At 40.9% G+C, this 144,179-nt stretch overlaps 1 protein-coding gene across 1 annotated transcript; it reads left to right on the top strand.

Moving 5' to 3' along the window:
• The first annotated feature begins 42,798 nt into the window (after window positions 1-42,798).
• Window positions 42,799-142,052, top strand: LOC148010447 (chaperone protein dnaJ 10-like). Its single transcript, XM_087672095.1, has 11 exons — window positions 42,799-43,046; window positions 82,009-82,068; window positions 82,311-82,393; window positions 82,859-83,006; window positions 103,680-103,806; window positions 113,485-113,643; window positions 113,730-113,908; window positions 114,045-114,125; window positions 141,337-141,456; window positions 141,561-141,606; window positions 141,797-142,052. The coding sequence occupies exons 1-11, from the start codon at window positions 42,960-42,962 to the stop codon at window positions 141,829-141,831; spliced, it is 1,125 nt and encodes a 374-aa protein (XP_087528221.1). The 5' UTR covers window positions 42,799-42,959; the 3' UTR covers window positions 141,832-142,052.
• Window positions 142,053-144,179: the final 2,127 nt, after the last annotated feature.

Genomic DNA, 144,179 nt, shown 5'->3' with positions numbered 1-144,179 from the left:
AGTTTGATGACTATTTCCATGAGGAAACCTATCCAGAAAAAGATAAAATCAAGTGTGTTACTAATCATTTGGTAGACAGAGCATCACTTTGGTGGACTGTAGTACGCAAGAGCATAGAATGTCCTGCTACTTGGGAAGATTTCAAGAAGAAGTTTATGCAGAATTTCCTTCCACCGCAATTTCATGAGAAGGCTATCAAGCAATGGGATCTACTTCAACAACAGGATCGTGAGCCTATACCTCAGTATACAGAGCGTTTTTGGAATGCACTCCTACAGCTACGCATGCTTGAAGACGTACCAGAGACGAGGCATAAGTAGAAGTATATGTCTGGACTTCTTGGACATTACTACGCTGAAGTGAACATGTTCAAGCCTGCTACCCTTGAAGACGCCATCTCACTAGCTCATGACACTGAAGATAAGTTACGCGGTAGAGACAGACAACCACAGCAATTCCAAACCAATGGTAATTATGGATCTAAACGATTCAATTCCAATTTTAGAAGGTTTAATCCAGGTCGTTTCTCTTCACCATCTTTCCGCAAGAATTGGGCTAAACCACCTGCATTACGATCCAATGTCAATCCAAATTCTAAGCCTATTCCACAAGCAAATATGATGCCAAGAGGCATATTCCACGATGGATTCCGTGAGGTTTTACGGTGGATTCCGTAAACTTAGAGGACCGGGGCTCATACACAAAGAGGATTCTTTGTGCGAGAAGTTGATGGGGACGCCTGTCCTTTTCGGGTGTTTCATTAATTTAGTGTGTACATGGGTGATTCCATAGCGGGTGATTCCGCAAAATGCATATTAAATTAATAAACGTTTATGAGTTTAGAGTGCGCACTCGTAATAAATTAAGGTTAGGATTTATTTCTAACCAATTGATTTATTTATGTAGCTGAAGACTGCTAGGTATTCACTTTTGTCGGTTTAATTGTATTATTTTACTAACGATTGTGAATGCTTCAGTTGATGTGTAGAGATAGTCGCAGTGGCGGAGGAAAGCATTGGAGTCTAGCGAGTATTCGACCTTTGGATTATATTTTGATAGGCGCCACACCTATATTTTGTCATGTCTATTGAGGCATCAATTATTTATTATTATTTTATATGCGCCTATGCACACAAATATGTTATTTCTATTTGGACATTGAGATTGGGCATACCAGACTCCATGGGCACCGTCCATTAGCTTTATTTCCTATTTTTGTAGAAAGCAAACTCAAAAGCTAAAAGCTTGTCATATTTTTGTAAATTGGGCTATTATTGAGCATGAAGATGGAAATATACATAAAATACATGCTTTGTGAAGCGCTCACACAAGGCATGGGGGGAGATTGAACCCAATTGGTCTCTTGCTTCTTGTCGTTCATGCTTTTACATTGTTTTTTGTGCAAAAAGGTAGAATTCATTGTTCTTGGGAACCTTCCGGGATTCACTACGTGAGCATACTGCGACCGATCTGCGCACCAGTGAGAGGTAGAGTAGTCCCTGATGCCTATCACACTTGATGCGCATACCAAGAATGTGAGAGGCCTATCCCAAATTCTTCATCTCAAAGCTCTTCTTTAGCTGAGATTTAAGAGCATCTAGATCATCATGAGCTTTCCCTACTATCAACATATCATCCACATAAAGTACCAAAATAAGCAATGAACCATCACGGGCTTTCTTCGTGTAAAGACACGGATCCATAGCACTCTTGTTGTAGCCCTGTGACTGCATAAAGGCATCAAACTTATGATACCACTCCCTAGGTGCGTGCTTCAATCCATAAAGACTTTTCTTCAACTTGCACACTAGGTGCTACCCTACCAGGTTCTGCAAAGCCCTTAGGCTACTCCATGTAAATCTCATCATGCAAATCCCTATGCGAGAATGCAGTCCTGACATCCATATGATACATGTCCAAGTTAAGCTACGCAACTAAGGCCAAAACCAAGCATGTGGTCATCTTGACCACATGAGAAAAAACTTCATCAAAGTCAACTCCATGCTCCTCTTTAAAACCCTTAGCAACAAGTCTTGCCTTATAAGCCGGCTTGGGATGCCCAGGGGTACTTTTCAACTTGTACACCCATTTGCATGGCAAAGCCTTCTTTCCCTTAGGCAATGCAACCAAATCCCAAGTCATACTCTTATATAGAGAGTCCCATCTTAGACTGCATAGCCCTCTCCTAGGAGTGACTGTCACCCTTGTGCATAGCTTCATCATATGTGAGAGGATCTCATGTATCTGTAACCAAGACATAATGCATCGAGGGCTCAAATATATCAGGGGGATATCTATCTCTAGTAGACCATCTCACTGTAGGATCTACTGCATTTCTAACATCCTTTCCAACACCTTGGCCATGTGTACCAATTGCTATTGTAGGCTATCCAACTGGCTGTGCAGGAGCACGTGGCTCCTCCTCGAATATAACCCTTCATATCTCTACCATCTTCTCAAGCTGCCTATGCATCTTGTATTCATGGAAGACTACATCATGGTTGCGGATGATTTTTTGCACTTGTGGATCCTAGAGGCGGTAACCCATCTCGCCTACATCTTCATAGCTAAGGAAAATGCATTTGACACTCTTAGGATCCAGCTTACTACGATTGTCCTTGGGCACATTGCAGTATGCCTCACGTCCAAAGACATGTAGATACTCATAAGACGAAGGTATCCTAGTCTATACCTCCTCTGCAACGTGGAAATCCAAACCATGGAAGGTGATCTATTTATGATATGCACAGTTGTACTTACTGACTACCTCAGCCCAAAAGCTCTGTGGTAGGCCTACATGGCTAAGCATGTTGCGTACACACTCATGGATGGTTCTATTCATCCAATCAGCCAAACCATTCTAGGGTGGGGTATAGGGAGTATTCAACTAATGCTTAATACCTCTCTTGTCACATAGCTACTCAAAGACACATGACACATATTCTCCCCCATTGTCAGTCCTAAGGCATTTCAGCCTATCCCCAATCTGGTTCTCAACCAATGCAAACCATCTCTGAAACACAGCCAAGACATCAAATTTAAGCTTAATGGGATAAGCCCAAACTTTACGTGAAAAATCATTAATAAACGTTACAAAATACTTTGCACCACCCATCAACTGATAGGACATGGGCCCATAGACATCTGAATGTACCAATGCCAGGGGCTCACTCATGCGTGTCTTACTAGACGTCTTATGTGTATTCCTAGTCTGCCTACCATAAAGACAATGCTCATATGAATCAAAACATGCATAGTCAAGGGGTGGTACTACAAACCAAAAAACATTTTCATTCCCTTCAAGGACATATGGCCCAAATAGGCATTCCAAAGAGATACATGGGGGATGGAACCCACTGATAGAACATGATCAACAGAGGACCCATCAACTACAAGAGGATAGAGGCTACCAACCTTGGCAGCTCTAGCAAGCACAAGTCTGCCACATGTGATCTTTGAGGTAGAATCCCCAAAAGAGACATGAAACCCAATATCATCAAGCTACCCTGCAAACATGAGACTGCCTGTAAGTACAGGTACATGACATACATCCCATAACAAAAAAGTACTGCTAGTAGAGAACTACAGTCGTACATCCCCAATTCCAACAATAGTAAGTGACCTATCATCACCCATGTGAACTAAACCAGAGACAGTGTAATGGAGTGGAACCACTCACGGCTTGGTGTAACATGAAATGCAGCACCAGAATCCAAAACAAGCACTGCACATACATAGAGTAAGCCTCGGTCAATGGCATAGCATCACAAGAATGAGCTACAAGTATGTACTCCCCATTGGAGTCATCAGTCTGCATTACATTTATTTTCTCAATTTTCACACTGGATTTCGCAAGTACCATGCTGCGATACTTTTCCTGTACTTTTTCTTTCCCCTTCTCTTTGTGCTTCTCATTGCGCAACTCATAACACGGTGAATGTATATGACCCTTCTTGCCGCAATGATGACATGTCACATTAGCATTTCTCCCACGAGGCTTGCTGCGCAACTTACCATGCGGCTTAGACCTAGACTTCTACGAGTCTCTACCATGGCCATTCCCACAATCATTCTTTCCATTACCATCTCTGCCTCTAACACTCAAAGCATGTGACACACGAGAGGCATCCAAGTTCTTACAGTTGATCTCTTCCTATAGAAGAGCACTCTCTACAACATTAGGCAAGTTCAAAATAGTAGTAGGAGCACATAAAGCAGTGCGGAATACATCCCATGACTCACTTAAAGTCCCAAGCAAAAACAATGGAGTAACCTCATCATTAAAGGTAATGTCCTGCAAAGTCAAATTCTTGAGAATAGCATGGAACTAGCTCAAATGAGTAGACATCATCATATTCTCCTTCATGCACAAGTCTATAAGTTGCTTCAGCCAATACATCTAACTTCTTGGACTTTTCTTGTCATAGAGTTTCTTGATCTTATTCCAAAGCTACCAAGCACTCTGTGCTTCCTCAACCACATTGTAATCCACCTGTTCAGTGAGAGAAAAGATGAGGGTGGACTTGTATAACTCATCAAGCTCCATCCATTTGTCATCAATCATATTTTCAAGCTACTCTCCATGTAACCTTAGTGGTTTTACCTTCGATTTCTTCACCAATACCTGTCAAACTTGGCTCTTTCAATAGGCATAATTCGTACCATCAAGCTTAATGATGTTGAAGATAGCACTATTAGTGGAAAAAGATGTCATACTGCAGTCCAAAAGGGTGTATATAGTTCAAAATTGCTTTATGTTTTTGCTCTAAACAGCCAAAATACCACCAAAACGAAGGCAAAATAACCACGAACTTATAGCTAATGATATTGCCCACCAAATACCATCAAAACTACATAAAATCAAGATGATTCAGTATGAAAAATACATCACATTCCATGAATAATTGCTTGTTGTAATAAATTATAGCCAGATACAATGAGAGCAAACTGTAGGCAAAATGAATACACCAAGTCAACCACTGACTGTCAAAGCACATACAGCATCAAGCGGGCATAAATCAGCATGTGACAGCCATACAAACATTGAGCAAACACCCAAGCATGTCAAATGAATTTGTCAATAAGCTGACACACCCCCTGTGTAATAGGGCAAAGTATACACAACACTGGCAAGACCTGACACAAATAGGTCTATACTCAAGGAGTGCAAAGCCCAAATTATCCCAGCTACATCTGTGGACCAAGACATATCAACCATGCAACATCCAAGTAAAGATCCTAGTCTCAAGTATCCGAATGCTCAAATAGCATAAACCCATCTGCTCTATGTCTATCAAGTGTATCAAGATGCTCCCACTGGCACAAAAGCTGTAAATATCAAGAAAAGAAGCTCAACAAGGGCATATGATAGCACCAGTGCCAAAAGATCCAAGATCAAGCATCATAAGACCTCATGAGCATATAGCCGTGTAGCATCTGTACATAGCATCCATAGACATCAAGTACATCCAAATTGTAACTCTGTCAAGCCAAGAAATAGTCATATTAATCTCCAAATAGATCAAATGTGAAGCCCAAGTAAGCCATAGTAGCAATCAACTCCAAGACAATGTAACTAGTATGTATAAGTGGCATAAGCCAAGCATGTCAAGACTGGTCAAACATAAGCAAAGTACATGCCATGAGCACATCAAAGATGGAGATCCATATGCTATGCAAAGCGAGCTCAAGCTCAACCAATGATCTAAGAGCAAATCCAATCTCTATGTCGATGCTCGAGAGTCACTACATCAATGTATACATCCAAGACATAGCATGAATCCAATAGGCATATCTAAACATAAGCAAATGAACTTAAGCCTTGAATATTCAGTACCAAATAAATGTCCAAAACTAAGCAAAAAATGGCTCGTTCCAAGCTCAAAACCATAGGCAAACCATTGGCATACTTTCCCATATGTATAGGCACCAACCGAGCATAATCGGGTATCAAATGACCATGTAGCGTAAGCATAAAATGTAATGACATGGGGCTACCAACTTTTAGGCTACCTGTGGACTATGTAAAATAGTCAATGACTGAGCAAATTCAGCCCCAAAATCATCTCACATCATAGGCATACGTTCCCCTAGCATTTGGGGAGTAATTGGGACCAAACCGGGAAACCAATGTTAATGCCAAAGTGGTCCAGACATAAAATGCTAATGTAGCCCTATTGTGGGCTTCTTATAGACTATGTATAATAGTCCCAAACCTGAAGTAAAACACATCAATGCTCAATACCAAGGCTTGGGATCAAATACCAAGCATAAACCAAGTGTATAGTGCCCAAATGAGGCTGCCAATGGCTAGGATGAGCTATCCAGGGGCTACCATAAACTTGCACAAATTCACACTAACTATACAAGGTTATTGCTCACATTTTTGTGTTGGTCAGGCTGGTAGAAAGCTTGAGGAGGTGCCAAAGAAGGCAGACAACAAGCCCAAGGTACCCCACAAAGGCCTATGTCAAGATATGGAGCCAGCAATATACAATGGTGCTACCCCCTTCTTCTTCTCAAACCTGTAGACCTATAACTAGCATGAAACCCTGAAGAAGATGAATGAATACCTTTGTTGGAATGCCCTGAGAGTGCCCAAAGGGGCCAGGAAGTCGGGGAGTGATGGGAGCTCGAGAGAGTCGGCTATGGCTGCCGGGAAGGAGACCCAATGAGTATAGGTAATCAATAGGAAGCTGAAGGAGTCACAAAACCAAGCTTGAGTAGTCATAAATCCACGCTCTGATACTAGTTGAAAGGTGAGAAGGATTGAAGCTTGCTTTAAGAGCTATGGCAGGAGAGCAAGAGTAAGAAAGAGAGAGAGAGAGACCAAGTGGGAACTCCAACAATCACAATGTGTGACCGGGCCTTCCTTTATTCAAATTTTCACTAAAAGAATAAATAATAAACTGATGGTGATGGGCGCCTACCACCTACAATGTGTAGTGGCGGGTACTTCAGTGTAGTAATACACGTGTAGCTAGGCAAAGGCGCCTTTACCCCCAACAAATGCTGATAAAAATGAGTGTTTATTTGTCATGCAATATATGATGAATGCTATTACATGATAAGGGGTATATGATGATGTATGGTATATTGATTCGATTGCATCTAATCATATGACCAACCATGCTCGATGGTTTGGAGAGATACAAGATTAACAAAGTCTATGTTATCTAGAGACATGTGATGACTCATTTATTCGATTTCACATACTGAAAAACTTACTTTTTCCTTACATGATGGTAAGACAAAGTGTTTATCAAATGCTTTCATGTGCCATCCATCACAAAGATTTTGGTATTTTTTGGTCAAATGGTAGAGTAATTGCTATATATAAGATTTAATGTGACTTATTGTTTTGTTGGAGACTTTAATAAAAAGTATAGGTTGATTGTAAAAGCAAGTACAATTGGCCCCATGTTTACTTTAGATATTGGAATTCCTACTATAAATGTTGTTATGTATGCTAAAGGAAAATGTGTGATTGCAAACATTGAAATATGGCACAAACACGTTGCACATGCAAATCTACAAAATCTAAAATTAGTGTAATACAAAGGGTTGGTTATTACAAGTCTACCTACATTCAGAGTTACATAATTACGTAAAGTTTATGAAGCATGTCACTTTAGAAAGTAAACAAGGCATCCATTTTTGCATGACAATGATGTAAGTAAGAATATACTTTGTGTTATACATATAGATGTTTGAGGGCCTACCCAAAATGTATCTCTTGGTGGCAATAAGTTTTTTATTACATTCATTGATGATTTCTCTAGGAAACTTTGTGCACATTTTATGAAGGAAAAGAGTGAAGTGTTTGAGTATTTCAAAACTTTCAAGGCTATTTTTGAAACAAAAACAAGCTTAAAAGTTAAGTACTTGAGATTAGATCGAGGGGGAGAATACCTCTCTAATAAGTTTAGTGATTTTTTAAGGTCTCATGGGATAAAGCGACAATTTACATGCAAGTATACTCCACAAGAAAATGGGACTGAAGAAATGAAAAATAGACATATTGCAAAAGTTCAATGGGCATTGATGGGCTGAAAAGAATATGATGGTTTGAGGTTGTTCATACTCTTATCTACATTATGAATAGATCTCCCATAGCTACAATTCATGGTATGACTCCTAAACAATGTATTACATGCAAGACACCTAATGTTTCACACTTAAAGTATTTGGTCATATTATATATGTTCATGTCCTAATGAGTTAAGGAAGAAATTTGACCCAAAGACTGAAATATGTATTTTCATTGGATATTTTATCGAGAATAAAAAGGGTATCATTGCTGTAACCATGTTATTAGTGGTGAGTTTTAGGTGAGGAGGGATGTTATTCTTTATGAGATGAGTAGTTGGTATACATCTATTGATGATCATGATAGTCATATGTAGATAGAAGAGCAAGAATCACGGACTGTTATACTGAACCAAAGACATCATCTAGTAGTAGATCTATAGTCAATAGTTGGTCTAGGAGACTAAAGAGTAGCACCACATCTTCATGTGCATTTATTGCACATAATGACAAAAGGAAGAATAAAGTATTAGATAGAAATAACATATATACTAGTCATGTAGCTATTAATGGAGACTCTAGTGGCTCAAAGAGATTAGATGATAAGCTTAGTATTCCTTTAGTTAAGACACCAAGTGTATAAAGAGCACATGGTAATGTAAATACTCCATTGAGTGATCAAGCAGTACAGTAGTCTAGCAAGATGAGATATCCTATTAAAATTTTTGGTTTAAGGGTTATGTGACTCACCATCATGCTTGTATGGTAAAGATAGTTGAGAATGTTAAGCCCACTTGTTTTGAGAGGCTGTTGGTCATGCTCATTGGGATGCAACAATGGATGAGGAGATGACTACATTAGAGGCCAACATGACTTAGAATCTAGTACCATTGTCCAAGGGCAAGAAAAATATTGGTTGAAAGTGGATCTATAAATTAAAGCATAATGTAGATGGTTCAATTAGTAGGTAGAAGAGCAAGCTATTTGCAAAAGCCTATACATAAACATATGGCATAGATTATGAAGAGACATTCAGTCTAATTTCTAGGATGGCAACTATCAAATGTGCAATTGCTTTGGCAATAGACAAAGGATGGATTTTATAGCAAATGGATGTGAAGAGTGCCTTCTTATATAGTGATTTGCAAGAAGAGGTGTATATGGAGCAATTAGCAAGTTATGAGGATTTAGAGGATCCCACATATGTGTATAGGTTAAAGAACACACTTATGGGCTCAAACAAGCACCATGGTTCAACAAGATAGGAGGGTATCTTGTCAAATCTAACTTTCATGTTTCATATGCAAATCACTCATTTTATGTGAGGAAGGGTAATGCAAATTTGGTTGTCATAGTCATCTATGTGGATGACTAGATTATATAGGTGATATTAACTCTAGGATTACTCATATAAAGGGCCTTTTGAAGCAAAAGCTTGAGATAGAGTATATAGGTGAGTTGAGATACTTTCTTGGTATTGAGATGATCAAATGTGCGATTGTCCCAAAGGCAGTATGGCTTAGGTATGTTATCCAAGTATGGTATAATGGCATGTAAACCTCTTTCAATGCCATTGGAGAAAAATTTACAATTGAGTGCAGATGTTGGGGATGAGATAGAAGGCCCTAGTATGTTCAAGAAAATAGTAGGGAGTTTGAATTATATGACAATCACAAGGCTAAACTTGAGCTATCTATTGGAATTATGAGTCAATTTATTCAAGTACCTAGAAAGCCTCGCTTGGATGTAGTCACATACATATATTGAGGTATGTGAAGTCCACCTTGCAATATGGACTTTTATGAGGCAAGTGAAGATATATAAGTGTTTGGGTATATAGATACAAATTGGGTTGATAGCAAGTTTAATAGAAGATTTGCCAATAGATTCGTGTTTTTTCTTAGTAGTACAACAATTACTTAAAGCAACAAAAAGAAACTTATGGTTGCTTTATCGAGTATAGAGGTATTGCTATGGCAACATGTGAGGTGATATGGCCACAAAAGTTATTGGGTGATTTGGATGTGCAAAGAGATGGTCCCATTGTCATTTACTATGACAATATGAGCAATATATATTTAGCTAGAAACCAAGTGTTCCATGCTGGGACAAAACACATTGAGGTGTATTACCATTTTGTGAGAAAGAAAATACTTGCAAGAGAGACTTACTTGGTAAAAGTCAACACATAAGATTAGATAGTTGATATTTTCACAAAGGTATTGGATGCAAAGAAGCTTCAAAATTTTCAAAGCTTTCTTGGAGTTACAAAGATGCAATTGAGCTTAAGGGGGAGTGTTGAGTTGGCAAGCTCAACATGTGCAAATATTAATGATGGATCGCCTATTTAAATGGGCCCGCACATCTACACTTAGCATATTGATTGTCATTTTATGATCTTCACATGGCCACTAACTTATCACGTATTATTATACTTGGTTAGTTATCCCCTACCTATAGCTAGCATAGATATAGCACTAGTCATTTAGTGTAATTAGTAATTAGTATAATTAGTAATGCACTATTTGATATTGTAGGTCACTTTTGTTATGTTGTAACTTATCTACACTTTGTGTACATTTTGCATTGTGTATGAAAGAAGAAAGAAAAACTAGCATGGAAATATTTTGGCCTCCATCTCGCTTCTTCTGTTCTTGAGTGAGCTTCCTCTTGTGTGCAATGTGTGCATTCGACATAGTAGCTCAAGTCCCCCAACCATGCGATTCATGATAGATTGGGCTTAAGTTCTTATTTTGCCATTGCAGGTAATGCAAAAACTAAACCCTAGCTAACCGTGTGTGATAATTTTTATTTTGTTTCTTTATATCGATACAACTTATTACACATTGAAAAAAAGAAAAGCCCACTACCATTGCCATGCATAACTATATATGCATTTGTTGCCTCAAACACTTCATGTTATCTTTGATGCATGTATTAGATTCCCTTTTCTATTTGACCTTTGAGAGCATTGAAAAAACTCAGGATTCCCTTTTCTATTTGACCTTGAGATCTCCGAAACCCTAGTTGTCCCTTTGTATTAGTCAATATGGACTGGGATAAAGCTTATGACCATCTAAGCTACTCTCTCATCATGGTTGTATTAACTACACTGCACTTCGTTCGAGCATTTAGTGGCATGGTTTCCACCTTGTTCCAAAATACTATATTTTCCATTAGCATCAATGGGACCCCTACTCTTCACCCTCTAATGCCCTTCTACACAAGATAGCATATTTCAAGTATTTAATAGTAGCATGGTTGCCACCTTGTTCCAAAATGCTATATCCTCCATTAACATCAATGGCGATTATATCAATAGTACTCGATTGATAATGGAGTCATGGTAGGACTTGGTGATGTGGTATAGATGGTGGGTCTTGCTAACATGGTGGTGGTTTCCAAGGTGTTAAGACTTGGTCAATGCATATTTATTTCAAGATACATATGATTTTAAGTTGTATTTTTATGGCTTATACATCTATAAGATGTGGATCATAGGGATCATGTTCATATCATGACAGCTCTTCACAATCTTTATATTATTTTTATTGAGCTTGACATATGCAAATGTCTTTGTATGGTTATTTCTAGAGGTTGTTTGTAATGGCAGAAATGGTTATTTATCTACATAAGCATTTAAGGTGTATAGGACTCTTTACAAGTTTTAAATGTATTGGAGGGTTTCTTTAGATTTATACAAGAAAATCCTTTCATATCAAAGATTCCCATAGATGTTAGGATTGAAAAGTGTATCCAATATGTCAATTTCAATAACTTTGTATATTCTCTAAATACATTATTTGCATTTTCATGGCAAACTCTTCAAGTTTGGTGCCATGAAGAACAAGCACCTGGTGCCATGGAATTAGATATGTTAAGTCTCAAGATTTTATTATGAGGTGTAAACTTCAAGGCTTGAGTATTTTGCTATTGATGTCTTAACCATGATGGATGAAGCTTTCATTATTTGCATGAATGCACACACGCACACGCATGCGTGCACACACACATGTATGTATGGATAGGGGGGAGGGGGGATTTCTATTGAGTCTTTAGCTCACATTATTGGTGGAGAGTGTGAGGTACATGTCCAAAAGTTAGGGTATTAGCATGATGTGGAGGAGTGATACAATGTTGATACTCATGGTAAGGATGGACATGTGGAGGAGTGAGGAAAGGTAAAGTAGTTGTTTCCATTATATAGGGAAAGAGTCTCTCTCTCTCTCTCTCTCTCTCTCTCTCTCTCTCTCTCTCTCTCTCTCTCTCTCTCTCTCTCTCTCTCTCTCTCTCTCTCTCTCTCTCTCTCTCTCTCTCTCTCTCTCTCTCTCTCTCTCTCTCTCTCTCTCTCTCTCTCTCTCTCTCTCTCTCTCTCTCTTTTTGTTACATCAGACCATTAGGTCATTAGAGAAACTGACAAAAGACTATCAATACTTTAACACAAAGAAATCACACAGAAAGGATAGCTGGAGTAGAGCGAGCAATAGCTAGTGAGAGAGTAGCAATGTCAAGAAGAACCAAGTCAATTGATATCATAGAAGAAATTAGCCATAGCACTAAACCTCGAACACGGGCCACATGACCATGGATGCCTGAAATTGAATCAAAAATAAAGGCATTCCAAGTACACCAAATATGCCCCAAGGGAGTCCATCTAAGAAAATGGAAAAGACATGAATAATCAGAATGCAAAAGAAGACACAGAGGGTAGCTTTCCCATAATCCATAAACGGGCTATTATCCAGTGTGTTGAATCGCTGAGAACCACACGTGGGAAATAAAACTCTAGATCTGTCGAGCAACTAGGCAAGAGACAAAAAGATGAAGCAATGTTTCATCACATGTAGTGTAGAATACACAATGACTGACAGAGATCTTTCGAGCATATAGCACCTCTCCAGTTTTGGAAGACCACCAATCAGCAGTCTCCACTTGAAGACTTTACCCTGATATGGAACCTTAGACTTCCAAAGGTAAATGAATCTTTCCTACCACTTCTTTTTGCCATCCCGAATGTGCCATAATTTATTAACCTTTGTAGTGACCTATCTCTTGGCCTCCACCATCTAATGATATATTTGGTTAGAAGACCTCTTCTCGAAATCATCTAGAAGCACAAACATCCAGTCACACCATGGATACAATGGCTATAGCACAGGCAAAGGAGAAAACCTATGAAGTCTAACCTATATGGAAGACCATATGTCATAATATCCACGAGGCACCCGAAAGTGTTGACAAATACGCTGAAAGGAATAAAGACGGGACTACCCAAGAATAACACCATTAAGAACTATTTCCAACCCCAAATGAGCCATCCAATTAAACTTGACTCTTTGCAAATCTTTGTCCGGCCAATCCAACAACCTGGAGGATATCAGTAATTCTCCTTGTAGCAAATTCACCTCCTTATGAATATTAGGGGGGTGCCAAACTGAAAAATGTTAAATCTCTTGCCGGGATGCAATCAAATGAGAAAGGAGAAAAGATTGGGACACCTTAATAGGCCTCAAGGAATTAAGAACATGCCACCAAGAAGCATGAATAATCATGCTACCATGAGAGATGCCAGTCTTTTCAATGAAAAATTTAGCAATATCTGACCAAGGATGACTCTGTACACATAGAGCCTACAAAGCGGCCAACCTCAAGGCTGTCATATGCAAATTAACATCCAACAAAGCTGCACCCCCCATCTATTTAGGCACAGTCACATGCTATCACGAAATCCACACATGTCCCAAACAATTGCCTTTCTTTTTCCACAACATGAATCTAATAGGCTGAACCAATTCCAAAAGGGACTAAGCACTGACAGAAAGAACGATATCATAGTGACCATAATATATTGAGCAACTTTTAAGTCTGGCATGTAAAGGCCAACCTTGAGATTTCCAGTACATGAACCTGTCATGAATCCAGGAGGCCATCCAATCTAGTAAGGCATGAGAAGCTACCTCCACACCAATAGGATATCCCAAGTGTGTGGTTATATTTCCCTTTGAGATCACAATTCCATGCCTTCCCAAGGCTTGTAGAGATCATTCTCCGTATAAGAGAGTAGTGTAGATTTTTGAGTATTAATATGGAGACATGATGGCAAAGCAAAAAGATTCCATGCTACCATTGCCCGATTGACATTAGTGCAATCAACCTTAAGGAACATAAAATAATTATCTGCCAAAGATTGACCCACAAGTTGAGTACTACTGAGAAGAGACAAGCCAACTATCTCGCCTTGATCAGCCAACTTATCCAACAATGAGAGCATCGGGTGAGTGACCAAAGCAAATAGTAAAGGGCTGAGAGGGTAGCCTTGCCTAAGAGACCGAGATAAGGCAATTTCCTCTATGATCCCTCCATTAAGAGAAGTACAAGCCATAGTACCCTGACTAATGGTATCAACAAGAGAAACCATGCGAGGGCCGAATTCCATTGTAGATAGTAATTGCTACAAAAAAGACCAGCTAACATGATCAAATGCCTTGTCAATATCTACCTATTGGCATGAAGCTTTGGCATAGTCAATTCCCAATTGAACATTCAATATGTTATGCATTATATTCTAACCTTTTTTTAAAACATATTGATGTGGATGAACCAAGTGTGAAAAAACTTTGTGCAATCTGTTGGCAATGATTTTGGAGAAGATTTTATATAACGAACCCATAATAGAAATGGATCTCCATTGTTTCAAAGAGGGAACCTTTGGCAAAGAGGGGATCTCCATTGTTTCAAAGAGGTTCCCTCTCCAACCTCTTTGAAATAATGGATCTCCATTGTTTCAAAGAGGTTGGAGAGGGAACCTTGGGCAACAACCGAATGACAGCAATCTTCTAGTCTAATGGCATCAAACATCTCCATTGTTTCAAAGAGGTTGGAGAGGGAACCTTGGGCAACAACCGAATGACGGCAATCTTCCAGTCTAATGGCATCAAACCAGAATTCCACATTTGCTTACATAGGAGAGTTAATGGTGAAAACAACTCATTAGAAAGCCCATCCTAGCCAGGACTTTTCATTTGGGGCAAGTGGGATAGCACTTCTTCCACTTCATCTTCTGAAATATCAACCTCCATTAAATCCACCCATTTTGGTTTAACCTGATTACTAACCAACTCACAAATATATCGGTGAGCAGAATGAACAGCATCAGAAAAAATCTATTCCAGACCCAGCAAGGACTTATGAAAGTCAACACTCATCCAAATGATGGGGACAGGATCAATCACCATAACACCTTGCTCATCCATTAAACACACAATATTTTCCTGAGAATATTTCTGGTGCAGACGAGCAAAGAATTGATATGATTGACAGTTATTATCATATAAAGCTTCAACTTTGGCCAACAATTTGTATTTGCATATTTCTCTTCCTAAAGAGAATGAATCCTGCCTTTCAACCATTCAATGCATGTGAGAAAGTCATCATTAGAACCCTGATTGACTCAGAGACAAGGAATGGGCCAATAAAGATTGGGCATGCTACAATTCAACTTGTAAAGAGGAAGCATGATGAATACCATATTGACGAGATAACTCTCATGCATTATCCCTAAAAACAGCCCATGCGTCCCTCCCTCTAGATAGGACCTTCAAGCTAAAAGAAGTGATCAGTTGTTGTTGAACACATTCCAAAAACTAATTCTATTACTACATAAAAGATTGATTAAAATGAAGAGGCAACCAAGCAAGGAGAGCCTTGAATACATGAACAGGTCTGTGGGTCATTTCCAAGACCAAAGGGTAGTGATCTGATAAGACACGTTGTCATTCCACCCACATGTCAATGACTATAGGAAGAAAGAAATCACTTTAGCGAATGTAGATCCTATCCAATCTAGCCCAAATGTTTGGATGTTGAAAAGAAAAATGGGTATATCCTGATTGTGACAGATCCATCTAGGACCACATGTCCTATTTCAAAGACACAACTACAAGGGCATCCCAAGCCTATCACTGAGGACCATCCATGACTGAGTGTAGAGAAGTCGCATGATCCCTAGATACACATGCATTAACGTCACCCATGACAAAACCTTGACGAGCCATGGCAAGGCAGTGCAGGTCATCCCAAAGTTGACGATGTTCCCTTGTAGTAGAAGGAGCACACATGCCCACCAACCACAAAACCTCTCCCTCATAAAGTATTTCCAGAATCACAAACTGGCCACGAGGGTCCTGAGAAACCAACGATGGTTACAGGAATGATTTGATTTATGTGGAGCTTGACTACTGAAAAAAAAAACATAATCCTTATAAACATAAGAAGATCCAACTAAAACATGTTGTTTATGCTCCACAACACAAAATACATCTCAATTTCCAACAAACACAACTTTCCACAACAGATACTGCTTACTGCCCAAAGAGATACCTTTCATATTCCACAAAGCAATTCTCATGATAAATTAGAAATGAGCAAAACTATTGAGCCACTGCTTTCCCTTTACATCTATAGCTTTAGCTGCATGGAATCTCTCCATCTCACTTCGGATTACATCTACAACGTCCGCCCTCTACAAACCAACAATCAAAGCATGAGAAGGAAACTGTTGTTGCTGTGAAGGAAAAACATCCCTAGGAGGCACAAGCCTCCCCTGCGCATTAAAGTGCAAAGAAAAATTGAAAGTCCTTTTATCACCCACTACTAGTGCACGTGAAGATTAAGGATTCGTGTAAAACCGCTTAGCTCAATGTTGAAAGGTTTGAGTGATTGCATGTAGTGGTGGGTGGAGCAAGAAGCCTGTCTAGCATTACGTCTAACCACTGAGACAAAGAATCCTCTCAAGAATCCTCTCAAGGAGACACATTCTACTCAACTGCAAGCAAAACGCGCTCAAGACCAACTTGAGAAACCTCCTTCTTTCCTTCATGACGACCATGTTGGGGAAGCATCTCAAGATTAAAGTATGGCTGCTAAATTATGTGTTGAGGATGGCAATCTTGCATATCCATGTCTAGATCCATAGTTCGTTGCGAAGCCTCAAGATTTTTGTCACATTCCAAAATGAAATGGCCCAATTGACCACATCTAAGATAGTGTCCAACAAAATTACCCCATTTCAACTCACAAACCAAAGTTTGCAGTCCTAGAACCTCAAAACAAATTTTAGTCGGGTGAGGTTTCCCTATATCCCAAAGCATACATGCCTTGTTCCTATTGCGAGAAGCCAACCAAGGCTCCACCAACACCTCACCAAGGGTTCTCAAAACTAGAGGGAGGAGTCTCCAAAGATGCACATGAAAATCAACCACCTCCACCCAAATTGGGTATGCCTGCCTCAACATCTCCTGAAACTCGGCCATGAGCCTCCAAGGGACCATATGAACAAGCTACCCATCCAAAAATAAAGGAATGCACTACATAATGAAAGCTCTCACTTTTGAGGAACGAAAAAGAACCTCAAAAAACCCCTTCGGACCATCATAAATCTCTTCAACAAGAGGGGTCTGCAAATGCCTAGAAGCATCATCTTGGCACTATTCAACACTTACAAGCATGGACTATAGCCAACTACAGTCAAGCATGAATCTTGGCGATCAAGGGAGTCCTTCTTGTAAAGTAAAAGATGGCTGCCCTCTCATGAAAAGCAACAATCTGCTATAGGACCAGTTCTGTTCCCATGACTACAACTACATGATCCCCATCCGGTAAAGAGTTAACTTTGCCCTCATTAACATGGACATAATCTAACCTAAGATGATTGGCAATGGCCAGCATGAACTAAAGAGACCCATTAGGCTAAGAACAAGAAGCATGAACCTTTGACTGAGGCAAATTTGGGGGACATAATACTAGTTCTTCAATCGAGATCTTTTGATGTTTATCTATCTCATCCCCATCAGTCAACGGCCGAGAATCCTCAACCAATGAATTACCATCCGAATCCACCAAATCTTGGTCATTCCCATTCCCCATATGCTAGTCGAGAAAGGCCATATCGATACCATTTGACACTTGTAGATTATCCATCATAGAACTAGATGCTAAGCACAAACTTCTTATTGACCCCTGTTGCAGGCTAGCTGACCACAAGTCTTCTCTCTCTCTCTCTCTCTCTCTCTCTCTCTCTCTCTCTCTCTCTCTCTCTCTCTCTCTCTCTCTCTCTCTCTCTCTCTCTCTCTCTCTCTCTCTCTCTCTCTCTCTCTCTCTCTCTCTCTCTCTCTCTCTCTCTCTCTCTCTCTCTCTCTCTCAGATAGTCGGGCCTCCACAAGAGAGGAAGGGAAGGGCACTCGACAGATCAATCTGTGTGTGCAGCGTGGCCAAATGATCAGGGGCAAGGGGTCAACATTGGAAGTTCTGGCTCAATTCGATGGCGTGTGTAGGTCCACCTAGAAGCGGCAAGGAAAACAAGACGCAAGCCAGATGGCGCTAGGGCCCAAATGCATAGTTGACAAGGGGCAGAATGTCATTGCTACCAGACCCTACTCGATCTAATAGTTAGTGCAGATCCTCTCGACAAGAAGAAAGGTTACACGCAGGTCTGACAGGTGGCATTAGGGCCCAACACACAGGCAACAGCATCCTCTCTCTCGATGTTCCATTGCTCTCTCTCTCTCTCCCTCTCTCCCTCTCTCTCTCTCTCTCTCATTCATATATCATAGACATGTATATGTCACAATGTAAAAGGTAATTAACCTTTGGCATACAATTCCATCAAGCAAAAATAAGTTTCACAATGCAAAAATCAATCAAATTTTTGCAAATAATTTGAGAGGGGATAAGGAAGATTGTAGAGAATGTTTTGATATCCTAGATCTCTTTATTAAAGGGTGACATTTTATAGGGATAACATCCATGTATATTTAGTAATGGTTGTAGATGTTTTGCAAGACCAAAGTGTTTACTTGGTAGAGTGGATTGTATCGGTTATGGGTTGATTCCCCTTAAGCTTGATACATAAATGTATAGTCTTGTATATGCTTTATTAGCTCAAATGTATGGGGAGATTGATGTGCCCCTTAATATAAAAGGGAAGAGGAGAAAATGGAATGTTATCATCCATTAGTTGGAGAGCAGCCCTCAACCCATGAGCCACCAATAAGACATAACATAGTATGAACTACATATCTTTGATTTATTTCGTACACTATGAGTGGATAATGCCCTAATAAGTAAGAAAGTACTTTAGAGATTTCTTTTATCTAACAAACTTCACATCAAACTTTAAGCATTTTGTATCTTAAGTAATTTCAACATTCAAAGAGCCAATAGAAACTACTTGGACTTTGAGACTACCCTCTATTGTGGCAAGATTGGATACTATAATGCTCTATCATCACTTGGCATGTATACATAAGAACACTTGCACATGCTAAATGAGGGAGACACTTTAATGCTTCAAGTCTATAGCATTTCTTTAATGATAGGTAATTTTTCAAAATGTTATTTGGGGTATGATTTACTTTCAAATATGTCAATTCTAATATCTATAATGTATTACTAGGCACCCCACCTAAATTCTCCTCCCAATGCTCTGCACCAGGGTTTGAAAGCATGTTTTCAAGTGCTTTTGCATAAACTAAAAACCCTTGGAGAAACATTAGATTGGTAGAATTTTTTAGATTAGTCATTTGTTTAACTATTTGTTTTGTAGTTGGATTTTTTGTGTTTGTCTAAAGCAGGAATTATTTGAGTTATTATTTTGAATTTTTAAAGCTTGAAAACTTGATAGCCTTGGTTGAGATTGGTATTTTTATGGACAAATTAGAGCAGGACTTTGAATGTAGTTTCCAGACATCCTAAATTAAGTATATTTTTTGCCACTTTGGAGAACTATACCAAGATAATTTCAGAACTTGTACAATATCTATGTTTCACTTTTGACCGAGGCTGAGGAACTAGGGTTAAATACAAGATTGCATCATTCAAAGTATTTGCCATGGCAATTGATGGGAGATTCACTCAGCTTGAGGCTAGATGGTTGTTCATAAGCTTCTAGCCATGTTTAATTTTGGGAGAGAGAGAGAGAGAGAGAGAGAGAGAGAGAGAGAGAGAGAGAGAGAGAGAGAGAGAGAGAGAGAGAGAGAGGAGAGGAGAGGAGAGAAGAAGAGTGATTTTTATGTAGTAGGAACAATCCCAAGTTGCTTTTAAGGCATATCCCACAATTCCAAGTTTTGGATCCTTGCAAGCTTGAGAATTGGGAACTCCTGCATTAACCATTCCACCTCCATAAAGGTAAGCAAAATGATAGTGCAAGGTTTCCTTTTTATTTAGACCACCTCCTACCTTTTCATTTCTTTTTGTCTTTGTGGAGGTGATTACATATACACCCATTGTAGAATAACAATTTTTACATGGTAGAGAGAGAGAGAGAGAGAGAGAGAGAGAGAGAGAGAGAGGAACCACTCTAGTAGTTGGAATTTACCATCCATTATGGCATTGTTAAATTCTATAATGACTCATTTGTCACAACATTGCTGAATGTAGACATGTAAAGTCGAAATAATAAGTATGGAACATAGAGCACAAGGAAGAGAAGTTAAAGAGAACCAAAAAAAAGGCAACTAGCCCCACCATCAATAAGCATGCACATGCATGAACATCTACACATGATAAAAATTGGGTGATATGCTTTAATGCCTACACATGATAAAAATCGGGTGATATGCTTTGATGCTTCATGTTTGATTGCTACTCATATAATAATTGCAACATTTCTTTGATTTTAGGTTTGCCTTATAAACATTATTTGTAAGTACTATTTACTTGAAGATACAAAATTTCCATTAGAAATTTGTAATACATTGTAATTCATATCAAATTTGAGTATGCATTTGCTAGAATGATAGCATTGATTTGGGTCATAGGTTGCATCATGCTCTTCTAGTGCGTATGCATGATGCGCACATGTATACATTAAAAATATCCACAACCATACCTACGCATGAACATGCATTCACATCTCCAAACACATCCACCCACATGTGTAGGGGGAACCTAGTCAATGGGTAGGTCCCCCCTATGTGGCACCTACCCACTCCTAGGCTCCTTCAGCTTGCAAGTCAAGGTGGGTACTTTCATGCATGTCTCTCCTCTCCTCTCTTTTAGTATTTACATATTGATTTCATGACAAAATCATGCTTACGCAAATAAACTAAGAAAGTGTAATGTCCCCGCCCACTCCTGCATGCGAACCCCCCTTCAATAAAATTAGTTTATTTTTTTTTAAATCTCCCCTCGCTGCCAACACCGACAGGTGGCGAGGGGGGAAAGAAGAATTGACCTGGCGAGGAGAGATGATGACAGGTGTCGTGGATGAGGAGGAAGGAGACGTCAATGGTTACAAACAAGAAAGGTAGACGGCAACAATGACGAAGAAGATGAGGAAAATGTGGAGGAAGATGAAGTGGAGGGGGAGGCCACGGGCATACCACCCCTCCCTAGGCCCTCGACTAGTCTGCCTGACTGCCATGCAGTGCGACAAGTGGTGGGTGGTGAACACCACCACTCCACCTCCTCGTTGCGTCTCCCCCCCCCCCCCCAAAATATTACCCTCCTCTCCCCTATATAAACCCCCCTTCCTCAAGCGAAGGGAGAATAGACCTCCTCTTGCACCCCTCTTTGCTGCCAAGGGAGAGAGAGAGGGAGAGAGAGAGAAAGAGAGAGAGAGAGAGAGAGAGGGGCGGAGAGGGGGGGAGAAGAAGAAGAAGAAGAGGGGGAGAGAGAGAGAGGGGGGGGGAGGGGGGAGAAGAAGAAGAAGAAGAGGGAGAGAGAGATGGGGGGAGAAGAAGAAGAAGAAGAGGGAGAGGGAGAGGGAGAGGGAGAGGAGAAGAAGAAGAAAAAGAGGGAGAGAGAAAGAGGAGGAGAAGAAGAAGAGAAGAGGAAGAAGAAGAGGGAGAGAGAGAGAGAGAAGAATAATAATAATAATAAGAGGGAGAGAGAGGGAGCGAGAGAGAGAGACTGAGAGACTCTCTGAAGGAACTCGTTCCTCTTCCCCTCCTTAGAGGGTGACCACACGTGTTGCTCTTCTCTCCATCTTCCCGCGAGTTTAACACTCCATTTTCCCATGAGTTTAAACCATCTCCCCGCCAGTTTGAACCCATCGCAATCAAAAGCAGTCACCCCGGCACACTATTTCTCCAAGAAGAGAAAGAGAGAGTGATTCATAAGCTAAAGGTATGGCCCCAAAACGGAGGGAGACACGCATCAATAGTAATCCCATATCTAACAATGGAGCCACTGGGCAGGGTGTTCCTGCAAATACGAATACAATGTCAGGTACGGAACATTCATATCCCAATATCAAGGTACTAATTACCATCTCCACTATTCATTACGGCATAGGCAAGCGAATGAATTCATTTCAAAAAGTAGCTTGAATTTATTTTTCGATAGTTAACGAACTCATAGGGGATCATAGGTTAATTCCTTTTGCAACCATAGATGATCTGCATAGATTTATGCATATGGCACATTGAGGTTTGCACAAACCCATATACTCAAATACTTTGCATCCCAATGCTACGCAACAAAGTCATACGTGGTATAAAGAACATAAAGGGTACTTAAGGGTTATGCACATAATTGGTGCATGCATGGGAAAGATTATATGAAACATGCATCGATGGTACACAAATTGACCTTGCATTAAAGTCTTACATCCATCCTATGAAGATTTTGCATTAAGTAATGGTTAAAGAGTTGTCTTGTGCTGCCAGAGCACAACTCGCACGATAATTCAGGGATTACTTTGCATTAGAAGATAGCCTTGCATCATTACAAATTTGTATCGCATCCTTTAGGGGAAAGGAAGATAAAGTCAATTAAAATTCTACATAGTATCGCTCTCAAGTACGCGATGGGAAGGTTATTGCGACTACTCCTGCAATGTTTGGAAAAGGATACCATTGTTTTTGTTGATTGATCAAATAACATCCTAAATGCTTTTGCATTAAACTGATTGTTGGGATGAGATTTGGAAGATTATTCCAAGTGCTTGTGTTTGATGGTAAATGTATGGCAGGGGTCTGTAATGACAAGTTGCCATGGGAATAAAGGAATGTTTTCCTGGAAGATGATATTAGGACTGATTGCCTTGACTGTGCTTGATTCTTAATGGGATTAATTAAGGAAGGATATTTTGCGCAGGTGGATTATCTCCAAGGTCATGCCGTGTTTCAACTTGAGAGGGCACTTCTCAATTCACAAGCCAAAGGTCAAATGGTGAAAAGGCCAACCACGGAAAGTTATGTCTCACTCCTAGGTCGCTTGGGGTCAGTGGAGCTTTGGACACCCCTTGTCGAGTCCTATGAAGGTTTGGCATTGAGTAATAGTTAAAGAGTTGTCTTGTGCTGCCAAACCATGAGTTGAGCACAACTTGCATGATAATTCAGGGATTACTTTGCATTAGAAGATAGCCTTGCATCGTTACAAATTTTTCTCGCATTCTTTAGGGGAAAGGAAGATAAAGTCAATTAAAATTCTACATAGTATCGCTCTTTGATCCCAAGGGGGAGAGTGGGTACACAATGGGAAGGTTATCACGACTACTCCTGCAATGTTTGGAAAAGGATACCATTGTTTTTGCTGATTGATCAAATAATATCCGAAATGCTTTTGCATTAAACTAATTGTTGGGATGAGATTTGGGAGATTATTCCAAGTGCTTGTGTTTAATGGTAAATGCATGGCAAGGGTTTGTAATGACAAGTTGCCATGGGAATAAAGGAATGTTTTCCTGGAAGATGATATTAGGGCTGATTACCTTGATTGTGTTTGATTCTTAATGGGATTAATTAAGAAAGGATATTTTGCATGGGTGGATCATCTCCAAGGTCACACCGCGTTTCAACCCGAGAAGGCATTGCTCGATTCACAGGCCGAAGGTTCAGTGGTGAAAAGGCCAACCACAAAAAGTTGTATCTCACTCCTAGGTCACTTGGGGTCACTAGAGCTCTGGACACCCCTTGTCGAGTTCGAAATGGAGTTGTAGACTACCGTGAGCCCAACGTCTAGAGGGTTGGAAGATCCCATTTAAGATAATGGATGGAAATTATAATGTAATGTGATTTGGACCAGGTACTTCTGTTGGTGGACAAAAGGGATACATAATTCTCCTGTATGGGCAGGAGATAAATATTGACTTGAAGATAAGTTAAGGGACTTGTTTGTAAAAAGAACTGCTTATTTTGTTTTCGTATCGGTGCTATAAATTACGCAAACGAACCCTGTTTCCAAAAAGGCCTAATTAAGGAAGCTAATTTTGAATGTCATACATAAATGTGATAAGATCTAATTAGAAAACTAAAGCTATCAAGGGAAGCGGGTGGGCAAAACCTCAACGGGTTAAGGGTGGTCCCAAAGAGCTGTGAGGCTTCTCGCAAAGTTTTACCGTCGTTTGACCTGTAGGTAATGTTAAGTTAGAATCTGATTCATGCCATTTTAGGGGACCGGAATGGGATCATGCCCTACGGGTAGAGAGGTTGAGCAGCATATCCCTCTCATTTCCCATTCTCTTTGAACCAAGTGCGGTATGGATTTGCTTCGGCTTGGGTATCTCTGCATAAAGTAGGATATCCAAGACCCGACACTAGAATGCTGTGAGGAGACCCTGATTACTAGGAGCCCGGATTTCATGTTGATCCTAGTGGGTTCGGCCGCAAACATTCCGTTGCAAGGTGGACTCGGGAAACCCTAGGTGACAAACCTCGGAACATTCCATGGGAGTGCCAGGCAACAACACTTAGATCCGTTTCTCGATGGACTGCTAAAACATGCTTGGACAGGTATGTTACAGAAAGACACTTCCATAAGATCTAATGTCATAACTCATAAAATACACTCTAAACATACTATGAGAACAAACATTACCATCTAACTACTAAATTGTTTTGGCTATAGGTTCCAAAATCCCCGAACCTATCCCCTTTTCCAAACCTCCCTTTTTCAATCAAAACCCCCTGGGCCCTCCCCTCCCCTCTTTCTCAAGTGTAATCTCTCATTTTCTCTTCCCCCTCCCTTTTTTCATTAAAGCATCTCGCCCCCCCCCCCCTCCCCCCCCCCCTCCCCCGCCCCCCCACCTCCCTTTTTTAAATTAAAACCCCCTCCCCCTCTCTCACTTATAATCTCTCTCTTTATTTTTCCCCTCCCCTTTTTAATTAAATTCCTCCCCCCTCTCTCTCTCTCTCTCTCATATATAGGGCGTAGGTTCTCTCTCTCTCTCTCTCTCTCTCTCTCTCTCTCTCTCTCTCTCTCTCCTTGTGTTAGATTAAACTTTTTAATTCAAACTTTTCTTTTAATTAAACCTTTTTTAAAGTTTTTTTAATTTATAATTTTTTGAACATAGTTTTTCACACACTTTGAGAGGGAAATAGAGAGAGAGAGAGAGAGAGAGAGAGAGAGAGAGAGAGAGGAATAAGAAGAAGAAGGATAAAAAGAAGACATAGAGAGGAGGGAGGAAAAGAGGAAAGAGAATAGTATTTTTTAAATTAAACATTTTTCTTCTTCCCCTCTCCCCCTCTCTCTCATGTGTAGGGCCTAGGTTCTCTCTCTCTCTCTCTCTCTCTCTCTCTCTCTCTCTCTCTCTCTCTCCTTATTTTAATTAAAAAGAAAGTTTAAATTAAAAATTTTAATCTAAGAGAGAGAGAGAGGGAGAGAGAAATAAGGACACACACACACACAAAGAGCAAAAATAAAAGAAGAGGATAGGGAGGGAAGGAGAGGGGGAACAGAGAGAAATAGAATTACATAGAGAGGAAATATAAAATTTGAGAGAGAGAGAGAGAGAGAGAGAGGAAAGAAAAAAGGAAAAGAGAGGGGGAGGGGGAGAGAGACAGAGAGAAGAAAAGGAGAGAGAAAATTAGAAGAAGAAGAGAGTATTTGAACATAGAGAGAGATTTATAGGGAGAGAAAAGATAAAATTTAAAAGAAAGATTAAAAAATTTTAAGAGAAGAATTAAAAAAAGAAAAAAGAGGAGAGAGATGGAAAAGACAGGAGAGAGGAGAGAGAGAGAGAGAAGAGAAAAGAGACAAGTTTTTTTAATTTAAATATTTTTTAAGAGAGAGAGGAAGGGAGAGAGAAGAGGGAGAGAGGGAAGGAGACACAGAGAGAGAGAGAGAGAGAGAGAAAAGATAAAATTTAAAAGAGAGAGGGAGAGAATTAAAAAATGAAAATTAGGAGAAAGGGAAGGAGAAGAAGAGGGGTTGGAGAAAGAGAGAGAGAGAGAATAAAAGGGGAGAGAGAGAGAGAGAAGAAGAAGAAGAAGAGAGAGAATATAAACATAAAGAGAGAATTATATATAGGGAAAAGATACTATATTATTTTTGCTATAGGTTCAGAAAGCCCTGGAACCTCCACAAGGATTTTTGAACCTACCCCCTTTTCCAAACCTCCCTTTTTCAATCAAAACCCCTTGGGCCCTCCTCTCTTTCTCACTTGTAATCTCTCATTTTCTCTTCCCTCTCCCTTTTTTCATTAAAGCCTCCCCCCCTCCCCACCTCCATTTTTAAATTAAAATCCCCTCCCCTCTCTCTCACTTATAATCTCTCTCTTTCTTTTCCCCCTCCCCCTCTCTCATGTGTAGTAGGACCTAGGTTCTGTGTGTGTGTGTGTGTGTGTTAGATTAAACTTTTTAAATTTAAAAATTTCTTTTAATTAAATATATTTAATGTTCCTTTTAATTTAAAGTTTTTCAAACATAGTTTTTCACACACTTTGAGAGAGAGAGAGAGAGAGAGAGAGAGAGAGAGAAGAATAAGAAGGATAAAAAGAAGAAGACGGAGAGAGCAGGGCGGAAAGAGGAAAGAGGAAAGAGAATTGTCTTTTTTAAATTAAACATTTTTCTTCTCCCCCTCCCCCCTTTCTCTCATGTATAGGGCATAGATTCTCTCTCTCTCTCTCTCTCTCTCTCTCTCTCTCTCTTTCTCTCTCTCTCTCATTCAACTTTTTTATTTAAACTTTCTTTTTAATTAAAATAAGGATACACACACACACACACACACACACACACATACACAAAGAGCAAAAAAGAAAGAAGAGAGGGAGAGAGAGGGGGAACAGAGAGAGAGAATTATAGAGAGAGATAATATAAAATGAGAGAGAGAGAGAGGAAAAGAAAAAAGGAAAAGAGAGGAGAGAGGGGGAGGAGCAGAAGAAATGGAGAGAGAGAAAATAAAAAGAAGAAGAGAGATTATAGAGAGAGAAAAGATAAAATTTAAAAGAAAGAGAAAAAAAAATTAAAGAGAGAAGAAAAAAAGAAAAAGAGGAGAGAGAGAGAGAGAGAATAATAATAATAAGAAAAAAATGGGAAAAGAGGAAGAGAGATGGGGAAAAAGAGAAAAGAGAAAAGTATTTTTAAAATTTAAATATATTTTAAGAGAGAGAGGAAGAGAGAGAGAAGGAGAGAGGTGGAAAGAGAGAGAGAGAGAGAGAGAATATAAAATTTAAAGAGAGAGAGGTAGAGAAGAAAAAAATGAAAATTAAGAGAAAGGGGAGGAGAAGAAAAGGGAGCGGAGAGAGAGAGGAGAAGAGAGAGAATATAAACATAAAGAGAGAATTATATGTAAGGAAAAGATAAAATTTACATACTTTAAGAGAGACTAAGGAGGGGGAAGAAAGTGAAAGAAGAAGAAGAAGAGAGAGAGAGAGAGAGAGAGAGAGAATAATAATAAAAGGAAAAAAGAGGAGAGGGAGAGAGAAGAAAAAGAGAGGAGAGAGGGGAAGAATAAAAGGAGAGAGAGAGAGAAGAAAAGCGAGGAGAGAAAAAAAGGAGAGAGAGAATTAGACATAGGGAATTTGGGGGGAGGGGGGAGAGAGAGAGAGAGAGAGTAAATTAAAAAGTTAAAAATAGAGAGGAGAAAGAGGAGAGGGAAAGATCAGAAATGGATTGTTGAGCGATAGCACGGCAACTTCGCTTGCTTCGAGGTAGCGAAGCTACCTCAAAGTGGCCTAGCGTTCCGTGCATGCAAAGTGTGCATGGAACGCTAGTCCAATTAATTTACCATTAGACTTTTTTGTAAGACAATAAATAGCTAATGAATATATATGAGAAGTTTGTATGGGAATGTGACCTACTATGTATATAAGCACTATAGATGACTATCCTATATAATTAATACTCCTAAACTTTGGGCATGCCCTAATAAAAGTACATAATTTCTAAATACCATAGAGTGTAGAATACAACTTATGGTTTGACATTATCCCTAAAAACTTTGACTCATTTATACCTATAGCCTATTTGCTATGAACAAAAAGGTATGGAGGTCAATGCTTTACCATAAAGTGGTGCTCATTATTGATACATACCATAATATTAAAATTACCATGCACGATAAGTTTTTACTATACAACAAACTCTTAAGACTATCCATTAAAAGTGCAATAAAACAACTAAAACCAAAACTTTGAACAAGTTTGAGGAGTACCTCTCATATAAGGTTACTTGTTAAGACATGTTTTTATGAGGAAAACTTTTAAGACTCATGCATCTGCATTTTTACTACTCTTTATTACTTAGAAAATAGGAAATGGACTCTTTAAGGTTTTAGTTACACCAAAAGGTGGGGCACTACATGAATTAAATGTGACTCTAATGGTGGTTACACACCATATCCTCTCCTTTTGGGCTCCTCGAGAGTCTTTTTATTAATCTTTTACTACTACATTGTGATTTTAGTTAAGAATATACACTCAATTACAAATAATTGAAAGTCTTTTATGAGAGTGGCCTTCTTCAAATATATGTAGGACATAAGATAGTTCCAACATATAGATGCTACCAATCTGCATCACTAATATATATTGGTTTAACACAAAGCATGGAGGTTTGTGATGTCTAAGCAATAGGCATAGTACTCCAAAATACATAGCATCTAGATTGGGATAGAACATTAATAGTAAATTATCTAGATTAATCATATAAAGGAAAAAAAACTAGGTTTAGATTAATCCATTCTACACCAAAACCTCATGTACTTTTGTCTCCAACTCAATGTAAAAAATGGGAAATTAAAATATCTTGATTTTTATCTCAACAGTGGTATGAAAAATGTAGTACTCAAGTTCTAAGTAACTGCATATTTAATCTAAGTTGACAACAATATTTTATGTGGGAAGAACGGGCTGAATGTCCTTGTTGACAAGAGCTAGTCTAGGAATTTCGTAGCTCTGCACAACAATGCTCTCTTTTAGTTAACGTCGATATTCTGATTTTGGAGCAGCTCTTGGTTTGTAAAAGGGGTTGTAAAAGGGCTATGATGCTATAATCCTGGGAGTTGATGAGTGAGTTCTTAGATGATGCTAAGGAATTTCCCTAACTCTTACTACCTTAGCCTCATTTACGAAATTCCCAAACCCTCTCTAAGTGGTAGTTGGGATCTAACACAACCTAAGCACGTAAAACTTTCAAAACTCAAAATCTTTATCTTAAGCTTGAGAATGTGGCTCTAGGTTAATAACTTTCCATGCCTCCTCACAAGAGGGGAATGTTCCTTACTTATGAAACCTAGTAAGTAGTTACCTTCCAAGAGAAGCAATATCTCTTCATAAAGCCAATATCAGCATACTAAAATAGATGCTTCTATATGACCACAACTAGTGTGGTAACACAGGGTCATACAACTGCATAGCAATTGTGAAAAGGTTGGTGACCATACAAAAACACCTAGTAGTTCTTTGATATATACCTCCTTCAAAAACATCTAATGAATAATAATTATGGTTAATTAATAGTTAGATTTAGATACTTATACTTGTATACCTAGATATATATAGAAATATACACAAACCATCTATACCCATACACAACATCAATATCAAATCTTGGAATACCATTTGAGTGAGCTGTAATATGAAGGACGTATTCTAGTTGGCACATCCATAAACATGCACTTGTTGTTCCTCCATCTTCCTTCTACACACACGAGTATAATATCCAAACTTGCATGTGACAACACACTATACTTGCACTTGAATTAGTTGCAAACATACTCAGGGGAACATTCCTTAGAATAAAATTGTACCAACGGACGCGTTAGAATAGATAGGTCCAAAGGCACATAAAGCTTATCTAGCCCACATCATTCAACATCAATGCTTGCCACAATCGATTACTATTTGCTATTGAATCACCCATCATGCTTTATTCTACAAATAGAGTCACCCTTTCTTAAATCACCTCACTAATATTTCACAATTTGGATTGACAACTATAGCATTATATATAGCTAGCATCTATACAAGCTATTTCCCTTCCCTTTAAGTTTAAACCCTCCTTTCCCATTCTATTCTAGGCTAATGGTCATCTTCTTTGTAGAGATCAATGCTTGTAAAACACTCTTTTTTTATATCAATCCCAAAATTATGGGTTAACAAGTATCAATTTGTTGCCACTCATATTCATCCATGCAATTGTAGCACACCAAGCCATTCCAATTGTAAAACACCCTTTTTTTATATAAATCAAAAAATTATGCGTTTACAAGTATCAATTTGTTGCCACTCATATTCATCCATGCAATTGTAGCACTCCAAGCCCATCCAATGTTCAAATAAAGTAGCAATTTGTTTTGATGGAATCATCACACAGTAATTTGCCTTGTAGAGCCAAAGGAGTACCTACGTACAATCATAAGAGTGTGCTCTTAGTTTGCCAATCAACATCATACAAGGGTTTGTTGCAAAATCACAAAAACCAAGGCAGGACAAGAGATGATAAAAGTTTCTCAAATCTAGTCATCCAAAATGAGTTATACCTTCAATCCATTGAGACCCTTTAACACCATCTAAAGCACACCCTACAACAACTTCATCAATCAAAGCTACCCATAGCTTTATCAATCGAAAGTTTCATCAATCAACAATCTCATTAATGAAATATCAATATGTGACATGCCCTACCAAATTTTGAGGCATTACAATCAGAGATGGTTGGATTCCTCCATGTAGAGAAGGAGGAAAAACTTACAGATAGATTTTGAAGCTACCCTTGCTAGCATGACAATGAATCTAAAAACAACTAGCTGCTTAGTGTTCACCATCCCCCATAAGCCCTTAGAATGCTCCTATTCCAAGAGCCTAGTGCTCATGTAGCCAATTATCATAGCACTATTAACTATACAAGTAGCAACGTAACTCATTGAACTTATCATTATATGATACCTACTTATTTAGTCATCGTGTACAATCACCTGATCAAGGGTTGAGTAAGTTGTTCCACAGTTGCAGATGATCGAGGATGAACTATATCAAATCTCATACATGTAGAGAAGGGAATTCCTCTATGCTTTACTAATGAATTGACTGTTGCAAATTCGAGCAAAATAAGTATGAGACTCCAAGGCAAGCTCTACATTGACATAAGACAACTAACTTATGGTAGTACGTTTATCCCACTTGTATCATTATCTTGCTGCATCAACTCAACATCAAGTGTGCTTGCATCTAAAAATTGTCATGCCCTTAAGAGAGGAACAACATACTAGCACACTACATTTCTCAAGCCAAAGGCAATGAGGTCCAACACAAAGACCACAATAATGAAGGCTTGCCCTCCTCAAAGACCCTTAAGAGCCCAATCCAATTGGTCAAGAACAACAATATATCTCCCTTTGGTTCAATCATATGGATTTGCATGATTGTGATTAAGGTAACATCCAAATAGTCACTCTCATGCTACTTTGCATGTAATATATCCACAAAAAATTTCATACCTAGAATGAATATGTTGCAATGAAAAAATAACTTGAAAATTTTTCAACATCTAGTGTTGCTAATGTAACAATTAGACACAAGTCAACTAACCAACCCTTTTAATAGCTTAAACACATTAGTATATATCATCCTTGCATGTGCCTCATCAAGAATGATCACATAATAAGCTGAAATTTTTTCATCAACAAGTACCTCCCTTAAGAGCATACCATCTATCATGCAATTTATTATCGTCTTAGGTCATGTATAATCCTCAAACTTGATGGCACATCCTACCTCCTCCCCTATCTACAACCAAACTTTTCAGCTACTCTCTTGGCGATAGATATTGTTGCAACAATTGAATTAATAACCTAAAAACTTTTTAGCATCCAATGTTGTTGATGCAACAATTAGATGCAAGCCAGTCATCACCGACTAACCAACCCTTTTAATATCCCAAACAACACATTAGTATGTATTGTCCTTTCATGTGCCTCATCAAGCATGATCACAAAATAAGTTGAAATATTTTCATCGACAAGTACCTCTCTCAAGAGCATACCATTTGTCATGTACTTTATTACTATCTCAAGACCTATACAATCCTCATTTACTTATCTTGTCATGTATTTTTTGACCTCCTTCTAAGGATCTTCCAAGGCTAAAAGATTTAAAGGATAGAACAACTGTGACTGCATCAAGAAGGAGACTTATAGCTGCATATGTTTGAAACACTCAAATGCCTCTTCATCGTACCCATGGTCAACATATCGAACAATGAGTGCATTCCAAGAGAATGTGTTTGCAATTGATAGATTATCAAATACTTGTGCTTCTACAAGAGAGTTGCATTTGCCATATGTATCAACCATTGCATTGATCACAATTGAAACACACAAATGCCTTTTCACCATACCTATGGTCAACATATCCAGTGATGAGTGTGTTCCAAGAGAATGTGTTTGCAAATGATAACTTATAAAATACTTGTGCTGCTACAAGAGACCTACATTTGCCATATGTATCAACCATTGCACTGCTCACAAATAGCTCCTTATCAAACCCTCTCGGAAAAACTTTAGTATGCACATATCATCCTTTATCTAAGGCCTGTAAAACACCACAAGACTTCAAGAAAATGACAAAAGCTTAGGGCTTCCACAAACATATATTGCTCCTCCATCTCCTCAAAACATTGTAAAGCCTTGTCATCCTCATGATTCTCACAATACGCACTTATGAGAGCCGTAATTGATGCGAGGAGACATATTCCACAGTGGATTCCGTGAGGTTTTGCGGTAGATTCCGTAAAACATATTTATTTGTCGGGGCTCGTACACAAGGTGGATTCCTTGTGCGAAAAGTTGATAGGGACGCATGTCCCTTTCGGGCGTCACGCTAATTTAATGTGCAAGTGGGTGATTCCATAGCGGGTGATTCTGCAAAATACATATTTAAATTAATGGATGTTTATGAGTTTAGAGTGCGCACTTATATTAAATTAAGGTTAAGACAAAGTTCCAATCTATTTATTTATTTTGTAGCTGAAGACTACTAGGTATTCACTTTTGTCGATTTAATTTTATTATTTACTAACAATTGTAAGTGCTTCAGTTAATGTGTAGAGCAGGTAGTGGTGGTGCTAGGAAAAGCACTGGGCGATAGCATGTATTCAAGTTATTTAGAAGAAATTATCATTTTTTATGGACGCGCATCTTAGGCGTGGCGCCAATATTTATTTTGACGCACTTATTTATTGAAGCGCTTGGCATATATTTATTATTTTGTATGCTCATGGGCGCACGGTTTAAATATTCATTATTGGTCATTGTATTTGGGCACAACCTGACTCTTGGGGCGCCCAACCACTTTATTCTTTATTTGGACAAAAGCAAACACAAAAGCTAAAGCATGCTAATTGTAAATTAAGTTAGGTTATTTTTTAGCTTGGAGATGAAAAAAATATTAAATACATGCTTTGTGGAGTGCTCACACAAGGCATTGTGGGGAGATTGTACGTAATTGGTCTTATTGCTTCATGTCGTGCAAGTCTATTTTCTTGGATTTTGAGCTTAAAGTAGAGTTCTTTGTTCTTGGGGACCTTTTCGGTGCTCGCTACGTATGCATACGGCATGGAACTCTACTTTAAGCTCAAAATCCAAGAGAATAGACTTGCACGACATGAAGCAAAAAGACCAATTGGGTACAATCTCCCCCCATGCCTTGTGTGAGAGCTCCATAAAGCATGTATTTAATATTTTTTTCATCTCCAAGCTCAAAAGTAGCCCAAATTTACAATTAGCATGCTTTAGCTTTTGTGTTTGCTTTTGTCCAAATAAAGAATAAAGCGGTTGGGCGCCCCAAGAGTCGGGCTGTGCCCAAATACAATGACCAATAATGAATATTTAAACCGTGCGCCCATGAGCATACAAAATAATAAATATATGTCAAGCCCTTCAATAAATAAGCGTGTCAAAATAAATATCGGCGCCACGCTTAAGACGCGCACCCATAAAAAATGATAATTTCTTCTAAATAACTTAAATACACGCTATCGCCCAGTGTTTTTTCCAACACCACCGTCGCCTGCTCTACACATCAATTGAAGCATTCACAATTGTTAGTAAATAATAAAATTAAATCGAAAAAAGTGAATACCTAGTAGTCTTCAGCTACAAAATAAATAAATAGGTTGGAACTCTGTCATAACCTTAATTTAATACGAGTGCACACTCTAAACTCATAAACGTCCATTAATTTAAATATGTATTTTGTGGAATCACCCACTTGCACATTAAATTAACGTGACGTCCGAAAAAGACAGGTGTCCCCATCAACTTTTCGCACAAGAAATCCACCTTGTGTACGAACCCCGGCAAATAAGTATGTTTTATGAAATCCATCTCAAAACCTCACGGAATCCACCGTGGAATATACCTCTTGGCATCATACCCCTGGGGTGGGATAGCAATTGTCCTCAATTGCTATTAGCTCAATGTGGAGCGAGCAGTGAGGGGTAAGCACTTAGATCACGAGAGTGCATCCATTGGGCCTCTTTAACATGATGATTTTTAAATTTCACCAAATATCTGGAATATCTACAGCCAATTCTAGTGGTCATATAATCAGCGTCTAAAATAGTTTCGAGTTTAAGGATTTTAGTTTCTTCTTCTAACAAGGGAGGATTTTCATAGACAGGGTGGACAGGTAATTGGCATTTGAAAGGTCGTAACAAACTGATACAAAAAGTATTGTGGATTTTTCAGTGTTGGGGTAATTCTAATTTAAAGGCATTGTCATTAATTTTATGAATGATTTTGAAAGGTCCATAAAATCTAGGAGCTAACTTTACAACAGGGTGTTTCTCAACACTTTGTAGTCTTTGCTTTTCAATTCGTAACCAAACATAATCATTAACTGTGAAATTCATAGCTTTTCTTTTCTTGTTAGCTTGTTTAGTATATGATTGTTGGGCTTTTGTAATCATATCTTTAATTTCATTAAAAATAGTAGGATGCATATTGGCAATATCATCAGCAGCTTTAACTTTGTTTGACAATGAAGTAATAGGTGTAGGCAATCTATATCCATAAATGATTTCAAAAGGTGCTTTTCATGTAGCTGTATGTGGAGTGTTATTGTATGTAAACTGAAGTAAATGCAAGTGTGTATCCCATGTTTGTGGTTTTGAAATTGTGTATGTACATAAAAGATCCAAGATTGGATTGTTTGTAGCTTCTGTTTGCCTATTTGTTTCAAGATGAAATGCAGATGAAAAATCAATCTTTGTTCCTAAGTTTGCAAACAAAGTAGTCCAAAAATTATTGCAGAATCTAGAATCACGATCACAAATAATAACTATTGGTAAACATGGTTAGTGAAAACAATTTTCAGAAACAATTGAGCAGCTTGAGATGCAGTTAATGTTTTCTTGCATGGAATGAAATATGCATGTTTGCTGAAACCAATCTACAATAGTCCAAATCATGTCGTGATTAAGTTGAGTGTTAGGCAAACCAGTAATAAAATCCATTGAAATATGTTCCCATGGTCTTTCAGGAATTGGAAAAGACATTAACAAACCATATATGCTTACCATGGTGTCGCTTAACTCTTTGACAAATTAAACACTCAAATACAAAGTTAGAAATATCATATTCCATCTGTGGCCAGTAGAAATCTTCAATCAATGTACGTAAAGTGGAAATAATACTTCTATGGCCTTGATATGGGGGACAATGAATTTTGTGCAACACAAATGATCTAAATGGAACAGTTACACAGAACCTTTTCTCATAAAACATGAATCCATCAACATAAGACAATGAATCAATCAGAATCTAGTTATTGGCAATCAATTTATTCCAATCAGCTTGAAAACTGTGGTGTTGATCATAGGTATCTTTCATAGGAATAAGGGAATCAAAAGATATCACAGAGATATTATGAATAGTTGGTCTTCTACTTAAGGCATCGGCAACAACATTTTCTTTTCCAAGTTGATATTGGATAAGTGGATGAAAACTTTGAATAAAAGCAACCCATTTCATATGACGATCAGAGATTTGTGGTTGACTAAGGAGATGTTTGATACTTTGTTGGTCAGTTTTAATCATGAATTCAAATCCCATTAAATAGTGTTTCCATTGATGTAAAGCTTGTACTACTACTAGCAATTCCTTATCATAGGTAGAATACTTAAGTTCAGAGGGCTTAAACTTGCAGCTAGAATAGGCTATGGGATGTGAATCTTGCATAAGGACAGCTCCTATTCCTAATCCACTAGCGTCAGTGACTACTAGGAAAATTGAATCTTCAAAAGTTAGAGTTGAATTGCTTTGTACTGAAGTTACCATTGTTTGAGAATTGTTGTGGTCACTTCTTTTGTCCTCGAATTTTGTCTTCAGCATCATGGGCCAAGGACATTGCATCCTCGAGAGTCGTTGTCTTGAACATGTTCACTTCCGCATAGAAGTGACCAAGCAAACCAAACATAAACTTGCACTTATGGATCGCCTCAGGTACATTTTCAAGCATTCGAAGTTGCAATAAAGCATTCCAGAAACGCTCGGTATATTGTGAGATAGGCTCGCGATCTCTTTCTTGCAGAAGATCCCACTATTTGATTGCTTTTTTGTGGAATTGAGGTGGAAGAAAATTCTGCAAAAATTTCTTTTAAAAAGTCTCCCAAGTAGTAGGACAATCAATGCTTTTGCAGACAATAGTCCGCCAAAGCGATGCTCTGTCCACTAAATGATTAGTGACACACTTAATTTTATCTTTTTTGGCATATTGTTCTTCATGGAAATAATCATCAAGCTGACTGATAAAAGCAAGAACAGTCTTTCCATTGCGTAACCCATTGAAAGTACGAAATTTGAATTTTCTTTTACTTATCTTGGCTTCTTTTTGAATAGATTGTGCGTCAAATGTCACATCGATCGTGTGCTGATAGCTACAAAGTAAATAAATAGGTTGGAAATATGTCCTAACCTTAATTTAATACAAGTGCATACTCTAAAGTCATAAACATCCATTAATTTAAATACGTATTTTACAGAATCACCCACTATGGAATCACCCACTTGCACATTAAATTAATGTGATGCCCGAAAAGGATAGGCATCCCCATCAACATTTCGCATAAGGAATCCACTTATGTACGAGCCCCCGTGAATAAAGATGTTTTAAAGAATCCACCACAAAGCCTCACGGAATCCACGATGGAATATGTCTCCTAGCAAAGGTAATTGATACAACATCCCGTGTCAACATGAGAGCAATCATGGATACCACACCTCCAATAAACATCCACCAACACATTTCCTATTATAGAACCATTTCCTAAGCATAAGTTCCTGATCTCAGTATGTATTTGGTAGCATGCTCTTAATGGCCTCGATGTGCCACAGGCTTTCAAATAGTACAAACAACACACATATATCAAGACATCCTTTATCTTGTCCATATACATTATTAGGCATCTAAGAACACATGGCAGAAAATCTCAATGATGGTCATTCATGGCCTTACAATGTCCAAGAACAACACACAAGTAAGCATAAGAATAGCCAAGGTGCAATCTTGCTACCATAGTCTAGAAGGCCAGGAATGGATCAAGTGGGTTAAATGGAAGGCTTGATATTATACACTAGTTTTTGCTAAGACAAGTTCAATTTTATTTTTATTTGTAGTATGCAATGTTATATTACAGAAGTAAATATGTACATCACCCTCTTAGGGGGTAAAAACAATTATACCAAGGTCCGAAGGAGCCTAAATATAGGCTTTATAGTGACATTCTTCTTGGCAAAAATTTTCAACATCCAATAGAGCTCTACAAAAATCTGATCACATAGATTGGACATGGAGGCAAAAGGGGTGCTTAATGTGGCCAAAAGCTAAACTGTTCCTAGGACACCAAATCCTAAACATAGTTATGCCATGAATTATTCCCTAGACTCTCTCTGAAACTTCATTAAGATTGCCATGATCGCCAAGTAGCATTTGCTTCCACCAAAGAGTGTGATGCAAGTTGAGAGTCTGCATAGCCTACCTGATATTATTCCAAAGAGCTTGGACTTCATGACACTCCCAAAATACATGTTTGATACTGTCTTCTTTCCTCTTACAAAGGACACACACTGGAGATAACTACAGAACCTTAGATATCCAATCCTCATTGCCACCTTGTTGGCAACTATCCTCCACAACAATACATTAATTCTATAAGAAAGAGTGGCTCTCCAAGCCTTCTTGAGGTGCTTCATTCAAGTTGTAAAGGCCCCTCCTGGCTCTATTTTGCTCCATGACTTTTTTACCCTCATGAGTCATCTGGCATTATTGTCCCTAAAGTCATTTTTGGCCTTCATAGCATTGAAGGGCTTGCCCACATCGGTGGCTAAGTATTTGAAAATACTAAATGTTATATTACAGAAGTAAATATGTACATCACCCTCTTAGGGGGTAAAAACAATTATATCAAGGTCCGAAGGAGCCTAAATATAGGCTTTATAGTGACATTCTTCTTGGCAAAAATTTTCAACATCCAATAGAGCTCTACAAAAATCTGATCACATAGATTGGACATGGAGGCAAAAGGGGTGCTTAATGTGGCCAAAAGCTAGACTGTTCCTAGGACACCAAATCCTAAACATAGTTATGCCATGAATTATTCCCTAGACTCTCTCTGAAACTTCATTAAGATTGCCATGATCGCCAAGTAGCATTTGCTTCCACAAAAGAGTGTGATGCAAGTTGAGAGTCTGCATGGCCTACTTGATATTATTCCAAAGAGCTTGGACTTCATCACACTCCCAAAATACATGTTTGATATAGTCTTCTTTCCTCTTACAAAGGACACACACTGGAGATAACTACAAAACCTTAGATATCCAATCCTTATTGCCACCTTGTTGGCAACTATCCTCCACAACAATACATTAATTCTATAAGAAAGAGTGGCTCTCCAAGCCTTCTTGAGGCACTTCATTCAAGTTGTAAAGGTCCCTCCTGGCTCTATTTTGCTCCATGACTTTTTTACCCTCATGAGCCATCTGGCATTATTGTCCCTAAAGTCATTTTTGGGCTTCATAGCATTGAAGGGCTTGCCCACATATGTGGCTAAGTATTTGAAAATACTAAATGTTATATTAGAGAAGTAAATATGTACATCACCCTCTTAGGGGGTAAAAACAATTATATCAAGGTCCGAAGGAGCCTAAATATAGGCTTTATAGTGACATTCTTCTTGGCAAAAATTTTCAACATCCAATAGAGCTCTACAAAAATCTGATCACATAGATTGGACATGGAGGCAAAAGGGGTGCTTAATGTGGCCAAAAGCTAGACTGTTCCTAGGACACAAAATCCTAAACATAGTTATGCCATGAATTATTCCCTAGACTCTCTCTGAAACTTCATTAAGATTGCCATGATCGCCAAGAAGCATTTGCTTCCACAAAAGAGTGTGATGCAAGTTGAGAGTCTCCATGGCCTACGTGATATTATTCCAAAGAGCTTGGACTTCATTACACTCCCAAAATACATGTTTGATACTGTCTTCTTTCCTCTTACAAAGGACACACATTGGAGATAACTACAGAACCTTAGATATCCAATCCTCATTGCCACCTTGTTGGCAACTATCCTCCACAACAATACATTAATTCTATAAGAAAGAGTGGCTCTCCAAGCCTGCTTGAGGTGCTTCATTCAAGTTGTAAAGGTCCCTCCTGGCTCTATTTTGCTCCATGACTTTTTTACCCTCATGAGCCATCTAGCATTATTGTCCTTAAAGTCATTTTTGGCCTTCATAGCATTGAAAGGCTTGCCCACATCGGTGGCTAAGTATTTGAAAATACTAAATGTTATATTACAAAAGTAAATATGTACATCACCCTCTTAGGGGGTAAAAACAATTATATCAAGGTCCGAAGGAGCCTAAATATAGGCTTTATAGTGACATTCTTCTTGTAAAAAATTTTCAACATCCAATAGAGCTCTAAAAAAATCTGATCACATAGATTGGACATGGAGGCAAAAGGGGTGCTTAATGTGGCCAAAAGCTAGACTGTTCCTAGGACACCAAATCCTAAACATAGTTATGCCATGAATTATTCCCTAGACTCTCTTTGAAACTTCATTAAGATTGCCATGATCGCCAAGTAGCATTTGCTTCCACAAAAGAGTGTGATGCAAGTTGAGAGTCTGCATGGCCTACTTGATATTATTCCAAAGAGCTTGGACTTCATGACACTCCCAAAATACATGTTTGATACTGTCTTCTTTCCTCTTACAAAGGACACACATTGGAGATAACTGTAGAACCTTAGACATCCAATCCTCATTGCCACCTTGTTGGCAACTATCCTCCACAACAATACATTAATTCTATAAGAAAGAGTGGCTCTCCAAGCCTTCTTGAGGCGCTTCATTCAAGTTGTGAAGGCCCCTCCTGGCTCTATTTTGCTCCATGACTTTTTTACCCTCATGAGCCATCTGGCGTTATTGTCCCTAAAGTCATTTTTGGCCTTCATAGCATTGAAAGGCTTGCCCACATTGGTGGCTAAGTATTTGAAAATACTAAATGTTATATTAGAGAAGTAAATATGTACATCACCCTCTTAGGGGGTAAAAACAATTATATCAAGGTCCGAAGGAGCCTAAATATAGGCTTTATAGTGACATTCTTCTTGGCAAAAATTTTCAACATCCAATAGAGCTCTACAAAAATCTGATCACATAGATTGGACATGGAGGCAAAAGGGGTGCTTAATGTGGCCAAAAGCTAGACTGTTCCTAGGACACAAAATCCTAAACATAGTTATGCCATGAATTATTCCCTAGACTCTCTCTGAAACTTCATTAAGATTGCCATGATCGCCAAGAAGCATTTGCTTCCACAAAAGAGTGTGATGCAAGTTGAGAGTCTCCATGGCCTACGTGATATTATTCCAAAGAGCTTGGACTTCATGACACTCCCAAAATACATGTTTGATACTGTCTTCTTTCCTCTTACAAAGGACACACACTGGAGATAACTACAGAACCTTAGATATCCAATCCTCATTGCCACCTTGTTGGCAACTATCCTCCACAGCAATACATTAATTCTATAAGAAAGAGTGGCTCTCCAAGCCTTCTTGAGGCGCTTCATTCAAGTTGTAAATGTCCCTCCTGGCTCTATTTTGCTCCATGACTTTTTTACCCTCATGAGCCATCTGGCATTATTGTCCGTAAAGTCATTTTTGGCCTTCATAGCATTGAAAGGCTTGCCCACATCGGTGGCTAAGTATTTGAAAATACTAAATGTTATATTACAAAAGTAAATATGTACATCACCCTCTTAGGGGGTAAAAACAATTATATCAAGGTCCGAAGGAGCCTAAATATAGGCTTTATAGTGACATTCTTCTTGGCAAAAATTTTCAACATCCAATAGAGCTCTACAAAAATCTGATCACATAGATTGGACATGGAGGCAAAAGGGATGCTTAATGTGGCCAAAAGCTAGACTGTTCCTAGGACACCAAATCCTAATCATAGTTATGCCATGAATTATTCCCTAGACTCTCTCTGAAACTCCATTAAGATTGCCATGATCGCCAAGTAGCATTTGCTTCCACCAAAGAGTGTGATGCAAGTTGAGAGTCTACATGGCCTACTTGATATTATTCCAAAGAGCTTGGACTTCATTACACTCCCAAAATACATGTTTGATACTGTCTTCTTTCCTCTTACAAAGGACACACATTGGAGATAACTACAGAACCTTAGATATCCAATCCTCATTGACACCTTGTTGGCAACTATCCTCCACAACAATACATTAATTCTATGAGAAAGAGTGGCTCTCCAAGCCTTCTTGAGGCGCTTCATTCAAGTTGTAAAGGTCCCTCTTGGCTCTATTTTGCTCCATGACTTTTTTACCCTCGTGAGCCATCTAGCATTATTGTCCCTAAAGTCATTTTTGGCCTTCATAGCATTAAAGGGCTCGCCCACATCGGTGGCTAAGTATTTGAAAATATTAAATGTGTCATGAATGACATATGTGGACTAGCTAGTTTTCATTTACAAGATGTCATCCTAAAGCCATTCAGCTTTTTGGGGGTTCGAACAAAACTGCCCAACAATCCTTTCCATGGGCATGAAGGTTGAAGCTTCATAATCCCACACATTCTCTAGGCAACAAATAACTTTCCTTTGAAGGCAAAGGCTAATCTGAGCATTGTGGCTAGCTGTCATATCATCCTCATAGGGATAAGGGGTGAATCAAAGATGAAGGAAATACATCCTTTTTCCCATGAGGGGCACCCTCCCATTGCAACATGACAAGGGACTTCTTTCGAGGGTTGACCAGTTGACGAGCTACAACCGATTGCTTGATGGCTATTCTACCAGAGTTAGATAGGAGCACATTGCTCCATTTAGCATTAATTGGAGCTCTTGCCAAAGACCTTCGCTTTAGCAAAAGTTAAAAAATTGTTTGGTGCATTTTCAATCTTAGTTGCACATGTTTGCCTAGTTGAAAGAGTAATATAAACTCATGCATTATAACATACATACATACATACATACATATCTGTTGTGTAGGACCCATAATTAATATAATTCGGACCTTAATCACACGTTGTAATGCTGTCTCACTGTTTCGACCTTTACTCTCTCACACACTGACGTTGGCTGCAGGGAAGAATTGAGATTCCATAAGCAGGAGGAAGAAGAAGAGAACGGCGAGCAAGACGAAAAGAACAGGAAATAAAGGATATACGTGTCTGCGAGTGAGGATATGGTGAAGGAGACCGAGTTCTATGATATCCTAGGCGTAAGCCCTGATGCCAGCCCTGCTGCCATCAAGAAGGCTTACTACGACAAGGTTGTCTCTGTTCCCTTCTGCGTCATCCTAGTGTTTCTGTTGATGCTAAGAATCGTAGATTGGTGGCTGCATGCGCGATCTCACATTTCTTCGGTCGCGTGCATATTTGGTCCAATTCATCTAAATATGGTCGGGTAAGAGGTGGCTTACCTCCAAGCATTTAGCGTATTTGGCTATTTCCGTGTCAGATGACAGGTCTTCTACTTGTGCAGACGTCGATTCGTATCAAAATTTCTGCAAATTTAAATCATCCTTCACTAGGCCTATCTCCCTTTTCAGCGAGATGCAAGGAGATCTCATACCTCAATCACTTTCAACTCTGCTAAGGTCAGAAATCACCTTGACAAACCATTGCAACGTATTTTATCGAGCGGGTGTAGATCAGAATCAGTTCGTTGGGGTTGCTGGAAAGTTGCCACAACACCTGGAGCAGTGAGAAGCTGATCATGCAAGCCACGTGCACACTTCAAGAAGTAGCTCTGCCTTGCTGCACAACACAGGCAAGAACAGCTAGGTATGTGGAGAACTGATTCGAAAGCTCACACAAAAGATGGAAATGCGGGTGGGGAGCACGGTAGTTAGGTGAAGTAGGAAGCAGCCTTTGAGATATGAACAGGGTTTTGAGCAGATCTTTCATGTGCAGAACAACTTTTGTGAGGTGAATGGCAACCCTGAGCCAGCACATTCCAATGCAAAGAGCAGCCTGAAAGACAGCGATCTGATTAGCAGAATTGCACACATGCACACACAGGACTCTCTTTGGCTGGTTAGCAATCCTTGACCATTGACCACCGATTTGGGCTCGTCTGCATTTACATAGACTGGTGGAGTAGCTGTGTATATGGACCAGTGGACAAGCCACTTACCTAGAATGCTACATACAAAAAGTGCCCTTACTAAGGTTCAAGAATAGACAAGGTTATACGACCACTCAAGTCAGAGTGCAGTAGGGCCTTGTTGAGGTTGAGAATACAGGCAAGGACAGCTGGGTATGCAGAGAACTGTGTTGAAAGCTTGCACAAAAGACTGAATTGTAGGTGGGCAGCAAATTGACATGCACATTTTAAAAGCTTAACACCCTTTCTCAGACCCAAAATTGGAACCCAAGAGGGACTGCTGTTAGCAGATTAGTCAGTTTATGAGTGAGTCTGGGTGTTGTTTAGTGGGCTGGGCATGGGAGATCAATTCATGCATATTTTTGGTGCCTAGTTTTATGGTTTTTTGCCATTTTTTAATGGCTGACCAACATTTACAACTATTTTATTTACTGGCCGACCTGATCCAGATATTGGCACGTTTTTGGCTATTTATTCAGTGGCTTCCTCCTCCTTGATCATTCATTCACTTGTAGTCTTCCAAAGTAGGTCTTGTTGGAGAGATGGAGTTGGTGCCAATGCCCATGCAGTTGTCGATTCACTGTTGTATGCGATTGCCTCATGTTTGGTATATGGATTCCATTTACCGAGCATATATTTGAGTTCTGTCTTTGCAGTGTTCTTGTCTTCTCTCTTGTGTTGTGTAGTCTCTTCCAGTAGTCTTATGCACTTCCATCGCTGCACCCACTTTTGACAACTACAATCATAGATCACCCCAAATTACCTTGAGGAATCCCATCCCAAAGCACCCATGGCATTTGTCCAGGGGTGCACGATGACTGTCCAAGCACTCCCAAGACTATATAGGCATTGTTTTTCTTGTGGACAACTGGGGCATTTCATGGTTGAATGTCTTGAAAAGATTGCTGTAGTGGATGGAGGTTTGGCTCTACTAGTCAACGATGCTCCTATGGTTAATGGCCTCAAGCACATGAGGCCTTGGTGTTGACTATTATGGATAAAGGGAAATAATCTATGCAGCCTTTGGATACCCTTGACCAGGATTAGGTTGATGTCCATGCTAGAAGAGATAGAAAGTTTGATGTGAGCTTGGTAGTAGCTATGCTACTGCATTTCACCGAACCCCTTATGCACTTATGTGCATTGCAAAGATAGGGTATTGTTTGTACCTATTGCTAATACTACGGTTCTAATGGGCCCTCGAAAATTTTGCTTCGAAGCCTTCTCTACTGATTGTTCATGGGACCCTCCTGTGTGGCTTGCTTTTGATCCACGTGGTAAAGTGATCACCCCTTGGGATCATCGATATCCAAGGGTTGCTCCAAAGCAAGGAATTGATCCCTCCACCTCCAAAGTGGAGCATAGGAATTTAAACTCATTTGTAGTATTGGTTGATTTTCTTGATGAGAGTACTCTTGATATTTTAGCTGCAAAAGTGTAATCAAGGCAAAATTAGCCTTGATATTGAAACCCTTTTGTCATGACATATAAGGTTTGCCACTTGGAATGTGCGTGGCATTTGTTCATACAATAAGCAATATGGTAATAAAGTGTGCTTTGTATGGTAATCAATGGGATGTGTTATGTGCTTGAGCATAAAAGTCATGGTGAAGTCGGCAAAACACAGTCATAAGTAACAGGGAGGATGGACCTTTGGGACACCATTCCCAAGACGTTTCTGTGATGGAACGTGTTACTTTTGAAACATTCTTCACAGCTTGCCAATGTGATATGCGTGGGTTGTGTATATATTTGCTCAAGGTTGAAACTGCAAATGGAATATTTGCTTGCATAAATAAATGAGACATCCAACTATTGGAGCATATGTATGAATGTCAAATAGATCACTGCCATCATGCAAAGATAGCTTGAGTCTAGTCTCTATTGGTATGTTAACTGACTTGCAATCCTGGAAGCCAAATCTTTCAAGGAGTTTACCAATATATTTGGACTGTAACAATCCAATGCCTCTAGCATATAAACTAAATGCCCAAATAGTAATGCAAAGGCCCCAAATTTGACATTTCAAAAGTTTGCTGCAAATTTTTCTTGAATGCTGAAATTTGATCAATATGTGTATCTATAAGTAGAAGATCTTCTACATAAAGACAAATGACCAGCAAGGATCCCCCCTCTTTGCATGTGTTAAGAGTAGACTTTGATGGGCTGTTAATGAACCCTTGGCTGAGTAAAAAGGCATCAATTTTTGCATACCAGGCTCGTGGAACTTGCTTCAAACCATACAAAGCCTTTTTTGGCTTGCATACCAAGTGTTCGGATCCTTCAACTGTAAAACCCATGGGTTGCTAAACATACACTTCTTCCTAAAGTTCCCCATGTAAAAATGCAGTTTCAATATCAAGCTGGTGCACAATTCAACCATAATGGGCAGCCAAAATAACCATACATCTAATGATAGTCATACGAGATGTAGGAGCAAATGTCTCCTCATAATCAATGCCCTTCTTTTGTACATAGCCTTTTGCCACAAGCCTGGCTTTGTACTTATCAATGGATCCATCTGCTTTTCTTTTCAGCTTATAGACCCATTTAGTACCAATGGTCTTCTTTCCAACAGGCAATGTCATAAATCCCATGCTTGATTCTACATAATAGAATCAAATTCAGCTTGCATTGCTGCCATCCAATGAACACTTTGCTGTACATCCTTAAAACAATTAGGCTCCTTGTCATCCACTGTGTGAGCTGCCATAACAAACTCCATTGTATTAGCATGATCATGCAAACGTGCTTGTCTTCTAGTACGACTAGCAAGAGGAGCATCCAAATGATTGTCTGTTAAAGTCTGTAAGTACAGTCTAGGCATTTGTCTATCCTCTTGACTGTGTACATGCTCTTGATGAACCTCAAATTCAACATCTTGCTGAATATTCGGATAAGCCATAGGCTGAATTTCTGCATTGCTTAATGGAGGAGCTGGCTGAACGTTTTGTTTATTTATTGAGGTTCCAGTCGTATTACCAGAAGAAATAGTTAGCAGCCCTTCAAACACATCATTTGCAGCCTGATATGTGTCAAAACCAGCAAGAGATAATTTTGATTTTTCATAAAAAATCACATCCGTATTGACAAAGGCTTTCTTGGAAACAGGATCATACAGTCTATACCCTTTGCTCTCACTATTGTACCTCCACAAATATGCACCTTGATAGCCTTGTTGTCCAACTTCTTTCTCAATACTTTGGGAATATGAGCATATGCAAGACACCCAAAAGTATGAAAGTGGCTAACTGAAGATTTAGGCTATTCCAAGTCTCAAAAGGCATGACATTTTTCAATGCCTTGGTAGGGCACCTATTCAAAACGTGACAAGCACACATAACTACTTCCATCCAATAGCCATGTGGTAGATTCTTAGCTTTTAGTATGCATTTGGCCATCTCCATGAGTGACCGATTCTTTCTTTTTGCAAACCCATTTTGCTCTGGAGTATATGCAGTAGTATACTGATGGGCAATGCCTTTCCACTTCAAAAAATTATTCAACAAAGAAGACATGTATTTCCCTCCTCGGTTCGGATGGAGAGTTTTAATCCTACAATTAGATTGATTTTCCACAAGTGCAATAAAAACCAAAAATGTCATACACCTTTGACTTTTTCAACAATGAATAGACCCAACAAAAGTGAGTAAAGTCATCAATGAAGGTGACAAAATAATAACATCCACTCAATGACTTTGTTTGCATAGGTCCACATACATCCGAATGTACAATCTGTAACTTGGGTATTGGTTTAAAAGAAACATCATAAGGAAAAGAAAATTGATGCATTTTTCCCAAAATGCATTTCTCGCAAATATGCTCAGGAGGTCTCTCCAAGAGAGGTAAACCATCTAACATCTGAGTATGCTACATAAGCATCAAACTACCATAGTTAACATGCCCCATGCGAGCATGCCATAACTCTTCATATGACATAGCAGGAGTAATAGTAGATGCCAAATAGATTGATTGATCAATTGAATAAGCATCTAACTCATAAAGTCCATGATGATATAATGTGTTAGTCAATACCGAAGTCAAGAATTTCTTATCCTTGACCAGGCATTTGTCATCATCAAATGCGACTTGTATACCACACTTTGGTAAAGAAGAAATTGACAATAAATTCTTCTTTATCCTTGGCACATATAATGCATCATGCAAACGGAGAGTAGAGCTGTCAATGGCTTTCAAGACAATCTTCCCAATACCTCTAGCAGGGTAAGATGCATTGTTGGCACACTGCATAGATTTGCCAACAGGAGCTGTAATAACAGAGGTAAACAAATCCCTGTGGGATGTAATGTTCTTAGAAGCACGACTGTCAAAGAACCAGGTGCTAGCATTCTTTGTAGAGTTGAATGGTCTATTTACCGTAGGAAGAATCATAACTGCAAGTGTAAAAACAGCAGTCACGGTCAACAACAAAAGACGCGAACTTTGTAGCAGTAGAAGGTGCATCAGAAATAGACATCTCGGACTCCTTTTCCTTGGTAATGTGTTTCTTACATTCTGTGATGTAGTGACCTGGCTCTTTACAATAATGGCACTTGCCCTTCTTGGCTTGTGTGTCCCTTGCTTCTTGTTGCTTTGTGAAGTACCTGAACTTCCAGAATTCTACTGAGCATTTCTAGATTGACTACCCTTGCCCTTCTGGCTGGCCATAAAAGCGTGTTCAAAGGCTACAATATGCACCCCATTGTTCTTCCTTATTTGCTCTTCTTCTAGGAGCAAACTAACCAATTGAAGAAAGGTAAGTGGTTGTGGAGAAATTCTCATGGTGAGATTTAAGGCCGTGTGAAAGGCCAAATAAGAGGGTGGCAAGGAATTCAAAGCAGTAGAGATCATCTGTGCATCAGAGTAATTCTCATTTACATTCATCAATTGCTCATGCAAGTCCTAAATTTTGTTAAGATGATCTTGCATGGCATCACCTTCATCCATCTTCACATTCTCAAGCTCCTTTTTCAAGTAAGAAATGCATGTCTCATTTTTTCTAGCAAACATCTGCTCAAGTGTGAGCCATGCTACTCATGAAGAATAGAAGTCCATATATGCGGGATTATAGACCACTGAATTGCCAATGCAATCAATGACAATGCTTGGGCATCTCGAGTGTCCCAAGCCTTCTGTGCAACTGTTCTTTGGGGAAGTGGCTGAGTTGGAGCCGGTCGCTAAGCAGGTCCTCCTTGGGGAGGAGTGGTAGGAGCTAGAACTTCAAGATGGATTTCTTCACCACCAACATACTCCCGAAGATTTTTAGCAATGAGCACATTCTTCATCATGAAGGACCATAGAGAGTAGTTATTGCTGTCCAATCTATCCTCTTTGGATACATAAGTGAATACACCACTCTGTCCTTGATTGGCCATGATAAATGTCATCAAAAAATACGAGAGCAAGAACCAAAGCTGGAACAACCTGGAAATTTGCAAATTTCCAGAAATTACAGCATACACTAAGCTGTAATTAGCAAAGCTATATCACACTTGATCACAACTGTCCAATATGCTGAAATTTCCACAGATTTCAGTGAATAGCATGAAGTCCAATGCACAAATAGTACTCAACAGCACAAAAAATGCAAAAGCCCCAAAATTTAGCTGTCCAAAATGCACAATTTCAGTTAATTTCAAACTGAATCTTTAGTACATGTACCAATGTTTGCCAAACATTCAAAAGGCCCAAATTTTTGACCTGAATCCAAAGAAATTTCTGCAATGTGTGCCCTAAAGCACTTCCTGGAGTAGAAATGCACTCCTCTAGCAAAAATCCCTTGTTGTAGCTCGTATGTTGCAAATAAAAAAGTAAAAAAGTATACCTGTTACTTGAGATGAGAGTTGAGACAATGTTTGAGCTGGCGGAGGTGGCAGGAGTTGGTGGCACACATGCGGAGCTGATGACTAAGGCAGTAGGAGGTGGAAGAAGTGCTGGCGGCGTAGGACTAGGCGGAGTCGGCGCAAGTGAGCGTTGCACAGGCAGCGTTGTGCTGGCGGCATTGTGACGAGGGGGTGGCATTGTAGGTTGCGCATTGGCGGACCGGGGGGCGTTGGTGTAGGCAGACTTGCTACAGATGCTAGCACTGTTGGTTGCTGTTGGAGGCGAGTTGCTGGTAGCGTAAGCGGCGTTGATAACGGTGGTGTTGAGCCAAGGAGGCGGTTGCGATTGAGCCAAGGGTAGCATTGGCGGCGCTGGTTGGTGAACTTGTGGTACGGTGGTGGTTTTGCAGTTGGGGGCACTTGGGCTGCAATTGGACGAGGTGCAGGAGCTGATGAGCCTGGGGTGGCGAGTTGGAGTGTGTAGAGCCTGTAGCTTTGATACCAAATGTAAGAGAGTGACAATGGCAGCTCTCAACTTGAAGCACATGGTAGAGAGAGTCAGAGTGAAGACATAGGCATGACACATGATACAATTTCCAAAAATGTAAGTGAAAAGTACAAAGTACAACCCTTAGACCTTAGGGTTGAGTAAGTACCTTAAGGTGCATTCACACCCAAAAGGTGTAAAGTACAGTAAGTGACAGAATTGTGTAACAGAAACATACAAAATAGAAAGCAATGTAATTGGGGGAAAAAACCTCGCGTATGGAGAGTAAAAAGTATCCCAATTTCCTATTGCATATCATCGACACTCCTCTATGATGGTGGGCATGAGTCAAACCCAACATCGGTGTCAGAATGTGTTGGGGTGGGATGCAAAATGTGATAGAGTGCCTTGTTAGTGACAGTTGATGTGATGGGCAACTTGATTAATTGTCTCAAAAAAAGGGCCACTAAAAAAAGAGAGAGTTATCAATTGTCAATTTTAAAATGTGATTGATTGAATCATTAATTAAAAAACGTCACCAATGATTGATTAATTGTTTAAACACAACGAATCATCAATTAGAAAAAAGGACCGAATAACCTCTTTTTTATTGCATTATCAACTCCATTTGGATAGGACGACCGAGCATTCGCACTTCGTGTCACTTTGTAGACTGAACAATGATTCCTAGCATAGCCCGTACCCACCAAGCTCTTGTTGAGAAACCCTTCACCCTACAGTTTGCATTTTGCATTTTGTGTTTAGGGTTTCACAGTGGACAGCCCCAAAAAAGGGGCTAGGCGCCTAGAGTGGGGCACCACCCTAGGCAGCTGGGGCCCTCCCTTTGGGTGACACCCTAGACAGTCTCTTGCTTATTTATAGGCTGCCTCTGTTACTCATTCTTCACGACTGATTCATTCAGTCTATCACCTCTTCTCTCCAACCTCTCCATTGTCCTCACACCCCTTTAGGAGGACATTGCGGTTCGTGGTTTGTGGCCGTCTTCATCATCTTCCCTTGTTCCCTTGTATCACATTCACTCCATGATTCAGATCGTCATTCCATTCATTAGAGTTTTTTCTCTCTTCTCTTCTCTTCTCTTCTCAATGTTTGCCTAGTTCACTCTATGTTCCTCTCCGCAAATCCTGCTTTCTCGCTGGTACGTCGTCTTTTGATATGGTATTAGAGATATATGTGCTCAAACAGTGGCAAAGATCCTCCACTCCAGTGAAGGCAAAGATCAGTGGCAGGTTCGGCATCCACTTCTCTTCTTATTTTGCTGCATCAACACCTTACCTGGCGGTTTCTCTCCCTTGCACATGCTGTTTTCTGCCTACGTTTCACCCTGCTAATAATTGATGGCTCCTTCTAGTAGACCAGCGGCTCTTCCTTGCTGTTGGCAGCTTAGCCAGTCTGTTGGCGGTTGTTCTTTGCAACTCGACGACTCTTTCCGATTTGCTGAAACTTGCGTTTTGAGTTGGTAGATCCTCCTTCTCAGCCGACAGCTCCTCCCTTTAGCTGGTGGCTCCACTATATTGCTGTACCTTGTGTTTTTTTGTTGGCAGTTTTGCCCAATCCGCTGGTGGCTCAGCCTAGTCTATTGGTGGCACTTCTTGACTATTGACGGCATTCCAGCACCTACTTCTATTGCTGAAAGCTTCGTTTGCAGTAGGTAGCGGCTCTTTCATGTTAGTTGGCGGCTATTCGTGGCTGCTAGCTGTAACCTCTTACTGCTGGTAGCATCCTCCTCCCATTGGCATTTTACTTCTAGCCCTTCCACTACCCTCCCACCTCTTGAGGCGGACATTGCGGTTTGTGCTTTGCACTACCCTGACACCCTTGAGGCGGACATTGCGGTTTATGGTTTGTGGCAGACCTCTTCCACCTCTTCCTTCTTCAACAAGGCACGCTGGTACCCATGGCTTCTTTACCGACAGATGACTAGTCTACTAGGTGCTCCTATTGTGGCGTTATCGGACACACCACCGATGCTTGCCGACTTCGGCCTTTGCTTCCCACCCCCTAGAGTATATGCATCTCCCACCCTGGCACTACTTGTGCCACCTCTCCTTTTTGGGCCATAGAGATCGTTCTGCATTGGCTATCAGAGTAAGACGCATTCGATGCACACTAAGTCCTTTCGAGCACATGGAGGATCAATTGGCACTACTGTCAAAGTGCAGCGATGTGGAAGCGTGGGACCAAGACTGAGAGTGAACACGGAGAGAAGAGAGAGAGGAGACAGTAAAATGTAGAAAATCTACAGTGTAGAATGCTGTATAGGAATGTAGAAATATACATGGGTGTAGAGAGAATATTTGCGTATGTCTCGGCCTTGAGGACCTCGATCTCCGTCAGTCCGCATGCTGTCAGTCACTAGCAGACTGTCTCTGTCAGATGCAAGTGACCAGAGTGTGCTGGAGGACTGCTATAAATAGCAAAAAAATACCACGAAAAAATGGCCAGAATCAGGTGTATAAAAACTGTTTGATCGCTGCTGTGCCACGTAGCAACTAGTCCGCCGACTGCACTGCGATTACTGACGTGGCTCCTCCTGCACTGCGACTGTTGACGTGGCTCCTCCTGCACTGTCGTACTGCCTGGTGTAGCACAACTGTCCAGGGAATGATACCTCTAACACCCCCTCTCAGATCTTGGACAGGTCAACTGAGGGATCTGGCATGTCTGCAAAGAATAGCCTAGGGAAGCACCTTCGTGAACAAATCTGCAAGATTATCCTCCGTCTTGCAGTACTCCACATCAATGGTCCCATCCAGAAGCTTCTCCTGAATGAAGTGATACTGGATCTCAATGTGCTTCATCTAGGCATGAAATACAGGATTTTGTACCAAGGCAATGGAGCTCTCATTGTCGCACCGGAGAAGAGTAGGACGAGTCTGGGGACAGCCAAGCTCCTTCAACAATCTCCAAAGCCACACAATCTCACATGTGGTGGAAGATGCGGCCCGATACTTTGCCTCAGTAGAAGAAAGGGCTATTGTAGGATGCTTCTTGCTACTCCAAGAGATAACACTTGTACCCAAGGTAAAACAGTAGCTAGTAGTAGACTGCCGGTGGTCCACATCGCCAGCCTAATCTGAGTCGCTCCAACCTGCAAGAATAAGATCGGAAGCATCTGTACTTGTTGGATACGAAATGCCTAAGTTGGAGGTCCCCCCTCAAATACCAAAGAATCCTCAGGGCTACTTGCCAATGCACTTGTTGGGGTTCACTCATGAACCTCGCCAAAAGACCCACAGCAAAACAAAGATCAACACGAGTGTTCAGTAGCCAAATCAAGGATCCAATCAATTGACGGTAGCGGGAAGCATTCGTCAAGGGAGAATTTGAGTGTGAAGTGGCCTTCCAGTTTGGATCCATAGAAGTAGAAATGGTCTGGTAAGTCTCCATCTTAAAAGTCACCAAGAGCTCTTGAATGTATCTTTGCTAAGAGATGAAAATCCCTCTTTGAGACTGATAAATCTCGTGACCCAAGAAGAAATGAAGAAGCTCCAAATCTGTCATCTCGAATGTTTGATATAAAGCTGTCTTGGTCTCTTGTTGGACCTTTTGTGCCTGGTTACCTGTAAGAATCAAATCATCAACATATAAGACAAACAACACACGACCAGTCTTGGAAGTGTGCACATAAAGTTGCGGATCGGCCTTGGAGCGTTGATATCCCAACTTTGACTGAAGAAACGAGTTAATCTTCTCGTTCCATGCACGCGGAGCCTGCTTGAGGCCATACAAGGCCGCCTTCAATCAGTAAACTTTCCCATCCGAGGATCCAAAGCCAGGAGGTTTCTCTACATAGATCTCTTCTTGCAAGTCACAATTGAGAAAGGCCGAGTTCACATCCAACTGATAGACAGGCCATCTCCTATGGCCAGCCAAGGCAAGAGCAGCTCGAATAGTCGCCATACGAGTAGTGGGGGCAAAAGTATCATGGAAGTCAATGCTTGGGCTTTGAGCAAAACCTTTAGCAACAAGGCAAGCCTTGTGCTTGTCCAAAGAACCATTGCTAAGGTACTTGGTCTTGAAGACCCACTTGATACCAATCACCTTCTTGTGAGAGGGACGAGGCACAAGGGATCAAGTGCCATTCCTCTTAATAGCCTCTAACTCGCCTTCCATAGCGTTCAGCCAATGGTCAGACTCTTAAGCCTCCGTCACGGAAGTGGGCTCTCGATCTTGCATAACACGGGTCTGTTAGCAGAGTATTTGTCAGCTCATGTGTGAGTCTGAGCTTGATCTGGGCTGGGCATTTTTATTAGGTATTTTAGGTATTTTTCTGGTGTGGCATTTTATGCCATTGGGGTATTTTATGCACCAGTCGGCCAGCATTAATGCTGTCCGACCAGCATTATTGCTCCCCACTTTTTCAGCCTATTTATACTCAGTGGCTCCTCCTTAGTCAGTCACTTCATTTTCACCATCTGCAGACTGTGTGGAGAGAGGAGCCAGTGCCAGTGCCCACGCAGCCAGTGACTCACTGTTGTATGCGACTATCTCATGTTCAGATATATGGATTCCATTTCCCGTGCATACATCTGAGTTCTCATCTGTATCGTGTTCTTTTCTTTTCTCTTTTTGTCTTGTGTTTCAGCAGTTTATTTCAGCACATGTTTATGCTTCCACCGCTGCTCCACTTCTGACATGGTATCAGTTTTCAGGATTTGTGTTTCTGCTGTGTTTTCTTGCTGATTTCAGGACTGTTTTGTACCCCTGCTGATCAGACGACTGCTGTTGCAGCCAGCGACCTGTTTTGGGGCTGTTTTCAGCCTGCGTTTTTTGCAGTTTTGCCATCGCCTGCTGCCTCCGCACCCTCTGCTGCCTGCGTTTTTCATCTGCAGCTGCTGGCGACAGTTTTCTACCTGTTTTTCTCCAGTTTACAGCCTGCGTTTTGCTGATTCAGCATCTCTCGTGGTTAGGTGGCTGTTCCTTCAGGCCGTTTTTGCTGTTTTTGGCAGTTTTTGACTGATTTTTTGACTTTCTGCAGCAGATTTTGTCTTCTATGGATCAGATTTTGGGTTATATTGCATGTGAACTCTTTTTTTCTGTAGTCTGTGCTTGTGTTTTGGCTGTGTTTCCTCTCTAAATTCCATCTCTTCTCTACTTTTCTTCTTATCCTCTCCATATGGCTCCTCCGTGCACTTTCACTGATGATAAGTTACATGGACCTGATTATCTCACATGGAGTGCTATCATGAAAGCTTGGTTTGTGCAGAAGCGGCTATGGTACATCGTCTATGGAGCTATTGCTCGACCTCTCCGTCCCTTTCCTCTTCCTGAAGACTTTGATGAGGACAATCATGAGGAAGCGGTGCTCACATGGGACTCGGACGATGCCCGTGCTTACTCGGCGTTGCTTCGGTGTATTTCTAAAGCGGTCTTACCGGCGGTTACCTCCTGTAGGACATCTCCTGAAGTATGGCAGAAGTTGCAGCGGATGTACGAGGCACCTTCCACCATGCGGGCCGTCACACTTTATGGCCAGCTCCAGCAGATGAAGTTTGAGCCGAAAGATACTATTCAGTCTTTTCTTCTTCGTGTTACACAGGTACTGGACCAGCTTCGGCACATGCAATCTGCTCTTCCCGAGGTGCATCTTGTCGGGACGGTCCTCTACAAGCTCCCCCCGGAGTTTGATGGAGTGGCCAATGCTTTGCGGGCGCAGACATCATCGTCTCCTGTCAGTTTTACACATATGACCTCGATGCTTCTTGAGCATGAGGCATCCTTGAGATTACAGGGGCGGCTTCCGGCACATTATGGAGGTGAGGCTTATGTAGCTTCAGAGAGGGGTGACGGGAAGAAGAAGTCGAAGGCCCAGTGTTACCACTGTGGCAAGAAGGGACATTTGCGGAAGGACTGCAAGAAGTTAGCGGCTTCCAAGAAGAAGGAGCAGACGACGAAGCGGGATGTTGACTCTACCGATGAGTTCTCTCCTTCATCAGACTCCGACTCCGATCCTCCGACCAAGGTGAAGTCCAAGGCGTGGAAGGGATCCTCTTCTTCGGATCGCGGGAAGGGCTTGGTGGCCCCTTCCTCGGCTGCTTTCTAGTGGTGGTGATGAGGTCATCCCTCACGACTCTCTTGTGCCAGAGAGGGAGTGTGAGCGGGTGTTCAGATGGGGCAGCCGCGCCTCATCTATACTTTTATACAGGTGCACAGGTTCCAGAGAAGGACGTCCCTGACGCATCGACTTCAGTCTGGTGGAATCAAATCCTGGAGCTGGGATTGGCATCCAGGTTCATGATGAGCTGGTTCTTTGACAGAGAACGGGAGGCATTCGTCTGGAGCTCACATGAGGGGACACTTTGGTGGTCTTGCCAAAGGTGGGGGAATCCATGGTCACCTATGTTCAGAGGCATTTTTGACAGGCTGGTCTTGTATGCTACTACGAGACATTGGTGATGGACACAGAGACATGCTATGATCTTCTCTATTTTCAGGTGTTTGGTACGATCGACATCGACATCAGGTTCTCTCCGAGGCACCTTGGTGGTGGCTTGATCACCCACTGCTTGGGTATCCATGGCTCTACTTGGTGGTTCTATGTTGTATAGTTTTTGATCCCTTTTCATTGTCCTATTGTATTGTATCAGATCACTCATGATCTGAGAGAGGGTGTTAGCAGAGTATTTGTCAGCTCATGTGTGAGTTTGAGCTTGATCTGGGCTAGGCATTTTTATTAGGTATTTTAGGTATTTTTCTGGTGTGGCATTTTATGCCATTGGGGTATTTTATGCACCAGTCGGCCAGCATTAATGCTGTCCGACCAGCATTATTGCTCCCCACTTTTTCAGCCTATTTATACTCAGTGGCTCCTCCTCAGTCAGTCACTTCATTTTCACCATCTGCAGACTCTGTGGAGAGAGGAGCCAGTGCCAGTGCCCACGCAGCCAGTGACTCACTGTTGTATGCGACTGTCTCATGTTCAGATATATGGATTCCATTTCCCGTGCATACATCTGAGTTCTCATCTGTATCATGTTCTTTTCTTTTCTCTTTTTATCTTGTGTTTCAGCAGTTTATTTCAGCACATGTTTATGCTTCCACCGCTGCTCCACTTCTGACAGGGTCATCAAACAATAGTTAGAGCAAAGAAGCTCCAGGATGTGCATGATTCCTCCGTGACCTCCCCGGTCCATCTTGCGGTTCCCACTCCTCAGGGACCCCCTCGATCCCTGAATCTTGGAGTGTGTTATGGGCCCAACGAGGAGGAGGCCAACCTCTTCCCGTCGCTCCATCTGCTGAAGACTTGGGTACATCTACCGGCGGAAGCTCCACTGGGGCGGCCGGTGGAAGCGAAGACTCTGAATTAGAAGAAAAATCTCCAAAGAAACCCTCTTCATTAGGGTCATTCGATTATACATTTGGTCGAGCTCCAACCATATCTCTCGAGCCATTGTCAAGTGCTCGATGTGAGCTATCACGGCTGTAGTGCAAGACAAAAAGAAAAGAACGAATCTTGGCATTTGGTTTGTCCCAATGAGACTGGGCCTTAGTCAATTCCGCACGAGCATTGGAAGAGAGTTTGGACTCATCTCTCACTGAGGGCCGGTTAATCTCCTCCATCACAAGCTCTGCCAAATCATAAGACTCCATAATGGCCAACATCATCATGTGCCAGGTGCGGTAATTGTCACCATCAAGCTTCTGATCTAATGGAAGAGCCGATAGGACAAGCACCTTCCTGTCCATGATGGCCTGGAACTCCAAGTTAGGGCTCTTTCCTCCGCTTCCCGAACCTTCTTCAGCCGCCGGAGGCAATGAAAAAGTAAGATCTGCAATGGAAGGCCCAAAACACAGCCTTCCTTCCCTTCAAACAGCAACAACCTGCAGCAAATTCACCAACTGGACTCCTTTCCCGCACGCCCATACTCGCTTCAGTCTAGTTCCGATGCGCAGTCCTCCTGCTCGCCCTCGAATGCTGGAAACGCACCCTTGTGTTGCTCTGAAATCTCCCCTTCAGGTAGGTTCTTCAATCAGTCAGTCCGATTTCATTGCTCTGATACCATGTTAGAGTACAACGATTCGGAAGCGTGGGACCAAGACTAAGAGAGAGTGAACACGGAGAGGAGAGAGAGAGAGGAGACAGTAGAACACAGAAAATCTGTAGTGTAGAATGCTGTATAGGAATGCAGAAATATACACGGGTGCAAAGAGAATATCTGCGTGTCTCTGCCTTGAGGACCTCAATCTATGTCAACCCGCGTGCTGTCAGTCACTAGCAGAGATTCTTTGTCAGATGCAAGTGACCAGTGTGTGCTGGAGGATTGCTATAAATAGCAGAAAAATACCACGAAAAAATGGCCAGAATGCAGTTGGCTGCATTAAATGCAGCCGACTGCACAAAAACTGTCCAACTGCTGCTGTGCCATGTGGCAACTGGTCCGACTGCACTGCGACTGCTGAAGTGGCTCCTCTTGCATTGTCCGTACTGCCTGCTGCAGCACAGCTGTCCAGGGAATGATACCTCTAACAGCTACGACCTCCTAGAGATCGTTGCAATGCTAGTAGTAGTCTTCGCCCACTATTTTCGGGTACAATGGCTACCATGGCCTATGGTTTTGTAGTCCGCTCCATCGAGAGGTAGTGTTTGTTTGATACTGTCTCCTCGTTAGTCCGCTCCTTTGAGAGAGAGTGGCTACTCAACTCCTTTCTCTTCTTTGGCTTTCTAGTTTACTCCATTGAGAAGCAATGACTGTTGCCGACTCTTTGCGCAGTTTGAGCTACACCCTTCTCCACCCTCACGTACTCAGGTTCGAGAGGCCACCTCTGGGAGCTCTTTACCACCCTAGATACCTTCTTCGACATGATTGGCGGCATGTCCTTCGTCCTTAGACATTTCGGAGTTCGTGATCCATGAGTTTTTGGATTTCCTATCTACCACAGAGGGGGATTTAGAGGGGGATGATCTTTCTCTGTCCTCCAAGGTGGCATCTACATCTATTGCGACTTCAAAGGGGACTCCTAATCCTCCAGTTTCAATTGGGGTCCCCACCCACTGCTCACTCCGTCCAACACCTTGGTGGAGGCCTTCCAGTGTGGTCTTCTCACCTATTGATACCCAGGATCTCGAGGATCTACCTAGATCAAGGCCTTGGAGGTTTAGCCACAACTTTGTGACGAGGTCTTCATATTCCTTCCCACATGGATGTACGAAGCTAGTGGCTTCTCTCTCGAGGTTGAGTTTCAGGTTCTCCAATTCACTTTGCCTACTGTTCTTTACTGTAGGCTACCTTTCAAGTGGAAATCTTGGATCTTGGGGATCCTCTACATCTTCTTCCTCCTCTTCTTCTTGCCTTGGTCACTTGGTCAGCATGGAGCCAACTCCCGAGGTTGAGTATGGGCATATTCTTATGGTTCAAAAGAATAGTGCCTAGCATCAGGTCGGCTGCAGTAAATGCAGCCGACTGAATAAAATGATGATAAATAAGTCCAGCTGTGCAAACTACTGACCGACTGCACCTGTGCCACATGGCACATGTCCGACCTGTTGATGTGGCATCCTGCTGTACTGCTGACGTGTCCTGTGTCCTGCCGTACTGCTGACGTGGCCAAGGAATGACACTCTAACACAATGCACTCTATCTACTACAGTCTATCTCAAGTTTCAATCCCTCGGCCCCTCTCTCTCTCCAATCTTCCTCATCATCCCATGGCATTGACATCCCAAGAATGGGTAATCACTCTCGTTGATGTGTTCATCATGCCAAGAGATGTAGGAGGTTCGACGAATGGTCTTGGTGGGATGAGGTGCATGCTGAGCTTCTTGGAAGCTATGGAGGATTTCGTGCATGAACGTGCAAATTGTGCTCATATCGTCGCACAATTGGGACAAGTAAGGTTCAAGCTCACTTCTTGCACATTGAAGGACATGAAGTGCAATATTGCCCCAATGTGATTCCCAAGAAGAGGAGAGCTCACAGAGAAGGATACAGGGCTACAAACCTTGTCTTCAACAAGAAGAACACCACGTTTGCTAGCCGTTGGCCTTGCTATATTTGCGACGGCATTGTGCTTCCAGGTATCTCGTGTACTATGTAATCATGGGGAAGAACATGACAATGGCAATACTTTGAACTTAACCAAGTTGATCAATTATCAATATGAAAATTTTGAGAGAGAGAGAGAGAGAGAGAGAGAGAGAGAGAGAGAGAGAGAGAGTTGACATGATGTTGAGAGGGGAGTCAGCCCCTTCTTCTTTATAAGAATTTATTGAAACAAACCATGGGCACTAAGTGCCTAAACCATATACAAAAGGGCTGATTTATTGCAATTTTAAAAATTAGGGTTTTGAAACCCTAATCTCTTCATACTTTGGGTAGCAAACTGATTTTCTTCTTTAGTGCTTGGACTAGATCAAGCTAAGTAGAAAGTGCTTTTTGGATGAGTGATAGATAGAAAAGTACAAGGCATGTGGCTGAAATTTCAGTAAGAGAGCTTATTGGAAATGAAAAGAGAGCTTTTTGATATATAGGTGTGGGCCTTGGGTGCTCAAAAGTGGAAAGTAGAGGCTACAAATGACAAGTGTAGGGACACTTGTCTCTTCAAAAAGACATATCTTATTTTAGATGTTACACGTCACTTTTCTAGGAAAAGAAGCTGTTAAACCTTTTACTCTAAAAATCTCTTAAATGGTTAAGAATTTGAGATAGCTATTAAAAATAGAATTATTCCTTGCAAAATTGTAGAACCTTTGACGTGATTAGAATTTTTATTTGAGCAACTTCCAAAGAATGATAACCTTCTAAAATATAGGAGTTGCCAAATTTGGATTCTGGAGAGCTTCATTATATAAGTTTATTGGTTCATGGTCTTTGATAACGAGGATCAGGTTTACTTTTGAAACTACTCATTTTAAACGCTTCTAGTCAATGTGACTACGCGAGTGTAAAAGTCTTAGTTATCAGAGCTTTTTGGTCAATCTAACCGCCTAACTAAACTTTTAATTTCTCTTGGACATCTCATCAATGACGACCCAAGTATTATTATAAAATGTTTTGGCCGTTGGCCACCCTTGAATAGAAAAATGAGCATTTAATCATATTTTGAAATAATACAATCAAAGTATATGGACATACAAAATTAATTTGAATCATTGAGCCAATATGTTTCGGTAGCAATTGATATACAATAGGTTGGTTACACACTATCTTGTGTTGATGCTAGTCACACATTATCTATTTGAGATGCATTTGGAATAAGAGCATGTGTTGGGCAAGCATTTATTGATTCTCTTAGGCAATATTGCATTGTTGGGGTTGTTTGAAATCCATCAAAACAAGAAGAAGTTGATGTTGTTGTTGCACTGCTCTTTTTTCATAGTCACATTGTATTCAATGTTGTGAGGTTAAAGTATTTTAAAGCAATGTGCAAAAAGATTGGGGAGTATGGTCCAACTTGTACTCTTTTTCATGAGAGATCTTGTGCATTACATTGCTTGAAAGGCAAATACAAGTGATGGAGCAAGTAATTGAGAAAAGTAGGTGTGCATGGCAAAAGAATAGTGCGCCACTCATTGGCAGATGCATAGAGTGACTTGTGCAGAAGATCTATCCACGGATTGCTTTTTTACTCTGAAGCTACACTTTACTTCATCTCACCATCCTGATGAATAGAAAAGTCAACTAATACACTTGCTGTCAAGTGGATAGATGTAATGGAGTTTATTGATAGAGATCTTGTTATGGAGTTTGTTGTTGATGGTGAGTCCACAAATAGGGCAAAAGCTCTTATTTTGCAAAGTGTCTATCAACATATTGTTGTTTCTTATTACATGGCTCACTGTCTGAACAACTTGTTAAAAGATATTGGAAAGTTTCCATCATGGGGATGCAAAATTTTATTGGTTTGCTTTGCATTTGATTAAAAGTTAATCAAATGTGCTAATGTGAGATGCAAGTTAATTATTTCACAGTGTGGGACCTAGGACCTCCAGATATTAGTTGGTGCCAAAGGAAAAAGTTGTAATAAGTTATGCTTGACAAATACTAGGTGATACTCGGTGTCAGGTTTTGGCTTAGATTAATTTATTGGCCACTAATGTCGGTGGTCGTGACATTAGAGACTAGGCATTAATTAACTAATTAATGCCAATCTAAGGGCTAATAACTGCTCAGGGATACTTGGAATGCAAATTGGCCTAGCCAATTTAATTATTGGATAATGGGATTAGAAGGCTACCACTTGTCAAATCTTGCCCATGCAAGTGAGAAAAACGTTTTTACGGGCTGGTGGAAGTCTATTCTAGCCATTGTGAGAGAGGAGGCTATTGGAGAGTAAGGAGAGGTTGCTGATGTGATTTGCAACCACCAGGGATCAGTCCTATAGTATGTGATAGTAGTTTGGAACCCTCTAGGATGAGGTAACAACAACCCTAACTGAGTTTTTTTTATCAGTCTGTGCTTTGTCGTACGATTGTCAGTTGTGTTTGTGTCAGAGTATACTGAACCTTAAACTCTTGTATCTTAAGGATCAGAGCAGGGGTAATGGACTGGAGAGTGTGTCGTACTCCGAACGGATCCCGAATCGCAGCAAGGCAGTCTTCGGATGTCGAACATCAGCAAATGCAGCAATAAGAAGCTGGATCTGATGCAGACAGTAGTGAGGAGAGAGAAAGTCTAAAAACGCAGGCTGTAGGAGAGAGAAAGACTAAAAACGCAAGTAAGACAGCCTGCATGAAAGAGAAAGACTAAAAACGTAGGTTGGACAGCCTGCAGGAGAGAAAATTGTCAAATGCAGGCTGGACAGCCTGGCAACAGTTGGAGAGAGAAAACTGCCAAACACAGGCTGTAGATGATGTGGCAGGCAGTACAGCAGCAGGTCTGTATAGGAACAACAATTGCCTGACTGGGATCAGCTCCAAACTGCGAGTTGAGGGCTGAAAATCAAGCACCAACTGATGTAGACAGTAATGGAAAGCTTCGGTTGAGATGTTCTCCTCGAACAGGGTGTGGGTAGCAAGTTGAAACACTTAAAATCTGCAAAAACGAGATTGAGGGCAGAATGGAAGGCAACGTACGTATTTATAGAAAGTTTGGGCCCTCCCAAGTGGGTTTGTGCTTATGGGACACAAAAACTCTCTAGGATCGCGTTTCTTTTAATAATCAAGGTTTCTTCATTAATTAAGCAAGTTTTGGGGCTATTTAAGTAAAGCTAATGCATTTTTAGCTCAACACCCCCTCTCAGGCCCAACAATGGTGCCACAAGAAATATCTTTTATCCCAAGGCGTCCTACCCCGAAGCAGTCAGAGCATTGGACAAAGGGTGCGCAGCGACTACCCAATGGCCTACTAAGACTACAAAGGCGATGGTTATCTTACCAAGGGAGCCCAAGTGATCACCCTAGAGAGGACAGGGCATTGGACGAAGGGTGCACGTCGATCGCCCAGTGGCCTACCGAGCCCTACAAAGGCGGATGGAATCGACCGTGGATTGCTTTTTTTTTTTGGTTTGTCTTTTTTTTTTTGGGTAAAATTTGATAGATTTAGCATTAAGTGGGGTTTCAAATCAGTATTCGTTCTATTGAGTATCCGTGTCCCAAACGGGAGAATGATAAGGATGGTCAGATCCAAGACCTTCACAAAACAAGTATACTATCCCTACCATTACTGGGTATTGGTAAAAAAGAATAAGGCGAAGGTGTGGATATAGCAAACATGTGAAGCAAGCAAGCAAGCTAAGGAAAAACTGCCTTGGAGACCGCCACGGGAAATGCCATGAATACGGTGGATCAAGAGTCGACCACTCCAAAAGACCGAAAAGGGATAAATGCGCACAGATGCATGTTTACATGAACAGAGTGCCAATGCATAGGGTAATGCAAAGCGTGATGCAAGATGTCATACTTACGCAAGATGCAATGCAACGGTGCCACTTGGATAGTGCCCTTGCAGGGGAATTGTTCACTTGCCCAAGCGTCCTTTTACAGTCATATCATCCTATTAGTGCGGATGAAGTTACAAAGGTCCATAATACAATACAAAAGAATAAATGAATGAATGTCTAAAAACCTGTTAGCATCATCACTGCCACTGGCAAGAGTAGAAGCCGCTCCCTCTCAAATTGGAAGGGAAACCAAGAGGGGAACACCCTCTCCTCATCAAGCTGAAGTAGGGGAGGGTATACCTAAACCGATCCTGGGTAACATGTACTAAAGAACTGGATGGTTGACCGCTTTGGTCAAAATATCGACAAAATTGTCGAATGTAGGCACAAACTCTAGGTGGATAGTGCCTAACTCAACTTGCTCTCCGGAAAAATGGAAGTGGACTCCCACATGCCGCATCTGCGGTGTAATGATCAGATTGCCTGCAAGGGCAATGACACTCTGGTTGTTGTAGTAGGCAATGGTGGGAAAGTCTCATGGAAAATGAAGTGTTGCTAGTAAACTCCTCAGGTAGATGGCCTTGGTGGTGCCATCAAAGAGAGCCCGGTACTCAATCTCGGCCGTGGAAGCTGCCACCATCTCTTGCTTACGGCTGGACCAAGAAATGGGAGCCGTGCCCAAGGTAAAGAGGTAGCCGCCATGGGAACGCTGGGTGATGAGTAAGTCGTCAACGTATAACATGATAGAGCTGACCCCCTCTACAGTAGATCAAACATATAAGTTCGGGTCATAAGGGGTAGAATGATATCCATGAGTCCATAAGAACTCATCCATCCGATGGAACCAAGAGGACGGTGCTTGCTTCAACCCATAAAGAGCTTTCTGCAAGTGGAATACCTTATCCCTCAGGTTCTCTGAAGGAAAGCCCAGTGGTTGCTTCACATAGACTTCCTCCTCCAAATAACCATTTAGAAAGGCACTCTTAATATCCATTTGGTATATTGGCTAACCGGGGTGAGCGGCTAGCACGAGAAGCAACCGGAAAGATATCAACCATGCAGTAGAGGCAAAGGTCTCTTCATAATCAATGCCATGCTTTTGTTGAAACCCTTGCACAACAAGGTGAGCCTTGTACTTATCTAAAGTCCCATAAGCTTTTGGCCTGGTCCTGAAAATCCACTTTGTCCCGATGACTTTCTTGTGGCTTGGATGATCCTCATTTTGGTCAATACCCTCTAGCTTCTCCATGGCCTCTCACCATTGAGGGTGCTGAAGAGCCTTTTGCTATGTATCCGGCTCAGAATGCGCTATGTAATCGGCTATAAACAACGACGCAAATGAAGCCTGAGAAGCAAATCGGGTAGATCTTCTAGGTCGCTCCGGAGTGGAATTTGGTGGTAGGATCCCTGAATCCCGCATGGTTTACTGGTACTAGCGAGGTAATGGGTCTTGTGAAGGGGGCCTAGGAGATGAAGAATTTGCAGGAATGTCAGGAGCGGGAAGCTCAAGAGACACGATCTTTGATGATGTGGAAGGAGGAATAGGATCGGAATCCGGTGCAGAGGATTGCACGTTATCCCTCTCGTAAAAAAGGACATCTCTTCTAACAATCACCTTGTTTGTCAGAGGATCGAACAAACGATAGGCTTTTGCTTTAGAGGAATATTTGATAAAAATAAGGAGATTAGCTCGAGGAGCGAGCTTTCTTATCTTATCATCATGCGTGTGTGTGTAGGCACGACACTCGAAGACTTTGAAGTGGGAAATGACAGGCCGAGAGCCGAAAAAATGCCTCATACGGGGTCTTCTGATAAAGAGTTGCAGTCGGGGCACTGATGGAGAATGTACACTGAAGGGTTAACAGCCTCGACCCAAAGGCGCTCAGGAAGCTCTGTTGCGAACAACATAGAGCGTGCCATTTCCATGACTGTCCAGTTCCTACGCTCTACGACTCCATTCTAAGAGGGAGAGTTAGTAGAGGTGAGCTGGCGAGAGATGCCATGCTTCAGTAGAAACTCGGAAAACTTGTGGGAGATAAACTTACCACCGCTATTACTCCTCATGCAACCAACACGTCGTCCAGTTTGGTTATGAACCAGCAATACCCAAGCAGAAAAATATGTGAAAGTATCTGACTTATGCTTGAGGAAGTACACACACATGTATCTAGAATGATCATCCACTATCAATAAGAAGTCTAGTGCGCCATTTAAGGCAGCAGTGGACGTTGGCCCACAAAGATCAACATGAATCAATCTAAGAGGCTCCTCAGCACGATGTGTATACTATTGAGGGAATGGGGTACGGTATTGCTTTCCAAGTTGACAAGCTTTACAGACATTGCGAGCTAGTTTTAGGCGGGAAAGTCCGTCAACTAGCTAATGGCGGGATAACTCATAAAGAGAGTCATAACCAATATGCCTTAAGCGAAAGTGCCAAAGATGCTCATTGTTCGTAGGCTCTTGAGATGTAGCTAATACCTGAAAGTTATGGAACATGAAGCCCTCGGCTGTCGGCTTGGTCAGAAAGTGAGTCATGTGGTAAAGGCCATTGGGCTGTGTCTCACCGCAAGCAATAACTAAACCAGTTTCAGAGTCAAGGATCTCTACCGTGGTCGTTGTAAAGAAAACTGCTCGCCCCAACTGGCAAAGCTGCTGAACAGATAACAAGTTCACCCCAAGCTGAGGGACATGGTATACATTGTCGAGCGAAGCCAGATCCGGACCCTTGTTAGTGGAAAAATCGATGCTACCTTGAGCTTGAATCTTGATCGAGGAGTTGTTTCCTACGCGAATCCGCTCAGCTGTAGGACTCGGGAACGGAAAATGTCCACTATAGGCGTCATATGATGTGTAGCTTCACTATCCACAATCCAAACAAGAGCTGAAGTGCTCGGTTGTGATGAGTGGGTCTTTGCGGTAATCTCGTTAGGAGGCAACTCACAGATGCGGATGAGACTCGCATTTGATGTCTCTATGGAGATGATGTGGGCCTTTGCAGACTCGTTTGACAAGTCCTCTGGAGTTGAGAACGTTGTCAAATGAGATGACTGAGCGGTGGTAGTATGAGTCTGACCTTTAAATTGCCCCTTGCCATCACCCTGCCTCCCTTGCTAGGGGTTGCCTGACTGAGGAGCGGGGGTCTGAGACTTAGATTTGGGTGCTGTGTCTTTGGCCTTTGATTGGCACTCCTCGTCAAAATGACCAACCTTTTGACAATGTTGACAATACCTATTCTTTTTAAGTACATTTTGCCACCCTTGTTCGAGTTGTGATTGGGAGTTCTCTTGTGATTTCCCAGATTGAGTTTGTTTTGGATTTTGAGTGGAGGTTTGATTTTGTTTGCCCTTTCCTTGTTGCCCCTTTTAAGAATGAGCAACAAGAGCCCCTTCTGAGGAATAATTCAAATGAAATCGATCAAACAACCGTGCGTAATGCAACAGTTGACACTCAAATTCATAGAAAGTAGGCATGGTAGGCTTTGAAACTATACCTTCCACAAAATTGAAGTATTTCATGGGAAGTTTGTTCAGTAATTCTAAAGAGTTGGAGCTCATGATCAAGACTTATACGACGGGTCCTATCCTGAGCCGCATAGTGGTCAGTCAAGTGTGCCCATCGCTTTGACGCTAAGTCAAAATGTTGAAGCTGAGAATGAAACTCAGGCAATAAGCCCTGCATCAGCTCGACAATAGCGGAGGCATTCCTAGCCTTCCATGAGCAGACAACCTCGTATAGAACAAGTGCGGGATGGGGTCTCAACCCTTGCACAAGATCCCATAGGTTCTGGGAGTCAAGGACATGTCTCATCAAGTTCGACCAAGTGGTTGTAAACGCCCCGAACAACATAGTATGCTTAACAATTATGAAATTCGCTTGTTTTCGAGACTTAATATAAAAGAGAATAAACACTTAAAGCTGAAAATGAAAATTACTCACAAAATTTCAGCCATGAAAATGTAAAAGTAATGGAGATAAGATTGAGGGTCGAAGATGGGCAAACCCCTCCCCCGCGAAGGAATGTATTTCTGCTCAACCCAAGTCCCTTAGGGAAGAGCTCAGTTACAATTAACCTGAGAGTGAGGAGAAGTAATTCTCACTCTCATAAGATCATACAAAGATGTACAAACACACATGCATTATCTATTATGCAATGATAAGAACTGATTTCTTTACAGTATGAGAGAAGAAAGAGGGGAAAACAGCCTATCAGTAGTACATGGATAGGGCTTATTTCTTGTTGCTAAAATGGAAGAAAGAGCTCGAGAAGAAGGTGCTGTAATGAATTTACAGGCTTGCTGTCCTGTAAAACAGCAGTGATAGAAGAGGGAATATGAAGGAATTTGATAATGGAGAAGTGGGGGATGATGATGGGGATGGATGGGGCCAGTTTCTGGCTATCTGTGGGTGCTGTACATGAGTTTATAGCAAAGAAAAATGATGCTGAATGAAGAAAAACGAGCTCTTATTTATAGGGGAGGGAAGAGCTAGTACAAAAGGGGAAAGTGGAGTAGCATAAGACAAGTGTCCAACCACATGTCATGAGATGTGACAAGTGGTGGGACACTTGGAAACTTGTGTGACAAGTGTCTTGACACTTGTCTCTTCTCTATGGCCTTCCTTTTTGGGCTGAATACTGTCAAGAATAGGGACAACTAAATTTAGTAAGTACAATCAGAGTACAGAATTTACTATTTTTAGAATGACATCCCTATTTTTTAGGACTAGCATTTTTAGGCTAATTCGAGGCTCCTAAAATTTAGGGACCCCCCAATATGGGTGTCATATAAAGCTTTTTCCGTGTACATCGCAAAAACAGTATCAGAATCTTCATGTGACTTTCCTATGGAAAGAAATATGCATTTCAAGCTTTCAGTCCACACATGCACTTTGTACAAGCATTTCATGATCATGCCATCTTGTTGATTGTAATTGTCTGTTGTGGCGGATCTAGCCCACACTTCAAGGCATCAATCCTTTCTGTGTGTGAGTCTAACCTTGATATGCGTGAGTTCTGGTCACAGGCGCCCAATCGGGCCATATAGATGGAAGTGTGATCTATCTTTTCTCTAACCCATCGCGTGGGTCCACCATAACCTGTGACCACTCATCAGTGGCCAGCTCCAATGCACTTTTCTTTATATCTAATAGTTAGTGCAAAGGAAACAAATTAAATAAATCATTAAATAGACAAATTAATGAAAAAGGATACAAATTCTGTTTCTATAGAGTTGTGACAGTGGTAAAGTTTGACCCGTTAAAACGAGTCTTATCATTGAAAGCATGCTTGGCAGAAGATGAGCTGGAACCATGAGGTGTCGAGAAAGTGGGATAAGATGGATGTGGAGGGTAAGATGGTGGTGGTGGGTGTGTCTGATAGGAAGAATAAGGGGGAAAAGGTGGGTGGGCAGAAATAGATTAGGAGTGTCCAATGAGTGTTGATTGATGCAGAGGCACTGGAATATGAACGTTTCCATAAGATGTGGATGGAGGTGGAGGCACTGGGATATGAAAGACCTGTTCAAAGCTCGGCTGGGGAACAATAACATGTCCAGAAGGTCCACTAGGTAATGCTATAGAGGCAAGCTGTGGTACCAACTGATCCACACTCGGGAGAGACTGGGGGGGATACCCAGGCTGCAATGATCCTGAAAGTGTGTGAGAAGGTGGAACACCACCCGATTGAGGAAAGGATGAGGTCCTAAAGGCGATGCCTATGTTTCTATAACCCCCCGGTGCAGTGTGATATACAACATGAGGTGTTTGATAGGGGAATGTAAACGGTGTGAAGGGAAGTGGGGAAGTAGCGGAAGAATATGGTGGGATAGGTGGGTTTTGAATTTGTGGTGTGAAAGGTGTAGATGCATTTTGTTTATTTTTACCACTTAATGATTGAAAATGAAATGATGATGATGATGATGCACCATGCAATGTAGAAATAGGAACACCAAATTCATTCTAATTTTGAGAAGTAAATTGAAAAGAAGGAAGGTTAGAGGAAGAGATACCTGACTGTTTCTTATAATCCCCACGACATGTATTAAAATACAAGAATTGGTTCTCAAAGAGAACCTTTTCTGTAGTCAATAGATTGTACTCTATCTTCCTCATGATTTCTACCAGTATATTGCAAAGCAGAAGAGGTAAAAGACGAAGGGACAAAAGACGAATCTAAAGTACCTTGCACCGGAGTGGATGGAAGAGGATGAAAGAATGGAACATACTTCGGATCTCTTTCTCCAACAGAAGGGCCCATCCCTGAGGGAGGTCTCGATGGCTATACAATATCATCAGATTTATGTGCAACATCTGAAGAGAGAAATTTATGCATACCTTCATTGAGTAGCTTCTCCTTAAGGACAATCCTTCGATCGAGCTCCTCAATCTTCTTTCGTCTAAAGTCCATGATCATTGTATAGTCTTTCTTCCGTGTTGTCAGAAGTGTCTTCCACCATGTTGGAACTTTGTGGACCAAGCCGTTCTGCCCATTCTTGCTCGCTTCTTGACATAGATTGTTCTGGAGACTGAATTGGTGTTGATGTGTTCGAAGTCATTTGAACCTACTGTTGTTCTTGCTTCTTGTAGAGAGCTTTTAGATCAAAGGCCTAGGTTTCTTAGAGAGTATCAAGTTTTGATACCATGTAAAGAAATTCTCTGACACAGAAACACAAATAACAATCGTACGACAAAGCACAGGTTGATAAAAGAATTGAGTTAGGGTTAGGGTAACTCAGAGACAATGAACATAGAAAATAATTGAAGTGATATAACTGCTGAATATACAATGCTCATGTAGCAAACACACTATGCAATGAATGAATACTGAACCTCGAACTCTTGTATCTCAAGGATCAAGGCAGGGGTAATGAGTTGGGGAGTGTGTCGTACTTCTAATGGATCCCGAATTGCAGCAAGGCAGCCTTTGGATGTCAAAGATCAACAAATGCAGCAGTGAAGTTGGATCTGATGCAGACAGCAGTGAGGAGAGAGAAATACTAAAAACGCAGGCTGCAAGAGAGAGAAAGACTAACAATGCAATCTAGACAGCCTGCAGGAGAGAGAGAGACTAAGAACACAGGGAGGACAGCCTGTAGGAGAGAGAAAACTGCCAAACGCAAGCTGCAGATGATGTGGCAGGTAGTACGGCAGCAGGTTTGTACAGGAACAACAATTGCTTGGCTGGGATCAGCTCCAAACTGCGAGAAGAGGACTGGAAATTAGGCGTCAATTGATGTAGACAACAATGGACGGCTTCGGCTGAGATATCCTCTGCAAATGGAGTGTGGGTAGCAAGAAACACCTGAAATTTGCAAAAACGAGATTGAGGGCTGAATGGAGGGGCAGCATACGTATTCATAGAAAGTTTGGGCCCTTCCAAGTGGGTTTGTGCTTATGGGACACAGACTCTATAGGATTGCGTTTCTTTCAAATAAACAAGGTTTCTTCATTAATTAAGTAAGTTTTGGGGCTGTTTAAGTAAAGCTAATGCATTTTTAGCTCAACAGGTAGTAGCCTTTTTGGTGGTCCTATGCTGGTGGTAACGGTTTCTAATATCTATTTGAGTAGGGCAGTAGTAGCTTTTCAGCGTTTCTCACAATGAAGCTTTGGAATTTCTCTCTCTATAGCATTCCCTCTCATCCCCTAGCCATCTCTCAAGTTATCTCAGCATTTTTTAGTAGTTTGAGCCATCAAAGTAAGAGATTTTAGTCCATCTCTGCTGTAAACTCTATTTCATAGCAGAAATCAAGGTTTTGACAGTTGCCTTGGGATGCGTGCTTAAAATTGAGAGCTTAGGACTTGAATTCCAGTAGCTGAAATTGAGGAATTTTAGGGAGATTTGGGGCTGACATTGTTTTTCAAGGAGTAGGGTGAAGGTCAATCCCTAAGCAAACCAAGGGGAAAATCGGTTTGGAGGCTTGCTAGTCAATTTTGACAGCAAGAGGCACTTGGATTAGCGGAGGAGATTAGAGGACCTTAGTTATACTTCATCCATTTGTAATAAAAGTTAAAGAAATACTGCAATGGGTATCAGTTTTGGGGTCAAGTATGCATTTCACTTTTGTGAATTTGTTAATTGTTATAATTAAGTGGTTAATTAGGTTTTTTACCACCCTATCCGAGAATGAAGGTTGGTTTCATGGTTTCATTGCTGAGATACCATCAGTTCCCTCGAAACTTGAGGTACTTGATTGAAGGTCCAAAGCTTTACTTCAGTTCTGAAATTGTATTCAGTTGAGTATTACAGCATGAATATCTTCAAGTAGTGAGATGGGATCAAGTAAGGATGATGCCTCTCAATATGAAAATTCACGAAGTATCAGGAAAAGTGGAATGCTTGATCTTGGACAAGGCACGGTGTCATGAGGATATGTATTTTTGAAACCTCACTTAATATGTGAATCAATTTTTAATCACATGGTTAAGTAAATGTTGTACATGTGAGGTGTAACTGGGGTTAGAGTAAATTTACGAGCTTGAAACTTAAGGGAATTATGGTACGTCAAAGGCAAAGGTTGCTATAAGTTATGTTGCATATGTACTTGGTGGTATTTGGTTCTAGTTGTTAGCCCAGGTTATTCATTTGGCCATAAGTGTCAGTCGGTGACACTAGAGAAGTGGTGTTTAATGGTACCTAATGCCAACCTGATGGTTAAACATGGCATAGAGATACTTGAGAATGGAAGTTGCCCAACCAATTTGATTATTGGCTAGTCAGATTATTTTTTTGGGCATTGAAATAATTATTAGATTAATTTTACGTATTTAAAGACAGCAAATTCACAAAGTATTGGGAAAAATGCAATGCTTGATCTTGGACAAGGTACAGGGTCATGAGGACATGTATTTTTGAAACCTCACTTAACATGTGGATTAATTTTTAATCACATGGTTGAGAAAATGTTGCATTTGTGAGGTGTAATTGGAGCTAGAGTAAATTTACAAGCTTGGGACCCGAGGAAATCATGGGATGTGTAACCAGCCTTCCTTCCATGGATGGGTGGTAAATCCTTGATTACAACTTAATTACAGCAACAAACAATTAATGCAAATCTGAAAATAAAAATTTACCTACTGATCTTAGACAATGCACACCCGATTGGCCCAAAAATTGGTGCCTCTTTCCGTATTTCTTTAACTTTATTGTTCGATGCCCTGAAAAATAATCTGACTGGCCAATAACAAAATTGGCTAGGCAACTTGCATTCCTGAGTGTCTCTCTGCTATCTTTGACCATTAGATTGGTGTTAGGTACCATTAAATGTCACTTCTCTAGTGTCATCAACAACAGACACTTATGGCCAAACGAATAACCTAGGCCAACAACTGGCCAAATACCACCAAGTACATGTGCGGCATAACTTATAGCAACTTTTGCCTTTGACATCTCGTGATTTCCTCGGGTCCCAGGCTTGTAAATTTACTCTAACCCCAGTTGCACCTCACATGTGTAACATTTACTTAATCATGTGATTAAAAGTTAATCCACATGTTAAGTGAGGTTTCAAAAATACATGTCCTCATGACAGGATGTCAAAGGCAAAAGTTGCTATAAGTTATGTTACATAGGTACTTGGTGGTATCTTGCGCTAATTGTTGCCCAGGTCATTCATTTGGCCATAAGTGTTAATTGGTGACATTAGAGAAGTGGTATTTAATTGTACCTAATGCCAATATAATGGTCAAAGAGAGTGTAGAGACACTTAGGAATGGAAGTTGCCTAGCCAATTGAATTATTGGCCAGCCAGATTTTTTTTTTTGGGCACCAAAATAATTATTAGATTAATTTTTATAATCTAAAGACTAAAAATTAATTTATTAATTATGGAGAATGCTACAAAAATTATAATCTTCAGATTTGGAATAAATGTTGTTACTTGTATCAAATTTGGGAAAAATTGGTAGAATTTGTAGATTTGGGCCAAATATTGTATCAAAATTGAGGCTAAAACTCTCAGATTTTGGGGGAAAATTGGGCAACATTATTCAGAAATGTTAAGGCTTGGGAAAATTATTCAGATTTGAGCAAATTTTTATGATTTGAGAGAAATTGGGTTCAACTTCAGATTTTGGGGCAAGCTTTCAAAGTCCAAATTTGGTTCAGATTTGGGGCTAACTTCTAAATTTCTCAAATTTGGGGTAAATTTAGATAGAATTGAATTGACATTTAGATTGAGCAACATTCAAATTAGGGTGAAAAATTCAAATTGCAGATTTGGAAAAAGAATGGGGGCAAAATTTCAACATTTGGGAAAGAAATTGAGATGAAATTTTCTGATTTTGGGTAAAATTTTTCACATTTGGGGGTGAATCCAAAGACTTGGAGCTAAATTTCTCAAAATTGGGACAAATTTAGGTAGAATTGGGGCCAATGAATTAAGACCTTTGAGAGAGAGAGAGAGAGAGAGAGAGAGAGAGAGAGAGAGAGTTTTGGGCTAGCTGCCAACCCAAAGTGTTACACCGTACACGATTTGGTGGATTCTGGACAAGTCGCTGTCCTGGGGTCTGAGTCGTGACTTGTTACTTGTGCGTGCAGCTCGCAATCAATATTGAATAGTCAACCTGTCACAAGTCCCTCTAACTTTCCGTTATATGCTGTCCACGAATTACACTGGCGGCTGTCCATAGTGTACATCACTAGTGCACCATGATTGATTGAGACTTGACACGTTTCAATTGATCATTCGTTGCGTAAGCAATGTCTATAAGAGGCAAGATAATATATTAACATATGGTTTGACTTTCTTTGATGATTGAAAAAGGTCCCTAACCAAAAGCAAGTAACATTTTAGAAAACCTTTTTTTTTTGAGGGATTGAAACTTTTAGGCGTTTCACTGAGTGAAATGTGTTTCATGTTTCACTGTCACTGAAACGTGTTTCGTAGTTACCTTGGGTATATGGCATGGTTGGACAACTATGGCCAATGTTGCAACTGTGATGCCTTATGGAAATTCTTGTACAATATGCCTTTCCTTTGGTATAATGCAATGCAATTGAGGACGATTATAGAGATTTCAAGGGGGTGGTCTGTCACAAGGACGTGAAATTTTATTGTTTTGCTTAACATTTGATTAATCAAATGTGCTAATGTGACCTGTATATATGAGATGCAAGTTAATTATTTCATGATGTGGAACCTAGGACCCCGAGATATCAGTTTGTGCTAAAGATAAAAGTTGTAATAAGTTATGCTTGACAAGTACTAGATGGTGCTCATTGTTAGATTTTGACCTAGAGCAATTTATTAGCAACTAATATTGGTGGTGGTGACATTAGAAACTAGGCATTAATTAATGTCGATCTAAGAGCTAATAACTACTCAGGGATACTTGGAAGACGAATGGGTCTAGCGAATTTAATTATTGGTTGGTGAAATTAGTTTTTTGAGCACTAGAATAATTTTTAAAATTAATATTTTAAAAAGTAATTTAATAAGTTGGATAATGATGAAAAATGGGATTAGAAGGCTGTTACTTTCCATGCAAGTGGGAAGAATGTGCTTAGGTGTTGGTGGAAGCCTATTCTAGCCATTGTGAGAGAGAAGGAGGTTGTTAGAGAGCAAGAAGATATTGCTGATGTGATTTGTAGCGACTAGGGATCAGTCCTATAGCATGTGATACGAGTTTGGAGCCCTCTAGGAGCAGCTGATAGCAACCCAAGATCCTTCTGGTGCAGATGATAGCATACAAGAGGGGGCGATAGTTTTTCTTGTGTTCATAAGCTGTAGGTGACAGCTTTCATGACTGTTTGAGCAAGGCAGTAGTAGCTTTTCAGTGTTTCTCGGGATGAAACTTTGAAATTTCTCTCTCTACAACATTCCCTCTTATCTCCTAGCCATCTCTCAAGTTATCTCAGCATTTTCTCTAGTAGTTTGAGCCATCAAAGGAAGAGATTTTAGTCCATCTTTGTTGTAAAGCCTAATTTACAACAAAAAGAAGGGTTTTGACAGCCGCCTTGGGATGTGTGATGACTTGAATTCCAGTGGCTGAAATTGAGGAATTTGAAGGAGATTCAAGAGGCTAGCGAACCAATATCAGATTTGGGGCTGAATTTGTCTTTCAATGAGTAGGGTGAAGGCGAATCCCCAAGCAAACCAAGGGGCAAAATAGTTTGGAGGCTTGCTGGTTAGTTTTGACAGCAAGAGACATTTGAATTAGCGGAGGAGGTTAGAGGATTTCAATTGTACTCCATTCATTTGAAATAAAAGTTCAAGAAATACTGCAAGGTGCATCAGTTTTGGGGCCAACAAGTTGTTCAATGTTCAAGATTATATGATAAGGTGTGCATTTCAATTTTGTGAATTTGTTAATTGTTAATTTGTCACTGATAATGCAAATTTGATGGTGTCATTGCATCAATTCTTATGCCATGAGTTCAAGAAGAAGTCCAATGAACTGTAACTGAAATATTTTGAAACCCAGTTTGCATTCAATTTCCTAATGTTGGGAGGATCGGGCTCTAGAGTTGAGCCGATCCCATAGGGCTACGTGATTCCTAGTTGATCCTACTTTGGGATCCTCCATGGGACAAGGAGTAGGGTGGGTATCAAACTTCCAAAGATTAAAGGTGTCAAGAATACACTCCACCTTGCAAGACTAAAGCAAATTGTTGGATCCATCCAACTGATCTTCTTTTGGGCAAAGAAGGGAAAATTGTTATTAGGATTGTCAACTCATGTGTGAGTCTGTGCATGCCATTTAGGGCTGGGCACATTGTCATTATTTTAGGCATTAATTGTGAGGGGCTAACGGAGACCGAGATCTTCGAGGTGGATATATACATATATATTCTCTCTGCATTTGTGTATATTTCTGCATTCTTATACAACAGATTTTTTGCATTTCACTGTCTCTCTCTCTCTCTCTCTCTCTCTCTCTCCTCTCTCTATTCACTCTTTGTCTTGGTCATTGACTTCCGCATTGCTTCACTTTGACAAGGAGCCCAAACCCTAGAGAGACTAGGGCATTGGACCAATGGTGTGCGTCGGCTGCCCAGGAGTGTACTAAGTTCTACAAAGGTAGATGGAATCAATAGTGAACTTTGCATTTTTTAAAAAATAAAATTTTTTGAGGGCGTTTGGTGTAGTTTGTTCAAAAGATTTAGCATTAAGTGATGGTTTCAAATCAGTTTTTGTCCCATTGAGTCAATGTGCCTACTAGAAGTATGGGAAAAGAAGGATGGAGAGCCCTACTACCTTCATAAAACAAGCAAAACAATCCTACCCACTACTAGGATAAGTGCCTAGAGATTCATGTACACTTTTATGTCAATCTTATGGAGAATATGTGGAGAGAGAAGCAATACGATGGAAGCAAGCAGAACAAGCAAAGCTAGCATGTAAGCATAGGAAAAAATTGCCTTTGGAGACTGCCATATGCAATGCCATGAGTATTGGGAATCTGGAGTCAACTACTCCATGGGTGATCAAAAAGAGATAAATGCGCATAGATGCATGTTTACATGAAGAGAATGCTGATGCATGGGGTAATGCAAAGGAAGATCCAAGTATTCATACTCATGCAGAATGCAATTCAACGGTGTCACTTGGACAGTCCCCTTGCAAGGAAATTGTTCACTTGCCCAAGCATCCTTTTTTAGTCATGCCATCTTGATAGTGTGGATGAAGTTACAAATGCCCATAATATACAATACAAAAGAAATTAATGTCTGAAAGGGAAAAACTATAAGCATTATCAATGTTACTGTCAAGAGAAGGAAACCCTCCCCTCTCAAACTGGAAGGAGAAGTAAAAGAGAAGCACTCTCTCCCCGTCAATCGGAAGAAGTAGAGGAGGGTTTACTCAAGCCGATCCGTGGTAGAAGATACTGTGGAACCGGCCTGTTGACCGCCTCGGTCAAAATATTTGCAAAATAGTGACTAGATGTCACAAACTCTAGGTGTATGGTGCCCATCTCAATCTTCTTTCTAGTGAAGTGGTAGTGAACCTCCATGTGTTGTGTTTGAGGGGTGATGAGAGGATTGCCCGCAAGGGCAATGACACTTTGGTTGTTGTAGTAGACAACTGTAGGTGACTCACAAGAAAATTGTAGTGCAGCTAGCAAGTTGCTTACATAGATGGCCTCCCTAGTATCATTGAAGAGAGCTCGATACTCTACCTTGGCCGTCGAAGTTGCTATCGTCTCTTGCTTATGGCTAGCCCAAGAGATGGGTGTTGTGCCCTAGGTGAAGAGGTTGCTGCCATGGGAATGCTGGGGTGTTAGGATTTCCCGCCAAGTCAGAATTAGTGTAGCCTTGAAGCATAAACCATGACCATAAGTTAGTCCATAATTATAGGTACACGGTACACCTGTAAATATCTTAACACATGAAGAGAAGCAATCCAACGAGACATTCTAGGTGCATTAAAATACTGGCCAAGTAAACTAATTGAGTATGCAATATTTGGTCTAGTATGAATCAACTAGAGTAATTTCCCTACAACATAACGATAGGTATGAGTATCAAAAGGCTGACCTGAGGTATCCTTATGTAGATGGACAATGGGATCTAAAGGTGTGGCTATTGGTTGTGTTTGATTAGTGCAATACTGTTCCATCAGCTGTAGGGTGTGCTTCTATTGTAACAGGGAGATGCTTCCCTTGGATCTAACAATCTCCATTTCCAAGAAATTAGACAATAAACCTAAGTTGGTTATCTCGAATGTAGAGTAAAGCTAATCCTTAATTTCTGTAAGAGTTGGAGAATGTGAGCCAGTGATAATATATTATCAATGTATAGCAAGATATAGCTGATCCCCACGCTAGTGGTGTGCACATATAGATTTGGATCATAGGGGGTAGAATGGTATTCATGAGTCTGTAAGAACTCATGCATCCTGTGGTACCAAGACCTCGATGCTTGCTTCAGTCAATAAAGAGCTTTCCACAAGTGAAATACCTTGTCATTCCAGTCAGTGGAAGATAAGTCAAGAGGTTGCTCCATATAGACTTTCTCCTCCAAATAATTGTTTAGAAAGACACTTTTGACGTCCATGATAGATTGACCAACCGTGGTGAGTGGCGAGCGTAACCAACTGAAACCAGCCTTTCTTCTTGGAATGGGTGGTGATAACCTGATTTAAGAGTTAATTACAGCAATAAATAAATGCATATAAAATGAAATACACACTTTACAATAACATTCTTGGACAGTAGACACCTTGTTGGCCCCAAAATTGGTGCCCCTTGCGGTATTTCTTTAGCTTTCATTCAATTGGAAGGAGTACAACTCGAGATTCTTCAATCTCCTCCTGCTAACCAATTGCTCTTGCTATCATAAATGACCACCAAGCCTTTTGGGTCATTTGCCCCTTGATTGACCTAGGACTTCTTCTCCAATTTGACCCTTGGCTGGCCAAATGCTGCCCCAAATCAATTTGGGATGGGCTGGATCTTGAAATCCCTTGATAATCTTCAATTATCAGCTGCTGATTTTAGTCCCTTGAGCCATCAATCTTTGGCACGGATCCCAAGGTGGCTGCTAAACCCTAATTTTTGCTGTAAATTAGGGTTTACTGCAGAAATTACAGATGAGCCCACCAAAAATGACTGAGATCTCCTCTGAATGGCTGAGAATTGTTGAGAATGACTGAGCATAGATTGAAGGAGATGAGAGAATGCTGTAGAGAGAGAAAATTTTGAGATTTGTCGCGAAGAACTGATCGAAATCAGCTGTTGCTCTGCTATACTAGCCCCAAACGGATGCACCAACAACAATAGGAGCATTAGAGACTTTGATCTTCAGGAGAAAGTGCATCGGCAGCAATTGCCAACTTCCCAAGGTCAAGAATATGCAATCTCCATCACCAAAATGGTCTCCAATGGTTGGGAAATGGCCCCAAAAGCTGGTAGCAACAATCCAACACCTCTTCCCAAGAGCTCCAAAATGAAAAAACGAGATTTCCCTCTCCCTTCAGCCCTATTTAACCTTTCCCCCACTTGCATGGGAAAGTTTTACCAAGTGGCAGCTTTCTTAATCCATTTTCAGCAATTTCCAGCCATTTAATTAATTTTCAAAATTAATTAATTCTGAAAATTAATTCAGCCCTTAATCCATGCCCAAAAAATTGACCTTGCCCATCCAAAAATTAATTGGCTAGGCCATTTGCAACCCAAAGTGGTCCCATGCATTAATTGACCCTTGGACAAGCATTAATCCATTAATTAATGCCTAGTCTCTAGTGTCACCACTGACACTTAATGGCAAATTAATGGTCCTAGGGGCAAACTGACACCAAAATTCACCTAGAATCTAACAAGTGTAACTTGTTACAACCTTTGCCTTTGAAACCCATCTTTTTCACAGGGTCCTTCGGCTTTCAACTGTGAAAAAGTTGCTTGCACCTCACATGTGCAACACATGTGTATCTTTTAATTGCACATTTGATTAATCCTTTAATCGAATGTCAATTAAACATAAGCAAAGCATCAAATTTTCACGTCCTCGTGACACCAACAGATGAAATGATGTCAACCGAGCAGTAGGTGTGCAGGTTTCTTCATAGTCAGTGTTGTCCTTTTGCCTGAAACCTTGTATTACAAGGCGAGCCTTGTATTTGTCTAAACCTTGTATCCACTTCATCCTGATGACCGGTTTGTGATAAGGACGATTGACCAATGTCCAAGTCTCATTGCGATCAATACCATCCAGTTCCTTCTTCATGGTTGCATGCCACAGAGGGTCCTGGAGAGCCTCCTTCCAACTGTCCAGCTTAGAATGTGCAATGTAATCAGCTGTAAATAGTGATGCATATGAACCTTGAGGGGCGAGCCAAGTAGACCTTCTAGGGCCCTTTGGAGTGAAATCTGATAAAAGGATACTTGGTTCACGCATGGTTTGCGAGTATTAGCAAGGTAACGGGTTTTGTGGAGGAGGCTTGGGAGCTGAAGTATTTGTTGGAAGGTGAAGAGTGGGTAGTAGACCTGGCTTAGTAGGCACCAGGGTAATTGCAAAACACGTTTTAATGACAGTGAAATTCATTACAACACCTCTTTCACGAGCTCTTCTTCCATTTTGAGAACAAGAAGAAAGCCATATTGATGTATTGTTGTTCAAGAACGGAGAAAGGTTGATTTTTCCTCTTTCTACTCTCATCTTTAAAAGAAATATGCTATTTTTATTGCATAATAAGTGATGCATGTTTGCATGTATATCTTTGTGATGCATGTGTACACATACTTCTTTGACATGATCCTGTGAGAGTGAGAAATACTTCTCCTCACTCTTAGGTTGATTGTAATTGAGCTTTTCCCTAAGGGATTTGGGTTGAGTAGAAATATACTCCTTCAGGTGGGGGGGGGGGGATTTGCCCATATTCAAACCTTAGTTTTTCTCTATTTCTTTGAAGTGCTCATTGTTGCAATTTTCTAAATAATTGTCATATTTGCCCTCAGGTATTCATTCTTTCTATTTTCTCCAATGATTCAACCTCGAAAATAAGTGAACATTATAGTCATTGAGCATACTACGTTGTCCAGGGCATTTTCAGAATGTATGGCCTCATACATGTCTTATTGCAGCTCTGCATACCTTAATGCATGGCTTAGATCTCTAGCATCAGTCTGCCAGCAATTTATCTGTGCACAAGCTCAGTACAAGTAACTTACCCTCAAGCCTTGTTACAATGCTTGTCCTTGCAGTAAACTTTTACATTAAGGCAAATAACATTCAGGGAGGATTGGTGGCTGGAAGAAGGGGGAAGCAGGGAGTGTGTAGAGAGGTAGGGAAGGAGAATGGGTGGGTTACTTTTCCTTCTGTTCATCAATGCTGATAATTAAGCCCATGAAAAGTGCCGTTGTTGAAAACCTTTAATCGCTGACAATGATGTGCTCTATACTCTTCTTAAGCTTCAAATGCAGATCACTGTAAAGAATTAATGAAATGGCTGGCTTGTGATTGGAAATCTCTATGGTGCGATTGCACTGTCAAACTTGGGAAGTGCTGTGTATTAACTTTTTTCCGCCTGCTGTATTTGTAGGCAAGAAGGGTGCATCCAGACAAAAATCCAAATGATCCTCAAGCTGCTTCGAATTTTCAGGTCCTTATGGAAAAGTTATGCTCAAGTGATTTGCTTGGATGGTAGCTTGATTTGTATCATCCTAACCTTTGAATGCTGGTATAGGATGAAGGACCTCCAGAAGTGCATTCTTCCAGAAATTTTTGAACTAGAGGATTTTTGTGATTGGAGAAGTATAAATAGGGATTTGGGATGGAAGTTACAACTAAAATATAGAGTTGACAGAGTTCTCTTCTTGTACTGATCTGAGGCGTTTGTTACAGTTGTTAGGAGAGGCATATCAAGTATTGAGTGATCCTCAACAAAGAGAAACTTATGACAGATATGGAAAATCTTCTCTTTCCAAGTAAACACTATGTACTGTGATTTTTTATACCGTGCTGTACTTAGCTTTACTTTTGCTTGAAAGTTGAATGTATTGGAGTCCTGTGAACTGAAATCTTCTGCTACATAAGGAGGCTATTTAGTCTATTTTCACATTGTTCTCTCTCTTTTTCTCTGTTTTTCTGTGTTGTTCTAATATGTTGATTTAACAGGAGAATTTTATTTGCATAACGCAAACAATGCTATGATGAGGTATTCCAACTAATGCAAAATATCAATTGGTGACTGGTGTTTTTTGGATGTCTTTACCTGGTGTTGGATGGCTGTATGGCTTGGGAGTATAGAGAAAGAAGCATCTTGATGTGCTTTATTTGTGATGATCTTATTTGTTACTCAGACTTCTGATCACTGTTTTGAACTCATTATCTTTCGTAAGTGCAAAACGGCTAGTTTGTCTAAGTGCTCATGACATGCCTCTTCTTGACAGGGAAAGCATGTTGGACCCTACAGCTGTGTTTGGAATGCTGTTTGGCAGTGAACTCTTTGAGGAGTACATTGGCCAGCTGGCAATGGCAACTATGGCATCTCTAGATTTAGGAACAGATGATCCAGTCAGAGCTCAAGAGAAGATGAAGGTATATACACAAGTGTTGTTGAGTTTCAGGTGGAGAAGGCTGTTCCACCAATAGAACTTTTAAAAAAAGAAGTTTTAGTGCTTCAAATACTTGTCCATGTCCTTTTGCATCTGTATTACTGGAGGACTCTATGTGAAGAGTTAGCGAGCTCGTAGGTTTTAAGCTCTTGCAATATCTTGCATATCTACTCCATCAATCTCTTGTAAACACCACATTTCCAGAACTGCTGAAGGCTTTTCTTTAGAGGATAGACTTCTTCTGAAATTCTACAAAGGAATGCAACTGCATCAACAATATAGATGCAGTGCTCAATCCATCCTATCGGTTAGAATTCCTTGCTGTTAATGAAGAGCACAAACTTGCAAAGTTGGCTTGGACTCTTAGACTCTAGTGTATATTGCTCAACCATTTCCTTGGAATGGCTTCATTTATTATCTCTTGGCCTGTTGAGGGCGTCATATCATGGAAGCTGTATGCCTATTTTTTGCGGGGGAAGGGCAGTATAAAAGTGGTATCATGTGTCAACATTAGTTTTTGATTTTCATCAGCATGATTGCTTCTCAAATGGTTGTCACATTCTTCACAGTTGTACTATAGAAGCATGGTTTTCTTGGGGTCTTTAAGTCTTGTTTTTTAAAACCAGGATGCTACCCTTTAGGAGTGGCTAGCCAGGCAGCATCTATTTCCACCTTGTCATTCTACTAGTATATTGGAAGTTTGGATTGTCATTCAGGCCTTCCTATTTGTTGCTGAATTCACCATTTTCTTGACAAATAGAACATATTCTTGTCATTCAACCATTCTATTTGCACATGAATGATGCTTGAGAAGAGGCGATAGCGCGAGACGTGTGTAGCAGATTAGGATGCCTTGGCTTGATTGAGGCAACGTGTGGTTGTTGATCTTGCCACATGCATTGCACGAGTAGCATCAGTTGCACCCTCTCCAATATTGGCTACAGCTACACCCTCATCCTCCCATGTCTAGAATGTGTTGGAGGTTGGGGCATCTACTTCTAATGTATCTTGCATATGATGATAGAGTACCCTTGACGCTTTTTGGGATCTGTAGATAAAGGTGGAGATTGATGTTGTTGTTGCTTGCCTTTTCTATGTGGATCACATTGCCTTTCATACTACGAGGTAAAATTTGTAAAATAATAAATGTTATCCAATGGGGTGATCGCGTAGTGGTAAGATGTGTGGGTCGCGTTGAAGGGTGCGTGAGTTCAAACCCTACGACCATCTCCCCCACGGCATATCTATTCACTTCAAATAATAAATGTTTGTTGTTTATCTATCAATGGAATACATTTTAATGATAAATCTTGATTTTGATTTTTGAAGTTGGTATCTAATACATGTGAAATTTGAAATCATGATGTGTATTGTGTTTAATAATCAATTAGGTTGGAAATCCTCAAGGGAATACTGAAAAAGGTTGCTGAATATGGCCCTACTTACATGCCACTATCCTTAGAGCACTTGCGTATTATTCTCTTGGAGAGGGAGAGATGCAAAGTTGAGTTCGTTGCAAAGGATACGAAAATGCTTTGGGCACACCATGGTGTGACATTGATGGTAGATGGATGGAGTGATAGCTGTAGGAGATCCATTAATGGGCTAGTAGCATATTCTTGTGGTGAGATGTACTTTGTTTCATCTCATGATGCTTGAGGCATAGGGAAGAGTGCTGATGTACTTGCCTATGAGTGGATAGACAGCATTGAGATGGTTGGGCCACAAAATGTTGTGGCATTCATGGCAGATGGTGAGCCAACAAATAGAGCAGCTGGTGCCATAGTTGAGAGCTACTATCCCCACATTACAATTTATTTTTGCATGGCTCACTGTTTAAAGTCTTCTCAAGGATATTGGTAAGCTTTCATGGCTTGAGTTGACCATTACTAAAGGAGCTGAGATAGTGACCTTTGTGCTCAACCATCAATATGTTTGCCATGAATTTTCAAAGAAGGCTTAAAAGATGCTCCTTAAGTACTCAGACACTTGCTTTGCTTATAACTTCTTGATGCTGGGTTGTTTGAGGGAGTGCAATGATGCATTGAGACATGTATTCATCAGTGATAAATTTAGGAGCTCTCCTTTGGCTTCTATTCCTACAAGGATATCATGTATAGATACAACTGAGGACATGGGATAATGGGATGAGGCAAAGAGGATCGATGCCATGGTTTAGCCTGTTATACACTTATTGCGCTTTGTAGAAGTGATGAAGCCATGTATTGGCAAGGTCTATGAGGCTATATACAGGATGATTGAATGTCTAGAAGAGTTGGTGCAAATGAGGATCAGTATGATGTGATCCGCACCTTATTGTTGGCCTTGGTGTGGAGCAATTGTGCAATTAATTTAATGCAAAATAAATGAAAGTGTAAGAATTAATCAATGCACATTGGTACTCGATCACAAATGAAAATAAATATATTAATGAGCGAGAGAGAGTACAACACTCAAGATGATCACACTAAATAATGCCACATGTATGTGCTAATGAGGCACGTCGTCTATTTACAATAAAAATTTGAACCCTAATGGCTTAACCATCATCACACTGAATAATGCCACATGTATGTGCTGACGAGGCACAGTGTCTACTTATAATAAAAAATAAAACCCTACTGGCTCAACCGTTATAGAAAATCCTAAATAAACTTTGACCCTAGTGTCACTTAGTACTAAGGATACTAAGAGCAATGACTAAATTTAATGACAGTTTAAATACCTAGGAAGCTCAGATTATGGATCAAAGGGCATCAACGCGTAGCCCATGAGATGTCTATAGAACACTCTCTATGAAATGGATGGATTGATCAAGGAAAATGACAAAATCCTAGAAAATATAAGGTCATGGTTGCACAAGTTCATCTAAGTGGATATAGCAACCTATGATAGTACAGAGTATGATAGATTATGGAACAAATGAAATAAAGTTCAAGGCTTGCGGAGAAGCTTGGAACTTTGGTCAAGGGAGAGCCTTTGCGAAAAGATTTGCCAAGTTGTCTTCAGTGGGTACGTAAGACAACTCTATTCTCCAGCTAACATCCATGATTTACTCACAAACATAATCCATGATCCGCTCACAAACATAGTGGTAATGAACTTGTATATGTTTTGTGTGGGCATGAAGCACTGGGTTTTACACAATGGCCAAGCACTCTGGTTGTCAATATAGATAAGTATCAGAGTTGTCCGATGTACATGAAGATCTGTAAATAACTTGCGGAGCGAAACACACTTCATTATGGATGTGAACGTTGGTCTGTAATTAGGTTCACAATTGGAAGTAGCAATTGTAGTTTGTTTCTTACTAAACCAAGAAACAAGAGACATATCCAAGAAGCAACAATTGCCACTATGAGAGACATGAGACTTTGAACATCAGCCCAATTGCTGTCAAATATGCATGCAAAGAGAGTGAAGAATTAGCCTTGTAGGAAGGCCAAGATCTTGGGTTTCTTTAAGATACCAAAAGACATGCTTCTCTGTTTGCCAATGAAGTAGTGAAGGGTTGTGCATAAATCTACTTAATTGGGAGACAACAAACTGAAGATCGGGCCTCGTGTGACATAGATAAATCAAGCATCCAACAGCCTGTTGGATATATAGTAGTGTCAAAGGATTCCCTACCTTCATCAGAAGTGAATTTGAAACTAGGTTCCATAGGAGTAGACACAGGCTTGCAATCCTCAAACTAGAAGTGCTAAAGAAGTTGTCCAATATATTTGGACTGTGTCATAATGATGTCCCCCTCAATGGTGGCAAATTGGATGCCCAAATAATAGTGAAGTAGACCAAGATCTATCATGGCAAAAACTTACTGTAAATCAGCCTTACATGCTGCAATTTGACCAGCATTGGTCCAAGCGACAAGCATGTCATCGACATAAAACACAAGAATAATAAAATCAGATCCCCAATGTCAAATGTAAAGAGTAGCCTCGGTGGGGATATTCTAAAATCCAAGATGCAATAGATGAGAATGTATGCAGGCGTAGTAATCTTGTGGATCTTGCTTTAGACCATACAAAGCCTTCTTGAGGTGACAGACTTTGTGCTTAGAGCCTTTTAACTACAAATCATGGAGGTTGAAAAGCATATATCTCTTTAATGAGATATCCATGGAGAAATGCCTCTTGATGTCCAATTGATGCACCTCCCAATGAAAGTGGGCAGCAAGGGCAACAATACTCCCAATGGTAGTGATGTGAGAGGTAGGAGTAAAAGTCGCCTCAGAGTTAATTCTTTGCTGTTGGGCATAGCCCTTGGCAACAAGGTAGGCTTTGTATTTGTCATACCAATAGAACCATTTGACTTTCGCTTAATTTTATAAATACATTTGGTACCTATTGCAGGCTTGCCATGAGAAAAGTCACATAGCTCCCAATTGTCATTTTGATGGATGGAATCAATCTTTGCCTTCATTGCTTCCACCCATCAATTATCTAAAAAAGCATCTTTATAACATAGAGGTTCTTCATTGCATGCTGTAGCCACCAATGCACATGTAAGAAGATTACCTTGATCCTTACGAGTAGAGGCTCGTGTGTTGGCAGCCAAAGGAAGAGACTACTTGCTGTGCCAAAGAGTGTCTAGCAGACGGTGAGGGACCCTTTTATGTTGCTGAATTTCAGCCCTTGTATTCTCCGATTGATCAAGAGTAGAGAACTACTCTTGGGACAAGTATCATGATGCTGTTGTGGCTGCAAATTAGGCCGAATGGGCTGCTGTAATGTGTTTGTAGGTGGTGGAAATGAAAGCTGAGAAGAAGGATCAGCCATGGAACTATTATGGAAAAGTAGTAGTAGGTTGCCAAAGATATGTGAAGCATCAATAATAGGCTGTTTCTGGCAGTCCAGCAAGGGGTGAGAAGCATTTTTATTGAAGAGAGCATCTCGGCTGACAATAACCTTGCTTGTAGAGGGTTGATAAAGACGGTATCCTTTACTTTCAGCACTGTATCCAATAAATATGCAGCAAACAACCTCATCTAGTTTATGTGTTTTCTGAGAAGGCACATGAGCATATGCCAATGATGTGAAAATCCTCTTATGAGAGAGAGAAGGCTTGGAGTCAGTCCATGCCCCATAAGGAGTAATGGTGCATAAAGCTCTTGTAGGACATTTGTTCCAAACATAAGCAACACATAGAATAGCATTGAACAAAAAAGAATTAGGTAAATTTTTACTCTTCAGCATGTATCTTGCTATCTCCATAAGTGACCTATTCTTCCATTCCGCTACTCCATTTTGTTGTGGGGAGTAAGGGACGATGCATTGATGATGAATACCCTGAGGTGCAAGATACTTTGAAAACTATTTGGAAAGATATTCACCCCCCTTGTTGGTGCGAAGGGTCCTAATGTACAAGCTACTTTGGTTTTCCACCATGTTTATTAAAGTCTTGAAGTAGGATAATATTTCAAACTTAGAATTGAGTCCATATACCCAAGCAAATCTGCATTTGCCATCAATGAATGTGACAAAACATAGAAATCCACCTATGGATTTTGGCTATATAGGACCACAAACATCACTATGAAGGAGGTGCAAAATAGCTGGTGAACAAACATGAGAATTCTTAGGAAAGGAGAATCGATGCATCTTACCAAGTAAACAACCTTCACAAATATGATTTGATGGCAAGTGAATTTTTGGAAGATCTTTAACCATTTCCTTTGAGTGAAGTTTCATCAATGCTCGATTGTTAATGTGGCCAAGTTGCTGATGTCATGAATGTGTATTATGAAAGGATTCCTTTGTTAATAAGTTTTGTTCTTTTTGCAACAAAAGAGAGACAAGCTGATCGAAACTATAGGTAACTTGGTTATCCATAGTTACCAACCACAAGGTGGTAGCAAAACCTTGATATGACTCCGGTCGACCATTAAGAGTGATGGAAACAAGCTGATTACTTGGAACTTCTTCATCAATATTTAATAATTGCTCAATAAGATCTTTGACGTCCATATTACCTCCTTGCATGCGAATGTTTTCCGGTTGCTTACATAGATAAGCAACACATGCTTCATTGGGCAGTTGATAAAATAATGCAAGCTTTCGCCATGCATCCTTGGTTGTCTTGGATGATCTAATGTGTGGAATGATATCCCTCTTCACGGATAAAACAATAAGGGCATGCACTTGGGTGTCATTGCCATCCCATCGAATTTGGTCTTGAGTGGGAGGCATTGTCAAAGAAGAAGAAGATTCGACATCATGAGACCCACCTTGCGATGTGGAGGCTTGAGGTGTTTGCGTTAGAGAGGCTGCTGGCCTTTGCTTAGTGCCATTTGAAATATGTTATAGATTCTTTGTGATAAGAACCCTGTCACATCATGTATGCCCACATTGGGTAATTGGCATTGTCAAGCTTGTCGTTAGTACCAAGCATGCCCAATAAATCATTATTATTACTAGCTATGAGTGATGTTTAGCAATAAAATAATAATTTCCAAGTGAAGAGAGAGAATAAATGCCCGAATGATAATAAGTTCTTGATAGAAGAGATGTTGCCCATCTCAATGAAGTCAAACAATATGAAATATAATAATATTTTTAAATTGTTTTCCTACAGAGGAGAGAGAAAACTATGCAGAAAATAATGATTTTCAAAAACAAAATATTACGGGATCAAGGCCGCAATCAGCAATATGCTGAAATCAGAGACTAATGGCTGAAAGTGCTCCAATAATGCAGATAGTAGTAGAATATACTGAAAATTCACCCAATAAATGCATCAAAATAATAAATTTTGTCTTGAATATTAGGAAGCAATAGGGCAAGCAGCCAAATGGTATAATTTTGGTGCATGCCAAGGGCCAAGAAAATGAAGAGGCAAAATCCCTGAATTTTGGTGGTGGAATTGGGCAAGAGCCTCAAAATTTTGAAGAAACTAGGGTGAAATTGAGCTCGAAAGTTGAAAAGCCCCAAATTTTATCTGTAAATTGAAGAGAAATTTGACAATTTTTGTGAAAGTATTACTCAAAGGATGCCAAATGTTGCACTCAATGATGAATTGAGGCTCAATGTTGATGAAGAATGCTAAATTTTGAAAACGCCCTAAATTTGGTGGCAAAATTGGAGTGGAATTTGGTCAATTTGATAAAAAGCCCCAGATTTGATGAAGACTGATAATGGTGTGCATCCCCATGTCTCTAGCCCAGGTAGGATCAAAGCAATTTGTAAGTTAGCCCTACATTGAAAAACAAAACCTTGCAAAAGCCTTGCAAAAGAGATAAGAATCTGCAAACATAGAGGTCAATAGTGAGATGCTTCAAAGCAAAACATAATAGAGAAAAAAACTAACTAAAAAGATAATGCAGTGAATGTATATGCGTGTGAGTAAATGCAGCAGAAGACTTAAGAATGGAAAAGCTAAGGACAATGAATCCTATGGGCCCGACTCTAAGAGTGTGAAAAATGGATGCTAGAATAACCTAGGGTATCCTAAAGGACCTAGAGACATGCTAGTCTAAGAAGGTGTCTACCAACGCGTATGTCAAGTAGCAGGGCTCTGCCAAGGGAACGCCTGACAAGGTGGAGAAGAAGGTGTCAAGCGTGTTTTTCGCTACTTGCAGGGTACTCGTTCTCTTGGGTTGCTTTATGCCAAGGGGGGACCACTGGAGTTACATGCTTACAGTGATTCTGATTGGGCTGGTGATTATGATACACGTCACTCCACTAGTGGCAATTGTTTCTTTCTTGGCTCTTCTTGCATTTCTTGGCTTAGCAAGAAACAATCCACTGTTGCCACATCGTCATGTGAAGCTGAATACAAGGCAGCTTTCACTACCACAGTTGAATGCGTATGGCTTAGACACTTGCTAGCTGATTTGGATGTATCTGTTACTGAGCCTACTCCTTTGTTCACTGACAGTCAGAGTGCCATTGCAATGGCACGGAACCCAGTGTTTCATGCTCGCACGAAACACATTGAGATTCATTATCACTTTGTCAGAGAGAGGCTACATGCAGGTGATATCAGCCTTGTCTATTGTCCTACCACCAGTAATGTGGCAGACATCTTCACCAAAGCTATTTCTCGTGACAAATTTGAAGCATTTCGCAATGCTTTAAATTTGATATCCTTTGGTGGCGGATGATCCTTGTACTCTTGATCACTCTTCACTCCAGGGGGGTTTGTTGGGTATTTGACTCACGCCTCACTTACGCCTACGCTCATATGGGAGTGTTGGTGATCAGTAGGACACTGGGGCACTTTTTACTCTCGGTAGGAGAGGTTTTTTCCCCCAGACTTATAGTCTTATTGTCGTATGTACTTATGTGCTTATGTTACACACATTTGGGCACTTAGTTTGTGTCGGGTGTGAACACCCCCTATAACCCTAAGGTTTAAGGGTTGTACTTTGTACTTTCTGGTTACACTCATTCAGTCTATTCTCTTGGGTATCGTGCTTCAACTACATCTCTCACTCTCACACTGTTTACTGAATCCTGGCTGCACCTCGATCCTTCCATCTCACAAACATTGGCTGTGGCATTGCAGGCTCTCCATTACGGATGTAGTTAGGGTGAGCTAGTTGAGGTCGGGCATAAGCTCTAGACCAATGCTCAGAGATGAGTAGTATGAAAGAGTATAATGAGGGTAAGATGGAGGGAGTAGAGTGCACTTGGGAATGGACCCAAGAGTGCCAAGAGTGCCCACTAAGCATGCGGATAGTGTGCAAGGTGCTGCATAGGTGTAACCCAAGGAGAGTGTAAAGATGCACTAGAAGCGGAGGATGGAAACCCCTGTGTCTTAAGTGGTCATGTGAGATGTGAAGCTGGGGATAGTGAGGGGGATGCCCATCATAGTTGTCGCAGGTGCTATGGGTGTGCTCATTTGCGGAAAGGTGAGAGGCATTGTGTTAAAGGGTTGCATTCCCCCTAACGAAGGATCATGGTGCGAAGAGGTAAAAAATGGGGTAGAGAAGGAGAAGGTGCTAGGAGTGGAGATGGAAGATCCAACCCCTAGTGTGTGTGATGAAAATGTGGAGTGTAATCCAAGGTTTTGGAAAGATGATGAGAGGTGATCAAGGTGTGAGATAGAAGAGGGTGGGATGGGAGAGAATTGAGAAGTGTGTGTTACATGCTCAAATGAAACAAAAGTTGTGGATGTACTTGAATTCCGTCTGCTTTGAGAGCCCCCTCGATTGAAGTTCATATACGCAAAGCCATCCGGATCCTGTACCTCAAAAGAAGAAATAGGTGAGGATTTTGATTCATGCAACTCAAAAGGATTATACAGACTTGACATTGGACCTGGCTGAGATGATGAAGATAGATCGCCAGACACTTCAAATGCCGTATATTCTCCATGATCGGAGAGGTGGCTAACCTCACCAACCGGTCCGAATGTGGTAGTAAAACTGGTAGGAGGGGTGTAAACATCACCATACTTGTTGCGATAATACTCCTTAAAGTCCTCCTCTGTCATGTTATTGAAATCTAGAAAAGGAGTAGAAAAAGAAGGTGAAGGTGAAAGTGGAGTGTTGTCCTCCTCACTGAGTCCATAATGCTATCTTAGGGCCTCCGGTGATGGAGAAGCTTGATAGGACATCATAGGAATTGGAGAAAAAGGTGTTTGGGACATTGTGATTCGGTTACAAGTCGTATTGTGTGCCTCGCACAAAGACTAGCTCTCCACAATATCTGGAGGATACTCTTTACAAGAGCACCAGCTCTGATACCATGTGAAGAAAATTGCTAGGGTTTGCACTGAGGAAACACAGAGTGTACGGCCACGATAGAAACAAAAAGAGACAGACATAGACACAGAAAACAAAACTCAAATCCTAAACGCAAAACTCAAAACTCAAACACAAACAGAAGAAGGGAGAGAAGAACGCAACTTTGAAGTGAATGAATACTGCAAATGAATGTAAGAGTGTACAGATACTCAAGGGTAGAGCAGTGTGTCAGAGAGTGATGTCCATTGGAAACAAATTCCAAGTGCTGCGACCAATAGTCGGAGTGACGGAGTGAGAGAAACACCAAACGTTGATCGCCAGAGTGTGAGGAGATTGAGGCGACTGTAGAGGATGATACTTGATGATGTGGGCGAAGTAGCAAAACGTAGCAGTAGAATACTGTAGTAGAACACCACAATAAAACGCGGTAGTAAAACGCCACAGCAAAAACCCACAGTAGAATGGTGTAATAGAACACGACAGTAAAATGCCGTAGTAAAACACCGTAGTAAAGCGCCGTAGTAGAACGAGGTGATGGCAGTACTGGTGAAGGTTTGACCACCAACGTGGTGAGAGACTGATGGTTGAGATTTGCACAAAAGAGTGAGAAATCTACACGGAAGGGATAGGCTGAATGGGGAGCAGCCTGTCCCAGTCTATTTATAGATATTGAAGGGTGCCCCAAAGAATTAGGGTTTTTGGGGGACCTCTAAAACTCTCTTGGACCGCTTCCCTTTTTAGGGTTTTTCATTAATTAAGTCTGTTTTGGGGCTGTTTAAGGATGCTAATCAGTTGAAAAGCGTGTTTTAGCTCAACAACGAGTGCTGCCCACAATTGGTGGATCAAAAAGCGAACTGAAACTGATCACAAATTGATCTCAAAACTGAGTCAAAAGCTTATGCCCAACTGATCATGAATTGATGCAAAAGTATAGTTTCGGTGCCCGGGTGAAACTCATACTCATCTACATATATCTCACAGTGACTAGTAGATTGAGTAGTGACGTAATGGCAAACATACTGTCAGCACAGTACCTTGGATGCATGCTGAATATATCTAAGATCCACTACATATGAGTGCTGTCCACAATTGGTGGAGCTGAAGAGCTACCTCCCCTTTAAGTATCAGGCAATACTCCAGATACCTGCTTTGCTAAACTTGACTGAGCCTGAAATGAAGTCAACTCTAATTGAAAGGCATCTTGGTAAAGCTGCAACAATCGAGTTGCCAAGTCATCCTCTTGCATTCAATTGGCATATGTTGATGAAACAATGTTGAAGCTTCACCAAGAAGCATATGGAAACTTTACCTCTAACTTTACTTGCCTTGAAACCTCCACTAGGTTGTAGGCCTTTCTTCCCCTTAAGCATTGCGATGATTTATACTTTCACATTGTTGCAATATGTCATAATGAGCCTATGAACTCTAACCGATCCAAATTCTCGTCTAAGTCTTCCATCCATCTTTAGTGAGAGAGTTATACTCTCTCTCTCCATGGATGGGTATCATTGCAAGAAGGATCTCTCCTATCTTAAAGAGCTCAATCCAAGCTTGCAAAGTGTTGCGAGGATGTGTATTTTCAATGCTTTGCTTAGCATTCGGCTTAGACATTAATTAAGTTATGTACATGTTGTGAAGAAGTGCTCTAAACGTAGAAAACACAAAACCAATTGTATAAAAATCATAAATTGATAAACATAGAACACAGTTAGGGTTAGGATAACTCAGGACAATGAATGCAATGAACAATGAAGCGAATGAGTACTAAATATACAATGCTCATACAACAAACACACTGTGCAGTGAATATTGAACCTTGAACTCTCGTATCTTTGGGATCAAGGTAGAGGTTATAAACTGGAGAGTGTATCGTCCTTTGAACGAACCTCGAAACATAGCAAGGTAGCCTCCATGTGTTGAACAATAGCAAAAACGTAGGTATGATGATGAGCGAGTTTGTATAGCAGCCGTAGATCACAAACGCAATAGTTCAACAATTCACTAGGTATAGATGATGTGACTGATCAGCAAACGCAACAGAAAACAACGTAGATTGCGCAATGGAGGTTGAAAATAGGCGCCAGACTAATGTAGATGGCAATGGGCTCTGCGAACGGGGTGTGGGCAGCGAAGCTAGAGGGCCTAAAACGTGTAACAATGAGATCAAGGAAGAGTGGTGGGTTGCATGCCTATTTATAAAAAGTTTGGGCACCCAAATTAGGGTTTTGCATGTGGGACATAGTAATTCTTTAGGATTGCGTTTCTTTTTAAAATAATAAGGTTTCTACATTAATTAAGCTTATTTTTGGGCTATTTAAGTCAAGCTAATGCATTTTGAGCTCAACACTTCCTCTTAAGCTCAAAATTTAGCCATGAGAAATAACCCTTTTTGTATGTTTTCTTTTATCCCAAGATATCCCATCCCAAAGTAGCTAGGGCATCGAGCAAAGGGTGCACGTAGGCTACCTAGTGACCTACCAAGACTACAAAGGTGATGGTTATCCTACCAAGAGAGCCCAGGTGATCACTGTAAACAGGTTAGGGTATAGGTCCAAGGATGCTTGTTAGCTGCCCAAGGGGCCACCAAGTCTTGCAAAGGTTAATGGAATCATTAATGGACCTCTTTTTTTTTTTGGAGTGTTTTGTCTTAGTTTGCCACAAGATTTAGCATTAAGCAAGGGTTTCAAATCGGTGTTTGTCTCATTGAGTTATTGTGTCCTGAAGTATGAGAAATAAGGATGGGTACCCAACTACCTTCTTAAAACAAGCAAAATAATCCCAACACACTACTAGGATAAGTGTCTAGGGATTATGTGAGAATGTTTGTGTATACCAATCATATGGAGAATATGTGAAGAGAGGTACGACGTTTGGAGAGCAAGCAAGACAAGCAAAGCCAACATGCAAGCATAGGGTATTGCCTTTGGAGAGTGCCATGTGCAATGTTAGGAGTATTGTGGATCCAAAGTTGATTACTCCAAAGGTGATCAAAAAGGGATAAATGCGCACATATGCATGTTAACATGAATAGAATGTCAATGCATTGGAGTTATGCAAAGGGGAATGCAATATGTCATGCTTGCAAAATGCTATGCAACAATGCCACTTGGATAGTGCCCTCACAAGGGAATTGTTCACTTGCCCAAGCGCCCTTTTACAATCATGTCATCTTGACAGTGTGGATGAAGATATGATGCTAAAAAAAGTATATATACAACGTGTGAAACAAAATCTATAAGTGTAATCATTGTTACTATCAAGAGAAAATGCTGCCCCTTCTCAAAGTCGAAGGGAAAACTATAGACCACCCTCCTTGCCATTGAATGGTGGAAGGAGAAGTAAGAACCCTCTCTGTCCCAAAATGTCAATGTCTATGGGGAAAAAAGAGTAGCACCCAAAGAAGAAGAGTGAGATACGTGTCTAGCTGAAAACCTGTGAAATGAATAGCCTCCAAGGTGGCCTCCGAAGAGGCAATGACAAATCTTGGGAAAGAAGCGCCGTGAAAAGATACAACCATGGGAAGGAGTGTTGAATGATCCAAGGCTTTGCTAGATGGTAGATTTTGTAGAAGGAAATGTCAACCTACAAAAGGAAGCAAAAACAACTGTATAAGATCATAAAACATGCAGACATCGACTTCAATGCTAAGTGTGAGTGAGTGCTATGGACAAATATGAATGGGACTCCCACTACCAAAAGATAGACATGCTAAGAATGTAAGAAAGTAAAATGAGAAATGTGCAAATGAAAAGAGTGTGCCCTATAAGGATCAAGTGATATGTAGGTGGGAAGTGGAAAAGAATCATTGTCAATATCATGGAGATTTGAAGTGGAGGAAGGCTCCACAATTTGTTGGGCCGAATGGTCTCTAGAGAAAGTAGGCTCAAGTGCTTTTGGCTATGAACTCAAAGGAGAGGGCGACTCAGAGCAGAAAGGGGACTCATCAATTCATTCCTCAAGAAACGCAAGACATGCTCGAGGATAATTGAAGTCCACAATAGTAGGATGGGCAGGCATTTCTAACAACTCCTTAGATAAAATGGGAGCAAAAGAACTAGTTTCCATGTGAGCAGTGGGACTACCCTCGTGTCTTGGTTGTGGAGGGGGGAGGGGGGCGAGAGTGTCCACACCAGATGGACTCGAGACATGAGTCTTAGGTGGATTGCCCTTAGCCTTTGAACAACACTTGTTATCAAAGTGACCAACCTTTTGACAATGTTGACAATACAGATTTTTCTTTGGTACATTTTGCCACACGGGTTTGAGTTTTGATGGAAAAGTTCCTTGAGATGCTGGATGTTGATTGTAAGATTGAGTTTGCTTGCCCTTCCCTTGTTGCTGTAACAAAGGCCCCTTTGAGGAGGATGATTGAACCTCCGAGCGTAGTATAGTAGTTGACACTTAAATTCATAGGACATGGGCATTCGAGGTTGTGAGATCACTTACCGCACAAATGTAAATATTTCCATGGCAGCTTATTAAGGAACAATGTAACTTGATCGTCAGGGGATTTAGGTGGTGGAGAATATGGAGGTGGATAAGGTGGATTTAGTGGAGGAGAGGGTAGGCAAAAATAAGTTGTGAGTGGCCAATAGGTGCCGATTGATGCGGAGGCATTGGAACATGAATGTTTCCATAAGGTGCTAATGGGGGAGTTGGAGGCACCGAGACACATAAATCCTATCTAAATGTTGACTGGGCAATGGAAGAATGACTAGTCGGGCCACTAGGTAAGGCCATGGAAGCAAATTGTGGTATTAATTGGGGGACACTTAGATATGTTTGGGACGCACTCCCAAAGGGATACCTAGATAGTGTGTGGGGGGGAGGTTGAGCCTCCATCATGGGAAAGTTCTCGGATAGGGGGAAGGAGGTGTCCTAAAGGATGCGCCTAAGTGTTTTGAACCCCCCAAGGTGGTGTGTGGTGGAACATGTGATGCACTTAATGGAGGCTGAAAGGAAGGTGCAAAGTTGGAATGTGAGGGCGGGATGAGTGGGAGCCCAAAAGGATTTGTGATGGTGGAAATGGGAAATAAATTTGGTTTCTTTTGTCCATTAAATGCATGAAATTTTAAAGATGATTGTGATGAGGATGTGGATATACCTACTTCAGTTTGACCATGAGAAACAAATCATTTGAAGGAAAAGGAGGTGAAGGGATGCTTACAGCTGTTGCTTTCAATTGGATACCTTCTTTTGAGTTTAAAAGGAAATATCTATCTTCTTCATTGCTCATAAACCAAAATTTTTTATGGATAGTCCTTTCATCAAGAGGATCTCTTGACACTTGAGAAAAAGAGGAATTAGCATGAATAGATGTGTTCATACTTGACATTGGAGTAAAGGTGAAATATGGAAGTGGTGTATAGTCCATGCCAATTTCCACTTATGGATGGCCACTCCGTGGTGGAGATTGCGTCTTTTCTCCATGTTTATAAGTTCTATGCATTGAATCTAAAGGGAAAAATTCAGTCTCATCTTCAATCTGTTGCTAAGCCCTATGCATAACGATAAGATTATACTCCGCAACCAAAATCTCGTATGGCCGGTGGACTCCATGGTAGTTTGAAGTCTTTCCGGCCATACCAGATCTATTAGAGGCAAGCTGGGAGGTCCACGTGTGATTGTTTTTGGACATGCTTGATTGTGGATATTAAAGCAATGTGGGAGTGTTTGAAGTCATTTGACCCTATGAAATTTCCGATTAAAGTACTAGGTATCTCAAAGAGAACTTGGCTCTGATACCATGTGAAAAAATGCTCTAAATGCAAAAACACAAAACCAATCGTATAACAAAGCACAAATTGATACGTAGAATAATTAGAGTTAGGGTAACTCAGAGACAGTGAATACAATGAATAATGAAGCGAATGACTATTGAATATACAATGCTCACGTAGCAAACATACTATGTAGTGAATATTGAATCTCGAACTCTCGTATCTCTGGGATCAAGGCAGAGGTTATGAGTTCGAGAGTATGGCATACTCCGAACGGATCTTGAAAGGCAGCAAGGCAACCTCCATGTGTCAAATTGCAACAAACGTAGCCAGAGAGGCTGGATCTGATGCAAACAGGTAGTGAGGAGAGAGAAAGACTTAAAATGCAGGTACCTTAGGAGAGAGAAAAATTGCAGCAAGTTGATGATACGGCAGGCTGATGGCACCAAAAACGTAGGCATGATGATATGGTAGGTTGACAGCAACAAAAACATAAGTATGATGATGAGACAATTCGTACAACGATGGTAGATCACCAACACAATAGTTCATCAGTTCGCCAATTATAGACGATGTGGCTGATCAGAAAATGCAATAGAAATTGACATAGATTGCACAATGGAGGCTTTAAAGAGGTGCTAGATTGATGTAGACAGCAATGGACAGCTTTCGATGAGATATCCTTCTCGAACAAAGTGTGGGTAGTGAAGCTAGAGGGCTTGAAACCTGCAAAAACGAGATCGAGGGAGAGTGGTGAGCTGCATGTGTATTTATAGAAAGTTTGGGGCACCCAAATTAGGGTTTTGCATGCGGGACATAGCAACTCTTTAGGATCACGTTTCTTTTTAAAATGGTAGGGTTCTTTCATTAATCAAGTGGGTTTTGGGGTTGTTTAAGTCAGGCTAATGCATTTTTAGCTCAACGCATGTGGGGTGCACATTTGATATATGTAGAATATTTGAGTCTAAAATATCAAAATTTAAAACATAAAGATACCTCAATCATTCAATGTATATTAGAGACACTTGAAAGTTTTACAATCATGGCATTAAAAATTAAAAAAGAAAACTAAGATAGAGGCTAAAGTAGAAGGATCATGCATTTGCTATGGATTTAGTATCCTAAATGACTTCATGGGCAAAAATTACAAATTCTCTTAGTGAGAATCAAAGTCCCTTACGTGTCTTCAATTTATTTCTCTTTTTTGAAGCAATATGGCTGAAAATGTTGATAATTGCTCCAAAGATAAGGAGCTAGCTTAACTGAACATCTTGGTTGCTAGTCGATGTAGCTCTAGTGTTTTTGCTCCATAATCTTTCCACCATAGCCACCACCTACAATGATTCTCTCTCTTTGAGCATCAGTTGATCCAAACTTTTCTTGCTTGCTTCTATATTGGTGTAGTTGTGTCTATAGTTGTCAGGTACGAAAAGTATAGTACGGTACAGTACGATAAAATACTGTACTAAATGGTACCTTAAGATTTTATAAGGTACGGTACGATATTAGTACAAAAAAAAAAAACTTTATTTTTGAACCATAGATGATAGAACAGATGTTTAAAGTCTAAATAGCAATGCTATTGGAGTATATAAGATGAATACTTGAGGGTAACATGCCAAAACCTCTATGGCATATGCCGTATGCGCAAGATGCGCTACAACTTACAAGTACATACATAGGAGTAGATACATCATACATGAATGATCATACAAATAAGAGGCATGTATGCTTGAGAGAGAGAAGGTTGAGAGAGAGAGAGAGAGAGAGAGAGAGAGAGATTTACGAAAAAAAAAGAGAGAGAGAGAGAGAGATGAAATGACATGAGATGCTTTATTAACGTCTAGGCCAGAATGACCTGTGAGACCAACAGCTACCAAACAAACCACCAAAGGTTTTGATAAAAGATTTATAAATTTTGTTATGGTTTTGTTTGGCATTGCTAAGGCTAAAGTAGCTACCGATGGTACTTTCACTAATTCGTGTACTCTCAGAAGGTACATTAGGCCAAGCTATCCTCTGGCCTAGTTTTATTAGCAATGTGTACTAATGCTTTGGGTTGGGTGGTGCAAAATGAGCTGTGAACAAAGGTAAAATCAATAGGATTAAGCTACTTGATGATTCTCAAATGGTGCTGAATTTATTTATTGATGACACTAACATATTGTGAAAAATGATGGGACATCAATTAAAAACGTTTGGAACTGCTTGAATACCTTATGTATGGCCTTTGGCTCTAGGATAAATCATAACAAAACATGTACGAGGAGTCTAATCAAGCTTCCACCCCCTTTCATGGTTGATCAATCAAGGCTACAAAATCACCACCACCACCACAACAACAACAGTCAACAACCCAAACCACCACCACCAACAACAACCACAAAGAAGAAGAAGAAGAAAAAAAAGCGCTTGTTTTTTGGTACGAATTCGTACGGTACGAACTGTATAGTACAAACCAGTTCGTACTACATACGAGTGCAACTATGGGTGTGTCTTGATCAATATGTCCTCAGAAATGTATGGAACCAGTCTTTCAAGCACAAGATTTCAACCGTTTTAGACCTCTTCATCTCGCTTTTGTTCATTTTCTTGAAACTTAGGATCAAGAACAAAAGTAGTTGCATGAAGAGGGGAGTGATGATCATCACATTTATTTTTACACAAAGTATCTTTGATGTTCTAATATTTGGCTCTATCTCCTTGATGCTCTCAATCATCTTGTCAAGGGCTTCATAGAGGTTGCAAGTGCAAGTGTCTCGGAGTGTAAATTACAAGATCTTGTCCTTTTGGTAATCCATTCTTCAGCTTGTGTTAGAGAAAAGTGACTCTTATGTGGTAGGTGATGCATGCCTCTTTAACTTACAAATGTTGGCAATAATGTTGCAAATAAGTCTAGCAAGCACCCATAATTTGCAAGATAGATTTATGGTCAATTAGTGATTCCGTATTTAAATGGTGCACGTATCAACTAACAAAGCCCCCTTTGGGTTATTGGTTGCTAAACCTGTGATATGAGATACACAAAGAAATGAAAATTGGAAGGTCTTACCTCAAAGAAGCAATGTCTAGTCTTGTTAGGATGGTCATGACATGGTCTACCAAGAAGCTCAAGGACCCAAGGTAAGACATTGTGTAGAGGTGTGTGTGCATAGCTCAGAGGCTCATCAAAAGCCAACATGGCTTAGAGGCACTAGACACCTAACCAGAGGCCGAATACATGGGTATAGCTTTGGGGATCAACTCACAAGTGATGCGTACCCTTGGGAATCAGAACTCCTAGTAGAATCATTATTATTATTATTATTATTTTTTTGGATAACATTCCGAGCAAAGTACCTCACAGAGTAAATAGATGTGTTGGAAAGGTCTTAATGCATGCATTGGCATGGTTCGTGTCTAATTCCAAACTCAGTATTTATGTATTTATGATCTAATTTAAAATGCATATTGATAGGGTTCATTATTGCTAAAAGACAATGACTAAAAAGATACATTAAGTACCTTGTCAGAAGTAGTAGGTGGCTTGTTAGGCTCACTATTAGATAGGGTATGAGTAGTGGTATAGTGGGTGTGATCTTTGTCGTGTTGCTTATCTTTTTCTTGTAGCATTGGTCAATAGTGTGACCAATATGCTTGTAATGTTGGCACTTGGCAGTTATTTCTTGGTGTAAAAGTTTGCCAATCCTATGTCAGCATCTTAGCTGTGTCTTCCATTGGCGACCATTTCCTCATATTTCATCTCTCAATCCACCTTGATAGCTGTCACAATTTCATTTAATTGTGCTTCTTTCATTAAGTTGTTAAGAAGTACAATTTTTTATTGTCGTCATCTAGATGACTATTTAGAGTGGTCAATTGTCGGTAAAGGAGACTTAAAAGATTGAGATGCTACTGAAGAGTCTTCGAAGGATCGCAAGGAATACTAAAAAATTAATTGCATATTCAAAAATGATTTAGAATTATTAATCTCTCTCCCAAATGTGACTTGAAGGCCATCCCATACCTCTTTTACCTGTTTTTGTGAGATCAAGATGATGAAGAATATTGTCAAATAGACCGAGCCTAATGATGGCGAGTCCATTCTCATTCTTCTTAAGCCATTCTTGATGAAGTTGTGGGTTGCCCCAAATGTGCTTTGGGTCATTAGTGGACACAACTCTCCATGCGCGTTCTTGCATAAGTATGAACTGAATCTTCGCCTTCCAAATGCAGAAGCCGACACCCGAGAATTTTTCAATGGTGATGCCATATCTTGACATCTCAATGGTAGAACATGGAGGGATTTTTAAAAAAGTCCGAAATTTTGTGATAAAATTTGGAGAAATTTCAAGGTAAATCAACATGTGGATAAGACTTTGATGAATCTAGGTGATTTGAGGTGAAGTTTGGGGCATTTTATGCTAGCCACCTATCTCACCTCAAATCACCCAAATTCATCAAAGTCTTATCCACATGTTGATTTTCCTTGAAATTTCTCCAAATTATTTCAAAGAAACAGGTCAGCAGCTGTGGCATGTGACAGATGCCAGATCAATGAGTAGTATGGGGTGCTGTGATTGTGACACACTGCAGACAGATCATCAGGTAGAATTGATGGGTGTAGTCACTCAGGGTGACAGGGACAGGCAACTAGTACAGGACACTCTTCAGGTAGGTGTCTTCTTCTTCTTCTTCTTTGCAGCAGCAGTTGTTGGCTGCAGACCTTCTCCTTCTTCTTGTCTTCTTCTTCAATGTGCAAGCGAGCTGCCTCTTTGACCTTTGCTGTACACGGACAGATAAGACTTGTTCTGATACCACTGTTAGGTATGAAGCTCGCAAAGATGAACCAGCAGGTACACACCAGGCTGAATAGATTAATTTGACAGATGATGGTCAAAGTACAATGCTTAGGGCCTCATTATATAGGCCTAGCCTAATTCTTTGAATAAACTTTATGGTGATGGTAGTTTCTGTGTAGATCTGTTGCTCTGTCACTGCAGGAATGAAAAATTTATTATTGTAGGAGTATTTGATAGTATAGTGGCCATAAGGGTTTCTCTCTTTTTGTTTCAGAGTTGAAAGTGGCTCATCTACAAATATGATTGCATGAGGCAATCCTTTGAGATGGCCTCCTCTTTTGTTGTTAAATAGTAAAAAGTCTATCTTATGTACTTTTGATTAGGAAAATTAGCATAATCCTAATGTGCTTGCAGCTAGTTATGATTGCTGTGTTTTCTAATTTCAAACTGTTTGTGAATTTTAGGAGGTACAAAAAGAGAGGGAAATGAAACTTGTGGATATTTTGGAGAAGAAGTTAGAATTGTTCGTCAATAATAGACAAGCATTTATAGAATGGGCTAAAGAAGAGGCTCATCGTCTTTCAGAAGCAGGTACATTTCTCGTTGTCTTTGTTATTTGGAGGTGGATAAATAAAGAGTAAGTTTTTTGGGTATTGAGCAAAGTAAGAGGAGTATGTGTGCATTTAAGCATACAAGGTTGTAAAATGGCCATACCACTTGTATTAGAACCTTATTATTGTGGCAGATGACTTCCATGTTATATATGGGTGTTGTTCTGTACCATGGCTGTAGGTCATTCACTTGACTTCTGTCATTGTTTGTTTGTAAAGATACATGGTACTTTCAATGCTCAAGGTGGGGCTTCATCAAGTTCAATTTTTAATGCTAGTAACCATGTGGCTTTTCAAGCCGTTTTTAGTTGTGTACATTGTTTAGCTATAAAAAATTTAGGTTGAAATTAATTTTCAAATGTCAGTCAATTTATTCAGCTCTCGTGTAACTCCAAAAAAGGAAACTAAATTAAACAAGAAGTTTTGATAGGACAACTATCTTAAAGGTTTGTAAAAAGGAACCTGGGGGCATGGCTACCTTTTCATCCCAATTCTGACTGCATCAACAAATTGTCCCAACATCCATTGTGAACTTGTCTCTAAGCATCCATTGCCATTGTCAATATCTCTCATCATATCAGGCCCCATGCCCATCCTCCTAAGAGGGGGCCTTTGTTGCCATTTCTTTGAGGGTAATGTTATGGAGTAGCAAAACTTCTAATTGCAGAAAGACATGCTGAAAAGAAACCTCACTGACAATACATTCCTACAAAGAATATATCTTGTATCGATTGCTAGATGCTTGGCCATCTTGCTAACAAATGTATGTCTAAGGCTAGGCAACTTTAGGATTGTACCCCTTCTATGACCTTGACCCACCTAGATGTGGCAATGTTGCCACTTTGTAGTTCCAAGCAGGGGTATTGACTTGATCTCAAACACAAGCTGTACAAAACCATCCATGGAGCTGTACTATCAATGCCATATATGGAACCCCCTTAGTCAATGCCTTGTTCCACCCCTTGAAGGCTTAATGGCCAGGTTCACTACAACTACCATGGACTTTGGTCATCAGACCCATCTTGTTACACTTGAGGAAACTCATGATGAGTCTTGGATCCACATCTTCGAGTTGCTATTTGCTTCTGCAGTAGAGGCCTCACCCACCCTCACCTACAGCCATTCGGCAATGCCATTTGTCTAATGGATTGTGGATAGGTGGTGCCACTTATCACATGTCGCCAAGCCATGACATCATCTTCTCCTAGAGGCCTCTAGATGGTGGTGTCTAGTGTGAAAATAATTGAATGGCCACGATTTAGGGTGTTGCCTCAATTCTCTTTGATATTGACTGAAACCGGCCTTCCTTCTCAGATAGGGTGGTGATTGATCTGATTCAATACAATTTTCAGCAAGCAATAAATTAACAAATCTGAAAATACTCATTTTACTGATTAATCTTGGATAGTTGATACCCGATTTACCCCAACAGATGGTGCCCCTTGCTGTATTTCTCAAAGATGAAGTACATTGAAATTTTGATCTCCTTCAATCCTCATACACAGAGCTGTCATAAATGACCAGCAGCAACAAGGAGCAATTTGCCCCTTCTTTTGGCTACAAATTTGGGCACAAATCAATGCTTGCAGTTTTGCATGTGGGCCCAAGAAAATGGGAATGGACTCACTCTTGAGATCAGCTGTAAATTCCTAATTTACAACTACTCTAAACTTTGGGTCTTCAATTATTGGGCATGGATCTGGAGGTGTTTGAGAAACCTAATTTTTGCTGTGAATTAGGGTTTCAACAGAAAATATCATTGCTGCTCCTCACCAATGGCTGGAATGTGCTGAGAATTTTGGAGGGAGTATGAAAGAATGAGAGAGGAAGCTGAATGCTGATTTCTATTGTGGAAAATGACCCTGGACTTCTGTTGCCTGCTGTAGACAGCTCTTCAGGATGCTTCACTTGATCAGCCCATGGAGAGGTCACATGCAGAGCAAAACAGCTCCCTCCTTCCTGTCTTGGCATGTGAATGGCTGCCTCTACAGTCAGCCAGCTTCAAACAGCTCCGTTCTTCCTTTCTTAGTGTGTAAATGGCTGCCTCGGCACTTCGCCAGCCCCAAACAGTCCTCTCTCAGTTTGCATGGGCAAGTTTACAAAGTGGTAGCCTTCCAAAAGCAATTTCCCGCATCAATTAATTAATTTCAGAATTGAAATTTTAAAATCTAATTAATCATCCGTTTGACCTCTCGATCAATTGGTTGGTGCTCATCCACATTTAATGTGCTAACCCCATTGAGACTTAAGTTGTTGCCAACTTCAATTGGCCTTAGACTAGCATTAATGGATTGATAGCTATTCCTAATGTTACCACACAACATTTCAAAGGTCTATTTAATGCCCTAGGCCCAAATTGACACTAGACACGCATAAGTACTTGTCCAACATATCTTGATACAAGTTTTGCCAATATCAACTATTGCATACTTAGGGTTCTCAGGCTGTCACCATAACTTAACTAACTAGTACTCACATGTCCACCTCATATTTGCACAACTTAATAATATCAAAGCTAAGCATAAAAAAGGCATGCCCCTTGGACGGATCCTCCCTTGAAATCCTTGCAGTTGTCCTCAAATTGCATTGCAATGTGACAAAAGCAAAAGTATTTAACCAGAAAAACTTGAAGGCATCATAGTTAAACCACATCAGCTGCTAGTGTTTAACCATGCTATTGCTAGACACTTGCTAAAATTTCCAGCCAAGATAACTAAGTCATAACCGGGGTTGTTCATGTCCGACGGATGGGTCAACTCGTCCGACCCATCCAATTCGGTCCGCCTTATCTGGTCCCATCCGGTTTGTTCCCTGCTCGAGTCGCTTGATTGTGCCTTGTCTGACGGTCAACCATTACCTATACCGTGTACGCCTACGGCCAACAAATGGTTACTTTTTTTGACCGTTTTCACCTGTTTCTTTCAACTCTTTCTTTTCTTCTTTTCTTTCTTACCACTTTCTTTTCTTTCTTTTCTTTCTTTTTTTTCCTTGAATCTTCTCTATTCTTCTTTTCTTTCTTTTCTTTCTCTTTATCTTTTCTTTCTCTCACACAAAGACTCAGGAGAAAAGATTAAAGATTAAACTAACAAGTTTAAAAACCCTCTCTCCTTCCCTCTCCCTCTCTCATGATTCAAATTTCATCCATCTCTCTCTCTCTTATATACACACAATGCCACCATTCAAATTTTAGTATTTGAAAAATCTCTCTCTCTCTCTCAACCCTAAAACCCAAAGTACTCTCCCTTTCTATAAAAATACCCTACCTCACCCCACCCTCCCCATCTCATTCATCCTTTCAAGTTTTCCATCCCTCCTACTCCTTTCAAGCTCTCCATCCTTTCTACTCTCTCAAGCTCTCTCCTCCCTTAACCTCTCAACCCTTCCAACCTCCTCCATCAAGATCTAGTCTCTCTCTACTGTTGTGCTAAGAAATGCACTTAGCCACTTAAACTGCCCCAAAACATGCTTATTTTAGGCTTATTTTAGCCAAAACCCTAAAATGGGGAGTGGATCGAGAAAGTTAAGTGGGAGAGGATCTAGAATCATAATTTTCTATAAATTGGCAGCCAGCCCTCCACTCTTTCACAATCTCGTTTTTGCAAGTTTCAGGTGTTATCAGCTTGCTGCCCACACCTCGGTCACGGAGGACATCTTAGCCCTTGCTGTCCATCATTGTTCCCTACAGTCTGGCGCCTGTTTCCAGCCCTCCACACACTGATTGCTATTGTTTCTGCTTGGTGACCGCGACTGTTGTTCATCTGCATTGTTGTTGTACAGTTTGCCATGCCAGCAAACTACTGCGCTTGCAGGCCCCAGTTGCCACCCTGACAGTTTTCTCTCCTGTCTGTAGTCGCGCTGTAGTCTTTCTCTCTCCTACAGGCTGTCTTGCTCGCGTTTTTAGTCTCTCTCTCTCATGTAGGCTTCGTTTTTAGTCTTTCTCTCTCTTGCAGGCTCCGTTTTTAGTTTCTCTCTCTCCTCATTGCTGTCTGCGTCAAATCCAACTTCTCATTGCTGCGTTTGCTGGTGTTCGATATCCGGAGAGTGCCTTGTTGCGATTCGGGATCCGTTCGGAGTACGATATACTCTCTAGCTCATTACCCCTGCCTTGATCCTAGAGATACAAGAGTTTGAGATTCAGTATTCATTCACTGTATAGTGTGTTTGCTACATGAGCATCGTATTATTAGTAGTCATATCATTTCATTTATTCATTGTGTTCATTGTCTTTGAGTTACTCTAATCCTAACCCTAACTGTGTTCTTTTTATCAGTCTGTGCTTTGTCGCACGATTTGTGTATGTTTTTGTGTTAGGGTATTTTTCTTTACATGGTATCAGAGCCTGATACTCTCTGAGAAACCTAGGCCTTTGATCTGAAAGCTCTTCGCAAGAAGTAAGAACAACAATAGGTTTAAACGACTTCGAACACATCAACACCGATTCAGTCTCCAGATCAGCCTATCTCGAGAACTGAGCAAGAGTGGGCCGATCAACTTGCTCCACAAAGTTCCGACATGGTGGGAGAAACATCTGAGTATATGGAAGAAAAGATAGACAAGCTGACCCCTGAGGAATATAAATTGATCATAGCCTATCGACAAAAGAAGATTGAGGAGCTCGACTGAAGGATTGCCCTTTAAAAGCTTCTAAATGAAGGTATTCATGGATTTCACTTTTCAGATGTTGCGCATAAGTTTGATGATGTCGTAGGGCCGTCGAGACCTCCATCAGGGATGGGCCCCCCTCTTAGAGAGCAAGATCCGGAGTATGTTCCATTTTTTCAGACTCTTCCGTAAAAAGCGGCTGTATCAGATGAGTTTAAGGAGTGGCTTGAAGAGGAGTATACATTAAGCCAAGTGGAAGTAAATAATGTTCAAAGGCTTTGCTTAAAGAAGGAATTTTGGATGGATGTGAGAGATATTGTCATTGCCATCACTCCCATCTATAAGGTGCTTCGCATGACGAACATGGAGGGGGCTACTATTAGCGTCATCTATCATCTTACGGCAGATGTGATGGAGAAGATACAATCATTGTGACTATGTTGGATGGGGAGGCCTCTTCTTCATGGTATTGGTTTTAACTATTTATTTTTTAATGATTCATGCTTCTTTTTAGTTTTAGAATCTATAATTCATATTTTCTCACTTTGTTTATTTTCAAATTTCCCCTCTAAATCTCCATCTAAATCTCTATTCTCTTATACATATTGTAGTGATATCTTGGATACCATCCCTAAAAGAGATGATATTCTCTTTTTGACGAAGAAAAGATGGGAGTGGATGAAGCGATCCGTACATGGGTTTGTGAGACTCTTGCATCCCGCCTTAAAAAAACCTTCTCTCTTCATGGATGCTAGTGTCCTTCCCGATCGTGATGTCTTTCTTCTAAAGGCTTTGGCGGAAAAGCACTATGGTGTCTTTCTCGAAGAGCTCATTAATTATAGCAATCAAAGGGGCACTACTTTTGCATCTACCATTTGTTGAAAGCAGAAATCATTGGTGAAGTCCCTTTTTTGGTCGGAGTCGTTTGGCTACCAATTGCCCTACCTGCAAAGAGTAGCCTTACGCATTCTTGCACATGTTTGAAAATCTTCTCTTTTTTCATTTAAATCTAGTTACAACTTGTAAGTTTAAAGTTTAAACTTATGTTTTCTTCACGTGGTTTAGGATTGTTCATCAGGTACATGTGAGATGTTGGTTCGCCTATTCTCTCGTGCATACTAAAATTCATAATAAGCTTAGCATATGACGATTGAAGCGACTAATTTATTGTCACTCCAATTTACGCATGCTATGCAACATGTATGAGATGTCTATGGCAAGACAGGTATCGTATATCTAATTTCTATACTTTTTAGTTCATAACTTTATTCATAGATTATGAAATATATTTAGAGAAGTTTCACTTGTTTAATCTCAGTTTTTCAACATTTAAATGTATAGATAAATGTGGATTCACTCAAGCTCTTTGCTAGCACACTCAAAAGTGTGACTTGTGAGAGAGACTTGAAGGAGGAGCAAATCTTTAGGGAGCTTTACTTGGAGCTTGAGGAGATAGACCGACGGGTCTCTTACACTTGTGCACGCCATGCCCGTGTTTTTATTCACCCTAGCATCGGAAGTGAATGGAGCTTCTAGTTCGACATCCATATTGGTTACTCGTGATGTTCGCAGGGCCCCCAGATGCTACATGAGGCATGGGAGTGGCTCGAGAAGTATTCCTAGTTCGGTCAAGGATGACATATCTATCACTGCCTCTCACATAGAGCTTAGAGAGCCCGAGTATAATGACGAGGGCAATGTCATTAGTGAGGGTGATTTTGTTGAGAAGAGTGATGGCTCCTCAAGCGGCAACAAGGATGCTTTTACCTTTGATATCGAGTGCTATGAGCATCTAGAGTAATTGTGTATCTTGATTCGGATTGAGCCATGGATGATGGCTTTTATCTTAATCCATTTTTGTATACTTTTTGTGTGAGATTGCACATCTGGCTCATAATAAAGCTGGTTTTATTATTGATGCTACACGCTTGAGTCTTGATTCTTGTTTTAACTCTCTTTTGCACTTACTTTTGACTTGAATCTCTAAGTTTATGTTTTAACTTTTAAGTCCAAACATTAAGCATAGACTTAAAATTATTTGTATTTTTTTTTTCATCAGACGTAGGTCTAAGATTTATTAGTCCAATTAGTACCGTACTAGCATCGGGCTGTACTAATTGGATGCCATCGGATGTGACAACCCTGCTAGGGCTCGTAGAATTGGTGCTATAGTTAGTACATTTTTCAGCATTTTATATACACGTTGGCATTTCTCAGTCGACTTGAAAACAATCAACAGCTTGTATAGGGGTTGAGCAATTAGTACATAGTTTAGTACAAGCCATCGGTAATATCCCGTGTGGTTGAGAAAGCATTGAACTCTCTTATAGTTCATCAATTGTGGTAACTTGACAATGACTTTGACTTTTGAGAAGTCGGTTACAATGCTATTCTTTGATACCACATGTCCTAGCATGCATCCATGTTTGACCCAAAACTGACACTTTTAGGGGTTCAAAGAGAGATCATATTGCCTATATCGTTTAAAGGCTGCTTTAAGCTTTTCGAGATGTTCTATCTAGTTGGTATATACACAAAGGTCATACATGAACACTTCCAACCATTTGCAATGCATGCCCTTAAAATTGTGCATATCAAGTGTTGAAAAGTGTCAAGAGTTGGTTAGTCCCAAGGGTATAACGATGTATGCGAATACGCCCCACTCAGTAGAAAAAGCTATTTTGTGATGATCGTTTGGACAGATGAACTTGCACTTGATTGTAGCCTAAAAACCTATCTAGGAAGCTGTAGGTCTCCCTTCCAACGACCCTTTCCAGCACATGCTCAGTATAAGGCAATGGGTAGTTGTCTCTCTTCATCTTTTCCGGTTTCCTTTAGTACAATGATGATGGGGAGACCGAGTTTGTGTGCTTAATTTTGTAGATAAATTTCCAACATTTTGAAGCTTGTCGTCTTGACTTCATTGGTGTGTTTAGGATTCATTGCATGGGGACGTTACTTAACTAGCACCGCACCTCGCACCATGTGAATGTTATGGGTGATGATGCTAGGGTCTATTCCTCTAAGTTCCTCAAGTGACTAGGTGAACACATTCTTGAACTCTCATAAGGGATGTACACGATTAGCTTCCTTGTGGTTGGTAAGCTCATCAGCAATGAAAATAAGTCTAGGCTTGTCGCCCCCCTATGCAGTCAAATTAAATTTTTTGACCTTGGTTACCTTTTATAGGTTCGTAGGTTTGTCATTCTTGTTTAGCCCCAAGCAACACCACTATTGATCTCCTTTTTTGAATTTAGTAAAGCATTTAGGAAGATTGTGAGACTTCTTTTATTCTTGGCATCAATACTTTTTGCAATCCCCTTCCATTCCTCCTTCAACCTTTTCCACTACAAGTGGACCAGAAGGTTCCCTTCGATTCATTGGGTTTTAGGTAGCATAGGAAGTTTTGGGTCACTATTTGAGCTGACTTCTGACTCAGAGTTAAATTCTCAGCCTTTGTTAGACGAGGGCATTTCTCTTGGTAGTTGTAGCTCAAAAACAGCTCCAATTTTATAAAAGGTTACTTGGTTCGCTTGATTGAGTCCTCCTTGCTCATAATCCAATTTGTCCAAGTACTCTAACCAAGTTCTATCGCAATCCTAACCACCCTGTCGACAACCAACACATGCGTCTCCTCGGGCTTAGTCCACTACAATTCATTCAATTGCATGCCCATCAGTGTCATAGTCCATAGCCTAGGGCTATATAATAATCCCCTATGCTTGTGTGTTCATATCACAAATTATTACATTAATCCATCTACATTGGTGTATATGCAAGAGTTCTCTCTCCCCTGTCACTTCAGCCACAATCACACTACAATTTATCACTATGAACCTCTTAAGAGAAACAATGATGCAAGGTAACTATGAAACTGAGAAATTCAAAAAACAGGGATAAATAAGACTTTAGGTGATATATAAGGCACTAAATATCCACCAATTGGTGTTTAGGCCGTAGATGTGAGGTGAAAGACAACACGAATACAATAGCACTATGAGTGCATATGGAAAAAAACCCTTAGCTGTGGACTCAAATGTGTATGCCCATAACACTATCTGGCACTATGGACTAAATGTCACCAACTCAACCATAATTAGGCTAAAACAATTAGGGGCCCATAATGTCCTCCACTGACTAGTGATAGGCTTGAGGAAGTGCTGCATGTGGCTACACCAGCAAAACCAGAAGTATGGAATACTTGTGTCACAAAAAAACACATGCTCAAGGTGAAGCACTCCAACAAAGGATGGATCCACACGTACCACCATGATTGAAACTGAAGGGTACTGAACTGGACATAATAAGCTCAGGCACATTGTTGCAATTCTTCAATGTCATGGACTTCTTGTGGCTTACAAAGGCTGAAAAGTCAAAGGACCCAATCGGGTAGAGCAATTTAGTTTGATCTCACCTTTGCATATCTTCATGTTCACTAATGCCATCTGATCATCTAGACAATTCTTCTTTCCAAAACCATCTTCACACTTTTATCAACAAAAACAATGTTTTGCTATAATGCGATTAGGAAGACCTTGTCTTTCAAAGGCTGTTTGGAGGGAGAGAGTCATAATCTGTTATAATGCACCGCACGTATCAGAGCTGATACAAACACATGGAATGTATGAATTGTTTTAATGCATGAATAGTCATGACCGTCTCGCCAAAACCTGTTGGAAGTCAGTGATAATCTGTTAGATGAAAAAGAAAGATACATATCAAAGTGACAAAGGCAAGAACTTATTTTATTATGTAGAACTTCACACCTGAGCATTGCCTTTTGTAGGCATTCTTCTGGCATGAGGTAAGCACCAATAAAGCTTTGTAGTTAAATATCTCTCTGGCATTATTTAATGCTGTTATTTATCTTCTTTTGCAAACTTTTACTGGCTATATAAATATATTTCTTTGAAGTAAAACCTTTGTCACAAAATGAAGAGGCATGTTTTATGAGTTATGCTGTAGAACAGTGCTTTCTGCAACTCATACTGGATTTCAAGGTCTGTATGCACATCTCTTATCAAACTGTATCTAATTTTAGTATTCTGTCCAACAGCTTTTGGAGAGCCTATGCTGCACACAATAGGTTACATCTACAAGCGACAAGCGGCAAAAGAGCTTGGGAAAAATATATTTCTCATGGGTGTTCCTTTTTTCGCTGAATGGGTCAGGGATAAAGGACATACTATCAAGTCTCAAGTGACAGCTGCATCAGGTCTGATCTTCTTGAAATAGACATTTGAATAAAGAGTTGTAGCTATATGGCTTTGTTCCCTGAATTTTACTTTTTCCTGTTTCCAGGTGCAATTTCTTTGATGCAAATGCAAGAGAATATGAAAGCTAAAATCGAAACAGAAGGCGGTATTAGTGAAGAAGAGCTTGCAAAGTATTTGGAAGCCAATAAGGATGCCATGATAAATTCTTTGTGGAAGATAAATGTTGCTGATATTGAGATGACTCTTACTCATGTCTGTCAGAAGGTACAGAGCACACCAAAATGAACGTGGCATTTATTTTGATGTCAGAGTGATTTACTATTAGTTTAGTCTTCTGTACTATAATGTCATGTAGCTGAACCTGATGTTTTTTGTAATTGTTTCATATTTACTGGAACAGGTACTATCCGAATCCAATGCCTCGAGAGAAGTGGTGAAGACAAGAGCCAAGGCCTTGAAGAAACTGGGAACCATCTTCCAGGTAGACTCCAATCTTCAGCAAATACTTGAAAGAATATTTGAAATTGATGCATGGGATTTATTGCAGCTGAATATGAATGTTAGGAGTATCCATTTCATTCCTTCTCCCTTTGTCCCTCTGGCACTTTACTTCGATGCTTCTTTTAGAGGTTTATGGTGATAATGTATGATCCTGGCACATTTTAATTCACAAAGTAACATTTGTCCATGCCAAGTCATAGTTGGTGATAGTGGCGCCCGGGGGGGGATGGGGGATGGGGATGCACATAGTCTCATGTATAACAACACCATATGTCCATAGAGAAATAAACAATCTTGGAGAGTGTCTCTGTATAGGAAAGGAAAGGCTTAATGGAAGTCCCTCTAATTTTGGCTGGATCATGTCTTCTCACCTAAATCATCAATATATCTAGCTCTGCCCCTCTAAGGGCGACTTTAATGCCTCTTGCTCTCGCCTATGCTTGCTTGTCCATATTTTAATCTCTCCAAACAGCACTATAACTTATAAGTGATCCATCCCTCAAACCATTTTCCCTATGGTAAAAAGGGGCTCAAAGTGCCCTGCATATTTTGAGAGTATGATATGGCAAGAGCTCCAAAGAGCCTTAACCTAAGGATCCATTGATTTTCTCTCGAGCACCAAATCATACCTAACTTCTATAAGTTACTTGCGGGTATAGCTTTGGGCTCAACTTAGAGGTCATGCATAAATTGGTTACAAAACCCCCCCAAACTATAACTTCTTTGTGAGGAAATGGGGTAGGGTGATGTTTCGCGAGTTGATATGCTTGACATATATGTCGAGATAGCTTCAGGTGTGGAAGGCCCTTAACCATATGATGACACGACAACCTATAAAGAGAGTTGTATCCAAGATGTCCAAAGTGAAAATGCCAAAGACACTCAATGTCTATAGGCTCCGATGTAGTGGCTACAGCATAGAAGTAGTGAAACTCAGAGCCCTAAGATGTCGGCTCAAAAAGAAACTATCATGTGGTATAGGCCACTAGGCCGTGCCTCATCATGAGCAATCACTAGCTATTAATGTTAGTTAGTTTTTACCTTAGTTAGTCTTTAGTTAGTAATCTTACTAACTTATTAATTGACTAACTAACTTTCGAACTAATCAACTAACTTTTATTGCGTGGAAATATTACAGACAGAGTGGGCCCAGTACAATGGTCAGGGATTGGCTGTACTACTCCTGGACTTTGAGAAAGCCTATGACAGGGTGGATTGGGACTTCTTGGAGGGCACCATAGTGAGGTTGGGCTTTCCCCAGGCATGGATCCGTAGAGTCTGCACTTTACAAATTGACTACTACTAGGGTCTCTCATAGGTGGCAGGCGAGGGGAGGAGTTTCGACTGGAGAGATCGGTACGGAAGGGTTTCCCACTGGCCCATTATGTGCTCCTACTCTTTGCGGAGGCGATGTCTCACTTCCCCAGATCACGTGTGAGCGGATTACGCGGCCTTCGACTTCCTGTGAGAGAGGAGACAGAGCTGTTAGACTTAGAGTATGCAGATGATACAACATTTTACATAGAGGATGATGAGTTGATGCTGGAGAGAGTGAGACTAGCTCTCGAGGTGTTCTATACTGCAGCGGGAGCACTGGCGAAAGTCGGTTGGTTTCCTTACAGACCTGAACTCTAGCATAGAGTGGGGCGTCCATTTGGGATTTACATGGGTGTGCAAAGGGCAGACCGTCCGTTACCTAGGGTTCCAGGTGGGACTCCACATCACTTCCACCCAACAGTTTCTTCTAGTCCTCGACTCTATTCAGAGGAAGCTGACCTATTGGAATACTGCTCACCTTTCCCTAGCGGGCTGAGCCGTGGTAGTTAACCAGGTCCTCCTAGTGACAGCCTGATACATTGCCCTGTGTTGGTGCTTCTCCTCGTCTTGTGTAGCTCAGCTTTGTCGCCCAGTGCGGAATTTCCTCGGGGTTGGGTCAGACTGTTCTAGGGACTCTCGGGCCAAGGTGGCATGGGCGACCATCATCTGACATCGGTTAGAGGAAGGGCTTGGGATCACAGTCGACACGCGTGCTACAGTTGACTGCCACGTAACGAGCGACCCGCCCCGGGGGGGGGGGGGGGGGCTGCAGGAGCGACAAGCCATCACGCGACGTGATTACACGGACGACGGACAGGTTAATGGACCAATACATTTTTTTAAAATCAGAAATTTTCAGTTTGATTTATTTCCTCTCTTCTGGGTGTTCGCGGACACAAGCACAATGTGCAAATCTGTGCAGGCTTAGGCCCTGAAATTTAGGGCTTTTCCCGACTTTGGGGATCTCAACTCAGAATTGGACAATCTGACTTAGAAATTGCAAAGTCGGTGCACATTTGCCAGGGAATTTTGGGGTTTTTCACATTTTAGTGAAATTCTTTCAATTTCATTGAAATTAGTGCATGCAGGACTTGGAAAATTTGGGGATTTGTCCAGATTTGGTGCGAGCAAGATGCTGATATCTGTCTCAGAATTTGCAGGAATTTGTGACATTTTGCCTCCGACATTTGGGGCTTTTCATGTACATGCACAAATTGGGCTAAAATTTACCCAATTTCTCAACATTGATGCATATTGGACCCCGTGCATTTTGGGGCTTTTGCAGTTTAGGCAAAATCTGTGCAGCATTTGGTCATTTTATGTACATGCAGGTTCAATTCCATGCAATTTGGACATCAACACTTGGTAAAAATTTGGGGGTTTTGCTGAAATTGCTCTATTTTGGCAGAATTGGCATGTTCTATGCATGACAGAGAAAATGCAGATGTGTGGTTGATGCTTTGAGCACAAAAGATTTTGGGCCTTTTGACTGTGCGTGTCAACTTTTATGCCTGTGGGTACATGCACAAAAGAAATTGCAGCTAAAATTTGGGATTTCTCATGTAATGTGATGCATATGCCCTCGGAACAGCTGTAATCAGTTGTGGAATGCTGTAGCACACGGTTTGGTGCTTCTGAAAATTTAATTACAGATCTGAAATCTGTGCTTTTACGTGGTCATTTATTGCTGGTTGGTACTTGTTTGTACCTTGGTCACTTGGGTGACAGTTTTGGGTCTGCATTTGCTGGTTTTTTTTTTTTTTGGTCACATTTGGGCTGAGAATCATGGCTGGCAGCAATGACAGCAGTAATTTGATGCACATAAAGAAGCTTGAAGGAGCACATAACTTTGCAGTTTGGCAAAAACAGTGCTACAATATCCTGTTGCAAAAGAAGCAGGCAAAGCCGATCAAAACCAAAGGGGCAAAGCCCGCAGACATGGAACATGAAGATTGGGATGAATTAAATGAGCTTGCATGCTCAACCATCGAGCTATCGATTTCTGATGCCTTGCTGTTTAACATTGAACTTTTGGATTCTGCATATGCTATATGGACTCAACTGGAAGAACTGTATGCACAGAAGAGTGCTGCAAGCAAGGTGTATTGGTTGAAAAAGCTTATGGATTTGCTTATGAAAGAGGGTACAGCAATGTCTACTCATTTGAGTGAGTTTAACTCCATTTTCAGCTAGTTGGTTGCGTTGAAGTTCTTGATTGATGAAGAATTTAAGGCTACGTTCTTGCTTTGCACTCTTCCAGAGAGTTGGGATACATTCAGGACTGCTATGAGCAATTTGAATGCGATTCTTTTGTATGCTGATGTAGAGAGTGCTCTACTCATGGAAGAAATGAATCGGCAGAATATTGCATCCAGCAAGTCTTCTAGCGCTTTGCATACTAGGGGCAAATCACATCAGAAAGATTGATAGCAAGGGATGTAGTAAATCACGTGGCAAAGATGTTGAATGCCATCATTGTGGCAAGAAAGGTAATTTTAAACGTGACTACTACAAATGGAAGAAAGAGAAAGGAAAGGAAAAGAAGACAGATGATAGCAAGGAAGAGAAGAAGGGCAATCAGCCTAAGAAGAGCAGTGTAAAAATTAAAGAGGTGAATGTACTCACTCATGACAGTGATAGTGGGAGTGACGTACTCTTTGTCTCTTCACACTTTGGTGCACGTGCTTTACTTGCAGATAACATGATGACACACATATCTAGATTCTCGATTCAGGTACTTCCTTTCATGTCACCCCTCATTGAGAGTAGTTTCCCCCTATACAGGGGGTCGACATGGTGTTGTCCATCTTGGGGACAACTATGCATGTGACATTGCAGGTATTGGCAGTGTGCAGTTGCAGTTTCAGCATGGCTCTATCTTTACACTTCAGCATCTATGGTAGGTACCTCAGCTCAAGAAGAGCTTGATTAGCACAAGGCACCTAGATGATGATGGTTTTCATACCACCTTTAGTGATGGAAAATGGAAGATCTGCAAGGGATCTAGAGTGATTGCCAGAGGTTGAAAGAGTGATACTTTGTATCCACTTCATGTATCTAGTATGTGTAACCATGTTGTTGCCGTGAATGAGCAGCCAAGCATTTCTTTGTGGCATGGCCGGTTGGGACACATGAGTCAAACAGGAATGGAAGTGCTTTCTCGTTTGGGTTACTTGCCTTGTCTTTGTTATGCTGATTTTGTATTTATGGTAAACATGCATAGACAACTAATAAAAAGTCTCTTTCGTTGAAATTTTCTCCACTAGAGTTAGTACATTTAGATGCATGTAAGATGCCAGGACTATCTTTAGGGGGGAAATAAATATTTTGTCACCTTTGTTGATGATGCTACAGGGAAGGTATGGGTTTACCCTATTCGTAGCAAGGATGAAGTGCTTGACGAGTTTAAAAAATTCTTGGCATTTGTTGAAAATCAGACAGATAAGACACTCAAGTGTCTTCACTCTGACAATGGTGGGGAATATGTGTCCAAGGCCTTTCAGGCATTTTGTGAGAGCAAAGGGATAAAGAGGAAGCTCATTGCCCCTCATAATCCACCCCAAAATGAAGTTGCAGAGTATATGAATCGGACCATACAAGATAAGGTCCGTACGATGCTATCTCATAGTGCGTTATCCCATGGTTTTTGGGCACAGGCTGTTATGACAGTTGTACACTTGATTAATCGGTCACCAAACAGGTCTTTGTGGGGGGGAGTTCCCCAAGACACATGGTCGGGCAAGCCATCTTTGTATGCACACTTGAAAGTGTTTGGTTGCGAAGCATTTGTGCACATTCGTAAATAAAAATGCGGCAAACTTGAGGCAAAGTCCTCTAAATGCATTTTTCTACGATATGGTGATGAGGGTGAAATGGGGTATAGATTATGGGATCCCGAGAAAAGGAAAGTAATATGCAATAATAATGTTATCTTCTGGGAAGATCACATGCATAAACAGCCCGAAAAGACTGAGGAGGTCCGTAGGGTTGTATTCCAGGAATAAATACCTTTTGGACAGCAAAATGTGCATGCTGTACAGTAGCAAATACCTACTGTAAATGAATCTGTAAATGCAGAAAATAATGCTGGAAATGATCAGCCAACTATTGCTCATGATAATGAGTCACTACATGTGCAGGAACAGCTAGGACAACAAGCTGTTAATGCTGATTTGCAGGCTGAAATGCTAGGATAGCACACTGAAAATGGAAATTTGCAAGAACAGCCAGCAAACAATGATCATTGAGTTAGGAGATCGTCTAGGGCTACTAGACAACCTGATAGATTCATTCTTGGTGCAAATTATGTGGTTGATTATGTCATGTTGACAAACCGTGGTGAACCGTCTTGCTTCAAGGAAGCAATGGATAGTCAGGACAGCAAGAAATGGTATAAAGCCATGTTGTCAGAAATGAAATCTCTTGAGAAAAATGGCACTTGGAACTTGGTGCAGTTGCCTAAAGGGTAGAAAACACTTCCATGCAAATGGATTTACAAGATTAAGGTCACTTCTAGTTTCTCACCAAAGTACAAAGAAAGATTGGTTGTAAAGGGGTACAATCAAGATCATGAAATTGACTTTGATGAGATTTTCTCTCCTGTAGTCAAGATGACGACATTGAGGATCATTTTGGGCTTGGTTGCAGCTGAAGATATGGAGCTCAAACAGATGGATGTAAAGAGTGCATTCTTACATGGTGATCTGCATGAAGACATATATATACAATAGCCTGAAGGGTTTGTGGCAAAAGGGAAAGAGAAGATGCTATGTAAACTCAAAAGGAGTTTGTATGGGCTGAAAGAAGCACCAAGAGAATGGTATCATAAGTTTGATACATTTATGCAGTCTCAAGGTTTCCATAGAAGTCAAGTGGATCATTGCTTGTACACCAAGAAGGTAGCAGATGGCAGTGTGATTATCTTGGTTTTGTACGTTGATGACATATTGATTGCTTACAGGGATACTCATGCCTTGGATTCACTGAAGCAAAGTCTTCATGGCAGCTTTGACGTAAAGGATCTTGGTGATGCAAATTACATTCCTGGCATGCGAATACTCGGAGATAGGTCATGTGAAACTCAGTGCAAAGGACAGCCCTACATCTGATGATGAGAAGGCTGAAATGGCCAAGATACCATATGCTTCAGCTGTTGGCAATTTGATGTATGCTATGGTTGCTACACATCGTGACATTGCCTTTGCAGTGGGAGTGGTTAGCAAATACATAGCAACCCCTGGCAAGAAGCATTGGGATGCAGTGAAAGGTATTATGAGATACCTCAAAGGCACAAAGGACTTGTGCATCTACTTTGGGAAGCAAAAGGCATCTATTGTTGGCTTTACGGATGCAGACTATGATGGTCATGCGGATTGCAGGAACTCCACTTCTGGGTATGTGTTTACTTTCACAGGAGGAGCAGTCTCTTGGATCTCCAGGCTACAAAAGTGTGTTGCATTGTCTACTACAGAGGCAAAGTATGTGGCTGCCACTGAGGCATGCAAGGAGGCTTTATGGCTTTCACGTCTGGTGGGAGAGCTTGGCATCTCAGAGTTACCTGTTCTCCATTGTGATAGAGTGCTATCATGCTAGCACGGAATCCTGTCTTTCATGCAAAGACAAAGCACATACATGTGAAGTACCACTTCATTAGAGATGTACTTAACAGCAAGAGCATTGAGCTTGTCAAAGTGTATACAAATGATAATCCTGCAGAGCTTCTCACGAAGGATCTTCCAGCAGAACGGTTTGCTCATTGCCGATAGATGATGGGACTTGGATAGATATATGTATTTCAGCTTTGTACATACCTATACTTAGTTGATTCTTTTCTCCTCTCAAGGCACATTGCCTTTAGGTGGGAGGTTATTGGGAATAAAGACCCTCGTGCCTTTAAATGTGCTTGGGTGTGAACACACCCTTAGCACTTGTACTTACACACATATATCTATCTAAAAACCTAAAGGTACACACTCGTCATTGTACCTAAAATCATGCACACTCTGTGCTCTGCTCTCTCTCACTCTCTTTGTCTCTCCGCGGCTAAGGAATACTTGCTGTCTTGATCTTCGTGCCCAGCACGTCACTACAAGTCCTTCATGAGGATTACCCATATCTTGCTGAAAGGAGGAAGGAAACTCAAAAGATTGATTAATATCATTTTGCATACTTAACATAGGAGTGAATGAAGGTGGAGATGTAAATGGTATAGATGAAAGTGGTAGAGATGGAGATGGAAGTAGTAAAGAGTGGAAGGGTTTGTACTCCATGCTAGTTTTCACATTAGGATGGCTAGTCCTTTGTGGAGCTTCCATCCTTACTGCAAAATTATTAGATTGGTGCACCAAATCTAAAGGGAAAAACTCAAATTTACTTTCAATTTGTTGTTGAGCCCAATACATGAGGATAAGGTCATATTTGCCTCTTGAAATCTCATATGGTCTTTGGACTTCACGGCAGTTTGATATCTCTCCAGCCATGTCAGAGGATGGGAGAGCAAGCTATGTGGTCCAATCGTGCTCATTTCTCGATGGATTTCACTTGGGAGATGAAGTGGTGATATCGTATTCAAAAGTCATCTTGTCCTCTTGTTGTTCTTGCTTCTTGCAAAGGGCTTTGAGATCAAAGGCTGAGGTCTCTTCAAAGAGATCCTAGCTTTGATAACATGTGGAGAAATATTCTAACTTAGAAATACAAATTATTGCTAGGGTAACTCACAAACAATGAGCATAGCAAAGATCATAAATGAAGGAATCTAAATAATACAATGCTCATGCAGCAAACATACTATGCAATGAAGGAATACTTTACCCCAAACTCTCATATCTCAAGGACCGAGGTAGAGGTAATAAGTTGGAGAGTGTGTCATACTCTTTATGCATCTCGAAATGTGGCAAGGCAGCCTTTGAAACATGAGACAGCAACAATCACAACAAGGGTGATATTGAATCAATGTTAGATAGAAGGCAGAGGAGATAGAAAACTGCAGTAGTGGAAGGTAGTCGCCTGGCTGTTTGGACAGCAAACGCAACAAGGGATAGTGTGGATTGTGTGGTGGAGGCTAGAAACAGATGTTAGATGGATGTAGACAACGTTGGACAGCCTTGACTAAGATGTCCTCCACAAATGGGGTGTGGGCAACCAAGCTAGATTACCTAAAACTTGCAAAAACGAGATTTGTTGAATGGGAGGGCAAAATATCTATTTATAGAAAGTTTGGGGGCTCCCAAATTAGGGTTTACATATGGGACACTAAAACTCCCTTGAACCATTCCCGGTTTAAAAGAATGGTTTCATTAATTAACTTAAGTTTTGAGGTTATTTAATGAAAGCTAATGGTAATTTAGCTCAACAATTGTGCTAATGTGTAGGCAACAATCAGCTAGAAAGGCGACTAAGGAAAACGAGATGCAATGTGTAGGGCAATTGATGTGGCGTAGGCTGACTAGTAAGAGGTAATGAAGAGGCAAAAGGGGAAGTTAACTAGTAGGCTGCACATGGCTAAGAGGCTGTTCACACACAAGAATGAATAATAACTAACACTAGGCAAACTTTTTCATACTGTCCACAATCGAGACACTTGATGCCAAGAGTGGCTTAGTGATTGCTTGTAGTGAGATACAAGCTAATGGCCACTATTTGATTACATAGTTCATTTCCTAGTGGACCTCTAAGGGCTTTGAGTTCCATAGACTTCATGCCTTAGCAGCTGGTAGGAATCCTACAAATGAAGAGTGTCTCTGGAATTTTCACTTACCTTGCATATGACTATCTTCGTGAGTTGCCATGTCATCAGATGGTTGAGGGCATTCCAAATCTCAAACCATCTAAGGACATTTGTAAAGCTTGGCAATTGGGGAAATGACATTGCACTCTATGTCCTCAGCACAACACAAATAGAGTTGAGGGATCCCTTCGATTGATTCATATTGACTGTGACAAGCTAGCATCCATAACAATCATTAATGGTGCATTGTATTGCTTTCTATTACTGAATGACTATTTTAGGTATATTTGGGTCTTTTCCCAAGTAAATCGAACACATTTTCATATTTCTCCACATGGATGCAACTTGTGCAAAATCACATGGGTGTCCGTATAGGGGCAATGAGGTTCCTTCTTAGCAAGGGTGGTGATAACTTGATTTAACTCAAACTACAGCAAGCATTAAATACACCAATCTAGAAATACATAATTTACCACTTAATTGGAGAGTAGACAACTAATTGGCCCCAACAACTAGCATCCCTTAGCCAAAGGGCAGCGGTGCGGAAGTGTATGACCAAGACTAAGAGATAGAGTGAAAGAAAGAGACTGAAGATCTGCAATATGAAGAATACTGAATAAGGAATGCAAATATGTACACACACACAGCGCGAATGTCTGTGTATCTCTACCTTGATGATGTCACCCTGGTGCACACCTCGAAGTCTACTGCAATCTACACAATCTCTGCTTGATATTTGCGATCAAAATTGTGTGAATGTGTGGGGGGCTAATTGGAATATATAGCCCATAAAAAAAGGAATAGATCTGCAGAGGTCGACTTTTGAGCAAAAAATGCATTAGCTTGACTTAAACAGCCCCAAAACATGTTTAATTAATGAAGAAAACGTTTTATTTTGAAAAGTAACACAATCCTAGAGAGTTACTGTGTCCCACATGCAAAACCCTAATTTGGGTGTCCCAAACTTTCTATAAATATGCATGCAACCCACTACTCTATCTCAATCTCATTTTTGTAGGTTTCAGGAGCCATAACTTTGCTGCCCACACCCCATTGGTGGAGGACATCGCAGTTAAAGCTTTCACTAACCACCTGTCATCATTCGATGCCTAATTCTAGCCTTCTACATGCGGTTGTTGCTATCTCTAGGCCTCTAGAGCTGTCACCTACTGTTGGGAGCTGTCACTAACTGCTAGATGTTGTTGCTACCTGTTGTCTAGAGTCGCTAGGATTTTCTCTTTCCTTTGAATGCTACATTTGCAGTTTTTGGCCGCCACCTGACATTTACTCATCTCTGACATTTGCATTTGCATCTAACAATTGGTTCTCGGTTTTTCTCTCTCCTCAAGTACTTGCGATTTTAGTTTTTCTCTCATGTACTGTCATTTGCATCAGATCAAGTTTTCCTTAGGTGCGTTTGTTGGTGTTCAACGCTCAGAGACTGCCTTTGTTTCAATTCGGGATCTGTTCAGAGTATGACACACTCTACAGCTCATAGCCCTTGCCTTGATCCCAGAGATACAAGAGTTCGAGGTTCAGTATTCACTGCATAGTGTGTTTGTTGCATGAGCATTGTATTCACTTTATTATTCATTGTGTTCACTGTCTGTGAGTTTATTAATATGTGCTTTGTCGTATGATTGGTTTCATGCTTTTTGCGTTTAGAGCATTTTTTCACATTGGCTGTATTAAATGTAGCTGATTGTTCCCAATACATGGTCTGACTACAGAAAAAACGGCCGATTGTATAGCTACCTGTGTGACTACTGACATGGCATCTCCAGCTATATGACCACCTACCACGCGGCAAACCTGCTGCAATTGCACACATGGGACTTGTCAAAAATGTGATGACTGATCAGACTGCCATGTGGCATATCCAGCCTGCTCCCAACACACAAAAACTGCTCTCGAATGCCTGTTTGACAAGAAATGCATGTACATAACCCATCCCATATCTCCTTGGACACCTGTCGCATGTAATCATAATTTAAGTGACAAAGTTGAGCATGTCAAAGTTCAGACTGTATCTGAGAAGTAAGAAGAAGAGAGGTCAAGGTAAAGGGAGATCTCAACTTGTATGTTGGGATGTAAAGGTCCTTTATTCACCTCCGTGTATTTTACACGTGTATTGTTATGTTGTACATGTGAATGCACCCTTTTACGGGCCCTAAGTATAAATACATTTTATTCTTTGTGTACCAACACAATTGTTGGTACACCCAAACCAGTTCGTCACTCTTACTCTCACTCTCACTCACCTGTTCACTTCCTCTGCTGCAAATCTTCACGCTTCTGCTACCCGCGCGCTCCAACAACTGGTATCAGAGCTGAGGTTAAGGTGCTCGCGCTCCTCGAAGTCCACGTGAGACATCACCAGCTCTTCGCTCGTGAGAAATCAGTAAGTCGTCACTCATACAGGTCAGGTCGTCACTGTTTCCAGACACGTGTATGTGCTGGACAGTCAGGCGACAGTGTTGCAGGTCACGTTTTGTGCAAGCGACAGCCTGATAGACAGGCGACAGGTCAATTTTGACCAGGCAGGCAGTCAAAGAGGTCAACGTAGGTCACGAGCAGCCAGGCGCAGGCTGCATAGGTCACGCAATGCAGTTTCGTCATGTTTTTTGAGCAGGCGACATCAGACGAAGGACACGCGACAGTCAAGGGCTGGTGACGGGGTGATTCGTCACATTTTTAAGCAGATTCGTCTTTTTTTTTTTTTTTTGTTGGGCAAGCAGCCCCCTTGCTTCTGCTGCATGCAAACCCCTTGCTTACTGATGAGGGTTTGCACGCGGAAGCACAGTTCACAGTTCTGGGCAATTTTATGGCTGAAATTTGGGGCTTTTCCCAGATTTGATGCTGTTTATGCTTGACAGTGACATCTGTGTCAGAAATTGCAGACATTGTGCGCATTGACCTCAATTAATTTGGGGATTTTTCAAATTTTGTTGAAATTTTGCTCATCCAAGTAAAATTTCTTGGCATTGGACCAAGGAAAATTGGGGCTTTTCATGTATTGATGTAATTTTGCTCAGCTGAGTCAGTTTGGCTGACATTTGCGCACATTTGGACCTGGAAATTTGGAATTTTGTGCAGAATTTGATAAATTTCTGCATTATTTGCCTGTGCAGTGGCTGGTTTATGTCAAAACAGTAGAGGATTATTGCTGGTTATGCAAGAACAGCAGTGTATTTGCTGTTTTAGCTTGTGCTCTTGCAGTTCAGTGCTTTTACACTTGTACTTGTGATAAAATGGCTGCAACTTCTTGCAGTTCTGACATTAAAAGTTTGATGGTAATCAAGCGATTTGACGGTCAGGGTTTTGATCTTTGGAAAGATCGTATGCAGGGCATACTGTTCTTAAAGGATTGTGAGGATGCTTTGCAAATGGATAAACCCGCACAAATGTCTGAGGCGGATTGGGCCAAAGTCAATAAAAGGGTTGTGGCTTATATAAAGATGGGTGTCACTGATGACATTTTGACAGACATTAAGGGTTTAGACACTGGTCATGCAATATGGGAGAAGTTGAAAACTACCTATGAGATCACCACACCTGTTAATCAGGTGCATTTAATGCGCAAGTTGGTGAATATGCGGCTGGATGAGTCCAAGCCTACAGCTGAGCACTTGAGTGCATTTACTGGCATTTTAAATCAGCTCAAGGATGCAAGTTTGGATTTTGATGATAAGTTGAGTGCGATCTTTTTGATCATGACATTGCCTGACTCTTGGGAGACTTTGGTTGTTTCTCTTAGTAAAACCCCAATCTCACATATGATGGTGTGAGGGGTTCGATCTTGAATGAAGAAATTAGACGTAAGTCTAGTGGAGAAGGCAGCAACTCAGCTTATAATGTTAGAGGCAGGGCTGAAAAGAAAAATGCAAATGCTGGACAGAGAAGCAGGAGCAAGAGCAAAGGAAAAGAAAAGAGTGATGTTACATGCTATCAGTGTGGTCGGAAGGGCCACAAGAAGCCTGATTGCAGGTATTACAAGAAGGAACAAGAGAGAAAGAAGAATGCAGGAGATAAAAAGAAGAAAGAGGAAAAGACAGATGCATTTGAGGCAGGTAAAGGCAAGGAAAAGGCCAATGTGGCCTCTAGTGTTGTCATAGAGGAGCTCTCAGATGCAGAGGCTGATGTATTATGTGCAGTGGATTATGATGCCCTTGTATGTCACATGCAGGATATGCAGATCACCAAGGCTGATGTGATTGATGCACTTTTGTCAGTTGATGATGGTGTCACTCAGACTTGGATTGTAGATTCTGGTGCCTCTTTCCATGTGACTCCATGCTTGGAGTGTTTTGCTACTTTTGATGCAGGCTGTTATGGCAAGGTTTACCTTGAAAATAATCATGCTTGCAACATTGATGGGATTGGCACCATACACTTGTCTTTGGATAATGAGCAAGAACTTGTGTTGAAAGATGTCAGATATGTGCCTGGCATCAAGAAGAGTTTACTATCTGTTGGACAGCTTGACTTGCATAGTTACACCACACTGTTTGGTGGTGGTTTGTGGAAATTAAAAGGGGGTTCCATGCTGATTGCTAAAGGAACCAAGAAGGGCACTTTGTATTGTCTGCACTGTAAAGCTTTGAATGGCAAGTTTCTTGCAGTTGCTGAAATTGGCTGTCATCTGGAGTTATGGCATAAGAGATTAGGCCATATGAGCCAGAAAGGACTTGATGTTCTTACCTCTTTGAAGAGGGTTGATGGAAAAGGCTCTAAACTTGATTTTTGTAATGACTGTCAGTTTTGAAAAATTCCTTTTACTCTGGTGTCTCCCGTAAGTCAAATGTCTTGGACTTAGTGCATTTTGATGTATGTAGCATGCCTTTGAAATCGTTGGGCGGTGCTGCATACTTTGCCTCTTTTATTGATGATTGTTCCAAGAAGATTTGGGTTTATTTGTTGAAAAAGAAAAGTGAAGTGTTTGCTGTTTTTAAAACTTTTCATACATTCGTGACCACTCAGACAGGTAGAAAGTTGAAATGCTTGAGAACTGATAATGGGGGTGAGTTCACGTCTAATGAATTTAAGTTCTTTTGTGACTTGCATGGGATCAAGAGGGAGCTTATAGCCCCTTACAACCCTTCTTTAAATGGTGTGGCTGAAAGATATAATAGGACTCTATGTGAGAGAGTGCGGTGCATGCTGTCCACTGCTAATCTCCCTCATGAATTTTGGGGGGAGGCACTTAAAACCGCGGTTCACATTTGCAACCACTCTCCAAACAGGTCCCTAAATAATGGCATCCCTGAGGAGGTTTGGTCTGGCAAACCGGCCTCATATGACCGTTTACGAATATTTGGCTGTGATGCTTTTGTGCATGTTAGAAATGAGCTGAGGAATAAACTTGACCCGAAATCCACCAAAGGCATTTTCATGGGCTATGGTGATGAGGGTGAAATGGCTATAGAGTGTGGCTACCTCTGTCCAAGAAAATTGTTCGCAGCCGTAATGTTGTGTTTAATGAGGCAAAGTTGCTGAAAAGTACTTTAGCCTCTGATGAAGACATGAAAAAGGTCAAATTTCAGAATTCGCAGCCACCTATTACTTCAAATGATGAGCCTCATGGTGCTGTACCACAGGCTGAAACTGATGATCAGCCGGTTATCTTTGAGCCAGATGATGATGGACAGCAAATAGAAGCACAGGGAGGTCATGGACAGCAAGATAGACTTGCTGATTATGAAAATGCAGGTGTTGGAAATGAAAATGAAGGTGCTGTACAACATGAACAGCATGCTGAAAATGGCTTACAGCAGCCAATAAATGCTGAAAATAACATGCCTCCAGATGTATATCCGATTCTTGAGAATATAGATCATTGGGTACGTAGGTCTACACGCCCAAGACGGCAGCCACATAGGTATGACCCCTCTTTGCATTATGTGATGCTTACTGATGAGGGTGAGCCTCTGACATATAAAGAGGCTAAGTCATGCAAATTCAGCAATAAGTGGGAGCTAGCTATGCAGGAAGAGATTAAATCTCTGTATGCTAATGATACTTGGGATCTTGTGTCGTTGCCCAAAGGAAGAAAGCCTCTTCCAAACAAATGGGTTTACAAAGTAAAGATAGTTGATGGGAAACCCAAGTACAAGGCAAGATTGGTTGCCAAAGGGTATGCACAGAAGGAAGGGATTGACTTCCAGGAGGTCTTCTCACCTGTCGTGAAGATGACTACACTACGTGTGCTTTTTGCTCTCACTGCTGTATTGGATTTAGAGCTGTACCAAATGGATGTGAAAATAGCTTTTCTGCATGGTGACATTGATGAGGAGATCTACATGAAACAGCCCGAGGGTTTTGTAGTTCCTGGAAAAGAGCAGTTGGTGTGTAAACTAAAACGCAGCTTATATGGGCTGAAACAAGCACCACGGCAGTGGTACAAAAAGTTTGGCACTTTTATGCTCTCTCATGGGTTTACACGCAGCCATGCAGATCATTGTTTGTATATGAAAAAGGATACAGATGGCAGCCCTATCATACTTGTTTTATATGTGGATGATATGTTGCTAGCTGGCAAGAGAAAGACTAGCTTGGATGCCCTCAAAGATCAGCTGAAATCAGCTTTTTCCATGAAAGATTTGGGGAATGCAGAACATATATTGGGCATGAGGATTCGTAGGGATAGAACGCAGAAATTGTTGTTCTTATTTCAGGAAAAGTACATTGAAAAGGTACTGGACAGATTTAACATGGCTGAAGCTAAGCCTCTCGGAGTACCCTTACCTCCATACCTTAAGCTTAGTAAAGCCAATAGCCCAAAAGATGACATGGAAGCCAATGCTATGAAGGGAGTCCCTTATGCATCAGCTTGTGGCTCTCTTATGTATGCTATGGTGGCCTTGTATGCATCAACTTCCGCTACCTGCGCGCTCCAACATTGTAGACTCCATTCTCCTTGTAACTTGTAGAAAGCACCTTTTTGGATCCACAATCAAAAATCCGGAAGGAGCCTGCATCAAACTCAACCAACATGCCAAGAGCATAAATCTTGTGCACTAAAAGTAAATGGTAAACCAAGCTAGGCACATAAAGCACCTCTGAAGTATGAGTATCACCTTGTCCATCTGGAATAAGTTGCATGTCACCCCTACTCTGTATGGAAACAAAAGAGCTATCTCCAATGAGAATCTGTCCATATGAAGGCCGCAAATGGGCAACACTTGCAAAAGAGAGTTGTGTGCCAAGAGGCTCCACTATCAACAATCCGTTCTCAAGGGTGTGGGACCATCAATGCAGCATCAGAAGCCTTTGGGATCAATGCCTCAACCACCTCCAAATGGAGGAAAGTAGCTGATGAGGGAGCAACCACCGCTCCAGAATCCTTTGAAGCCTTCTCCTTCTTGGTGTCCTTATCCTTGTTGGGGCAATCTTTCCAGTGACTTGTCTTGCCACATATGTGACAAGTAGATTCCTTCTCTTTGTCCTTCTTTGGTTTGTTGTCCTTCTTCTTCTTTTTGTTCTTCCCTTTCTTTTGAGAGGACTAACCTATCAATGCCTCTAACTTGGAAGCATTTTACCCTTTAAATTGTTCCTCTTGGTCCAAGACCATAGGAACCAACTTCTCCCACCAAAGAGTCAATTCTCACCCTATAGCAATCAAGGTGGAATAAAAGGCAGAAAATCTAGGTGGTAACTATGAGAGAAGAGTTATCACCATGTCTTTAGATGTGATCACCTTTCCTGCAGTACCTATGGGAGTCTTGTCATTGCACGGGGTGCTAAGTGCAACCTGCATTTGTAGTTGCCTTAGCTTGTTCACATACTCCCATATAGAAGATGATTTATTAGGATTCAAGATTCTCATTTGCACTTCCAAAGGCACTCATTTCATAATGGTGATTTGGTTGTACAACTGATCTAGCTCTAGCTATATGTTCCTAGCCACCATTAAGTGCTCAATATGTACAATCACGGTTGTAGTACACGAAAGGAAGAGAAAAGAGTAGATGTAGGCATTCAGTTTGTCCCAATCCGCTTGAGCTTGTGCCGATGCCTTATCTTCTACAGATAGTTTGGATTCATCTTGTGATGAGGAATAATCAATAGCCTCTGTAACAAGCTCTGCCAAATCATAAGACTCTAGGATAGCAAGCATCATGACGTGCAAGACGCGGTAGTTCTCACCATCTAACTTTTGATTTGTAGGAAGAGTTGGTAGGATAGGCACGTTCCAATTCACGATTGCCTGAAATTCTTTGTCGGCCTCAGAAGACATCCTTACTTGCTATGCTTGCAAAAACACAAAAGCAACCTCCTTTGACTATAGAACACAACTTGTTAGGGCTCTTCTTAGCTCGTCCCGCACCTTCTTCACCTGTCAAAGGCAATGAAAATGTAAGACTTGCAGTTGAAGGCTCAAAACGCAACCTTCCTTCTCCTCGAACAGCAAAAATCCACAGCAAAATCAGCAACTTCACTCCTTTCCCGCACGCCCACACTCGACTCAGCCTTGTTCTGATGCATAGCCCTCCCGTGCACCTTTGAGCACTAAAAACAGTCTTGTGTCGTGTTGAAATCTCCTCTTCAGGTTTGCCCACAATCAATCAACCTTTGTGTTGCCCATAGAGTGAACACAGAGAGAAGCAATATGAAGAATGTTGAATAAGGAATGCAAATATGTACACAGGCACAGTGTGTATGCTTGCATATCTCTACCTCAATGATGTCATCTTGGTGTAAACCTCAAAATCTGCTGCAGTCTGCACAATCTTTGCCTGAAATCTGCAATTAGAACTGTGTGAATGTGTGGGGGACTGACTGGAATATATAGCCTATAAAAAAAGGAATATATCTATATATGCACAGGTCAGCTGCATTAAGTGCAGTGGACTATGCCCAATAAATGGTCCAAGTGCAAAAAAAACTGCAGACTGCACAGCTGCCACGTGTACTAGTGACGTGGCATCTCCAACTGTACGACCACCTGCAAGGTGGCAAACCTGTTGCAATTGCACACATGAGACCTGTCATAAATGCGATGACTGATCAGACTGCCATGTGGCATATATGGCCTGCTCTCAACACACAGAAACTGCTCTCAAATGCCTATCTGACACGAAATGCATGTACCTGGCCCATCTTTGATGAATGTCTATTCAGGGGATGACCATATCTCTAACGCACTTGTAGTATTCAGGGGATGACCATATCTCTAACGCACTTGTAGTATTTCTTTATCTTGTATCGCAATAAGGTTGGAGTACATTGAGATATGGGCTGATCTCCTTCAATCTTCAATACAATGGCTATCATAAATGATGGGCACTTCTTGGGCAAGATTTGTCCCTTGATTGTACAACAATTGGGGCTCTATTTGGGTCTTTGATTTGTCACATGTGGGCCACAATAATTTGGGAATGGGCCACCACCAGGATTAGCTGCAAACAAATGTCTTCAGCTGCTATATTGAGCACTTGGGCCTTTTGGATTGAGCACGGATCCAGAGGTGGTTGTGGAAACTCTAATTTTTGCTGCAAATTAGGGTTTCAGCAGCAATTTATGCAATTGCTCTTCAGCCCGGGCTGGAAATGGCTGAGAATTGCTAAGGAATTGAGAGAGGAAGTTGTAGAGAAAGAGATTTCTCAATTTCATCTCGCATAGGTGCCTGTACCAGCTGCTGCCCTGATCAGGGACAGCATTTAATGTTGCCGCTTGCTGATCTAGAGCCCTAGATGGCTGCCGCTTTGCTCTTCTGGTTATCACCCCTTCTCTGGGCAGACCAGCCAAGCTGTTGCCTACTACTTCTTGGCCTCGTGATGGCTATAGCAGAGTGGAATCACCTCTAGAGTGGCTAGAAATGCCTTGGGACAGCTGTAGGAGCACTCTCAGTGGCTGCAAAGCTCAAAATGGCTGGAATGACCCTCAGCCAGCCCCCAAACAATTCCCTCCCAGTTTGCATGGATAATTTTGACAAGTGGCAGCGTGTTTTGCCACTTGCAGCCTTCTAAACTTAATTTCCAGCATTAAGTAATGAATTTTCAGAATTTAAATTCTGAAATCAACTAATTATCCATTTGACCCTGACCTAGAACTAGCTAGTGCCCATTCACAATTAATGTGCTAACCCCCCATGGCACATTTAATGGTCCGAGCATTAACTAGACTTGATCTAGCATTGATATATAAATTAATGTGCTAATCCCCATGGCACATTTAATGGTCCGAGCATTAACTGGCCTTGGTCTAGCATTAATATATAAATTAATCCCTAGTCCCACAATGCCACCACTAGATATTTAATGGCCTAGACTCTAAAGTGATTGCAAGTATCCACAAGTACTTGCCTTTGGCATAACCTCGCACAACTTTTACCAATGTCATCTCTTATTCACTTGGGCTACTTGGACTATCACTTTGACTTAATTGACTTGCACTTGACATGTGCACGTCACACATGTGCATAACTTAATAATGCGAGAGCTAAGCATAAAAAATATACACCCTTGTGAGAAAGGAGGTCTATATGGAGCAACCTCCTAGAAGTTTTCTTTGGTTGATCATCTTTTGATCATGGGCCCAAATTTTGCCACCATAGCAAATATGAAGGCTAAACTTTGCTTGACATTTAAAAGAACTGACCTTGTTAGTTCTTTTCTTTTTTTGAGCATAGAGGTTGTTAGACATGGGGATGGGATCTTCGTATCTCAACAAAAGTATATCCTTTAGTGAGTGGATCAATATTGCATTGATTTGACATGGCCCATAGCTACTCTTGTACTTTCATATATATATATATATATATATATATATATCTCAAAACCTAAAGAGGTACACTCGTCATTGTACCCACAAGTCGTGCTCACTCTCACTCCCTACTTTGCACTCTCTCTGTCTCTCTACTGCTAGCAAGCACTGCGTGTCTCGATCCTCGTGCACTGGCTCAACAAACTAGTATTAGAGCGTAGGTGTTGAATGCTCCATCAATTGTGCATGAGTTAGTTGGCAGAGTCAGAGTTGCAGGTTGGGCGACAGGATTGACGAAGTCTAAGTCAACGGGCTGCAGGCGTGGGCAATAGGACAGACGGGGGCGTGCAATCGCAACGGATCGTTGGACGGCGTGCAACAGGTCGTGGATAGGCGACAGTTGCTACAAGCATCGCGGACACATTGACTAGCGGGGCACTGATGGCGGGACCATGGCGTGTGATAGATGGGACGGGCTTCAACGGGTTGTCATGTCACGAACCACTAGCGGGGCACTGATGGCAGGAACATGGCGTGCGACAGATGGGACGGGCTTCAACGGGTCGTCACGTCATGAACCTGACGGGTCAACGGACCCACGTCAAGTCACATAGAAATTTCTTTTCTTTCAAGAAATCAGCTTCTACCCCTATTTCTTGATGGGGATTCGTGCGCATAATCACACAGAGTGCAGATTTGTGCAATCTTGGCCCGAAAATTTGGGGCTCTTCCTGGATTTGGGGATTGTGATGTAGAGCAATACCATTTAACTGCAGGAATTTGTGACATTTTGCCTTCGACATTTGGGGCTTTTCATGTACATACAAAAATTGGGCACATTGGATATTTCTTGACATTGATGCACATTGGACCTTGTGCAATTTGGGGCTTTTGCTGTTTGGGCAAAATTTGTGCGCCATTTGGTCATTTTATGTATATGTAGGTTTAATTCCATGCAATTTGGACATCTAGCACTTGGAAAAATTTGGGGGTTTTGCTGAAATTGCCCTATTGGCGAAATTGGCCTATGCTATGCATGTCAGAGACAATGCAGATGCATGGTTGATGCTTGAGTACAAAAAAATTGGGGCTTTTGACCGTGTGTGTCAAATTTTGTGCCTGTGGGTGCATGTACAACAGAAATTGCATCTAAAATTTGGGACTTTTCATGCAATGTGATGTATTTGCCCCTAAAATAGCTGTAATCAGTTGTGGAGTGCTGTAGCACAAGGTTTGGTGCTTCTAAAAATTACTTACAGATCTGAAGTTTCTGCTTCTACGTGGTCATTTATTACTGGTTGGTACTTGTTTGTACCTTAGTCACTTGTGTGACAGTTTGTGCCAGCCATGATTTTCAGCCCAAATGATTTTGGTCACATTTGGGCTGAAATACCTGCTGCAAATGAACTTGCAAATGCAGAAAATAATGCTAGAAATGAACAGCCAGCTATTGCCCATGATAATGAGCCACTACTTGTGCAGGAACAGCCAAGACAATAAGCTGTTAATATTGATTTGCAGGCTGAAATGCCAGGACAGCAAGCTGAAAACGCTCAACAGCCAGCAAACAATGATCATTGGGTTAGGAGATCGTCTAGGGCTACTAGACAACCTGATAGATTCATTCCTAGTGCAAACAATGTGGCTGATTATGTCATGTTGACGGACTCTGGTGAACTGTCTTGCTTCAAGGAAGCAATAGACAGACGTAACAGCAAGAAATTGTATAAATCCATGTTATCAGAGATGGAATCTCTTGAGAAAAATGGCACTTGGGACTTGGTGTAGTTGCCCAAAGGGTAGAAAACCCTTCCATGTAGAAAATCCTTCCATGCAAATGGGTTTACAAGATGAAGGCCACTTTTGGTTCCTTACCGAAGTACAAAGCAAAATTGGTTGCGAAGGGGTACAAGCAAGAACATGGTGTTGACTTTGATGAGATCTTCTCTCCTATAGTCAAGACGACTACATTGAGAACCATTTTGGGCTTGGTTGCAGCTAAAGATATGGAGCTCATACAGATGAATGTAAAGAGTGCATTTTTACATGGTGATCCGCATGAAGACATATATATGCAGCAGCCTGAAGGGTTTGTGGCAAAAGGGAAAGAGAAGATGCTATGTAAACTCAAAAGGAGTTTGTATGGGCCGAAACAAGCACCAAGAGAATGGTATCATAAGTTTGATACATTTATGCAATCTCAAGGTTTTCATAGAAGTCAAGTGGATCACTGCTTGTACACCAAGAAGGTCGTAGATAGCAGCTTGAGTATCTTGGTTCTGTACGTTGATGATATGCTGATTACTGACAAGGATACTCATGCCTTGGACTCAGTGTAGCAAAGTTTTCATGGCAGCTTTGACATGAAGAATCTTGGTGATGCAAATCACATTCTTGACATGCGAATACTCAGAGATAGGTCGAAAGGATTACTCTATCTATCTCAGCAGGAGTATATCTCCAAGGTTTTCCAGCGTTTCAATATGGAGAGGGGGAAACAATTGGGATTCCATTGTCTCCATATGTGAAACTCAGTGCAGAGGACAGCCCTACATTTGATGATGAGAAGGCTGAAATGGCCAATATACCATATGCTTCAGCTGTTGGCAGTTTGATGTGTGCTATGGTTGCTATGGTTGCTACACGTCCTGGCATTGCCTTTGCAATGGGAGTGGTTAGCAAATACATGGCAAACCCTGGTAAAAAGCATTGGGAAACAGTGAAAGGTATTATGAGATACCTTAAAGGTACAAAGGAGTTGTGCATCTGCTTTGGAAAGCAGAAGGTATCTATCGTTGGCTTTACGGATGCAGACTATGCTGGTCATGTGGATTGCAAAAAGTCCAGTTCTGGGTATATGTTTACCTTCACAGGAGTAGTCTCTTGGATCTCCAGGCTACAAAAGTGTGTTGCATTGTCTACTACAGAGGCAGAGTATGTGGCTGCCACTGAGGCATACAAGGAGGCTTTATGGCTTTCATGTCCGGTGGGAGAGCTTGGCATTACAAAGTTACATGTTCTTCATTGTGATAGTCAGAGTGCTATCATACTAGCACGGAATCCCGTTTTTCAGGCAACCGAGTGTATACAGGTGAAGTATCACTTCATTAGAGATGTACTTGATAGCAAGAGCATTGAGCTTGTCAAAGTGCATACAAATGATAATCCTGTAGACCTTCTCACGAGGGTCTTCTAACAGAGCGGTTTGCTCATTACTGACAAATGATGGGAGTTGGATAGATATATGTATTTCAGCTTTGTATATTATTTCAGCTTACATCATGGTAAAGGTTTGACTTTGCAGGGGTAGCAAGAGATCTTGACACTTGGCATTCCCATGGTGGTTACAACTTATATCTTCTCCTTGGGCATGGCTTCCATTGTTTAGTCTAGCTGTAAACAGGACAATGGCTGCCTCTGTTGTAAAGGTCAAGTATTGGGCCCATGGGAAGTCCAAGTGTCATTGCTTTGTACCCCCTGCAAAGTCAAACCTTTACCATGATGTAAGCTGAAATAATATACAAAGCTGAAATACATATATCTATCCAACTCCCATCATTTGTCATGTCATCATTAGTTCAAAGATAGAGCATGTTGGTATGCACTACTATTTTACTTGAGAGAGTGGAGCTAGGCACCATTCACCTAGAGTTTGTATTGTCATTAGATAATTTTGTAGATATTTTGACCAAATTGGTCAACCGCCTACAGTATTTGCTTCCACAAATCAAAGTGGGTGCTTCCTCCCCTCCTACATTGGCATGATGGGAAGTGTTGGTGGATATTGTCGGTTCATGATTGAGGCTACGCATGTTCTAGCTGGTTGGCTTTAGAGTGTGATGTGGTCACCTGATTTATGGGTGCTTGCTTATGGCTGACTGGCATTTTCTAGGCTGACCAAGTTTATTTTGTGGCTCCAGATTATGGCCAATCTGATCATATTCTTCGCCTATTTATAGGCCACTGCTCCTTCCTCCTCAACCATTGTGCGTACACCTACTTCCAGGTTTTGGTAGAGTTGGTGCTAGTGCCCACACAGCTGCTGATTCACTGATATTCTGCAATCTCTTGTCTTTGTATATAGATTCCATTCCCTCTTCTTTGAGTTATTTTGCAATGTTCATCTTTCTTTACAGTGTCTCTCTTCTCTCTTGTGTTTGTGCAGTCCATTACAACAGATTCTCACTTCCATCGCCACATGCAGTTGTAACATGGTATCATATGTCTGATTCGGGTGTGCTGGTGCTGTTTTCTCCACTGCTGCAGGTCTGCATTTTATGATTTTTGCTCCTTTCTGGACTGCTTCAATTATTTCTTTTCTTGGGTGACCTTCTGCTGACCCGAAATGGCTTCTTTCTGCCCTGAACTGACTGCATTTGACTGCAGCAATCTGGGTTTACTGTTCCCTCTTTGTTGTAGGGCTAAGGGGACTTGTTGAAACTCTGTATGGCAGCATTTAATGCTTTCTAACTATGCATTTTGTCAACCAGCATCTGCTTTTCAGTTTGTGATCCTGTGTAGGGCTGGGCAACATTTTCAGGCTGCTTTCTCTGTTTGGTGGCTGCTAGCACTGTGTTTGTGCATCTGTTGGCTGCATTTTTGTTTGTGCTCTCCTAATTCATCTCTGTGCAGCCATTGTCTTGTTTTTTTATCAGCTTTTGTGATTAACTACTCGGTTTTAGAGAGGGTTCTTGTGTATTGAGTTGTGTTCCATACACCACAGAGTGTACTACTCAATCATTCTCCAGGTGCTTTCTTTACTGCTTGAACTTTTGAATTGTTGCAAGTCTCGTTATGGCAAGAAGGGACATCCCCGAAAGGATTGCAGAACATTAGCAGCAATGCAGGAGTAGCGGACAAAGTAGAAGGGTAATGACTCCCTTGGCGAGTCATCATCCTCTACAGGTCTAGGTTCAGGCTCCAGCCATGTGGCCTCGACACTAGCTGCACAGGCCTTCTTTTTAGCTTGCTAGTACAAGTGATGCGGTCATCCCTCATGACTCTCCAATGTCAAAGAGGGTGATAAAGGTGGGGTAGTTAGCCCCATCCATGCATTCATACAAGTGCAAAGGACCCAAAGAGGGATTTTCCCTTACGCATCACTAAAGTCAACTAAAGTTTGGCAGATTGAAATCTTGGAGTTGGGATTGACATCTAGGTGCATGTAGACAAAGAGCACGCTTGGCTCCAAGTCGGAGGTCACATGCGGTGGCACTTTGGCAGTCTTGAGAATCAATGGTCAAGTTTGTTACTATAGAGGTATTGTTGAGATGATGGTGACATATGCTACTATGTAGGTATTGTTGACACACATAGAGAGTTGCTATGTTTCCTTTTGGTTTTCATGAGCCAGTATGATCAATATTGACATCAAGTTCTACCCGAGGCATCTTTGTGGTGGCTTGTGCATCCCTTGGTTGGTTATCCATGGTCCTATTTGAGTGTCATTGTTGTATGTACTATGATGAGTTGTTATCATTATATATTGTAAGCTAAAATAAGTCAATTATCAATTAAACAAGGTGAATTACCAATTAGGCTTAATTAGCTTTTGAAAGCAGCCTCAAATCTCGAAAACTACCAAACTTTCTATGTCCCATAAGCAAACACCCAAACTTTGGGATGATCCACATCTATAAATAGGAGGTTTCCCAGCCACACTCTCCATCCTTCTTTTGCAGATTTCTCCACCAATTGGTGCCAACATTCATTGCTGTCTACTCACCTCATCCAGTGGATGCCTCAGTTTGCGGTGCAGCCAGCCTTTGCCCAGATCTTAACAATCAGTCTGTACAGCCTTGATTGCTGTGTTCACTGCAAGCGTGTCATTGCAGCCTGTTTGTGTTATCAGCACCAGACCAGGCAGTAGGAGGCTGCATTTTGAGTTCTTTGCAGCAGCCTGCATCTCTCAGTACTTCTCCAACCTCCTGCCCACTTCTCACAGCTTTCCCATCTAGCATTTTGGTTCTTGAGCAAGCCATCTTGCTGCCAATGCTGAGATTTGTGTCCGTTTAAACTATGACACACACTCCAATTCATCTCTGCACCAGTCCATTTTGAGACATGGGGGTTCAAGGTTTTGTATTCACTCTTGTGTAGTGTGTTTACTACCTTCTTCATTGTGCAGGAGGGTTACTGGTTGACTCTAGATAGAGGGAAACAAAACTTCCCTTCCGCAACATCCCTTAGAAGGAGATTAAGGTTGTAGGACTCTAAGAGAAGTTGTGGCAGCTTGATCCTACATTGCATGGTTAGAAATCTAGGAGTGATGACTCTTGATTTGAGAATGTAGGGCTGTGTTTGAGGTAGACTAGGACTGAGGATAGTGGAATTGGCCTGCTTTTGTTGGTCTCCTAGAAGCTAGTGAGCTTCTTCGTCTACACAGGTCAGATTGACAAACAAACTTTGATGTAGGATGACATGGACTAAGCCTCATCACTCAGCAAAATTTGGGCAGGGCATAATATCATGAAAGGTTTCCAACAGACTTGACGATGGTTGCAGGTTAGTTGGCGGCCAAGCAGGGTCTCTTACTTCTGGCACTGATTGGCCCTGATGCAGCACAACGGTGTCTGCAAGCACTGCCCACAACACTTTGGAGACTTTAAAGCATTGTATATACTATATAGTCATGTGAGGTGGCACAACTGGTGTGAAGAGGTGCCTGAGTAGAGCCCAGCCTAGGATGCATATCTTGGGGGGGTTTCTGTTGGCAGGCAATATGTCAGGGCCACTATCTACTATAGGAGGCAAAGATGCATGATATGAGGCTGGCTTGTGTACAGTGGCTGGCTTGGAGGCTCTGCCTAGTCGTCAAAGCCTCTTCCCCACAAAGGGAATGGGGCTGTAACAACCTTGAAATGCATTCCCTGTTTGTGACCATAAAGGAATGGCGTTCCAGTGTTTCAAGCCTGTGTTCCCTCCATCCCATGTTGCTATGGACAAAACCATGCCTTAGCCTATACTTGTTTTGCATGAAATTTTCTCTGTATGCTGTGGATTGGTTGCTATCACAGTTGGTGGAACAGAAAAACTTTTTGCTACTATTTATAATTTTTCTATAGAATCTGTCTACTGAGGGACTCATAGGAACAGCAGTCCTACAAGTGAAATTGTCCACAATTTGAGTGCATTTGTAGTTGTAAACTAGGGGCTTTGTGCGCTGCAATGCTTATAATTCTTAACCAAAGATTAATGACTTATAAAACGTGGGGAACATTCAGTTATAAACTTCACTCTCAGAGTTGCAAAGTCGATTGATTTGCATTTGTATCAATGTGTCTTCGCTTTGGTACTTCTTGGATGTTGAGGGATTTGCCCTTCTCATGTTGGGTGCAGAGATTCCAAATCCTGAAGTGTTTTAATTATCCTTGTAAGCATGAAGTCCTGTTTGCTGCATGCTCTGCTCTCTGCTTATACCACAGAATCATGCCTTATTATGTAGGGTGCAAAGGATCAATATCTAAGGGTCTGTAGCCTGCGGCGTGAAAGTCAAATGAACAAGCACATCTCTCAAAGCACTTCAACGACACCCACGCAATGGGACTCCAGTGCTGAAGTTCAGGTTTCAATGGTCAAGCTAGAGTATTTAAGCCATATTTCACCAGATGCAATTTAACATTGTGAAATAATTATCAAGTGATTTGAGTTTTAATATTTGTTTTACAGGGTTCAACTGCCGCTCAAGGCTTTCCAGTTCCAGTTGCACCACCAGGTGCCCAATGATAGTCTTGGATGATTTTTGCTGCATAGTTGCTCAATTTTTACTGGCACAATCCCTCACTCTCTGTAGAATATTATGTTTTCATTGGATATTTGATTACATATATAGGTTTGTGCAGTTGCATAACTATTTTCATCTCATCCCCAGTGTATTTTTTGGAACTTCATATTCAATACTACAGCTAGATTGTGCATGGAAGGACCAAACATCATGTAGCTGGAACGCCATACTTGCCAAGCAATATGTTGGATCATTATGAATACACATGATATCAAAGGGCCATGTTTTGGTACTAACATTGTGGGTTCATGGATATGCCTGAAGAAAGTGGATGGAATTAAAGCCCCTATATTTTAAAACAGTGGGTGGATCTTCTGTACGATTACAAGTCGCAGTTTTGTATGGAAATAAATGACTTGAAAATAACATTAACATTCCACGTGTGTCCACGTTTTCAAGTTGTGAAGATGTGCAGGTGATTTCAATCTGGTCTTTTTGTTGGGTACATGATGGAACGTTTTTATGAACACATGCATGTATCTGGATTTTCCCATGGTTGCACCATTGTCCTCTTAACCTTAAGACGCTACAAATGCAGTGTACATAAAACTGTATGGCATATTTATTGTATTTGGCCAAGGTATGTTTACAGTGAAGCAAACAAAGGTAAGGGTCAAAATTCAAAAGTATTGGGCATTTCTTGGTTACACATGATCATAACAGTACTCTCAGCTCTTCTAGTTTGTTGAAAGGCAAAAGGTGGTACAAGAGATGTGGGTACTTATATGAGCCTTAATAGTTGAAGAAAGAGGATTGGATGCTTGAGAATATGGAAATTCAAAGGAGTTCAATATTTGTCTTTTCTTAATTTTGTGTTGCTCTCTTATTGCTTGCTGTCAACCATATGATTTAATCAGATGATATGTCTTACTCTTCTACAGGAGGTGGTGAATTCTGCTTAGAGGCTTTTTAGTGGTAGATGAAAAGAGTTTGTAATCTTGTTTAGTCCGACCATGAATGTTTTGTTGCATGAATTCTTGTATTTGCATCTTACACTTGGTTTCCAATGTGTAAAGTTAAAATACTCTTTCCTAGAGAGTTGAAAATTTGGACAAATTGCATTTTTTAACATGCATGAGTGTACATCTTTTCCTTGCAAAGCAATATTGTATTCTCCAATCAAAACAAGCATAATGTTGAAAGAGGTGATCTGTAAGGGTGAATGGGAGCGCATCTCTCTTCCTCTCCTCACTGCAAATTTAAATTTGCTCTACTAAGCATCGTGACTCCTCTCAAGTGGTCTTCTAATACTATATTTAAAGTTCATTCTTGGCAAGCTGCCTATCGTGACCATTGTTAAAATTAGCAATGTTCAAGGAGTTGGAGATGATCCATGCTTAAATGGGGCATTTTTTGAGGCACTTTTATAAATGTCACAAATTTGTATATATGTCAAATTAGTGTCTTGAGTTGCATCCCCCTTTAATTTCAATTACCTAGTTCAATCTTCAAGAAAATCTTAGCATCTAGTTTATCAATTACCTAGTTCCCTCCTTTCTACTTGACTTCATCTTGGTAATTTCACCTAGTCACACTTTGAGTTGTGTTGGTATAAGTTCATTTATGATTCATAGTTTGGTTTCCTTTTAAGATTTTGGTTGCTTTAATACTTTGACTTTATCTTCCATGTTTCCAAACTCCAAAGTTATTTGATTTTTTTCTTGCTTGATGACTTGCCATGGTATCATCTACTTGAACTTTTTGTATTCTAGTGTTGGCCTTATTTTGATCTCTAGCTTGTATGTCTAAACTTTCATGGTGCTTTTCTTTAGGTAGTTCCTCTCACGTTTCTTCATGCCATCCCATAGTGAGGTTTTCTAAATGTGCATGGAATGCAATCTTCTTTTGCAATAGAGCTTTAATAACTACTAAAAATGTGGTGTCTATCATAACTTGTTGATTTGCCTCAATCCTTATTTCAATTTGAGAAAGAGTGAGATAGAGAGAGAGAGAGATGTCATCGTAATGTCTATCTACTAAAGGCCAAAATGACCTATGAGAACACAATGGTGATTACAATGAATCTATGGAATGACTTGTCATAGCTAAAGTTAATTAAGTAAGAGGAAAGTAAACTCACATGTACAAGAGCTCTTAACTCTCCTATCTTCTAAGATATCTAGCATAGGGCTACTATATGGAGAGGTCTTAGTCCATGATGGCATCTCTTGAGGTAAGGCTCTTTGGGAATGTTTGATGATGGTGGAAAATGATGGCTCATATTTGATACAATCTCATGGTGATGCCTAGTGGGAGGGAGACCCTATCTTCTTAACTTTGCACAACTCTATGGCCCTATCAATGGGTCACTCCATGTGGTCCTCTACTTTGCAGGTTTTTGTTGTGACTTGGTTGTCTCAACCCTTGTTCCTTGGTCTATATATGTGTCTCCTCCACTCTCCAATATACTCATAGCACGCCTACATCCTAGGAAGAGAGAGAGAGATTGGAGGCACTTATCTAGTGTTTAGCCATTACTCATCTTTGTATTTATCTTCTGACAC

This window comes from Lygodium microphyllum, chromosome 29 (assembly GCF_053477565.2).
Source record: "Lygodium microphyllum isolate KBCC chromosome 29, Lygodium_microphyllum_v1.1.10, whole genome shotgun sequence".
NCBI lineage: Eukaryota > Viridiplantae > Streptophyta > Polypodiopsida > Schizaeales > Lygodiaceae > Lygodium > Lygodium microphyllum.
This window is presented reverse-complemented; position numbering and strand designations above follow the sequence as displayed.

Coding starts and splice junctions, on each gene's coding strand:
- LOC148010447 (XM_087672095.1), top strand. CDS start 42,960: ATGGTGAAGGAGACCGAGTTCTATGATATCCTAGGCGTAAGCCCTGAT. Junction 114,126..141,336: donor AACTGGGAACCATCTTCCAG/GTAGACTCCAAT, acceptor CTTATTATGTAG/GGTGCAAAGGATCAATATCT. Junction 141,457..141,560: donor ACTCCAGTGCTGAAGTTCAG/GTTTCAATGGTC, acceptor TTTGTTTTACAG/GGTTCAACTGCCGCTCAAGG.